General features: G+C 50.3%; 4 protein-coding genes and 4 long non-coding RNA genes across 24 annotated transcripts; 2 read left to right on the top strand and 6 right to left on the bottom strand.

Annotated features, from left to right (window-relative positions):
• Positions 1 to 9,022: 9,022 nt before the first annotated feature.
• LOC138104437 (uncharacterized) lies at positions 9,023 to 15,479 on the top strand. Of its 2 annotated transcripts, none has more exons than XR_011148072.1 (3): positions 9,023 to 9,405; positions 10,258 to 14,180; positions 14,775 to 15,479. It is a non-coding gene; the product is annotated as an uncharacterized lncRNA (long non-coding RNA). The 2 variants fall into 2 exon arrangements; XR_011148073.1 differs by lacking the exon at positions 9,023 to 9,405 and adding an exon at positions 10,125 to 10,143.
• A 3,594-nt stretch (positions 15,480 to 19,073) lies between these two features.
• LOC138104438 (uncharacterized) lies at positions 19,074 to 24,237 on the bottom strand. The gene is made up of 3 exons (XR_011148074.1): positions 23,908 to 24,237; positions 21,388 to 21,514; positions 19,074 to 19,412 (listed from the first exon to the last, which is right to left on the bottom strand). It is a non-coding gene; the product is annotated as an uncharacterized lncRNA (long non-coding RNA).
• A 1,704-nt stretch (positions 24,238 to 25,941) lies between these two features.
• LOC138104440 (semaphorin-3D-like) lies at positions 25,942 to 62,290 on the bottom strand. Of its 6 annotated transcripts, XR_011148081.1 has the most exons (7): positions 57,273 to 57,726; positions 42,917 to 43,077; positions 39,574 to 39,896; positions 34,416 to 34,478; positions 32,650 to 32,769; positions 31,078 to 31,186; positions 25,942 to 28,271 (listed from the first exon to the last, which is right to left on the bottom strand). XR_011148081.1 is itself a non-coding variant. In XM_069003731.1 (6 exons), the coding sequence occupies exons 2-6, from the start codon at positions 57,385 to 57,387 to the stop codon at positions 27,975 to 27,977; spliced, it is 756 nt and encodes a 251-aa protein (XP_068859832.1). In that variant the 5' UTR covers positions 57,388 to 57,463; positions 62,234 to 62,290; the 3' UTR covers positions 25,942 to 27,974. The 6 variants fall into 6 exon arrangements, 2 of the variants coding, with proteins under 2 accessions (XP_068859832.1, XP_068859833.1); XR_011148080.1 differs by lacking the exon at positions 39,574 to 39,896; XM_069003731.1 differs by lacking the exons at positions 31,078 to 31,186; positions 39,574 to 39,896 and adding an exon at positions 62,234 to 62,290 and having other exon boundaries at positions 57,273 to 57,463.
• Positions 47,273 to 50,302, bottom strand: LOC138104803 (uncharacterized). Its single transcript, XM_069003994.1, has one exon. It carries the CDS (start codon positions 50,226 to 50,228, stop codon positions 47,979 to 47,981), a length of 2,250 nt encoding a protein of 749 aa, XP_068860095.1. The 5' UTR covers positions 50,229 to 50,302; the 3' UTR covers positions 47,273 to 47,978.
• Positions 62,291 to 67,453: 5,163 nt separating the features above from the next.
• Positions 67,454 to 68,912, bottom strand: LOC138104441 (uncharacterized). Its single transcript, XR_011148084.1, has 2 exons — positions 68,722 to 68,912; positions 67,454 to 67,798 (listed from the first exon to the last, which is right to left on the bottom strand). It is a non-coding gene; the product is annotated as an uncharacterized lncRNA (long non-coding RNA).
• A 374-nt stretch (positions 68,913 to 69,286) lies between these two features.
• Positions 69,287 to 73,516, bottom strand: LOC138104804 (zinc finger CCHC domain-containing protein 10-like). Its single transcript, XM_069003995.1, has 2 exons — positions 73,082 to 73,516; positions 69,287 to 71,554 (listed from the first exon to the last, which is right to left on the bottom strand). The coding sequence occupies exons 1-2, from the start codon at positions 73,171 to 73,173 to the stop codon at positions 71,326 to 71,328; spliced, it is 321 nt and encodes a 106-aa protein (XP_068860096.1). The 5' UTR covers positions 73,174 to 73,516; the 3' UTR covers positions 69,287 to 71,325.
• Positions 73,517 to 81,901: 8,385 nt separating this feature from the next.
• Positions 81,902 to 83,412, bottom strand: LOC138104805 (uncharacterized). Its single transcript, XR_011148298.1, has 3 exons — positions 83,163 to 83,412; positions 82,047 to 83,082; positions 81,902 to 81,946 (listed from the first exon to the last, which is right to left on the bottom strand). It is a non-coding gene; the product is annotated as an uncharacterized lncRNA (long non-coding RNA).
• Positions 83,413 to 85,859: 2,447 nt separating this feature from the next.
• LOC138104442 (thyroid hormone receptor alpha-like) lies at positions 85,860 to 100,724 on the top strand. Of its 11 annotated transcripts, none has more exons than XM_069003739.1 (8): positions 87,420 to 87,597; positions 87,784 to 87,963; positions 89,236 to 89,297; positions 91,007 to 91,306; positions 91,687 to 91,863; positions 93,479 to 93,606; positions 95,088 to 95,190; positions 96,070 to 96,626. In XM_069003739.1, the coding sequence occupies exons 2-8, from the start codon at positions 87,911 to 87,913 to the stop codon at positions 96,078 to 96,080; spliced, it is 834 nt and encodes a 277-aa protein (XP_068859840.1). In that variant the 5' UTR covers positions 87,420 to 87,597; positions 87,784 to 87,910; the 3' UTR covers positions 96,081 to 96,626. The 11 variants fall into 11 exon arrangements, 10 of the variants coding, with proteins under 10 accessions (XP_068859835.1, XP_068859840.1, XP_068859838.1 ...); XM_069003737.1 differs by lacking the exon at positions 96,070 to 96,626 and having other exon boundaries at positions 91,007 to 91,107; positions 91,177 to 91,306; positions 93,867 to 95,167; XM_069003734.1 differs by lacking the exons at positions 87,420 to 87,597; positions 96,070 to 96,626 and adding an exon at positions 85,860 to 85,963 and having other exon boundaries at positions 93,867 to 95,167.
• Positions 100,725 to 139,825: the final 39,101 nt, after the last annotated feature.

Here is a 139,825-nt window from a genome sequence, read left to right on the forward strand (position 1 = left end):
ACTCTCTGGGGTGGAGAACGAAGACATTGAGGGAAAAATGAGGTGGTGAGCAGTGGGCACGTAGGGAAGGTTGTGGGGGTAAATCTTGAGAAAAGCCCCGTGGTATTCAAGAAATTCTTGGAATCAGGACGGAGGAATTCAGCGGTGGAAAACCAGGGGAATTTTGCGGGGGTAAAACTTTAAAAGATCTAAGAGTTGAGAGTGAGTGTTTTTAGGTGAAAAGGATGTCTTGTTGAAGTTGGGCATCTGGATTGTGGCATTTATGGATCAGAGGGTGTGTTTCCAGAAAGTAGAAGATAAAGAAGACTCCCAAAGCCTCGGTAGCTGTGTTAAGAAATCCCTGCCAGGGAAGAAAGGTACCTAAAGCTCCTAGAAGTAGGGACTAATTAGCATGGGAAGGGAAAAACCCAGCCCAGTGGGAGAGAGCAGGCCGGGTAAGGGAAGAGAAGGATGCCCTTAAGAAGAAGCAGGGAAGGGGAATTTCTCGGTTTGCTCAAATGTATCAAAAAGTTTGGAATCTGGGTCTGTGTGGAGGCCGGGATTTTCTCGGCCACATCCAGAGCCCAGCACTAGGAATAAAGTAATTCCAGGCTTTACAACGCCAAAAATGCAGTACCAGAGAGTTCTGTTGTCCCGAGGACTTGGGGGATATTTGGCAAAAATTTCTGGGGGCCCAGGCTGGACCGAGCTTTTCACACTCCCCGGATTCACGGGATCGGGGATTCCAGCGTGCCCTGCACGGGTTTTTCAGGGAAGTCCCAAATTCGTGTGAGCACGAAGCAGAATCCCCTGGGAGCTGAAGGCAACGGGATATTTCTTGGGAATTTTGAAGGATTAGGTGAGTCCTCAGTGTTAGGTTGGAATGAACGCAAATTGTCCGGGAGTTGCTGGTTTAGGGATGGCCAGGTCTGGATTTGGATTTGTGGGCACCGAGCGTTCCTTGTGTCAGCTTTAGGTCTGGGTTGGTGGGAATTGTCGGAGAAAAGAGAAGGGAATTGCAATGCAGAGCTCCATTCCTGGAGAAAGGATCAGGATGGGAGAGGAAAGGCTGTGGAGCTGCTGGGAGCTCCTGGAGACCAAAAGGATCTGAGGTCCGGAGGCAAAAGCTGTGGAACAAAGCCTGAAAAGGGTGCGGGGTGGGGCGGGAGGGGGAGGAGGGCACCGCGGGGGGTGGGGGGAAAGAGGGAAAGGATTCCTGCTCCTGGAATCCAGCAGGGACCAGGAGAGGATCATTTTCCATCCACTGCTCTCAGTGGAATCCTAATAAGGAAGGTCGAAGGAAAGTGATTCATTTGTTTGTTCTTAGGTTTGGAATGAAAGGTGCTCTTCCAGAGGGGAATATTCACCTGTTAAAATTCTGTTGGATCCAGGAAAAGAGGGAGGACCAGCTGGGGAATGAACAGGTGGATTTTTGGTGGATACAGACAAAGGCATGGGCAGGGGCTCTTAGGTAAAATACACTTCATGGGGCACCCCCAGGAAAAGCTCCAGCTGCCCACTTTTCCAAGCTCTGACATTCCAGAGGAGTAAGCAGTGGTCAGCACATCGCTCTCTATATTCCTTGGATGGCCAGTGCTTTGTTGGGAAGAGGTGACATTTGGAAAGGAACAAATCCGGGGATATAATTCCTGATAGTGAGGCCCTGGTTTTGCTATCCTTCCAGCACCCGAACGCGACAGAGGGAATCCTGGAGGAGGAGGTGGAAAACGCTGTCGCTCCGTTGGTGGAATTCCTGGGAAATGGAAAGCAGCAGAAGCAGCAAGAACAGAGTTGGAAGCAGGCTCCAGCTGGGTAAGGCAGACACCAAATCCTTTGGAATTAGAACTGGGCAGGGGTGGGAAGAATTAATTCTTCAATTTGTAGCCCATGGATTCCTGAGCAGGATCCCGTCAGGGAAGACTGCAGGGATCAGCCTGGAGACTGTTCCCAGCTGGGGGCAGCGAGGCTTGGAATTGGCTGGAGGGAAGAAAGGGGGATCCTTTGAGCACAAGGATCAGCTGTGAAATGTGGAGATGGCATCAGACAATTCCTCGGGAGGGTTCGGTTCCTGGGCCAAATGGATCTCCTGCCTTGTGAAGGAGTTCAGAGATCTGGGAAGAGCCCAACCAGCGCAGGGAATGGACTGGCGGATAAAACTGCTGGGGAACGGTGAGGAAAAGCATCCGAACAGGGGGCCTCGTTTTGTACAGGAATGGTACAAAAAATTGTCTGAAAGAGCAGGAATCCAATGGGATTTACATGTTCCTTGGAGACCACATTCCAGTGGGAAGTCTGAGAGACGGTAACAAAACCTAAAAAGGCAAATGAGCCTAATCTGCCCAAAGCCTCCAATGGCCACATTCCCTGGGATTGCTGAGGAATTCAGCCGAGCTCCAAGCAAAAGGTGAGCCCCTATGGAATCCTTTCTGGGAGACCCTATCCAGCTGGGACTCTTCCTGGAGAAGGCCATGGGATAAGGGTTATCCCAGGTCCAGAGAATATGTCATTTCCTTGTGAAAAACACTTGGATCACTGCATCACTTATTGTTTTAGGCTCACCAGTCACCCGGGCTATCCAAGTCCGTCCTCCCCAGCGGGGAGAGCGGGAGCATGTCCGGACATGGAGAATTTCTGGGAGAGCCCGGGAGAAGGAAGAAGGCTCCAGCTTCACAGATCTGTGTCATAACCCATCCTGTCGGCCGCTCCTGTTTAAACCTGGTGGATTGGGCCTCTTGGATTCAACCTGAGCAGCGCTAATTGCTGGGAATGAAGCAGCCTTTGGTACTTCTTTTCCACAAAACCTCTCCATCCTGCCCTTCAATCCTGTTGCAAACACAGGAAAAACCTAAAACTCTGGTTTTTTCCCCCTCACTCCTTTTCACTTTGCCTCCTCTTTTCTTGCAGGCTTTGGGCTATCCAGGCTTGGATGTGGATTAGGCAGAGCACCCTGTAAGCTCAGCTCCAGGTGGGATTGCAGCGGTGTTGGAAGCACCAGGGATTCTCCCAAGGTTTGGTGTGAGGGGCTGCATCTTGGGAGGGGCTGGGATTTTGTGCACTTCTGGCTGTCCAGGTACAGGGATGGGTTCCTGGGCGATCTAATGATATTATATAACGATCGTACAAGGAGATCTATATAAAAAATCTTCCATTGTCATCCTTCTCCCAGCCCCGCTGTGTTTTCAGGATCCTGGGGGCAGAGTTTGGGTCTGGACTAAGGCTCTCGGGCACAGGGTGGGATTCTTGGGGTGCAGGACCAGGATTTGGACTCGATGCTCCCTGCGGGTCCCTTCCAGCCCAGGGAATGCTGCGATCCTGTGCCTCTGGGGGTGAAATAAAGGGGATCGGTGGGGTTTTTGCCCGCTGTGTTCACGGCCCCGCCGGCTCCGGGCGGGTTAAAGGCGCAGCTGCCCCGAGACAGCGGGACCGGCCGGGGCTGCTCGCTCCCGGTGCTGCCGCCTTGTGGGGAGAGCCCGGCACTGCAGCCCGGAACGGCGCTGGACACGGGATCGGCGTGGAACAGCAGCCCAGGGAATGCTGAGGCACCCCAGGGAATGCTGAGGCGTCCCCTGCCCGGGGCACTTGGCAGCAAATCCCTGATGTTGAGCGGAAAAAGGAAAGTTCTGGGTTAGTGGGAGGAGGTTTCTGGAATGGAGTTGGGTCAGGTGCTGATCCACGCATGGAATCACGGGGTGGTTTGGCTTGGAAGAGACCACCAAGATTATTTATGCTGTTTGTTGTCTGATTCCACAGCAAAGAACGTCCAGAACTGCCACCTCACCCTCACAGACAGCAGGAATGTCTTCCATAGCTCTTGTTTTGGAATGGAAATGGCTGTTGGGAGCTCTGGCAGGACCAGGTAAGAACAGAAATGGGATCATTCCGGCTGCTGCTGGAGGTGGTTTTCTCCTTTCAGGCTGTTCTTCTGACTGATCCTTTCACAGCACTGTTCCAGGGCACAATTGAGGGTCATTCCAGGAATTTCAAACCAGATGAAAACTGGTGGGGAAAAAATGTGAACCTGATCCATTTCTGGTAATTCCAAGCTTCTCCCACAACACCGTTCCAGGGGAAAGCTGATGAAAGGGTGAAGATGCAGAGGAACAAGTGCTGTAAACCCCCCAGGCTCTCTGACAGAGCAGACCTTGCCGTACTCCCAGCAGATCTCTTGGAGAAACTGTGGGATCACAGGGTTTTCCAGGAAAGCAAAAGGAGGGCAGAGATGAGGGAATAGGCTTCCAGTTAAGAATGGTTTGGTGGGTGTAGGAATGATTCTTGTATGTGTGATGCTTCCCTTTTTATTCCTGAATAATTAAAAAATTCTTGCTTTAATAAACCATTTAAATTTAGGAATTTAAATTTGAGAGGGAACAGTGCAAAAATAATACCGGGGGAGGTCATGGAATGATGGAATGGTTTGGGTTGAAAGCCCCATCTCTGAGCCTGTTCTGGGCAAGCTCGTGCCCATCGGCCACTCGGTGCAGGTGGACATGGAAGTCATGGAGGCGTTCAGGGAACGCTGATTGTTTTTCCCTGCCTCTGGCAGTCAGGTCATTACAAAGACTAATTGACCTCTTCCAGTGGGGAGACATTTGAACAAGAGGTGCCAAAAAGAATTGGAGCTTCTGCACGATGAAATCTGCAAGAATCCAACTTAAAATCCCCCCTGGATGGTCACCGGTGCGATTCCCACGGACTGGTCACCTTGGCCAGGAGTGTCCAATCCTGCTGTCAATGCACTGGACCAGGATGTCATTTTCATTTCATGTAAAGACCCTCTGGGTGCCCCCCAGTCACTGGAAGGACCGGACTGGGCTCCCAGGGCAGTAATTCCAGGTGTTCTCTTCATGGGAATAGCACAGGGGCCTTCCCCTTGCCCAGAGGAGCAGCCAGTGCCTCCCTCAGTCCACAAATCCCCAGGACAGAACACAGAGAAAGTAACAGGAATATGGAAATCCCCCACAGTGGGAGATTCTGGTGCTCTGGATTAAATTTTGGATTTATAATGTTAAAGGGAGGGGGGTGTGGAGGGGTTTTTCTCCCTCTCCTGTTCATTATTGTTACCACTGCTCTTGTTGCTCTCACTGTTATTATGTGTTGTCATTAATCTCAAATGATTGTATTTGTCTTGGTTTCCATTCTTAAACTGTTCTGAGCTGGAATTTTGTCTCTGGTCTCTTCCCCATCCCACGGGGGGTGAGGGAGCAGCTGCTGGTGCCCAGCTGGGGTCCAGCTGTGGCCCCGGGCACTTCTGGGGGCTCCGAACCCGAGGGACAGGAGCGGTTTTGGGCTCACAAAAAGAGACCCAGTGCTGCGTTTCGGGGGCTCAAAAGCAGGTGCAGAGCTTAAAAGCAGAGACTAAATCCTGCATTGTGGAGTCCTATTACCGCAGGCCGAGGCCCTAGGGTATATCACTGTGTCCCGCAGCCGCAGGGAGGAGGAGGAGGAGAGAAGATCCAGCAGGCAGGAATTGTGCAGCAAGATTCATTTATTTAATTATTTTACAAACTCTATTATAGACTTTTTTCTTCATAGTCTAATTGGACAAACGATCAGCCTCCCCTTGGGGGTGATTGGCTAAAATCCTAAAACATCCACTCTCAAAATATTTTTCTACTGTACCATTATCAAGACTTTTCAAGGTTGCAGGTGGTGGTTTGGTTGTTTACATTCCCTGCCACCTCTTCTGTGAGAGAGAGAAGTCTCTCACAGACTTAGAAAATAGCAAGAGAACCCTTGCTAACAGCATTTCTCTATCTAAAGAGTCCTGAGAGCAGGCTGGTATGGCCAGAGCTGGGACTCAGAAACAGTGACTAAATCCTGTTTTCAGGGCTTGAGGAAGAGAATGAGTCCTGTGTGTTTGGGCTCACAAAGAGAAACTGAAGTGCTGCGTTTTGCTGGACCTGAATTAAAGCCTAAATGCCGTGTTTTGATGCTCAAAGCGGGCTCTTCGGGCTAGGGCGAGTCTGTGTCTCTGAGCTCCGAGTCCTGCCTTAGGCACAGCCCGAAGCCGGGCTCCCCGGCCTCACGCAGAGCTCGGGAGCAGCGACTCAGCGCCGCGTCCGGGGCTGGCGGCAGAGCCCGGGGCCGCGTCGTGGGGCCCAAGGCGGGCTCCGGGAGGGGCTCAGGGCTGAGCGGAGCCCGGCCCGGCGCGTCGGGCCCGGCTCGGGATCCCGGGGCTGCCCGGGCGCTGGCACAGCCCCGGCTCCCCGCGGAGAGCCGGCCGGAGCAGGAGCGGCAGCGCCGGGCTCGGCCCCAGCGCCCGTCCCGGAGCGGCTCCTCCCGGTCCCGATGCCAGCCCCAATCCCGCCGGGGAAGAGGCGGCGCCGCCCGGGACCCGCAGCGGCCGCCGGCAGGACCCGGAGCCCCGGTCCCGGGAGCGGCCCCGGTGCGCGGGGCGGGCCCGGCCCGGGAGAGAGAGGCGGGGCCCCGAGCGATGGAGCCGCCCCCGTGCCGGGCAGGGCGGGCTCCGGGGCTGGGCGGGGCCGGGGCTCTGGGGCGGTCCCGGGCGGGGCCGGGGGCGCGGCTTCAGGGGCGGCCCCTAATCCGGCTCAGGTGCGCGGGGCGGGGTCCGCACAGGTGCGCGGGGCCCCAGCGCGGCTGCGCGGGGCGGGGCCGAGGGGATTTAAGGCCCGGAAATCGCCCCCGCCGCCATTTGCGCGCTCAGAAGTCGGTGAGGCTGCCGCCGGGCCGGGCTCCCCCTCTTTCCTCCCCCTCTTTCTCCTGCCCCTATCCTCCTCCTTCTTCCCCCGCTTATCACCTCTTTCCTACCCCCCCAGTTCTTTCTCTCCCCCACACCCTCCCTTTCCCTCCCAGCCCCCCTCCTGCCCTCTCCCCAGCGCCCCCCACCCTCTCTCCCTGCTCCCCTGCGCATCCCCGACCCCCCCAGCCCTCCTTTGTCCCCCAGCCCTCCTTTCTCCCCTCTCCGTACCCCGCTCCCCAACCCGACTCCCCTCTCTTCCCCTTCTCCCCCTCCTCTGACCATCATCCCTCGCCCTCACCCGGCCTTTCCCTTCCCCCCTCGTTCTCCCCAACGCACCCCGACTCCTCTCCCTACCCTATCTCATTCCTTCCACCTCCCCGTGTTCCTGTTCCCGCTTTCCCCCTCTGCACCTTGACCCCCCCCCACCTGTGCTCCGTCCTCGTCCTCCCCCCCCTCCTTTCCTGTCCCCCCACCCCGCCTCTCCCTGCACACCCCGAACCCCCCACCTGCCCTCCTTCTTTGACCCCCTCTGCTCCCTTATTCCCGTCCTCTGTCCCGTCTTTCTCCCGCAGCCGCGGGGCTCGGGGCGCCGGAGAATAAAGCCCAGAGGGCCGGAGCCCGGCGCCCCTGCCCTCGCTGGAGCCCCACACGGGGCCGGACCCGCTCGGCGGGTCCCCTGTGCAAACAAGAACACCGCCGGGGCTCCGGCTTTCCACACACACACTGGGGATCCCCTCCTCAGGAGGGGGTCCCGGGAGGGGGGGGTGGGTTTCAGGGAGGGTGGTGGGTTGGGGTGGGCCCCCTCCGGAGGAGGGGGTCCCGAGGGGGGGTGGGTGGGTTTCGGGGAGGGTGGTGGGTTGGGGTGGGCCCCCTCCGGAGGAGGGGGTCCCGAGGGGGGGGGGTGGGGGGGGGTGGGCCCCCTCCGGAGGAGGGGGTCCCGAGGGGGGGGGTGGGGGGGGTGGGCCCCCTCCGGAGGAGGGGGTCCCGGGAGGGGGTCAGGGTGGGCCCCCTCCGGAGGAGGGGGTCCGGGGGAGGGGGGTGGGGCGGAGGGGGGACTTTCCCCCCTCCAGTCCCCGCCCCCTCTCCCGGACCCCCTCCTCCGGACGGGGCTCCCCCAGGCCCCCTCCCCGGGGCCCCCTCCTCTGGACGGGGCCCCGGGGGGGAGGGAGGGGGGCGGGTGGGGTGGGGGGGAAGCAGAGGGGGTCACGTCACTCTGCAGCATGAACAGACATAGAGACCACAGGCCAAACCAACAGCTCCTCCCGTCGAGCCCCCCCACCCCACCCGCCCCCCCCTCCCTCCCCCCCGGGGCCCCGGTCCGGAGGAGGGGGTCCCGGGGAGGGGGCCGGGGGGAGCCCCGTCCGGAGGAGGGGGTCCGGGAGAGGGGGCGGGGACTGGAGGGGGGGAAAGCCCCCCCTCCGCCCCACCCCCCTCCCCCGGACCCCCTCCTCCGGAGGGGGCCCACCCTGACCCCCTCCCGGGACCCCCTCCTCCGGAGGGTGCCCACCCCACCCACCCCTCCCCGGGACCCCCTCCTCCGGAGGGGGCCCACCCCCCCCCCCGGGACCCCCTCCTCCGGTGGAGGGGGCCCACCCTACCCCAACACACCCCCCTCCCTGAAACCCACCCCCCTCCCGGGACCCCCTCCTGAGGAGGGGATCCCCAGTGTGTGTGTGGAAAGCCGGAGCCCCGGCGGTGTTCTTGTTTGCACAGGGGACCCGCCGAGCGGGTCCGGCCCCGTGTGGGGCTCCAGCGAGGGCCGGGGCGCCGGGCTCCGGCCCTCTGGGCTTTATTCTCCGGCGCCCCGAGCCCCGCGGCTGCGGGAGAAAGACGGGACAGAGGACGGGAATAAGGGAGCAGAGGGGGTCAAAGAAGGAGGGCAGGTGGAGGGTTCGGGGTGTGCAGGGAGAGGCGGGGTGGGGGGACAGGAAAGGAGGGGGGGGAGGACGAGGACGGAGCACAGGTGGGGGGGGTCAAGGTGCAGAGGGGGAAAGCGGGAAGAGGAACACGGGGAGGTGGAAGGAAAGGTGGGAGACAGAGGGGGAGGATTGAGGGCAGGTGGGGGAAATTGGGAGGGGAAGGGGAGCAGGGTGAGGGGGCAGGGGGGACGCGGGATGGGGGGGGGGAGGAACGGTGGAGGAGGGGGGGGGGGATGGAGGGGTAGGGCAGGGTTGAGGCGTGTAGGGGGAAAGGGAGGGGGGATGGGGGGGGACCGGGCCGGGGGGGAGGGAGGGGAGGGCTAGGGGGGAGAGGGGGGGGGGGGTTGGGGGGGGGGGGTGTAGGGGGTGGGGGAGGGGAGGCAGAGGGGGAAGAACAGAGAGGGTTAGAAGAAGAGAAGCAAACACAAATATAAAGAAAAAGAAATACAGAGACACAGAGATATATAGAGATACAGAACCCGGTCCGGCCGCAACCTCTCCCACCGAGCACCGAGCGCGCAAATGGCGGCGGGGCCGATTCCCGAGGCTTAAATCCTCTCGGCCCCGCCCCGCGCAGCCGCTCTGGGGCCCCGCGCACCTGTGCGGACCCCGCCCTTCACACCTGTGCCGGCCCCGCCCCGCCCCGCCCGCGCCTGTAAATGCCGGCGGATCCGCGCCCGCTCCGCTTTGTGCGCTGGATGCTCATTCTGCTCGTCCCGGGCTGCGGCGGGACCGTCGTTCGGAGCGCTGTGCGGAGCCCGGCCCCGGGGGCTGCTCCCGGCGCTGCGCCGAGCCCGAGGCGCTGAGGTGGGACCGGGAACGGGGTCCGGGGATTCGGGTCCGAGTCCTGTCGGTGTCTGCTGGGGGTCCCGGGCCGAGCCGCTTGTCCCTCGGCGGGCGGGGTGTGGCTCCCGGGCTCGGAGAACTGAGGTGGGATTGGGGATGGCATTAGGGATCGGGATCGCCGCGGCTGGTTAAGAGCCGCTCCGGGATTGGCGCTGGGGCCGAGCCCGGCGCTGCCGCTCCGGCTGCGGCCAGCGCGGGGCTGCGGTCCCGCCGGAGCTCCGGCTACGGTCCCGCCGCGGCCGCGGGGAGCCGGGGCCGTGCCGGGCGGGCGGCGCTTCCCCGGAGCAGGCGCTGGATCGCGCCTGGAAGCGGGCGGGGCACGGGGACCGCCCGTGCTGGCCCCGGCACCCCCAGAGGCCGCCGCTCCCGCAGCGCCGCCCGCCCCGTGGGGCGGAACCGGAGCGGCGGCGCTCCCGGCCCGGGCCCGCCCGCAGCCCCCGCGGGGACGCGCAGCTCCCCCAGCCCCGGCGCTGCCGAGGCCGCCGCACCCCCTGCGCAGAGCAGCGCCCGCCTCCCCCCGCCCCGGGGCCGCTCCCCCGGGGGCCTCCCGCCCGCCGCGCCCCCGCCCAGCGAGCGCGGCTGCAGCGCCGCGGCCGGGAGGAGCCGCTCCCCCGGGCCGGGCGCTGGCGCCGAGTCCGCTGCTGCCGCTTCTGCTCTGACTGCGCCCGCTCTGGGGCCGGGGCTCGGGCCGCTCAGCCGGTACCTGATGCTCTCCTTCCCCCCCCCCCCCACTTTCTCTGCGCCTTGCACTCTCCAGTGCAAAAACCTCTGGCTTTGAAAGTCCAGTGGAAACTGTTTCTTCTTTATTTCCAGAGCACAGCATCTCCTGAGTGGGAATGGATACACAAGGAGCACCAAGTCGAACCCTTATGTGAATGCCTCATCTGGGCCTTGAACCCACACCTGGCCATTCTCAGCACCCTGCTCCAACCAAGCCAATCTCAGCTCCTGCCAATGTCCTGCCTGGCATGGCAATGCCAAGTGCCAGCAAGGTAATTCCTTTACAAATACAGCTCCTTCTTTTATGCTAATGCTGCTTTACACCCCAGCCCCTGCCATGGCTACAGGGCAGAGCTCCATGGCCAGCACCTGATCATGGAACACCACAGGTGATCGCTTGGGGGACAGCACAAAACTCTTCCCATAGCCCTGATTTCCTGCCCTTTCCAGGATTTCCCCAACAGCTGTCAAGGTGCTCATTCCACGTCCCTTTCCAGGGAGAAAGAAGCAAGGCAAGTCCTGAGGGTTCACTTGCTCCATGGCCAAAGTTCTGGAGAGTGTCAGAGCTGCTCCTGCCTGCAGAGGGGCATTTCCCGCAGGTGAGTGTTCACAGGCCAAAATCACAGTGGCGGCTGAGGCAGCTTTTGTGGCCCAGAGCTGCACAGAGCTCTCAGTGACTCCTGCTCATTGCCAGGAGTGTTCCTTGGTGCTCCTTCTGTGTGTCCCAGCTGGCAGGGAACGGGGGGAGGGAGAAGGCCGGCAGCCCCAGGAAGGGAACCAGCAGCTCTTGTGCTTTGGATTTGCAGAGAGGAGCTGTGCCTGCAGTGTCCTGCCTGTGGCACACAGCATGCCAAACACACATCCCGGGAACGGGCACCGGGCTGCCTGGGCAGCGCTGGGATGGACATGGATAAAGGGCGGCCCCTCGGCCAGGGGCTGCTCTGAACAGGCACCCGGAGATGCTTCGGCCCCGACAGACCCCACTGACGCCCCAAAAATACCCCAAGGAACAGCTGGCACCGGGGAATGTCGGCACGGGCTGTTTGCAGAGGGGCTCAGACAGCAATTCCCGCTGCCGACCTCCCACACACCTGCCAGCTATGTCCCAGCCACCCAAAATGCCTTCCCTTCCAGCCTGAGGACATCATCCCTCAGCAGCGTTAAAGCCAAGGCAAGCTTCCCCCACAGCAATGAAATGCCAAGCAATGCCCTCAGAGATGCCTTCAAATGAAAGGTCAGAGGCAGAGAAATCTCTTTGGATTGAGTTGGCAGTTTTTGGGGAACCAGCTGGAACTGCACAACTGATGGAAAGCTTTCACAGGTGGCTCACACTGCAGGTGCCCTGAAGGCAGGGATGTGCATCCCTTTCCTGAGGGAAAAGAACTTCCAGAGGCTCTGCAATGAAATTGCTCCTGCAGGGAGAGAAGTCCTCCCGGGGGCACAGGGGCTGCCTCAGCACGGGCTGGGAGCGCGTCCGGCCAGCGCCTTCTCCTGCTTCCAAATATCACCCGAGCCCGAGCTCGGGGGGTGCAGGCAGCTGAATTCCAGGGAACTCTGTCAGGTGCCCCAGGGACATGGTGGGGGGGGCTGGGGGATGAGGGTTACAAACAGCAAATTCTATGGAACATGAAGTTGTCCTTGCCCTGACCCTGCTGAGCTTCCCTGGAAGCTCTGCTGCTTCCTGACACCTGCTGTTAAATAGGCAGCTCTGCATGGGAATATCCATGCTCCAGGAGGCACTAGGAGGCTATTCCAGTGGCAATTCAGGGCTTTGGGTAGAATTCATGTGAACTAGCAAAGCCTAACCCCAAATCTGGGCACCACACAGGGAACAATCTTTGTGCTGCCCTGGCAGCCAAAGCCCCTGGGCTGGGAAATGTCAGCAGGCAAATGGATAGAATGATTTAAATCCCAGCATCCCCCAAAGGGACAATCCACTCACCTCCCTTTGCTCCCAAAGTGTCCACTCTGTTCCCCACAGGTGCCCTGGGGATGCCAGGGAGGTCCCTTTGCCCACAGTGCCTTTCTCCTGCCCCTCTCCAGCCTGAGGCCTCTTCTCCCTTCCCTGCCAGCTGCTGCCAAGGAAGGAGGACACAGTGAGTCCTGAGTTCACCTCCAAATAGTCCTTCCCTCACCTTGAGATGATCTGAGACTTTACCCCCAAAATGTCCCCATCTGTCTCCTTCTGAGTTCCTCATTTTTTACAAGGAAGCATTCTTTCTCTGCTCTGGAGATTACCACAAGATTTGCCCCCAAAACTTTCCCCACCTGTCCACTACCTCTTTCCTCATTTCCACCTCAATATTCTCATTCTTTACCCTACAGACACTTTCAATTTTTACCCCTCAGAACTTCCCTACCTGGCCATAAAACCTCAGTTTACCCCATCAAGTGCATTCTCTCTGCTACAGATCACCTCAGATTCTACCCCCGACATTTTCTGTACCTCTCCACCACGGAGTACTTCATTTTTACTTCAAAATACTCCTTTTCTACCATGGAGATTCCCTCAAGTTTTACCCCCCAGATTTACCCACCTGTCCACAGCAATTCCCTCAGTTTACCTCAGGATGCTCCTGCTCTCTCCTAGAGATGACCTCACATTTTACCCCCTCAATTTTCCCTACCTGCCCAATTCTGATCACCTCCTTTTTACCTCAAAATAGGAGTTCTTTCTTCTACAGATTAACTAGGATTTTATGACCAAAATGTCTATTTTGTCCCCTGTATACTGACCAGATTGTAAAACCAAAACCACGCAAGTTCTGTCTGTCTTATCCCCAAAATGTTCATTCTGTCCCCTACAAATTAGGTCCGATTTTTTCTCAAAAACACTTACTGTTCCTCCATAATTACCTCAGGGTTTGCCCCCCAAATTCTACCTCCTCTTGACTACTGGTCACCTCATTGCTTCCTCAATATGTTCATTCTCTGCCCTACAGATCTTCCCACGTTTTACACCCCAAATTTCCTTGCCTAGCCCCAGTGACTGCCTCAGTTTATGTCAGTGTGTCATACTCTCCCTAGAGATTACCTCAAGTTTGACCCCCAAAATTTTCCTTAACTGTCCACAACTTATTACCTCATTTTTACCTCAAAATATTCATTCTCAACCTCTAGATTATTTCAAGTTTTACCCCCCCAAAATTCCCCTACCTGTCCACTACTGATTCCCTCTTCTTCCTTCAATATTTATTTACTTTCTACCACATAGCTTCTATCAAGATTTACCACCAAAGTTTTCCATCTACTACTGATGACCTCATTTTTACCTCAACATGTTCTTTCTACAGCTTATTTAATGTTCTTTTTACACAAGTTTCCCTACTTGCCCACAACTGATTCCCTCATGTTACCTCAGTGTGTTCATGCTCTCCCCTAGAGATTAGCTCAGATTTTCCCCACATGCTCAGTACTCATCACCTCATTTTTCCCTCCAAGTGATCATTCTCTGCTCTTGAGATTTTGTCACGCTTTGCCTCCAAAATTTTCCTTATTTGTCTACTCCTCTATGCCTATGCCAAAATATTCATTCTGTCCCCTACAGGTTACATCAAGTTTTACCCCCCAAATTTTCCTTCCTCTACAATATTAACTCTTTTCTGCCCCAAAAATGTGCATTCTCTCTCCTAAACATCACCTCAGCTTTTCCCTCAAAAATGCCACCTCGCTCCCCTCGACATCCCCTCCCATTTTCCTACACAAACAATTCTTGTGTCCCCTCTCAGTCACCCCAGGTTTTCCCAGTGAGGAGCTGCAAGGAATTCAGGCAGGGCCAATGACACCAGGGAACAGCTGTAAATTCAGAGGCAGAGAGAGAAGATCTACCAGGAAAGGGGAAAGGTTCAGAAGACATTTCTGCAATTAATTAATTAATAATTATTTCCAGTTCCCCACTGAGAAGAACACAACCTCACAGCTGTTAAGGCCTGACGGTTCCCTGCAGGGAGAGCTCAGCACACGTGCCCAGAGGCAATCCCAGCATCTGAAAGAAAGAAAGAAAGAAGCAGCAAAAGGTGATTGCTTCTCTTTCCAAGTTATTTCAAGTGCTCACACCCAAACCAACCTTTGCTCTTGATTCTGGCCGGGTGCATGGTGAGCGGTGGGCACAGGTCATGTCATCCATGCTGATGTGAGTGATGCTTTCTGGGGGAAATCAGCTGATTTCCAAAGTTCCCTTCCTGCCCCGTGCCTGATGTGCACAGGAGAAAACCCCTTCCCTGAAGGGACTTGTGCTCCCTCTAATCCCATTTGCCCAGTCTGTTCCATGGGGATATTGCCAGCCTGGGGCAGCAGAGGCACCCGCAGCTCTCAGCACTCTCTGCTCCAAGCACAGCTCTGGGCTCCTTTGCAGACTGCCTCTGCCGTGGGGTTTTCTCCAGGAGAAGCCAAGGAATTGCTCATGGAAGGGTGGAGATTAAGTTAGCCCAAAGGGAAGCAAAGAATAAGTACTCCAGGAAGAGCCCTTGGGAGCTGCTGGGCTGAGGTGGGAAGGGGACATTCCTTGCCTGCAGGGCCAATACACAACAACCTCCAACCCAAAGCACAGACTGGCAGGTGGGGTCTGACAGCACCACTCTGACAAACCTCCTTGTCATTCTTCCCTGCAGTGACTTTTGCAATCAAACTCTGAAGCTGACAAGCCCAGCAGCTCTGTCCATCCACTCTGGAAGGAAAGGATACTCCAGGGATGAGGCCCATTCCCAGCAAACGCTCCCAACACAGCCCGGAGGCACCGCTGGAGCTCGGGTGTGGGGCTGGGAAGGGCTGCCAGGAGCACGCAGCCCCCAGGTGGGGTGGCAGCGGCAGCAGCAAATTCCCACAGGCTGATGGCACAACAGAGAGACAAAGGCCAGCAGTGTCCACGGGAGGTGCAGGGTTAATTCTGCTCCCTGCCCTGCCCCATCCCTGCAGGAAAGCTCCAGGGGGGAGAGAAACTCTCAGGGTGCCCAAAATGCAGCATCTGTCACCCTGATCCCGCTTCAACTCAGAGTGTGGGGCCAAGCTCCCCCCACAGGTAAACACTGAGCTGACCTGCTCAGGCTCAAACACAGCCCCAGTTCTCACCTCCAGCCTGCTCCTGGGGCTGCTGCCACATTCCTGACAAGGTGCCAAAGGCCCCTTTGGACAGGGCTCTCTCTGTCTCAGGTGCTGGGCACTGCAGGGACCAGGGCAGCCCCCTCTGGGGACAACTGGGGATTCATCCCACACCACGGGCAGGACCAGGGGCCCTCCAGTACAGGCTGGTGGGGCCAGAGCTCCTTGGGTTTGGCTGCTCAAACACCAAAGCTTTTGGCAAAGATGGGACAAGTTAAGTGGGTTTTCCTGTCCTGAGAGAGAGAGGAAATTGTTAAAATTAAGCATGGAAATTAAGTTCACTGTGGAAGTCAAAGGCTCCTGGCTTTCCCACTCCTGTTCTGATTGCTCACTAGAGGGCTTTATCCATAAAAAAATGAGAGGTGGCACCAAATAAAAGAACTCTTTTTCAACATTTTTCCCCTACTTTCTTTCACACATAAAAAGGATGTCCATTTTTACATAGTGCATTCTTTGCCTAATTTTAACAGAACTGTTTTCCTTCCAGGCCCCACTTGTGGGTTCTTCACTCCTTTGCCATCGGACTTTGGACAAAGGAAGAGAAGGATCGGCTCCACACGGGTGTCATCCAACGGGGAACACCCCCTGTACCAGCCCCAGCCTTCTCCAAGCACGCTGCCTCACTTTCCCCATTCTGGATGCTGGCTCCAATCCAGTCTGAGTTCTCCCCTGTTTTCCATGTCTAAGGACAGGAACTTGTCCTGGTCAGGGTGTAAGGCCTTAAACTGCACATTGATCTGGGGGGCTGTGACTGGGATTCCAGCAGGGAATTCACTGTTTTACAAATAAAAATTATTCCAGGGAGCTGCTGCTTCACCACACAGTGTCAGCAAAAGAGAGAAAACACTAAAGGTGTATCCAAAAACAAGGATGAAATGATTCCTCCTGCTTTTAGTGGGATCAGGGCTTATGCTGCCCTGGAATGACAAAGAACTTCTCCCTCAGCCCCCCAGAGAGCCCTTGAAAAGCCAAAGTGCAGCAGGGAAGGAAGGAAGGAAAGGCACCTGCTGGGGCAGCACAGGTCCAGCTGCTCATGGGGACTGGGAATGAGTGCGGAGCCAAAAGCACCTTCCCAGGCTGGAGGGGCTTGCCTAAAGCACCACCTCTGGGAAGCAAAGGGCTATGGAAGAAATGGAGTGGGAATTTACAATAATAATCATCATGTATCGGGAAAGAGCAACAACAGAAGCAACAATCATTCCAAGGGAGCAGGAGGGATGCGGAGCTTGAAACGAGGTTTGAGTGAGGCAGCAGCTCCTGGGAGTTCTAACCCACAGCTCCAGCTCTGCGATTCCAGGAGCACTGCAAGCTCCTACTGCCCCGTCCCCGGCTTTGCCTCCTGCCAGTACTCGGCACCTCGGGCACGGTTGGGTGCGAGTGCTCCAGTGCTGCTGCCCCGAGGGAGTGGGAAAATGGCCATTAAACCACTTCCCACTGGGCTGGCTCCGAGCTCGGGCTGGGGAAAACATTTGGCACCCCTGGCATTTCAATGAAATCAGTTTCCATCACTTTGAAGAGGCACTGAATAAACCCAGGGCACATAAGTAAACCTCTCCCCATAAGGACAGCCCCAGGGAATACACAATTATTCCTATGCCTGGCCAAACAAACCAGCAGCCAGGTTTTGGGAAGAGACTCCAGACTCTTACCTCCTTCCCTGGCTGTAAAACACTTGCAGAGGCTTTGGAGTTCATACAAGCTTGTCAGGATTTGGATACTTCATGTAAATTCCATTCAGATACTGGAATGGAAGTGTCCTAAAGGCACCTCCACTCAGACTTTAATTTTAAGTCCTCTACCACCAAAGAATTTAGATGTTCTTTTCTTAGGAACACCCCACCTCTGCTTCTTTAGGTGTCTCCACGTGGGACATAAATTAAATGTGGACAAATTTTAGAATGCAGCTTCCAAGTCAAGTTACCTGCTAGGAAATTACTTCAGCTCTCTGGTACCTTGGGCTGTTTTAAACACAGCCTGGCCCTTCATGGCTGAGGCTCTGAGCTACACAACTTGTGAGTGGGCAAGTAGCAGCAGCTGAGGTCTCATCCCAGCTGTACACAAAAACAGGGAGTGGGGGCTGCACTTGGATACGTGCAGGCAGGGTTGGGCCCCTTCTGAAAGCTTCAATCCCTGTTTTGCAGAGATTCAATCAGGGATAATGACATTTTCACAAAGCTCTCTTAAGGCACGTGAAAACCCGAGTAAGAAAATGGAATCAAACCCTTTGTTCCACTGGCCTCACGCCCCAAATTCCAACGGGACAGACAAGTCCCTCTCCTCGGGAGGCAACGTCTCCTACCTGGACCTGTGCCTTCCGCAGCCTTTGGTGGCCGCTGTCTCCATCCTCCCACACCTCCTCATCTTCCTCCTCAGCAGGCCTGGCTTCCTCATCCTGCAGAGCAAGCACAGGGACAGTCACCAACCTGCTCATCCCAAACCTGGCCAGCAGGGATGGACTGCTGGGACCCCCTGGACGGTCACCCCTCTGCTGGGCACCATCCCTGCTCTGCAGTCCATTCCCGTTCCTGGCCTGGCATCTCCTTTGAACGGGATGTTAAACCACAACCACTTGCTCGGCTGGGTTTTGGGACATCAGAGACTCCCCCAAGGCAGTGGACAAAGCTCCTGTTCCCACACCCTCTGCCTCCCAAAGCCCTGCTAGGGCCAGGCAGAGCAAAGGAAACCCCTCACTTCCTGCTGGAAATTTCCTCTTGTGCTCGGAAACCCAGGGAAATCGTGGTTGCCCCATCCCTGGAAGTGTTTGAGGCCAGGCTGGCCGGGGCTTGGAGCACCCTGTGGATGGAATGAGGTGATCCTTAAGGTCCCTTCCCACCCAAACTATTCTGCCATTCCAGGATGATTCTGTGATCTCTCCCTGCATTTATTTTGCATCGCTTCCTCTCTAATTTGAATTCCCAAATCAAAATGAGTTTTTAAAGAAATCATTTAAAATTATCCCAGGAATAAAAAGGGGTGCATCAAACATACAAGAATCATTCCTACCTCCATCAAATCATTATTAATTGGAAGCCTCTTTCCTCATCTCTGTCCTTAGTTTTCCTTTCCTAGGAAACCTTGTGATCCCACAGTTTCTCCAAGAGATTTACTGGGATTGCAGAAAGCTTTGCTCTGTCAGGGAGGCAGGGGGGTTGACAACACTTGTTCCTCTGCATCTTTATCCTTTAACCAGCTTTCCCCCAGAATGGTGCTGCAAGAGAAGTTCAGAATTACTAGAAATGGATCAGGTTCACCTTTTGTCCTCACTCTTTTCCAACTACTTCCAAATTCTTGGAATTATCCTCAAATGAGGCCTAGCAAGCTACTGTGAAAACATCGATCAGAGGAACATCCTGAAAAGAGAAAACCACATCCAGCAGCAGCCAAAACAATCCCATTGCTATTCTTACCTGGTCTCCAGGTGCTCCTGCCAGAGCTCCCAACACCCATTGCCATTCCATGAGGGTGAGGAGGCAGTTTTGGATGTGTTCTTTGCCATGGGATGGGAAAACAGAGCCCAGAGGGTCTTTGTGTCCCTTCCAAGCCACCCCATGATTCCATGATACCATCAGCACCTATACCAATTCCATTCTGGAAAGCCCAATTCCATTCCTCCCATCAACTCAGAATTTCTCCCTTCCTCTCTCTGCTCCACATCAGGCATGTGTTGCCACGTGCCACAGGCATGGGATGCCTCAGCATTGCCTGGGAATGCCACTCAAGGCTGCCCTTGTGGCCTCAGCGCTCCAAAATGCCCAGCTGGCTCCCGTTCCAGCTGGGAATGTCCCAAACAGCAGTGTGGGCTGTGCCCTCTGCCATCCCACCATTGGGGCAGCTCCCATAGAATGTGACTGACTTACTGGGTTTGCAATTCCTGGCTTAAAAGTCAGGTGGTGGAATATCCTCTCCTGGGAATATCCAGAAGACCAGAAGGCTCCCTGGAAGCCACAGGTCAGGGACAGAGTCAGATGAACGATCCTGAACTGGTTTTCAGGGGATGCATCCCCAGCCTGTGGCTGCAAAAACTCCAGAGCTGTTCCTTCCCCTTGGGACAGCCAGGGAAAACATCCCCAGCATGGATTTCTGACAGGAAAAACCTCACTGCTCCAGGCTACTTGGCTCCTCCCAAATCCAGGCCAGCACTCCAACAGGCTCTAAGGACAAAACAACAGGAAAGACCATCTCAGGGCACACGCCACAAGCTGGGCATCACATTCCTCACTGGAACTGGGCTGTTCCCACATCCCTGTGACAGTTGGGAGCATCTCCCGTTCCTCGCTCTTCCATTCAGGACAAAGAGACAACAGAGCTGTCAAACAGCCAGTGTGTAACCCCAACAATCCAGGGAAAACCACCTTGCTCTGGGGAGAAACATCATGCCCAGTTATGGAAAAAACCAAAGAGCGGTACTGGGAACACTCCCAGGCATGGAGGCTCCCAGCTCCGGAAATGCAGCTCACAGGCTTCTTCCCATGGGAACCCCAGTATTGCCCGGGATTGGGCTCAGGGAAAAAGTCCTGCCCATTCCACCACTCTGGCACAGACATCCCAGGAAGGTGTCCCTGACCATGGCAAGGGGCTGAACAGGATGGTCTGTAAGGTTCTTCCCAGCACAGACCACTCCAGGAGTTTAAGGTGGATTCGAGCAGCTCCTGAGGACATGAACACCACCCACACCTCCCACCTGGCTCAGCCCAGAGTCCATCCAGCACTCACAGAGAGCTGCTGGGAGCTGAAATTCTCCCTGCTCCCCCTGCCTGGGAAACCCTGCCTCTAGCTCCTGGGAAAGAGGAGCTGCATCCTGCTGGGTGCTCCCGGCTCTGGGCAGCTGCCGCCTTCAGGCGGGGGGATGGCTCGGGCAGCTCCGGTGACTGTTCCACCTCGATGATTTTGTGTTTTCCTGCATTTCCCTGGGCTGGAGGGGAGCAGGGGGTGCGGTGGGAGTGCGGGAAGGCAGCGGCAGGGAGGGCAAGGAGTGCGGCCGGGCACCGCACAGCGCAGGGGGGCTTCTGCTGGGAGTGGAGGGGCGCGACCCGGACGGAGACGTCCCCGCCGCTGCCGGCCACTGCCCATGGGGCTCCTGCCTGCCCCCGGCGCCACTGACCCCACACCCCGTGTCCCCACACTGGGAACCACCATGGAAAATCATGCTGAAACCTCTAATCCTGAGCCTGAGCCTTGACCTTTTACCCCCCCTGACCTTTGACCCCTCGACCCATTCCTTGACAACTTGACCTTTGATCCCTGACCCCTGACCATCCACCTTTACACCTTGAGCCCTGCCCTTTGACCCCCCCCAACCTGAGCCCTTTGACCCTTGCCTTTTGACCCATGACACCTGACCCCAGGACCTTTGACCCCCCTGAGCCCTGTGACCTTTGCCCCAACCTTCTACATGTGACCTCTGTGCTTTGACATTGACCACCTTGACCTTCGACCCCTGGACTTTCACCTTTGATTCCCTGACCCCCCAACCTATGCCCTGACTTTTGTCCCTTTATCCCCTAACCTTTAACCCCCTCTACTTTATACCCCTCACTGCTATTGCTGCCTGGAACCCCTCACTCCTGCTCTACACGCCCCAGCCCTCAACCCGTACCTGTCACTCTCCAGCCTGCAGCTGTCATCCCTAACTTTTTGGTGTGGGGCTTGTCCTCCTCTGAGGGTTCCAGGGTTATCCCAGCACCAGGGTTACTGAGCTCTGCTGCAGTGAGGGTTCCAGGGTTGCTGCACTGTGCTGCTGGTGGGGGGAAAATGGTGCTGTCAGGGGTGGTATGAGGGCTGGTGCACCTTTTCCCTGTATTCCTAACCTCCACTGGGTACTCTCCACCCTGTTAGGGAGGCTGTTTGTTTGGCTGCACCCAAACCTTGGCGATGAACATCACCTCGCAGACAGGACGGGACCAAGGAAAAACAAAACCCAGATGGGGGAAAAAAAACCTCACAGCTGGCTGTTTTCTTATTATAAAGTTAAAAATCAGTTGAAAAAACTGGAAGGCAAAAATCCCACACACAAGGTTAGAACCAGTCACACACGCTCTCACAGACTGACACACGCAGACACAGACAGACACACACTCTCACAGACAGACACCCTTCTTCAGCTTACACACTGACTGCAGCCCTTACTCACAACACTCCACCGATGAAGACGCTTCAACACATCTTCCAACTGCTGCTCCCTGACGTGGAAGGGTAGATTCTGGGAAAAGCGGTAGCATCGGTGACTGCAGGGATCAGAATCGGCCTCGGGGACCTGCAAGACAACATGAGACAGTCTACAAGTAGCTGACAGCTCGGAGTTATCCCCATACACCAGGCCCATAAGTTTTCTACACAAAACCCCACAGCCAAGAGATGAACCACAAAGTTTTACAACTGTTCGACCCAGCCACGACTCTACGTGCCAGGGCAGGGCAGCTCCAAGTGTAAGCACACCAAATAGAAGCAAAGATGACACGAGGACTTGAGATAACTCTCCAGAAGATAAATTCTAGACCCGATATGCTTTGAGGCAATGGAACCTATGGAACTACCACAGTGAGGAGGGTCTAATACGCTTCATAGAGAAGTCCATGGCCCATGAAAGAAAAGATACTACCAAAAGTGAGAAGGAAGATGGAGGAGAACATCTTGTGTACTTCTCCTGGTCTCCAAAAGCAAAACTGTAAAGATGCCGGAATGAGCCCGATCTGGGAAAGCACGCGAGCAGAGACCCCCGCTGCCGCTACGGCCCAGAGCGAGGCCCATAAAGCACCGAGATGTAACAAAGGCCTGTGACACAGGAGAGGATGGACACAAACTACAGAACACAGACACCCATGACATAGCACAGACACGAGCTGAAACTGCCCAGCAACGGGCACAAGATTGCTAGTGGTGCCATGAGGATTTTTGCCTTTTCTTTTATACCCCTGTTGTACCTTTTTACAAATTCTGTATTCCTAGTGCTTTTTGCCTACATTCTTGGACTTGTTTGTCAAGCTGAGAGACTCAACATTTTAGAAGCTTCGTAGCTAGGGATCAGTGTGCCCCAGACCCCACGGTCCTCTCCAGAACACATTCTGTAAACCAAGATAGAACCATCCAGGGGAAGGTTCCTTGGGGAGGGGGGCTCACTTGAGCCTCTCATTGGGGAATCTTTGATAGATATGCTAATTAGTAACACCTATAATGTTACACCTAATGTTGGGGGAGAGGGGGGGACACAGAGACTCGGCGGGGTGCATCTCGATGCATATGACCTGGACGTGTGCACCTAAGGATCCTTAAAATAAATACCAAGGTAAAATCCCTTTTCCCCTTCGAACCGTGTATGACTCTTGATTTTAAGGCCAGGAAAAGGCATCATTTAATCACGTTTCCCTCATTAGAGGAGACAATTAAATGACCACTCAGGTGCACAACCACTCCTGCAGAGCACTTCACTAGACCCCGTTTTGCAATAACTCCCCCAGGCTGCAAAGCCCCGTTTGCCAGGGACCTGAGAGAAGAATTCGGTAGTTTTAAAGGAATGTCAGCAACTAGGAATACACCTGAGAGGAGTTCAGTAGCTGGGAGGGAGCCCAGGTGACAAATAAACACACAGGCCCCAGCAGAACCAGCTCGTTCCAAAGAGTGGCACTGAGGAAGGGCCTGGGCAGTCCCACAGGGGCAGGTGGGTGCCTGGCTGCCAGCACTGGGAACGTGGGAATGCTTCAAAGCACCGGCACTCCTGAGAAAATGACCAAACAAGGCCGTCATAAGGCAAGAGATGAGCCGGGGGGACAGTGGGTCCCACACCTGCCCCTTTTCCCTTTCCACTGTACAGCATCTGCCCAGGCTGTGAGCGAGCTTTGGGCAGAAGCACTCAGTTCTCCCCCAGAATCCAGTGAACCACTTGCTCATCTCCAGAAGAGAATCACAGGCACAGCACTGAATGCACCGATACCCGGCTTACACCTCTCAACACTTTCTCGCTTTGGTTTGTTCATTGAAAAATGGCAAAAAAGGAAAAAAGTCAGCCCAGAGCCCAGGAACGTTAAGCGACTGCTCTTTTACAAAGTCCAACACAACCCCCCCCAAGGATGAGGCTTTACGTAAGAGCCACCCACTCAGTCCGGACGGGATTGTGTCCGGACCCGCGACTCTTCCCTCGCTGACCTTCGGCAGCAGCCGGCGGAAGCCAATTCCCCGAGCACGGCAGCCCCGCGGAGCCGCCCAGAGCCGCCGGCCGCCCCCAGAGCCCCGCAGCCCGTGCCGGTGCTGGCCCGCTCCATCCCGGAGCGGCTCCGGCCGCAAACCGGGAGAGCAAAGGGGAAGGAACAAAGCCCTGACAAAGCCAATGAGCGGAACACCATTCAACCCATCAGCGGGGAGGGCAGCGCAGCGGCCCCGCCGGCCCCGAGCCCGCCCCGAGTCCCCGTTCCAGGGAATGCCCCGGGTTGCGCTGCCCGGGGAGGGACCCCCGCCCTCCCGGGGTGTCCCCCACAGCGGGGCGCGAGCGCGGGGAAAGCCGCGGGTCCCGGCGGGAGCTGCGCCTGGAGCGGCCGATGCCGCCCTCGGGCCCGCCGGTGCCGCCCAGGGGGTGCCGGGAGTGCCCGGGGCGGGGACGGCGCGGCCCCGGCGCTGCCCCGGTGCCGGCGGGAGGCCAGGCCCGGCCGCGCTCACCTGCGCTGGTCGCTCCGCTGGGCCCGCACCATCTCTTGGCTGCCGCCACCGGCGAACGACGGAGGAGCCGCGGAGCCGCCGGCGAGTCACGGAGCGCCGGGGGGGGCGCGGGGCGGGCCCGGCGGAGGGAGGGGGGGGCGGCTGCCAAGCGGGCGGCCGATCCGGAAAGGTCCCGGCGGTCCATGGCGGGCTGGCGGCTCGCAGGGCTCGGGCAGGGCCGCGGCTGCGCTGGGCCCGATCCCGGCCCGGTCCCGCCTGGCGCTTCCCGGCGGCTCCCGCGCCGCCGCCGCCGCCCCGATCACGTGACGCGCGGGGAACCACGTGACCCCGGCGGAGCGCGCGCGCAGGGGGCGTGGCGTGGGTCAGGCCCCCCCTCCCCGCGGGGCGGTGGGAGAGTCACGTGGCGCAGCGCGCGCGGAGCGACACGGGGAACAGCGGGGCAGACCGGGAAACACCGGGACACCCCGGGACAGACCGGGACGCACCGGGACACACAGGGACACACCGGACACCCCGGGACAGGCCGGCAGAGGAGCAGCTTCGGGGTGACCCAGCGGGGGCCGCCCAGTGCCTGAAGGGGCCGCAGGAAAAGATAGAGAAAGGATTTCCAAGGGACGGAGGGACAGGACACAGGGAATGGCTTCCCAGTGCCAGAGGGCAGCGATGGATGGGAGATTGGGAATTGGGAATTCCTGGCTGGGAGGTGGGGGAGACCCCAGCAGAGTTCGCCCAGAGCAGCTGTGGCTGCCCCTGGATCCCTGGCAGTGCTCAGGGCCAGGCTGGACATTGGGGCTGGAGCAGCCTGGGACAGTGGGAAGTGTCCCTGCCCGTGGCAGCGGTGGCACTGGATGAGCTTTAAGGTCCTTCCAAGCCCAAATCGTTCTGTGAGTCTTAGAGCCCTGAAATTCTCATGACAGAGGTGGAACTGCAAGAGCTTAAGGTCGCTTCCCAAAAAAACCCCATTGCACGACTCTGCAGCTTCTGGAGCCCTCGGTCCATTGAAATGCAGTTTCAGAGGAGCTCCGAGGAAATGGTGCTTTGGGGAGAGCAGAGCGGCTGGAACAGAGGAACAGGAACAGTCTCCTGGAGCGAGCCCTTGTGTCTCAGAGAGCGGGATCGGCTCGTTCCTAACGCACCTGGTGACTCCCAGAGCGGAGGATGGAAACGCAGCCCTGGTCCGAAAGAAACCCTGCCCGGGAGCGCGGGCTGGGATTGGGAGCCGGCAGAGGGAGCTCGGTGTTAAAGAGGCTCTTTTGGCTGTAAAGGTGCGCCTTTGTCTCTCTGCGAAGCACCCGGCCGTAGCGGCGTTTTTGCTGCTGTCTCCTGATTTTATTAAACTTTCATTAAACTGTCCCTTTTCTTCAACTTTCCTTCAAATTCTACAAAGAGTGAAGCTCGTTTTTCACGGCCGCGCGGTTGGAGCGGCACCAGCGCTGATCCCTCCGCGGGCAGGATCGCATCACAAATAGTCCCTCCTGGCGGATCACTCCGCGTGGGGCCGCATCACCGGTGATCCCTCCGCGGGCAGGACCGCATCACAAATAGTCCCTCCTGGCGGATCACTCCGCGGGCGGGCGCCATCACCGCTAATACGAGTATTTATAAATTCAAAAGAACTCGTTAACGCAGAAGAAAGCAAGTACGCTTCATGCTGGGTGGGAAACATAGGGTCTAAGGGATAAGAATTTTAAAGCTGTCAGAGACCCAAGGAAAGGCGCAAAGGGGAAACAAGAAAGAGAAGGGCTGGGACCCCTGGAAGCATCGCCCCCTCCATTGCCGCCTGCCCCCCCCAAGCCCAGGCTCCTGTGGCGCCGCTCGCAGCTGCAGCGCCGCTCCTGAGCCCGAGGTCCCGCCTGTCCCGGCCCTCAGGCAGCGCCCGCGGCTCCACCGCTTGTCCCAGCGGGGCGGCTCCGCCGGTAGCCCCGGTGTTCCCGCCGCCCCCTCCAGCCCCTGCGGGCCCAGCGGTAGCCCAGCCCCCCCTTACGTTGTCCCTGTGCCCGTCCCTAGCCCAGGGTTTTAAAAATCCTCAGGATATTAACTGTGAATTTACGTTTTGTATTAAGAAGACTAAACATCATGGAAACAGCTGAATTTAGGACAAACAATAGGCCAATAAATACAATACTAGTGCTTTAAAATAATTAAATAACCATTTGTTCTTGCATCTATGTTGCTTCCAAATACTGGCAGAATTCCTTCAAATAAACAAACTGCTAGTTTTTTTGTTTTGTTTTGAATTTTTAAAGATTGCATTTTGGCAGTCATTCGGGCAAATCTGGACATTTGTTCCATTCGTCTGAAGTGAAAAAAAGCGATACATCTATCACATTGCACTTTCTCTCTTAGGAAGCCAAAACTAGGGCCCTCCAGGGAACAAGAAGTTTAATTACAAACTATCACTGTACAACAAGACAGATTATTGGGCAATAGTGCGTTCTGAAAGGTATTTGTCATAATGAGGAATGGGCAGGGTAATTGGTGTTTGCCAACTGACAGGCACTCGGTGATCGATGCATCTGAAGGGCCAACAGAAATTCTCCATCCTTGCTTAGGCTCTGCTGACAAGGCACTTTCAGCACTTCTCTCAGTGTTTGGTATCTCTCATTCCAAGTTCCTGCTACGTCCTGAACAGTTTTGGTGAGTGGTAATTTGTAATAGAGGATGGATGATCAGCAGGTGATTCTTCAGTCAAAAGGACTAGTTTTTCCAATTTATCTGTGGGATTTACTTGAAGTGATATGTCATGTAGTACTCAGATGACCTATTTCTACAAAGAATGAAAATTACTCAGCTGCATTAACTTACATATATGAGTGAAAATACAGTTAGATATTACTTAGCTCATAAATGTATAACTGAATAAAAAGTGTTCTCTGAAGGATACAAGTAATCTTTACTGCCATTTGGCGGTAGACAGAGAGAAGTGACACACCAAGGTTACTCTGCTCATCAGTGGCAGAGATGGGAAATGATCTCACCTGAGCTCCAGGGCAGCATCTTATGCATGAACTGTACTGCTCTCCTCGTTCATTTGGGAATAAGGTTAGCATCCAAAGATAGAGCAGAAACACATTCTCTGGTCAGGCCTGTAACTCTTTACAGTGCTCCTTGTACATTATTGTGAAGCACTTGACACCAGGCACAATCAAAAAAGGGATACTAGAATACCCTGACCCTTAATTTTATCTAGAGCAAAAAATTGTTACGTAGCAAAGTTCATGTCTTAGGTAGCTAAAGGAGAGCAGCTTCTTCATTTCACAAGATTTAATAGAACAGTCAAAGCACTAGAATGCTACTGAAATTAGGAAATGCTGCAATAAATCACAGAGTTCTACTGCTTGCATTAAAAAAAAAAAAAAGTTAAAGTTTCTGGATTCCCATTTTAAAAATAGACTTCACAGTCATTAAAGAGTACTAGGGGTCTCTGAGAAGAATAAGCACAGGCTTTAATCTATTGTTTTTAATAAAGGAAGTCCTGCCCCATCTGTAGGGTCAGAATCACAAATCATCTATCTTATTATCTGAGAATAAAGACTGAACATTAGTCATATTCTTTTTATAACACAGAGTGACCGATACTTCAAAGCATTGTCATCACTGCTCTCTGGCTGTAAATGAAAACGTCATGGTGCTTCACTCTCATCTTGTATTCATATGCTTGACAGACAAGTTAAATGAGAATTGTCCAAAGCTATGAACCAAACCATGACAGAAGTAGCTCTTAGAGTGGTTTTAAATCACTCAAGCTGACATTCCTCGGCCCCAAATGTCAGACCACACAGTGCTGCGATGCACGCAGCAGGCAGAGCGCACTGTCCTGTTCCTCGGCTCCCAGCTTCAGAAGTGGCTACTCGAGTAAATAGAAACCTCAGAAACGTAGTTATGGAAATAGTGCATGTCAGCAGACTTCAAAGGGCAGAACATATTGATAATTGCAGAAAGAGGCCCAAAAGGGCTTCAATCACTCCCTGTCCCTGCAGGTTTTTTTGTTGTCCTCTTAAAGGAGCAATGACTGGGTGAGGATGAAACTGCCTTCCTGCCCAGCTGACAGAGGCTTTACAGGCATTCTAATGCTTCTGTTTGCACGGCTGCCCTTCCAGCTCTGTGCTGTCTGCAGCCTGAAGGCTTCCCCAGCTCTGAGAGCACAGACCAGCACTGGAAACACGACCAGCGCCAGAGGAGCTCCAGCGGTGACATCTGCTGAGCCCCCGGGCTCGCATCCTGAGCCATCGCAGGTCCGAGGGAAGCACCCGGCTCTGGTGGCTCCTTACCTGCCAGCACTGAAGCAAACGGCTGCTGGGGATCGAACGGCATTTCAACCTGCCAGACTCCAGGTTCTGGGTATCCAAACGGAATACCATTTCCTGAGAATAAACACAAATTCATTATCCTGGTGTGGCTACAGAGAAAAACTCACTTAGACAGCCTGTTCTGCTAATGTACAAAGTAAAGATGTGTTAGATCGTGCAGCTGTCATCGCAGCATTGATGTTTACAGTCTGTGTCTGTTTTACATCTGTATATTTTCATTCAGTGTTTTACTGTATCCTGGTCACTCTATAGGGAAACACAAATCTTAAAAAAATACAATTATTTTCAAAAAAAAGGAGATGCATTGTTCATTTCTACTCCAGTGAAAAGCTGGATTGTACTTAAAAGGCATTGGCTTCTATTTGGGAAAGTGCTGATAGACTGTGTTGCAACAGGAGACCCTGAAGGGATTCTGGCTGACTCAGAAATTTCTCCAGGGACTGCTGAATAATGTTCACAGCAGACACAGTTCAGACTCTTTTAAAATGAAAGAGCATATGCTCTCTCTTATTATTTTTAACAAGGCTAACGATACAAGAGATATCAGAATAGATTTTTCCTTGTCGTTTCCAAATACCGTGTGATTAATTCCTGGGCCACAGAACAAGGGCATAGAGGAAGATAAAGAAAATAAATTATTTAAAAATTATTCCCTATGTTTTCAGTGGGTAATCAACAAGTCGATTCCTGTAAGCATCCATTTGAAGCTTTCTTATAGTTCAGAATTGCCAACAAGGGCTCTTTTACTTGCCCCTTTCAGTGGTTTCCTGAAAGCACACTTAAGCTGAAATCCACTGTGAGTCCTGCTGAAGGCAAATTGATAGCTCAGAGGAGTAAAGTGAACTCTCTGCAGGTATAGAGACTTGATCTTCAGAATTGTCCTGCCATTAAGAGAAGGGAGATTGCCTAGAGAATGGCTTTTAACATATTTTCATTCACCATGCTTTCCTATCTACTGTGATACTTAAAATCCCTCTAGTACTCAAAAACCCATTCAATGTGGATTTAATGTCTATTGTAGAGAAAAAACTTTAGAAGCTAGTTTAAAAAAAAAATCAAAACACCTCCATGGTTTAAACGATTAAAAATAGGTGAAGTGATTTTAATTATTTGTTTCCATACCTCTGACTTGCAAGACGCCTGGAGAGTACAAATGACAAGCAAGTATGTCCAAAGATGGCCACATAGGATTAGACTTCACAACACATTAATTCAATTCATCCTTAATGGACATCAGATTATAAATGACCAAACCTTTCTATGTTATTGAGGTGCCTCCTAAACTCTCTAGGCTCAGAAGACAAAAGCCCAGGATATTGAATAATTAAGCTCCTTAAGAGAAAAGAAAAATCAATTCCAATCCGTGAACATAAATTCAATTTCCTCCAGCCGTCCTAGCTCATACAAAGCAGAATTCAACCAGCAAAAAACTCGTTACCTTCCCAAACCTGTGGAATATCCAGCAAACCAAATTCTCAGGCTCCTACAGTGAGCAGAGCAAGGACAGAACTAAACTGATTTTTTTTCTTTTTTCTTACAATGCTACGCTGGTGTCCAATTGTCCTTAGTTCTAGGATGTGCAACCCTGAGCTGCTCAGGGAACCCTTGCCTTATCACATGCGAAGAGGCTGTCTGCAAGCCCAGCAATACTCAGGGGACCAAGGGAGTTACAGATCAACATCAAGTATTTCAGGCTTCACCCCGACAAACTAATGGACACTACCAAGCATTCACACAGAATTAACCTCCTGCTTTCACTTCGGGCAAAGCTTTCAAAGAAAAGAGCATCCCTTGGAGAGCTGTGGCTAACAGCACCAACCGGGCCAAGCCTCTTCTTCACCAGCCAAGAGAAGTTTTGGCAGCGACTCGAGCAATAACAAGACAAGGACTTTAATCCCCTTTAATTGTGTGATTCTGTTGGGGATTTGTGCTGCTTCAAAAGCAGTGTCTGCTGTGGTTTTGAGTCACCTGATCCACACTGTTTTCCTCTCTGTTTTCACAGCTCTGGCATTGGCCAGGAGAGCACTGTGCAGATCCACGAGCAGCTTTCAAAGGTCAGCAGAGCACTGCCTGGTTTCACAGCCTCCGTGAGGCTATCTCAGGGCCTGGCTCTCCCAAGCATCCCACAGCTTCCTGGAGAGGTTGCTAATTACCAGACATTCATTATCTGTTCTTATAACCCAGAGATTTAAATTGAAAAAAAAAAACCAAATTAAAAAGGGGAGGGACGGAAGAATGAAAAAATACTAAGAGAATGGATCTGCACTAAAAGTGCTTTGACTTATCCTGTAGGACTCCTGGCTTCAGTTCCTACAAGGAGACATTTTCAACTGCCTGTCAAATTCACATCACTGGGCCTATCCTCAGCACCCTCCAGCCTTGTCACATTTATATGGAGAGGTGGTGGAAGGATGGTGGCTGAAAGGTGTTTGGGGCTCCAAGAAGGAAAGGGAAAATATGCCTGATGCCATTCAAGGCTGATAACTCAGTAGGAGGCTGTAGAAGAGCTTCTCTGTCAGAAGAGGCAGGAGCAGTGCTGAACACTGCCCAACCTACCACTGCAGCTGAGCAAGCAGGAGGAATGTGGGAGAGGCAGGACTGGGAGACAGTGAGGGGATTAGGAAACACGATGCCAGGATTCTTCTTCCATTTCCTTTCTAAGGTAATTGGTCCTGTCTAACTGAGACAGACCCCTTGTCTAGACTGGCTGCCGGACTGAACAGTCAGACCAAATCCATAATTTCATAAGGTCTGGTGAAAACAACCTTCACAAATGAAGTAGTTGAAATGAAGTAGGGCAATGGTAGAGTGAATAAGGAATCTTGCTAATGAGCCAGAGGTAAACCAGAGCCTTACTTACACTCTTGCTGAGAGCTGTTCTGTTCCATTCAGCTGTGTATTTGATCATTCAGCTAAGAAACCAGCATGATACAAGGGATCTAAAATTTCAGTTGCTTCAACCGGAATATCTAAAGTAGCAAAGCAAAGAAGCCAACAAATTATTTCATTGTAAGCCAAATTATACAGGATATACCAGACAATACCAGGAGCATTAATGGTTTATTAGGGAAAGAACACCACCAAGTAGATCTCTCATAGCTTCAGTTTTCTGTTGCATAGGCAGCCCCTCTGGGTTGGTCATCCAACACACAGATTGGGGGGTACATAATTATGGGTCTCAGTCTGGGCAAGCTTAATCACTTTTTTTTCCATGAGGACCTTCCCTCGATTCCATGTGTCAGTGATAGAACAAGGGGGACTGGCTTTTAATGAAATATGGTAGGTTTAGATAAGATAGCAGGAAGAAAATTGTTTCCTTTGAAGGTGGTGAGGCCCCGGCACAGATTGCCCAAAGAAGCTGTGGATGCCCCATCCCTGGAAGTGTTCAAGGCCAGGCTAGATGGGGCTTTGAGTAACCTGGTCTAGTGGAAGGCATCCCTGTCCATGGTAGGGAGGTTGAAACGAGATAATTTTTAAGGGCCCTTTCAACCCAAACCATTCTATAATTCTATTATTCTGTTTCAGGTTATTGCATTTATTAACTTTAAACCTCATTTCCTATATTCCTATAGAATTTCACCAAGCCCTGAAGAAAAGAGAAAGCTATTTCTATAGCAGCATAGGAAGCCTGCACCACAGGCAAGCAGAGGGACAGGTCACACACATCTCAACATTGTCTGAGAACAGTATCAGTGGGATAAATACAGCCAAGGTGTGATACATATAGGAGTTAAAAAGAGACTTGTGTACTAAGTGGCTGCTTGACACAACACTAAAATTCTTCTGTTGTGGGGGTTAGGTCTCAAACATTTACCACTTAGGATAGTGATTTCTTTGTCACCAGTAAATGAAGACCAGTCAGCTGCTAACTTCAGCTCAGGAATATGCCACTAGTGATGGAGGACATCCAAGACCTGCTTGGTGACCAGACTGCAACACACTGCAAAGTCCTGAGATGCTGTCTCTGGACTCAGGCTTAGAGAACCTTTTCAAAGTGTTTATTACTCTCACGCACAAGGCACAGGAAACCCTCTGCGGTATATGTACATTAAAGACAGAACCACAAGTTTCATCTTGAACTCTGAATGTGTGTGCGCAAGGAAAGTATGTGCAGAAATGACTTACTAGAAAGGAAGACATCTGGGTCAGATGTTCTCTTCACTTAGTTAATCACATGGAAGTGTCATTCTGAAGAACTTTGTGTATTAAGCCTGAGGAAAAGTGCTTTGTTCAAAAGCGATATGCACATAGCAAATGTGAGAACAAGAGTTCCCGTCTGACCCACAGAATCCACCACTTACCCTGTTATTTATGCAAGCTGCTGTCAGGTCATTTTTTACACACTCACATAGTATTTTCCAATCTATGATGAATGCTACACAAGATGAGGGCTATTCCTTGACATGTCAGACTAGTGAGAAAGTTAAATTACCTCTTTGTGAGTTCCAAGCTCAATGTATCCACAGAGAGGGTGAAACGCTCCTGTGCCACAGACATAAACATGGGTCCAGTTGTACGGCTGAAGAACTCGGATAAAATTGGCACACTCTGTCTGTTGGGAAAAGAAAGATAAAGGTTACTTTTCATGTTTATTCTTCTCTTTCACATTATACATAGAATATAAGTTACAGCCATATAAGCTTATATAAGTTACAGCCATAGCATTGGTGTATTTAAACTCAGAACTACTGTAGCAGAAACTGTTTACAAGTAGTTCAAACCTGTTAGGACTATAACTTGACAGTGGCTATCTACCAGGCAGTTCATCAATCAGACTTGCAAACCTAATTCTGCTGTATGCTTACAGCCACGAGAAACTGTCTGCTCACACCACGGTTCGGAGGGAATCTGTTCAGCCAGTGTTGTAGCAAACACCACCCGTCAACAATTGGGCAGAGGTCGCAGAGCCACTGGGTTTGTCTGGCTACCAGTCTTCCTGCCTTTGCTCCCAGCTCAGGGTACTGCACATGCTTTAATACCAAAGATCACATGATTAAAGCGACTGCGGTGGGCTGAAAGGCTTCAACACACTTCCAAGGGCATGCTTTGTCTCTGCACCAACCACATCTTACTGGTGACTTTTATTTGGTCATTTCTGAGTCCAGTGGGACATCCTGGCTCTAGCTGGGCTTGCTCCATGTTGTTGTTGTTGGTAAGTAGCACAGGCATGCTTGCAAGGATGATACATGGGGCTGGGGGAAAAGCCTTGATTTAGCCTTGCCCAGAACGAAATGAACACAAAAACACATAACAGATACTTCAGAGGGAACACACAGGATTTGTTCATATGTTCAAGCCATCACCCTGCATCTAAGTGAGAGTCCGAAACAACTATTTCCCTCTCAGGACCTTCTCCTTTTTCTCTTAGTGTAGAAATAGACCAGCACAAATCTTCCACATGCACCAGTATCAGAATATTTCCAATGCTCAGCATTGTTTAGGTTCTGACTGCTGTAAAGGTAAGGGTAGTAACAAGTTAGAATAAAAAGCTAAACTCTTCAGGCAGAGAGCTGAGAGCATTTTGAGCTGGAAGATACCTTGGTAACCGACATGCTGGAGATTTTTTTTGGAGAGAAAAGGAAGAAATTTTATTTTACAGCCAGGAAATGTTTACATTTAGAGTGGGCTCTAGACACATGACGTAATCTGTGCTGCACAAAACATATAAAAGTTGTATTGTGTACACGTATGTACCTTAAATATACTTCCTAAAGAAGATTTGTGGTTTCTGGCAAAAGCCATTGAGTCTGAGATTTTTTTTTAAACCCCAACTGCAGCTGTCTGCAAATTAAGTTGATTTGTACACTGCTCTACTACTGTTTCTTTAATGAATTATAATGAAGTTAAATTCAGGATACACCCAAGAAAAAAAGAAGCATTTTAATGTGAGAAAAGAGGATTCCAGGGAAATACTGCCTGGTATACATTTTTGAGGAAACGCCATTCATCTCTCAGCTGCATTTATTACACAAAAGAACAACATATCATGATTGATGCCTGCAAGATTGAATTTTTTTAAGTATTAATATTTAAAAACCAACAGAAATGTAACTTTGTTTTTCAATTAAGAAAAAACACTTAGGACATTAGTTCAGAAGAAGTGTAACAAGAGCTTACTAAAGCATTTTTTGCATTTAATAAAAAATACATAGATATGCATAATCCTCAGCCATAATAAAAAACATACATCATACTTACATGGGCATCTTTCCCAGCTAATTTGCATAATTCTACCTTTTCTTTTGCTGCAGGCCAGTAAATCTGTAATAGAGTTAAAACAAGACAAAGATGATGAAGATTATACACTGTCCTGTGACTGTAGATTATTCCAGGAATAAACAGTTAAAACAGATTTATGCATGTTGAAGGACCTTGCATGTAAATTGAAATGAACATGACTTCAAGTACAAGATCCCATTACAAAAAGTTAAGAGGCTTTAAATCAACCCCCCTGATTCTTGTTTATTTCTTCATTGGCTACATGTACTTTTAAAAAGCATTCAGTTAATCTGGCCGGGGCACCTTGTCACCATTATGTGTTTCTCTCAAAGTTATGATGAGCCAAATCATCTGGAAACTAAACTGATTGCAAAGCCAGGCAAATTACATTTGTAAGAATTTGGTCCAGTGGACTTGGCAGAACTGTTATAAAAAAAACACTTAGCTCTTTCTGCCAATTTTCAAATGAAAATAATTAGGTTCAAAAAACTAAGGACAGCTGAAGGGAAATTTGTAGAACAAAAAGTACATTTGGCAGGAATCAACAGTGCATGGTTTAAAAACATCAACATTAACTGAGTTTACTGAGAAAATGACACAGAAGTTTAGAGAAGAACTGTGGACCTTAGATAATTGCCAGTATATATTGATACTGTTTCTCTTTCTTTTTTAATCTGCCCTGCAGAATTCTACAAAATAGGTTTTGATGTAGATAAATCCAGATGACAACATACTATCAGTTACTGTAATCCAAATTGTGATGGTGAAGAAATGTCAGTGAACAACAGTGCAGGTTCTGCCTCACTGATTTCAATTAAGCAGTCAAAACTGGATATGATTGAGTACATCTGATTCTATTAAATTTAAAATAGAAGCTAAATACAGATTCTTCTCGAATCACTGTGTTAAATATGGATATTTTGTACTTCTAATTTTGACAAGAAAAAGCAATTGTTATTTCTCATGACTAGTAATAAAAACACCACAAATCACACTACTTTTTAAGCAAATATTGATTAGTAAATTGCCTGAAGTCCCAGGCACCAGTCAGCAGGTCATTAGTAGTCACAAATGCTTTATAGTAGTCTCCAGTCATGCTTTACAAAATCTTAAATAGCAAATGTATAGGAATGAAGAATTATTATAATATGCACTAGAAATAAAAACAACATCAAGGAAGGACGCACAACTCAGTGGCATGCAAGAGGAGTTGACTGCTGTCATATTCCCCTTCACCCAGCTGTTGGCACCTTACTGGAAGTGGCTTGACATACCCAGGCTCAGTCCCACACAGGTAAGGAAAGCAAAAAGCAAGTGGCCTCCCTCAAGTACCTTTATCACTTTCCAAAACCTACAGTCACTGTTTCTCTCAATCTGGAAACAGTCTGGATTTTACTTCTTTCTCTTTCCTTCCCAGTGAAAATGGATGTATTGGATTTCTGCAAGGAAATTAATTTCCTCTCAAGTGAACTCCGTTACCTTCCTGATAAAAAAACCTCTTAGCAGAGACAATGTAGTTTAAGTTACTTAAACCTTAACCCTCTGCAACAATATTTACATGGAGTCAGAGATAAGACAGTGTAACAGCATTGCAGCACTGGAGCACAAATTTGCTTTCCCAGAGCATTTTCTCGGAAAGATCTGGTCAAAGCACCCAGGTATGGAAATGCAATCAGCCATCCCAGGGATGTGTGGATGGCACAGAGCACAGTGCCAGGAAGCACAGAGGAAAGTACTGGAAACATCATGAAGGGCTGAAGGTAGGTCCAGTCTGGTCTCCACTGCAACACAGAGAAGTTTAAGAAGAAAAGCTGATGAAAAGCGACCCGTGAAGAAAAGCTGATGAAAAGGAACAGATAGAGGAACGTAAGATCATGGATCTCCAAATACATTTGGCCACGGAGATTTGTCTGAGATCTGATCCTCAGTTTTCTTGTACATAAACTTTATGCCCAAGATCCCTGAATCACTTACAGGAAAGCCTCGAGGTCTTCAAGGGGTTTGGGAGATTTTTGGCCAAAGTTTAGTTATCCAATGAGGTAGACAAGATGTCCCTTTGTAGGCTTTTGAAAATGCCCACCTGTCCTTGCCAACTACACAGAAGAACTGGAGGAGTTAAAAACAGAGACATCTGCTTCAAGGCTTCAGAAGTGTTAATGGACTTGAGTTACCCTCAAATCTTCTACAGATTCGTTCATGGGAATCAGTGTTTGTCCTACAAGGCTGAAATACACACATCCCCCCTTCTATGATAATTGACCACAGACAATTATTATTTAAAAAATCAATTGTTTTACTCTCTAGTTACTCAACAGCCTCAGTATTTAGCATTATATAAGGCCACATTAGACAATGAAAAGTGAAGCTAAGTGATTTAACTTGAAAATCAATTTGCAATTATATATGGGGGAGTAAAAGTGCTATTTATTAGCTTACCATATGAGAAATGAGAGATTCCCAGAAACTGTCAGTTCTAAATCGTAATAGATCAAGAAAATTGCATCATTTGATGAGTTGCATCATAAAAATTGCATAAAATAATGAGTTGATGTGCTGAGCAAAAAAGCATGAACTTCATTTTTTATTACAGGACATGCTGTGTAACAGTGCCACAAGCCTGGTTCCCTCAAACACTGGCACAAGCAACATTATACATGTGTACTGACTTTTCTGTAGGGGGTGAAATTAAATTGTACCATTATATTTTATTCCAATGTGTTACTTAGTTTCGCAATATGCCAAAAAAGTAAGACTGGAGGCTCCTGTAGTTTCTTTCAGATTTAAAATCATTTAGCTTGTAAATGGTTTGAAGCTTTGAAGTTCTTTTTTTTTTTTTTTTTTTTCTATTTATATGCTTTATTCACAATGGTAACATCTTATTAACAAATTCTCTTTTATTCCCAAATTTCTCAATAAGTAAAAACCTCAAGGAATGGAAAAAAACCCCCAGATAGCCAGGCCTTATATATTAAAGGTGACAACAACATTGACTTGTAAAGTTACAATAATTTTGTGTTACAATCAGTACAAATTATATACTTAATATACTTTATAGTTGTATGTATCTGAAATGTCTGGAGAAATCTTAGAATAGCTAAGTGGAGTTACTGAATTTAAGGCAAGAATGCAACTAGTTGGAATATGTGAACTGTATACTTAAACAGGATTCTTTTCTTTTCTTAATCTTCGGTTTATTTTCCTTTTAAAATAACCATATCAAAATTCCAAAGGTCAGCTACTGTCATGATTTCTAGATTTTATCTTCTATTGCCCAATTAAAAGAAAAAAAACAACCTCACCATTAATTTTAAATCATTCTTCAAATATTTTCTTAAATTTAGGAATGGGAAAGAAATTAAATTCTCCTAATAAATGGAAGTTAATAAACTCTTTTCTATCAGAGAGAAAGAAAACCTCCCAGGAGTACAAAATTAAGCAGTACATAAGTGTAGGACAGATAAGGTATCACTTTAAAGGGTAGCTGGAAATTGATTTCTGATTAAAACAAAACATTTAAAACCACAGAGGTCTTTTCCAGATCAGGAGCAGTGAATTTCTAAAAGTAACATTTTCCCTTCCTCCAAATATGCATTTTACTATAAGAAAGGAATGAAAAAGGAAGTAATTTTTTTTAATACATTATTTATATATAAATAAATTGGTATGTGAATGCTATATATATATATATATATATATATGTATGTATGTATGTATATATAAAAATAATATCTGGATCCACCACTAAGAGCCAAATTTCAGCTGCCATCTGTCATGAATTAATAATACTGGTATTTTACTCATTTTCATGTATGCATCTTTCTCTATCAGATTTTGTTCCTAGCCTAACACTTAAGATTATAAATCTTCAGGAGAAGGGGTGCTCAAAGATAAAACAGTGAAATCTGATTACAAAAAAATGTGTGAAAGTACAGCTTTTTCAAGAATCACTTCTAATTAGGCTACTAAATCTAGGATGGTGCAGAACTTTACAAAATGAGTGGAAAATGCTATCTATTGTCACAATACAAAAGAGGAAGATCACAAGCTATCTAAACAATTTAGAAGCCCACTGGGTCTTTTTTCATCTGTTTTTAAGGTTTCAGAACAAGTTTTTAGTTAGGGAAGAAATAATACAAGTTTCCAATGAAAACGGAGTGTGGCAGAGAAGACAACAGAACTTGGTAAACAGCCACTATCCCACTCTAATATTGTACTTTTCTTAAATAACCTAGCTGAATTACATTAAGGTGGTAGAGCTGCTCTTCATCAGGGCTCCATTTAAGTATTCACTACATTGTCACACGGAAACTGATTAGCTCAGCTGCCAAAAACAGGCATTAGTACAAGAAAAAAAAATGGTCTGATAAGTAAAGAACTTGAGGTACAAAGTTACTCGTGCAGTTCCCCAAGAAACAGTGTCAGAGCTCATCCTATTTCATGCACCCTTCAGTAGCTTTGGTAAAAACCCAGAACTCTCCAACAACCCCTGCAGATGACACAAGGTTGGGAAGCATCACTAAAACAAAAGAAGTTAAATTATGCAGGAATAATCAAAGGGCTCTGAAGACCAGAATTATCAACAGCCAGAGGAAATGGGTATAAACTGCTAATAAATAAATATAAATAATAGATTGTAGATTTGAACAAAAATCAAATCTGAAACATCGGCGTAACAAGGATCTGTTCCACAGCAACAACATTCCTAAAGAAGTTGCATGAAGTATCCCAAAGGGCCGCTTACAACAGATGATGATTTGGGACCCTGAGCCAGTGCACGCTGGGACAGATGAAAACAACTTGTTCCAAAGCTGCTGCTGGGGATCTGACATGTTTATCTATTTGGCCCACATGGGGCTGTGTCTTCTAGCACCGACAGCTCCTGCAGGTTGGCAGCTTTTCAAAAGCTTGTCAGGCCTTGACAGCATTCCTATTCCTGCGGAGCTGGGCGGGTCGCGCTGCAGATCACACCGTGATGATCGCGCTGACGTGTAACCCCGCGGGCACTGTTAGCACAGCCACAGAAAGGGGCACCATTGCTTTGCAGCTATTTACCCACTGTTTACCCAGCTGACAACATTTTGTATTTCGTATTTATTTAGCGCAAGGAGTAAAATAGAAAAGGCTTTTGCAAACTCACAAGAAACTTCGATGTACTGACGTCATGTTTCCAGCAGGATCCCAGAGGTTGGTGCTCCTATAGAATTTCTTTGCCAGCTTTCCAGCCTCTCATGCTATTAAGCATCTCTCCGTTTTACACTGCACTTCTGGTGGTAATGGCACAGAGGCCTTCAGTAGAACTACTTTCCTTTGCTGACCATCTTTATTTTACTCACAGGAAGAAATCACAATTTTTCCAGTTTGCAAATAGCTTGCAGAATTTGTCAGGGACACTTCATAATGCCATTCCTGCAACAGGAGCTAATGGCTTCTGTACAGGAAAACTTCAGAGAAAATACATCCCTGTTACAGAAAGAAGATTATCCATTGCTATATTTTATATATTTATTGACTATAATCACTTTCGCTTTCTGCATTCATCTGTCATTCTGGAGGACTTGCTCATTACACTGTGGTACTTGCTGTTGTTTTATAATGAGGTTTACAAGCACTGGAAACCAGACAGATTTTTTTTCAAGCTGCCAGCTAAGGAAATTTTCAACCTATTACACAATACATTTCATAAAAACTACAATGATTTAAGAAATTCTGACTCCAGCAGAACTACTGATTTATTTCATCAGGAAAAATACACCAGGAAATAAAGCTATAACTTAATATATGGAAGTCAAATTAACTAATTTAGGTAAATTAATAGGTTTTAAAAAGGAAGTTATTAAATTATATATATGTATACATTAGAGAAGGGAGCAGGATACAATGCTTTGGATCCTTCTTTGCCAGAAATGTCTTAATAGAGAGCATTAGACTCTAAAATATAATCTTGCCAAGTAATTATATCTACACATGAGAATAAATTGTTGGGGATCCTGACTTAGCTTTTGGAGGTATCAGTAGCTCCTAACAAAACAAATATCTGAAATTGAGAGCTTTATCAAAGTAAGAAGTTCATGTTCAGCTTTGTTTTAAAGAACGGAAACCCCAAACTATGCACAATCTTGCACTGCAGTCTCAAAGCTGTTATGCCTCTCTCGCCCCATCAGCGTGCTTTTAACACTCCTTCCACAAAGTCCACAAATGAACACATCATTTATCGGCAGAAACTTAATATTCTAATCAATTTCTACTCGTTTTAGTAGCTGTATGTAAGCAGATCATTTTTTCCAGATGACTCGTACTCCAGAGGAGTACAAAGGACACACTTCAGACCCTTGTAGTCCCAACATGTGTGGTTTCCCCACACTGGGAAGGCCTGGAAGTGAGCCGCCTGGCCCAGTGCCAACCCAGACCACGCTCAGTCTAAACACAGCACCGGCAAGTGCTACTTTCTGACACTTCACTGCTACTGTAGAGTATCCTTTAGCTTCCTCCTCAGGGGCTGAGATTTTATACACAGCTCCTCACGCAACTTCCTTCATCTCATCCCTTCCCTCCACTGCAAGATTCAACCAGCCAAGCACAGTGGAATTAAAGAGAAACACTCATGTGACATTGCCTTGTGTTACCTGGGCATTTAAGCAAGAAGATACATTTATAAAGTTGTTGAATGCCCATGGAGACCTGGGAAATCAGCACACCAGGACGTTCTGCAAGGCTTCTCAGTCAGTTCTACCCATTTAAATATATTTTGCCTCAGTGCTTTTTTGTGAAAAGTTAAATATTATCTGAATAGTTAAACTATTATTTTACTACTAAAAGAAGTATTTGAACCTGCACACATATTTAGTCCAGATACGCAAGTGGTTAGGAATTTTATTCCCTCCTTTCTGGTTACCACAGATACGTAAGCATGCATTCTCTATTCATCTTAGGAAATCCAAATTTTCTTTCCAATACAAAGTAAGTCTTTTCTCTACCACATCTATACCAAATGGCACTGTCTGACTGCACATTAGTGCTCCTGGCTCCATCTGTGTTCTGCTCTTCTTGGAAAGCACAAGGTCCGTAATGAACAGCGCTGGTTTGGCCAAAGGGAAAATGTCACCAGCTTGGACTGAGGGGTGGCTCACACAGAGTGCTGCCACCTCCAGAAAGGTCTGGGCTCAGAAAGCCCCACTGAACATAATGGGAGGTGACAGCACTCAGCATCTCTCAGGAGGCAAGCAGAAGCCCACAGAAACAGAAGTCTGCTTTTCACACAAACAAAATCTGTCTTCTACAGAAAGCCTACACCAAAAATCAATTTGTGGTCTGAAAATTTGCAGTTGTGAGTAGTGCTGTTATTAATGCAATATCCTGGGAGGGGTAGTGGATTTTGAATCAATTACTGAGATGACAGAAGCAAGGTAAGTGCTTGATAAAGCATGCCAGGAAGAAATTTCCTGAAATACCCAGAATCTGAGTTTTACAGAAACTGCCATGTGCAGCATTGCTGAAGTCCAGATAAGGAACAAGATATTCAGACTGGTACTGTATCTCTTCTATACAATGACAGCAAGCGTTGCTCTCAAACGTGAGGGCAAAATAGTCTCTTGTTCCACCTGTTCAGCTCCTGCCTGCAATCACATTAATTCAGGGTCAGTTACCTCTTCAGAGCTGGCAGCAGTACGTAGTAATTTAAAACCACCCTCTGGTGCCTAAAGAAAATACCAAACACAGCTGAGAATTCAGATTTTCTTCCTATCTGGGACAAGCAGGAAACCAGCTTTCATGTGTTCCTGTTGCAAGCATCTGGTTTCCACTCATAGCAGTCAACTGTGCTTACAAAAGCTCCAGTTCACCATGTCTGCTAGAAATATCGAAGGCTAAATTGTCATCTTATTATCTCAAGTTAACACACTGTCACCGGGCACAGGCAAGGGACTACAGCAGATCCCAGTGGAAGCTTTTCCTAAAACTAGTCATTCTAGATATTAACCAAAATGTTAAAATTGCCACTTTTATTTTACTATGATTTAAACCATCCAAATTGCCTCTGCTCTGTTCAGTATTAGAGTAAAGTAATCCCAGGGATGCCAGGAAGCAATGAAAGAGCTGTCTTCAGTTATTTCCTTCCAAATGCTTTGAAATGAGGAGGGTAACCATGACCAGAGGAATTGAGAAGTGAACACTCTGAGCTGCATTTTTCCTGTCTGCTGATATTTTGATGCTATTTTCATGCACTGCAGGGCTCTTCCACACAGCTGATCTCTTGCAGGTCATCAGTCACAAAGGACATCAATCAGCACAAGAAACTCAATTGATTAAAGATAATCCGTATAACTACGGCAGGTGAGATGATCAAATCTTGGTAAATTTCATTGCACAACGAATCTGCAGTTACCCAGAGAAGAAAGAAAGAAAGAAAAACACAAAACCAACCAAACAAAAAGAATTTAACAAAATTTAACTTAGGAGATAAACTCCGTGGAAAAGGCACTGACCTTTTTTACATTTTTGTTTACATCAACCAAGTTGAGCAGGAAGATGTGGTCCTTTGCCCCGACTAGTAGCCGGCCCCTCTCCTCATCCGGCAGCAAGGTTCGAAAATCAAGCCCCTCTGCTGAGCCCAGGAATGGGATGCAGCTGTTTGAAAGCAGCAAGTCTGTGGGAAAACGAAGAAAATCTTTATAATCAAAATGTTTATATATGACTCATCAGTGTCTTTTATAAATACATGCAACCAGCATGGAGTGTACCAGGGAAATGAGTGCAGTCTCGGAGCATGTCTTTCCAGAGTCATAATACAATTCCTGTTAACTTCGGGTTCTCTGGGGTTTTTCTTACTTCCAAATTGGGCAATATTTACTTGCACAAAATATTTTTCTACATAAAATTTTCTTAACAAATTATCTGTAAGGCATAAAGGAATGAGAAATTCAACAGAAATTAGAAACCAAGAAAGACATATCTTTGCAAGATGTGTGCTATATCTTTCCTTCATCCCAAGAAAACGAATTCTGTTTATATCACCATACTCATGGATACACATGATCAAGGATCAATACCTCACCGTATTTGGTGCTCCAGATATAAAGCAGCGAAGAAGGTCAATGCCAGCCAAGAATAATTAGGAGCAGGAAACAGTGGGTAGGAACATTTGAAGATCATCCAGTTCAACTCCCTCACTATGAGGAGGAACATCTTTCACTGGACCAGCTCGCTCAAAGTCCCACCTAACACAGCCTTGAACGCTTCCAGGGATGGGGCATCTGCAACTTCTCCGGGCAACCTGTACCAGTTTCTCACCATTCTCATCATAAAAAATGTCTTTCTTCTATCCAGTTTCTATCCACTCTCTTTTAGTTCAAAACTATTGCCCCTTGTCCTGTCCCTAAAGGCTTTGGTTAAAAAGTCCTTTTTTCCTTTTTTACATCTTTTTCACAAGCCCCTTTTATATATTGAAAAGTTGCAATAAGGTCTCCTCAGAGCTTTCTTTTCTCCAGGCTGAACAACCCCAAACCTCTCAGCCTGTCTTCATACGGAAGGTGTTACAGCCCTCTGATCATTTTCAGGGCTCTTCCTTCCAAGGTCCATGTCTTTCTTGAACTGGGTGCCCCAGAACTGCATGTAGGACTGTAGGTAATTAAGAAAAAAAAAAAATGCTCTATGAAACTAATGAAAGAACCTATACTGTTGCAAAAAAGCTAAAAAAGCTGTAAAATAAAAATTCTGTAGCATTTTGCCTAATGAATACTCTGCGGACGTAATTCTGGACGAGGACACAAACAACATATAGAAAAGAGCACAAGAATATTTAAGTCTTGTTGGGTAGTCATTACTTTGGGGAAAAGAAAATAAACATGTGAATCAGTTCTTCCACAAGCCAACTCTCCAAGCTAAACTATTTGGAAATCTTCAGACAGAAAGGCAAATCCTGTATTTAATGGGAAGATAAAATTAAGGGTATTTCCACCTTCCTGGCACTGGATGGACAATGTAGCATTCCTGCTAGAAAACCCAGACTTACCGCACAAGTTATTGGCATATCCTGATCATGATGAAAATTCGGGCCAGTGTTTTGGAGAAAAAAGTCCTGAATTAAATAAAGGGAAAAAAACCCCACCCAAACATTTTTCTCCAAGGTCTTACACAAACCAAGTGACAGGCAAGAAAAGATTAAGTTCTAGTCCTGGCTAATGAACAGAACCATGGGAGAAAAATATTTTATCATTATTAATCTGACTACCTGGTATATAATTATGACAATTATTTTTTGGCTCAGTCACTTCTACTTAAGTTTGTGTACTTTTGTCTGGCTCAGTGCAGGATGTTGTTATGGTACAATCTGAAAACAAATTGTCATGCATTGCAGCTCCTATTCCCCTAGGTGAGATTTATTTGGCAGTACTTTGGGAAAAAATCTTGCTTCACACTGAAAAATTTTATCTGATGCTGAGCATTACATTACTATACACCAGCACTGTCCTTTCCCACATACCTTTCGTGAAGGCAAAGATGTCAGGATTTGTTTTCTAAACCAGTAACACTTTAAAAGATGTTTATTAATTGCCAGCAAGACCACTTTGGAAGCAGCTTATGGTTAACATGGTACTATAAAAACCTCAGTCCTCACCTGCAGAACACAAGTAACTAGCATACAGAATATGAGGAAAAATTCCTTCTCCTCTGCAGTCACAGGAATTTGATCTAAGGATAAATTACATGCTTGTGCAAATGCTCTAAAGCACTTTCAGCACTTAAAGCCATGCAAAGCATGGGCCTCTGCAAGAGTGTCAATTGCAAAAATATGTGGATTTGATTCTTCTCCACATACATGAAGGACGATGACTGAGACTGCTGTCTACTTCCAGTTTCCTTATTTGAAAGGAATGATCTCTGAAGAGACCATCCCAAATGGACATTTGTCATCTGTTGTTTAACAGTTCTAGAATTTCTCAGTAAAAAAAAACCCACCTAGAACAGCTACAACAGTGAGGGAAAATGCTGCCTCATGACTGAAATGCCCAAGTGGGAATGAACCCTGCCTGATGCCTTGTACAATCATTTATTTCACTGCATCGTAAGGAAAACATCTGTAGAATATTCCAGATTGAAATGACAACACTGCACACTCCTTTCTTACTGGTGCAAATGACAACACAAGCTGCAAAGTGGTGAAGAATCACGTTTGGTACCTACTATTGAAAACAGCTTGGAAATAAGACTCTGAGCATGGCCACTGATAAGATTATAACTGTAATATGACCTAATAAAACTTTACCAGCAAATATTAACAGAGGGTTGATTAAATTTCAGCTAGATTAATAATTGTTCTCAGTCTATAAAACAACGCATTTTAATCTTACGCATTGAAATTTCCCTTCACAGCGAGACATATTTACTATCACCAAGGATATTGCACTGGAAAAATTTACTGTGAAAAGCACATTTCCCAATGATTCTCAAGCTTAGAGCAAGCTGTTGATTTGAATCACTGCATCTCTGTAGCCTGGCTAACACAGAACCAGCATTCTCACAAGGTACAGTAACAAAGTTACAGGGATGGTCTTTCACGAGTACGTGTTCAGCACTCAGTTTATGGTCTCTATTTGCTGTTTTCCTCAAAATTAAATACTTTTTTCCAGCCCGGTGATTAACTAAGTATCCAGCTAACTCCCCTTCTGGGTTAATATTTCACTGCTGACTGATAGAAGCTGGAATAGTGACTGGGTTTTATTCATTTCACACAGTATCTCGGTGGACTTGGCTCAAAACAGCATGATCATTGCTTACTTATAAAATCTCCAGCAGCAGAGCCACAGCAAAGAGACTTCAAAAGTAAAAATCTCATTCTGTTCTGATCATATGTATTTGCATTTATAAAACATATTTACACTTGTTAGCATCAAGTCACATGTGTGGTGACCATGTTGCCATTCCTCAACTCCAGCATGCTGTCACAATGCAGCAATGTAGAACCACTTGGTTCAGAATCAGAATGCTCTTTGTGACTAGGTACAGATTTTTTTTAGTGACAAGCCATGCCTAAATTAGCAGAAAGGGAACATCTCAGCCACTTTCAAAACAGTTACAGACAACTTTGAAGGACTCTGAAACTAAAGGCTGTATAACTTTCATATACAGGAAAGAACAAAGGTTGCATCACTTGCCTTTAGGGAGGAGCAAGTCCTTTCTCATGTTGGAGAATACACGTGAAGGTTTACATGGGCATTGTAGAAACTCAAGCAAATTTCTGGGATAAAGAAAAGTATTTCTAGCATGACTGCAGCAATTTATCCAATTCCTAAGGTATGCTGAGTTTAAAGTTGACCAGTTGACCCCAGATGTATTGGTATGAAGGCAAAGAGAATAAATACTTCCGGACTACTACCAATCTCTACAATGTAGTGCAAGAAGTAAATTACATTTTGTTTAGCTGCATGTCACCATGGACAAAGCCGTGCATGTGAAGTGGCTCTCATTGATATACAATACTATTAGGCCTGGTGAAAAACGTAATATTCATAGAACAGCAGGGCCTCTCCAAAAGGATACAGACAACTGGGAATAGAGAAAACATGACTTTCTGTGTTCACAGTTTTGTGTTAAAACCTTGGTTATGAGAAGCCCAAAAAAGAGCTGTGTACTAAACCACATGTTTTGCAGTTAGGGACTTCTCTGTTCATCTTTCAGGACGGAATTGTTCCCCAGGAGGGTATTACAGTTATAAAAGTGACTGTGAAAAGAACACTTTTCCAAAGATTCCTAAAAAATTCAGGAGTACTCTGCTGTAGAATTTCAGGCATTTCAGGGCATTTTCACATCAACCTTCAAGCATCTCTATGGGTTTGCTCAAGAGAGAGCACACGCAACATATCCAACATCTCTGTTTGCAAAATGGCATTATTTCAGGCAGGTATATAGGAACGACGTTCTCTAAGATACAGAGGCTTAAATATAAAGAATGTCACGTTTCAGGCAATTTGAGACACTTCTCTCCTTTTATTAATTTTCCAAACATAGCTATCCAGATATTACTGAAAAGGAGACAATCTACTATAGTAGGGTAGCTCAATTTCCTAAACTAAGACCAACTTTGCAAAATAGTTGTACACTGATAATAATAAAGGACCTCTGGAAGCAATGCTAATAAAGAATTCCTATTAGAAAAATTTGGACTACCTATTCTCCTATGGTAAAGTGAGCTACAGGTCACTGAACAACTACATCAAGTCCCTAACAGGCCAGTTTCATGTCTTTGAGGTGTGCCAAGCAACCTCTCTCAGTTCGTAGTCTTCTGTAAGGATGTGCAGGTGGAGCCAGTTTCTGCCTCGTAGACGTAGGAACATCACAACAGCACCGTGGTAAACTGGAAGGTGAAGGGCAGGGCAATGCAGAGATGTGTGTCTGCACAGTGAATCCGTGTGCCGCAGCATCTTCCATCCACGGGAGCAGGAAAGCAGCTTCAGGATTGCCAGTGAAAAAAGGAAGAATTATGCAGTGCTCACGTGGCTGCCATCGGGTGTGAGCCCCCCCAGCACAGCTCTGTGCAGGGAATTCCTCTCAGTGGCCGGAGAGCAGCATCCAGAGGCGAAATCGCAGCTGACCGTAAGCTCGCATCGCCTCTGCGTGGGCGGCCGGATCTTGGGCCAGGTGCTCAAAGAGGTTGAGCGGCTCGACCGCTCGCATTGCCGGCGGCAAGCTGATCTCTGCAGGAAGCCTCTGGTTGCCTAGGACAAAGTGCTCCAGGCGTTTCAACTGCAGGCAGCGGCGCAGGTATGCCATGATGTCCCACAGCCGCCGTGCAAATTCCCTCCTGCGCCACTGGGACAGCGGTACGGTGGTCAGCACGTGCATGACCACAGTCTTCCAGGTCGAGCTGGAAAAACCTGTGCCCCTCAGGATGCAGGTGAAGAGCTGCAGGCATTTCAGGTGCAAGCTCTCACATGGCACCTGCCTGGCGACGTGCTGGAAGAATTTTGCCTCTGCCACAGCGTACGTCTCAGGCCACGCTGTGCTTGCGATGGAGTCGGCCTCGGCGGGATGGCTGCTCACAAAGATGCTGGAGCTGCCTGTCTGGGCCTCTGTGGGCTGGCTGACCGCAAAGATGTCGGAGTCCCCGTGGCGCACCCCAAACAACATCTTCACCACCAGGCTCTTCTTGCCTTTGCTCAGCCGGAATTGGCAGGACCGGCTGCAGGGCTGAAACACCAAGTGCCATGAGTACGACTGAGGCAAATGCAGCCACGAGCATCTCACCAGCTGGTAGAACCAGTGGGAGGTTTTCTCCACGTCCAGGTAGGAGCCGGTGCAGAGTGTCTCTAGGAGGCTGGGCTTCTGCTTCCGCCGCAGCTCCTCCTGCGAGTGGTGCAGGAAGCACAACAGCTTCTCGCCCAGCTGCTCCCTCTCGCACGTGCACACCAGCTCCACACGGACGCAGAAGGTCCTTGCTGCCATCTGCCCTGCACTGTTCAGCTCCAGGTGGAAGGCGTGTCCCGGTGGGGGATTCAGTGGGACCAGCACGCAGTACACCCCATCCTGCTCACGGGGACTCCAACCCTCAAAGGCACTGCCCACCCCGATGGCTTCTTGAGGCACCGGGTAGAAACTATTGCTCACGCTGTCAATAAAGACACGCGTGAAGCTCTCCATCAGCTCAGCTGCCACTGAGCGACCTTTCTCCACGTCCTCGACGGGACACTGTATGCGATCCACTAAAAGGATCCCTCGCTTATTCCCAGTGTCACAGGCGTCTTCTTCCTCTTCAATTCCACCACGGCTGCCTTTGCCCTTGCCAGCACTGCCTTCTTTTTCACTGGCAGCCACATTACCTTGTTCTCCTTCTTTTGCATCTTCATTCTTCTCTCCATTCGCATTTGCATCACCCTGCTTCTCATCTCTGTTTGCAGCACTGGTCTCTTCATTTCCAAGGTGAGTGGTTTTTTCTTCAGTTGCAGCAAACCCACTGTGGTCTATTGCCTTCCCACCATCACTGTTGTCTTCCTGCCCAATCCAATCACTGCTTTGTTGTTCACTGGCATCACTGCTTCCCTGCACCTTCACATCTGCTTTTTCTTCCTTTCCATCTACCTCGTATACTCCTTTATTTACATCATCACTGTTGCCTGCCTTCATATACGCATCATCGGTTTTTTCTTCATTTCCATCTCCGTCTTCCTTTCCAGCATCCTTGTCTGGCTCCACCTTCACATCCTTGTTTTCTCCTTCATTTACTTCATCTAGGTCTTCCACACCTCCAGTAACATTGCCAGGTTCTTCTTCATTTCCTTCGGCAGTATTGTCTCCTGGCATATTCCCATCACTCCAGCCTTCATCTTTCTTTGCATCATGGCCATCATCACTTTTAACATCACTGTCTTTCTTCAACTTCACATCTTCATCTCGTTCATTGGCATCATCATCGTCTCCTTCGTTTGCAGCCACAGGACTGCCTTCTCCTTCATTTCCGCTGCCGCTGTCATCTGCCTCCACAGTCACATCTATGGTTTCTCCATCTCCCTTGGAATCCAAACTGTCTTCTTCCTTTTCTTTTTCCTTCTCCTCTCCCAAGATCTTGCAGGAGCTCTGGTCCTTGCCGCTGCTGTTGGTTTCGCTGGCTTCAGGACTCCTCCTGCAGCTAAACCACAGGCCCAAGAGGAGCAGGAGTCCAGCAAGAGCCCAGAATGGCCACTGCTGCAGGGCACCAAAGAGCAGGGCTCCCCAGCCCTCGTCCTGCTGCTCCAGGGGCCCTTGCTCCAGCTCCTGCAGCAGCCGAGCCATCTCGCGGTCAAGCAGCTCCTCACGCTCCTGCATTCGCCGGTGCGTGGCCTCATCCAGCCCATCCCCAGCTGGCTGGGGGTACTGGATCAGGCTTTGCACGAGCACGAAGAGCAATGACAACAAAGCCATGGTCTGCAAGAGGACACACAGAAGGGGTTCAGTAGGGCCAGCATGGAGGCAGCCAGTGGGGGGCAGGAGCCACAAGGACGTGGCAGCAGGAAGGAGAGGGCCCCTGGCAGCTGGCAGGAGGCAAGGCCTGCACCGCTGCCCCAGCAAGCACCGAGCCTGAGCAAGGCACTCCCACCAGGGGCTGGGCCCTGGATGCAGGGACAGAACACACGCCCCCGGTGCCGGCGCTTCTGCCCCAGCCCTCCCCCAGCCCTGCCTCCCCACCGCCTGTGTGCACTCACCGCTTGCCCAGGCTCTACTGGGGCAGCGGCAACCCATGGGGCCTTTAATAGCTGCCCCCATTGTGACACGGCCCCTGTGCTGTCACAGGCCCCAGAGCGCATCACAGGCCAGCCCCACCCACCATCCCCAGCCCGGGAACTCATCATGGCCCTGGGCACCCAAAGCCTCAAGAGACACAAAGTGCAGACCCATCAGTCGTGAACCTGGGAACCCCAGAGCTTCCCTGTACAAAGCAGGCACAAGTGCCCTCCCACACAAACCCTTGTCAAATATAAATATGGGTGACATGATCCATGGATGCTCTTGGTATACGGGTGCAAGCTTTATTTAATCTTGGAGGGGGACATTTTTTATTAATAATATTTATATTGATTACTTTTGGGGCAGTATGTCATATAAGCTAATGTTTTGTTACAGATTTAGTGAGAAATCTTTCTGAAAGAAATCCAGGTTGCTTGAATGATGCACAGGAAGATCTAACACCCTCCTTTAAGAGGCCCAGTAAGTTAATTACAAAATTTTGGTGTCTTCAGCAACCTCTCAGCTCTTAAAACTCTATGGTTCAACACAGTGCAAAATTCTGGGATAGCCAGGATTTTGTTCAGAAAGTAGAATGTCTCCTTTTTCAAATTTGTAGCAAAGATGTACATCTGTCACTCCCACCATCTTCAAAATTGTCTGCCTTAAACAGAGTTAACCAATCTCTCTGACTTGTTTGATGTTGCGCTGGTTAAATAAAGGAAATTCTGACTCTTTCTGCTATCTCTGTGTATTTATCTCCAAAGGACTGTGAGTACGGAAGAGTCATCCCCTATATTCCTCAGCTCTTCTTTGGGGAACTCACCTAGAAATGGAACTGCAGAAATGGGGAGGGAGGAAAAAGAAACAGGATGTGAATCGAGCACCTGCATAGTGACCACAGATGTCCACTGCTAGACAGACACTGACGTCAGGCAGATCGTGCCCTCCAAATAGTGCTCAGAAAGAGAACAAGTTTGGGATTTCTGAAACTGCTCTGAATTGGATTTGCTTAAACACATGTCATTAGTAAAAGTAATCAAAGAAAGAGTTTTGATCCCTCTTCCAAGCTGATGCCACTTATCATGTCTCTTCCCCCTGCATTCTTCTAGGGAAGCTGTTTTTGATGTTGTCCTGTCCTTCTTTTTATAAGAGAGCAAAAATCCTTTGTTAAGTATTACTCTTTCAGTTTTGTTTCCTCTCATCTTCTGAGATATAGTAAAGTGAACATTCAGCAGAATAGTTTTGTATTTTTTGAATACAATTCTTCTTTTATCCAATTGAGGCCCTTCTGTGATCACGAAAAAACAGCCTCCAGTCAGTGACATCAACAGTTTACACTCATAAGAGCTTGACATGGGTCAGTTCTCCAAGGTTATTCTTAGTTCAACTGCTATGTAAGCTGTTGATGTCACTGACTGGAGGCTGCTCTTCAGGACATGATATATATGATAATTATATGACAGAAAATGCAACATAGAGTTGAATCTGACTTTCAAGTTCACTAGCTTAAAAAAGGAAAAAAAATGTCTGCAAGAAATTTGCTGCTTTTCCCATTACTAAGATGTAATAAATGCCTTCAAGTTTATACTCAGTCGACGGCATATACACATGGACAGCAGCACCCATCCATCTTCAAGCTAGGGTACATTTTAAGTCTCAATGATCACTGCCTCCAGAAAGCATTTTTGAGACAAAACAGGCAAAGTCTTTTGCATATCTAGACAATCATCCAATACTAGGATCTTCACTCTCACATAAACACTTCATGTTTTTCCATAGAGGAATCTGAGATAGATTTTTCTGACAAATAACAGACCACCAAAAATTAATTAAACGACAAACAAGGGAAAAGCACCACTTCCTCACTCAGCACATTTTCCTTGATTTTCATTAAGCATTCAGATTTACAGACGCTGATATTGCCACAAGAGCAGTTTTTTTCTGGTTTTACTTCCTCTTCTAGTAGAGCAAGCACAGCTGCAAAATGCAAGCTCATTTCTAGGCTCTCTTACACATCACCAGTTTACCACATTCCAACCAGTCATAGCTGTGCAACACCCCGTCAGGGTACTGGGATTACTGCAGTGTCACAGACAGCTTAAGTGAGGCTCATGGAGCTGTACAGTTTTAACTACGTTTTAGATGTATAATTAAATGATGCATGACATGGAAATAAGCCAGCTGTACTGAAACTGAACAAACTAACTGCTGTGATGCAACAGTTAAGCATCTCATCAGTTATAAAATGAAACAGGTTTAAAGCAAAAGCAATATAGAGAACAGAATGCTTGACACTGTTAAATAGCATGTTCAAAGGATAATTTTTGAACATTAAGGAAATGTACTCACCCAGTCAAATTTTCAAAAGAATTCATGGCACCAAAATGTTCTCTGTTTGCTTTTTCACCATGTTTTAAGAATGGATCACTCTTAGGGGGAAGAAAATCCGGTGTGCAAAACACTGCGGGAAACTAAACAATCCTTAAACATGGCTAATTGCCACGTGGAGCTGATGGTTTAGCACGGTCATCCTTCAGCAGAGGAGAAAGAACTGCCTGTCTTTAGTTTACTTAGGTAAGATGAAAAAAGTGAGGAGTGTGAATTTGATCTCGCTTCAATTTACTTCAGTGGAAAAACTCTTGCCATGACTTCAGTGAGAGTGAGACTGCACCTTAATTCATTCTATATGGAGAAAAACAAACCAGCTGAGAATAATGCTTTTGTTTATTAGATTTAAATTACTACCATAGTCGTTTTGAACAGTGCTAAGTAAATCCTGCTTTAAAAGCCAAACCTTGCCTTCAGTCGTGCTTATTCCTCTGTACTGTGTCACAGTGCAGGATTCCTGGTCCTCTGACCAAGTCACGGCTGTCACAGTAAGCATGGTTTGCTCTGGGGAATGGCCACATTCCCACACGGGAATGATACATGTTTGTGGATATCACTGGTGACAATGCCCAAATCTGGCCTGGTGCATGCCCCCCAGCCAAGAAACTAGGGTGCACACTTTGGTAATATAAATGCATTCACTGAGAACACAGACTACACTTACTGAAATGTCCATGAAAAGCAGCCAAGTAAATCAAATCAATAGGGTTAAATTTGCAATTTCTCTCTTTCTGCAGGAAAATTTTAGGATAGCCACAAATTGAGAAAAATTTGATTTTTTTTCTTCTTTTTCTCAGAAGGCAATCAACCTTCTGGGTCTGGCTATTCTTTACTTCTCCCTATGAAGTAAAATCTAAAAAGACACACACGATATTTATGGAAGGACCTCCCAATGAATTAGGAAAAATTATTACTCAGAAGATAAAACAGAAACAAGACTGTCTACACCGTATGAATTAAACATACAAGAATTAGGACACAGAGCCTTCCATCCTTTAGTAACAGAACTGATGCTGTCCTGAAAATGACATGAATGAATTAGACTGGTGTATGAAAACCTTCTGCATCTGCTCTAGAGGTTGGAATGAGGATGTCAAATGAGGCAGCAGACAACAAGGATGTGCTGCTTAGGGAAGCTGTGGTTGTGGAGTTCTGCAGTTTGGATGAAGGTCACAGGTTATCTCCATCTACATGAAAATGAGTGATAAATACACACTGTCGGTCTTAAGACTGAAAGAGTACTAGGCAAAGAGAGTTAAAATATGGAATATTACTCAAAATCATCCCCTGGTTTTCTAAAGATCCTAATCTTCTATTAGAAGACAGTTTGTTACCTTCTCCTAATATTAAAACTACAGTAATAAAAGCACCTCAATCTTGTAGAAGTATCTAAGATACACAGATTAAGTAAGGTATATGCACTGAGAGCACCCTAAAAACATCACAAGAGGAGTGACAATTTCTGGGATAGTAATGACATGAACAAGTATCTAACTTAAGTCTGAGTGAATAAGAGAATTTTTCAACTAATGGATATGGGAAAATGTGAAAAGATGAGATACATGATTAAAGATCATAGTGGATTTGATTAACACAGGTGGAGAATATATGACTTTGATTCTGTACTACAACGTATTTTAATTGATTTGTGTGTAGTTTTAGTTTTATACATGCACAATTTTTTTAGAACACATCTTTAGACTGGGACAAACAATAAAGGAAATCCATTGTACGACTTTACATTGATCCCGACATCATTCACTGGAATATCTTAACATTTCCTGCACAGATTCCCATTCGTTAAGATGACGACCTTGAGAAGAAGGAAACCTATAGCTGCCATTCAGAGAAGGTCTAAAATTTTAATTGCTGTTTGAACACAAAGGAGCTTTGACATGCTGTGGTTTATTGAAGCACTCCTGCAGTTATAGACACATCTTTAACCACCCTACCCTCTCCCTCTTCCTCCATCCACCACTGATTGATGCAACTGGAAAACTCAGTAACTGCAAAGTCCTGCTTACTTCCAGCTCTCCTGCCCCAGCAAATGCTCAGCTCTTCTGGGAAGATGGAGCTATGCCATAAACACATTGCACATGAAAGGAGACGAAACCTTCCCTTCAAAGACATGTGTGACCAGGTTTTTGGAACTGCCTGATGTGGCCAGTTCTCATCTGTTTTCCATAAAGAAGGAGAAGAGCCCTGTATTCTCCTCTTCATGATAGTTCAAGTATTAATTCCAAAGAACAGAGATGCCAGGACTTGTCAGTGACATGACTAACAATTTTATGACAACTGGCAAAACAGTTCATTTCTCCTACATCTTATTCTCAGAAACCTTGGAATTGTTTTGTCTGAAAGATTTGGGGGGAGGAAGGTAGACTTAATTCTCACAACTATATTAAATACTCAGTATATGTGATATCCTGTTGTCAACACACAAATATATAGTTTGATTATGATAAGCCATACTGGAATCATTTACAGTACATAAGTGTGAAAAAACAGCATTAAATTGTTTCTTGTTCCATGTGGAAAAATATACACCTTCCAACCCCCCAAGAAAGTAAGACAAAGCACAATAAATTCTGGTAATTCTCTTTCTTCCGACTTTTCAGTTCCATCACAGCTCTCAAAATTAAGATTTATGTGCTATTTTGCATCTGCATCTGTTGTTGATTTTCCCCCCCTACGGGGATATAGGTGAATAAGTTTGGACAGGAAACGGTATCCCTCAAGCCAAACTGAAAGGTTTATAAAGTTGCTAATAAAAGTTTGGGTCAGGGCCTAAATATCAATCATCTGCTCATCATCTTTTTAAACGAGCTCAGGCATTTCCCCAACTGTTCCCAGCAGGTCTCTGCCACTATTTTAAACTAAGATTTCAGCCATTTTTTTTCCCCTGTGTTGACCTCAATAATTTTTCTTTCTCCCCCTCTTTACCTGCCAAAGGCATCCATCAGGATTTTGCCAAAGGCTATCTGCTTTTGAAGTTGAGAGGAATTCACTAATCGTGAGTGTCAAATCCACAATAAATGCCATCGCCATGTGGTACATGCTGCTTTTGGGAATTATCTCAAAAGGCCTGGCTGTGAGAAGGCCGGCTGTATGTTAGGAGGGTTTTACTGCTAACTTTCGTAACTCACGTCAGGTCTTTCAGTTTCTCTATTCATTGGCTTCAGTGAGTGCAACTGTTTCCCAAAGTAATAAAAATGTTGTCAAGATCCCTTGATCTTGCTTCCTCTGTCTCTCTCACACAAACACATCCAAACACATTTATATACACAGTGGAATAGCATGCCCAGTGGCACGCAAATCTAGCAAAAGAGAAGCTTGTAAATAAATAGCAAGTCATTCTGCTTACTCAATAAATTTCTCTGGGTGTTAAACTCATGATAAACATATCATAAGCCCCAATGAAGGCTTTACAGCCTGTCCCATCACACCATCCTGAGTGTAACTCTGCAATGCATAGGAAGACATAAGTTTGAAAAACAGAGCAGAAATAGCTCCCATAAGGGCAAGGTGCTGACACAGCTGAAACATAACTAATGGGAGAGCATTTGTTTTCACTAAAGAAGAAAGTATCAGTGACACACCTCTGTGCCTGTGGAGGTGTGCTGTACATTCAAAGCAAAAAGAAATCTACCTTCTTTAAAAACTTGTCCATTAATACATAAATATGTCTGTGTTGAAATCCCTCGGTACCATTCTTAACAAGAACTACACACAAGACTAAGAAATTCTGCAGAGAAACACGCTTTTGTGATCCAAAGAGGCAAGGAGAAAGAAAACCACCTATGAAGAGTTTAACATACCCACTTAGTGATAGAAAAAGAATTATTACAAAAATAAATGTCAGTCCCCTTGAAACACTTGAGTCAGCTCTCTCAACTTCCTCTGATGCTGTAGGAAGGTGTGAACGTCCTCCATGTCTCACATCATCCCCACCAGCCACATAGGAATGTCTCCAATGCACCTCAGAGTGTTTCAAGTACCACTCCCCTCTAATTTATGTAGAGTCTGTTAACATCCTCTTGGAGCAAACAGAAATAATACTTTTAAAAGACAGTTATACTTCAGAAACATGTGCCCCGACACAACAAAAAGCCCAGATTTTAATACTGCCCCGAGGCAGAATTCATCCATCTTTAAGGCTTCTATTATGTATTTCCTGGTTAGTAATACAAAAGAACTGCTGGCAGTATCACATCAAAACGAAAGTGGCAGAATCAGAAAAACTTCTGAAAAGTTTACCTTTATAGGAAAGCTTCAGTCTTGGGATATTTTGTTTTGACATTCCAGTGACTGGAAGGAACAGCATCACTAAAGACAGCAGGCTGCAGGCACGTGGCACTTGCAAAGCTCTCATTCTGCTCTCCTCTTCTGTATCTTCTTTTGTACTATGGTGAAGTATCTCCCCACTTTTCAAACAATCCAAGTTTTATCTGGAAGAAAAAAAGAAAACATCTGCAGATCTGCTTTACTGCATAAGTAACAATTCTGTAAGCAAGCCAGACCTATCTTTAAGGAGCACCTCAGTTAATTTCTTTGCTACAAAAGTATTTTTCCTCTAGTACAAGTAAATATGTTTTGTTTCCTTAATACTAAACTTACACATTTTGACATTGGAAAAATATGTAAACTTTTCAGACACCAGTGTCTAGCCTAGCTAAAGTTTAAGCACAAATTAAATTAATGCAGTATCCATAAAAAGAACATCTGACATTCAAAAGTGACCATGCAACTTGATAGTTAATACCAGTCCATTGGATATCTTATATGTTTTATAGCTCTTTTTGTCTCAGTACAACAGCTATTGTGTGTTTATGCTATGACTAGAATGAACTGAAATGTCTCAGATGCCATGGGGGTACAAGCTGAGTTAACAGTGAGTACATATCCATATCCATCAAAAACTTTTCATAAATAAACTAAGAAAACTGGACAGAGCAAGCAGTTGTGTTTCGTTTTAATAGAGAAAAAAGTCAAAGCGGATGATGGATTTAAAAGTGCTTTCAGTATGATATTTCCAGCAGAATAACTGCCTCAACTCATCCACCAAAATGTCCTATAAACTTTAATGAGTGTTTCAGGCTGGGGTCAATAGGCTGATATGGGATTTTGTTAGCACAGTGTGCAACTAAGCCAGCTTTGCAACACTTTTCACTTAGTAAGAATCATTCGTAGTCCATAAATCTTAAAGTGTTTTACAAACGAAAGCAATTATCACTGCCCTTATTTTCCCTATGCAAAAACGGAACCATAAAGCTGCAATGAACCTATTTCCTCAAGGTCACACAGCCAGCACAGGAGTTGAAAAGAAAACAGCAACAGCAGTCCTGCTGTCCTTTGTACCCAGCTATCAAGGATCCCTTTTGCCCAATAACTCGACTTTTGCACGTGAAATTATTTGAAACGGCATCTTGAGTTCTGAAGGCAAAACTTCACGGTTAATAAATCACAGAGATCAGAGTATGAAAATATTTGTGAGACCAGATCCTTCCCCCTGCAAGTGCCTGATGCTAGAGGTCAAGGGAGATGGCTGGTGAAATGACAAATGTCAGTGTTTGAGTAATGCTGGAAAACCAAGGAGTAAGGAAATGTTATGGTTAGTCGAGAGATTAATGGCTCATGATGTGCCATGAAAATTCTTTTCTGAAAGGTACTGGAGCTGCCTGATTAAAAGAGCAATCCTAGTGCCCACAGCAGCCAGCACTTGCACAGACACCAAAGGAGAGGTTCCTCGCAAGTCCATGAGAGATGCAGCACAGCTTGTGGCCCCTGAGCCTTTCCACTGGTCTGTTATTTGAACTCCTGCAGCACTAGGTCTTGCAATTCTGTGAGCTACAGCAGCACCCAGAACCAATTCAGCACCTCCTGATACAGGCAGTTCATCCTTCCTGGCATGAAAGGATGGAAACAGAATCCCTTCAGTTCTCTCTGACACAGGAAATCTTGCTCAGATGGGCTTTCTGAGCCTCCAGACTTTCGCTCAGTAGCAAAAGACAAGGAAGTGTGCAAGAAAAGCATGATGGTGAAAAAGAGGGAAACAATCCGTAAAATCCCCAAAGCATAATTCCTATTGCAGAACACTAAGCTTCTTTCTTCTCAGTCCCCTCTTCAACACTCATATTCAGTGTCTGAATGCACTACTCTTGGCCAAGCGTGAGTACACGTTCATGAAATGACATGGAGAGAAAACAGACAAACATGAAATGCCTGTTTCATCTTTCTCTTCCCTTTATTACAGTATCAGATCCTAAGAGAACACCCTTAACTTCTTCTGTGCCAACACATCTATTTGAGGGTGGACCACGAAGGACGGAAGTGGATTAGACCATCCCAGGGTTAAATCGCCTTTAAGAAATTTATTTAGAGGTGAAAAAGGGGAAAAGAAGGAGAGGGGAGGAGGGGGAAGAATATGTGAAAATGAGACACCAGCCCTGTTCATCTTCAGCAGGATGATAGTGACAAACCATACTTCAAAAAGAAGCAATTAAGAGGGAGCCAGTCTCACTGCAAGTATGTTGAGAAGTCATGGCCTGAAGGTCTGGGCCTCAGCCAACAGGGAACTCACCAAAGGATATGGGGCTCATTTTCTTGAGGCAAATTACTGTGAAGAATCAGGACTAAATTTGACTAAAAAACCAGTTGTGTCAATGCACTGTCATTTGCTGAATTGATTGAGAATCAGCACCAAACTCGGGCCTTCGGCCATAGCTCACAACCTCACTTTTTCATGTAGGCTTTTTTTGCTAATGGGAACCTTCCTTTGTTTTGGTTGGGTTTTTTTTTCCTTTTCCCCTTTTATTTGAATAAAGTCTGTGAAAAACCATTTGCTTTCACAAGGCAGTTAGTTTACACTCGAGGCAGCTGCTCTGTGAGCTCGAGCCAACCCTGTCCTGTCTTTAGATTCATTGCAATCTGGCCAGATTGTCACATATATTTTTAGTTTATGATGATCCTCTAATACAATTCCACACAGAGTCCTTCCAACAGTCTAGCTCAGGTTAATGAACTTCAGGCCAACTAACTTGCCATTAATCGTCAGGAAATGCCCTTCCTCTCTGTAACACATGCAATGTCAATCAGTGTCCTGTGCTGAAAAGACCCACGGTCACGCAGCTCAGTAGCAAACAGTTCCATGGGCAGAAATAAAACATAAAACCTAAACGCAAATTTGACTCCCCCATTCCTTCCTCCCCTCAAAAGTAAGAAGAATTTGGTCAGAGAAGGAAAAATTACTGGTTTGTTCAGTTCTTCGATACTTCAGCTAAGGACCAACACATTGTAAAACCTCCTCACCATGAACAGATCCAAAATAACTGAGGAAAAAGAGTCTGAAATGAAAAATGCTGAGGCTAAAGCTGGTTTCCCACCTTGGCTTCAGCTAGGAAATAGCACCGCACTGTGTTCATTATCACCTGCAAGACCGACCAGGGAAGGAAGCCAGGCATACACCTCGCTGAAACAGGGGCATTTCCAATGGAATAAAGAAGCTTTTATTTGCCCCATGTAGGGGTGGGAGGCACAAGGCTGAGGAGGGGCTGAGCAGCCTGGCTCCATCCTGCTAGGACCTCCCTGCGGGGCCCATAAATTGGGAACAGGCCGTAGGTTAAATGCCAAAAGACAGAAAGCTGAACTGCTGGTGCCCGGCCATCCTGACAGAGAGAGGGGCTGGACCTGACTGGCACATGTGGGATGCCACATCTCTGAAATGAGGTGTCACCTCCCTGCAATTGGTCAGATTTAGTGGAGCCTATAAAACAGATTGCTCTGAAGCTACTGTCTGAAACAAGAAAACCTGGGGCCAATTTACTAAACATAATTTATTCCAGGCCCTTTGTGGCAATAAACAGAGCTCTTCAGCCTTCTCAAACACACAGACAGTAAGGAGTTCTGTGCTTATGGGAGCTTTTTCAGATCGTTCAGCTCAAACCTATCTAAATGCAAAGTCTTGCATTCACAAATACTGTGTAGTTTCCGACTTCTCCTGGCATCATGAAGTCCAGAGCTGAAAGGACTGTGACCCATCTGCAAACACACGCTTTATAAACTGTATTCGTGTAACTCTTGGTTAGTTCTGTAAAATAAAAACCTTTATGGAATTGGAGGATAATTTAAAACCTGTTTCCAACACTAGGTTTCCGAGATCATTTTGAAATTCAGAATTTTACATTCAAATAAAGAGTTACGGCTCAGTTTTAGTGAACCTAACAGCAATGCTGCAAATTGTGACAGCTGAAAATCTAGAGCAACCCAGTCATCATAAGCTTATAAATTCATTATAAACTTAATGAGTAAGTTGCCTAGGCCACGTAGCCTCAATATCTAATTTACTATCACTGATGCTAGAGTTTTTCTTTCTTTTCCTCATCTATCCTTGTTTGAGATGATCTCGAGGTTTTATTTTGTCTATGGAGTCAGAAGCCAGCAAAAGATGTCCCTTCTAGACATCAATAAAATAGCATGAGTGGCCTGTCAGACAAACATACTGCTTTAAAAGATTTAAAACTAATCACCTACAAGAAGAAACAAAAATTACCCCGCCTACAATTCAAATTGATTGAAAGGTACCTTATCTCTTTATGATCTCTTCCTTAAGTATATGTACTTTATATACATGCACACAAATTTAAAGCATGTTACTTTAACTGCAAATATACAAATACGTGTCCAATGCATTATGTAGATGTCTCACCTTGAAATTATCACACATATTCCAAAAGAAAAATTACTATTGAGTGGTTCAAAACTATACTATAATCATGAACTGGATATTGAATTGTCTTTGTTAATAAGAGAGAAAACGATAAGCATACATGACTCAGATTAGTAACTTATAAAATCAAATAGACTAAAAATAAAATTGCATCATTAGACTTAATATTCTTAACTTAGTTCTGCAATAACAAAGATGACATTCATCCAGAGCACAATGAAACTATGTTCTTGTGCCACTTAGATAGATGGTCTGTTGATATATTATTTGGCAGAAGATGCTTTTCACTTTACCGTGTTCTATTTTATTTCATTGGCACCTCGCGCGTTGCGCCGGGCAGCTCATTCGGGGACATGCGCCGGCTCCCACAGCGCCCCGCCCGCCGCCGCTCCCCGCTGCTCTCGGGAGATCGCACACCGCAGGCGGCCCAAGCCCCGTCTCGCCGACGGCCCTCGCCACCCGCCGCCCGCCGCCGCGTTCTCCCGCTCCCTACCGGCACGAAGCGGCGCCGGAATCCCTCCTGTCCTGGAAAAGGTGCGCTAAAGAAAAAAAAATGAACTCCGAACTTTCCACAAACGTCCCAAAAAACGAAGCCGCTGTGAGGGGCTTCGAGCTGGGCCTGGTCCCTCAGGGAACGGCGCTTTCCATTGGCTGCCGGAGTAGCCAGGGCTCCTATTGGCTGCCGCACGCTGCGGCGCTTCCGATTGGCTGCTGCCCGACCCGCCGCCCCCGGGCCGCTGCTGCTGGGGGTCTCGCCAGGCGGGCTGCAGCCAGAGCAGGACACAGCGCAGCGCCAGCAGGCGTCCGGCGGTGCTCCGTGTCTGTCGGCGTCTGCACTTCAGACAGACAAATTGCATCCAAATTGCCGGCGATTTCCACCACCTGCTATTTCTCCTCTCTTTTCCTGGATGGATTTGACAGCGCTTTCTTTCCCCCCACAGAGTGGGAAAGCAAAATGCTCAGCTGCCCCTTGGCCATCTCCGCTTCCTTCCACAGCTCCAGCCTTGTCCCTCTTTCTCTCCCCTTTCCTTTGCACTAGGTTCTCCCTCCTCCTTTCCCAGGCAGCTCGCAGCAGAGACATTTCACCCACCGGCAGCACCTGCTTCCTCTCACTCCGTCCCAATTTGCCCACTTTGAACTACTGGAGCCGCCTGCCCGCGGAGCCGGACCCGCCGCGCGCCTGGGTAATGGTGGCGTGAATGATCGCAGGGATTATTGGGGTGGGCTGGGCCTGGCCAGGTGCCTGGTGCCAGCAAAACCGCTCTGTCCCTCTCCTCCTCACCCTGGGCAGGGAACAGAACACATCAGGAAAGGCCCGAGGATCGGGAGAAGGGCACAGAGAGATCACTCACCCGTCACTGGAATAAGAGACACGACTGGGGGGAATAAATTGAATTTATTGTCAAACAAATCAGAGCAAGAGAATGAGAGGTAAACCTGCAGGGCTTTAAGCCTAGGAACGAGGACTTTTTCCTCGGCAGCTCGCAGCTGTACGAGGGGGATAAAGGATCCCCCGAGCAGCGGCTCTGCCCCCCCTCAATGGGGATGTGTCCAGACCCGCCGGTCCATGCCGGGCTTCTTTTTCAATTTCTTAATGAATTAAGGGAAAACTCCCTTTAGTCACCATTTCAAAGCCTTGAAACAAGGGGAAAACGGAGCTTCCCTCTCAATTTAGACCCGTAATTGATGCATAAGGAGGGTCTCCCCTAAATATAAACCCAAAGAAAAAGTGAATCGAGGGGGACTTTTGCTCAAATTAGCCTCCTAAAATGAGGGAAAATGCAGCGTCCTCTTCACTTTCCCTCAAGAAACACCATTTTGGGGGCTTTTGGACACGTTTTTCCTCTATGAAGGTCCCTTCAAATGAGGGTCCCCCTCGATGGAACTCTCATAATGGCACATAAAGGGCTTCCCTTTAAAACCAGGGACGGTGGTGTTTTGCCCTCAGTTTTAACCTTAAGATTATGAAAATGGGGCGGTTTCCCTCAATTCAAATCCATCAAACAGCACCATAAAGGCTTTCTTCTTCCAATTAGACAGGAAAATAATGCAAAACAGTGATTCCCAGCCAACTGAGATACAAAATCATGAAAACGTTGTGTCAATTGAGACCCTCCAAACAGTAGATGAAGTGGGATCCTCCTAAGTTCAAGCACAATTAAAGAAATGGAGTGTTTTCCCCTCAATTAAAATCCTTTTTCTTCTTGTAACTCCCCCCGCCCCCCTTTTTCTGGGGGGGGGGGGGGGGCGAGGCACTGGGAGCACTTCCTCCTCCTCACTGGTCGCACTTGGGGCTGCTGCACGTTGGAGAGTGGTGGGAAGTTTCCTCCCAGTTCCCTCCCAGCGTTCCCAGTATCTCTTCCAGTGCTCCCACTGGCAAAACACTGGGGGACACTGCATGGTCTGATGATGGAGGGGTGCATTGTCGAGGATCACAGAGGGGCCCAGGGGCTCCCAGGCGTCCCTGGGGGGGTTCCAGATTCAGCAGTAGGATTTTTCAGACTATGAGTGAGCTATGTGGCCTTTGGAGGTGTCCCTTCCTCTCCTGCTCACAAGAGAGCAGCTCAGAGGTGATTTGGCTCCTGAGCGTTTCAATTTAGGCCCCCAAAGAGAGGAGGAGCTGCTGCCCACATTACACCTTACAGCTCTGCCAAGGGGCCTTTAACCACATGTGTGCTCAGAAGGTGGGGATGCAAACCCCAAATCCCATCTCCGCCTCCCTCTGCAGTCCTTTAAGGGGTTCCTCTAGTCTGGAAAACCAGTTCCATAGCTATAGTAAACCCAGAGTCTCCTGAGTGAGAAACCACGTACTTGTAATTCCTCTGCAATAGCCTCATCCCACCTCCAGCAGCCCCTGGGAAGTTGCAGGCAAGAACACCTAACCTGGTAAGCAACTCCAATTCTTGGCAGATTTCCAGGACAATGCAAAAACATTTCAAAGTATTTTTTCAAAACATCTGCTTATTGTCCTTTAATGCAAAATAGTGATTCCATACCAGTCCTAAGAAGAGCAGGCCCAGAGAAGACCTTGCTCTCTACAACTCCCTGACAGGAGGGTGTAGCCAGGTGAGGACTGGCTGCTTCTCCCAGGCAACCAGTAACAGGACAAGAGGAAAGGGCCTCAAGCCGCACCAGGGTTGGGCATCAAGAGGACTTTCTTCCTGGAAAGGGTGGTCAGGCCTTGGCAGGGGCTGCCCAGGGAGGTTTGGAGTCCCCCCGTTCCTGGAGGTGTCCGAGGAACACCTGGACATGGCACTCAGTGCTCTGGGCTGGGTGACAAGGTAGGGATTGGGCACACATTGGACTCGATGACCTTAGAGGGCTTTTCCAACCTCAGTGGTTCTGTGATTCTCATGATTCCAAATTCATTTGCAAAAGTTCTCACACCTCTAGTCACACCTTAGCAGGTGTGTAGGCCCAAGCTCATACATTTGAGAGATTTACTGCCTCCAGTGGGATCTACACCGCAATTTCAGGAAGAGGCAGGACTTGAGCCGTTACGAGAGAAAACTTTGCAAAAGCATTCCCTGGAGAGACATCCTGAAGGAAGGTGTCTCCCCCTCTTCTGACCATAGAGGGAGCTGAGTCTCCAGCGTTAATTCTAAAACTTTCGAGCTCCAAGTCTGACTCCCAGAAATTTTATTGGCCCCGCTTCCCAGCACAATACTCAGGCCTCACATGTCGAGGAAAAAAGCAGTGCAGATTAAATAATTAATGCTTCTGGGTACTGTTCTCCCTCTAAACTACACACAATCCCAAAGGAACAAAACCCTTAAAGAAGATGGATTGCTCTCACTAGCACAAGAAGGAGAAATCTGACAGGGATCTACTTCATCATTCTGCCAAGGCTTTGTCAAACACCTCAGCTCCTGCACTTCAGGGAATAAGAAGTGGCTTATAAGAAGTGACTTTTATGTCAGTGAGCATGTTATTATGGATTAATCTCGCACTGGAGAACAGTCTTCATACCCTACTGCATCACCCAAAGAGTCTGGAGGCTGCTGCCTAGTGAGCTCCTGAGTTGTATCTTCCTTGTCAATCTTATCAGCCCCTTGTTTGATTGTAAAAACGTAAACAAAATGCAGCAAGCATTGGCCCAACGGCTCAGGACTTGCATATCTCTTCCAAAGAGAGGGAGAAAAAAGAGTGTTTCTCCCAAATCACAGAGTTTAAAAGTTCATGTTATCTACATATATTTTTAAAAGAAAAAGAGGAACAGTAAAATATCAGGTAGTATGCCAGTGGTGCTCCACTCTATTTCTGTTCTCTTCTTCCACTTGTAGCATCTCTAAGAATACTTTAAAACCAGCCAACCAACCAAAACAACAAAAAAACGACGTTGAAATGAAGCTGAACAAGAAGCAACCGGGCTGCTGGCTTGTGGGCACTCCACTGCCCGAGTTCCAGTAAGGGAGTTTATCCTCTCCGCAGTTTTGAGCCAGATCCCAAAGTACTGAGCATCAGCTTCTAGCTTTTTTAAGAATTTAACTGTAAGAAAAGCTGCTGGGGAGGGCCATGCTCCAGGCATATTCATGGGATTTCACCCGTGCAGCTCTCTAAGCTGAACTTGTGTCTGTCTTTTCCTCTACCTTGCTGGGCTTGGCTCATGCGTTTCTTGAGGGGAAGGCCCTGCACTGATCAAAGCATGGACTGACCTCAGATAAACAGCTTCTGTCAGTGTAGATCTATCCTAAATGGACCATTTCCCAAAGTAATTCAAGTACCTGAATTTCACTTACTCAAAACTGCTTTTAAAGAAACCTGGTTTAACACATTCCGTTTCTAAGAAACTACTGGGCAGCGCTCCTTCACTCCCTGTCAGTGTTATTCTCTGACCCTTGGAGAAAGGCTTTAAAGCAACAAAGGGCTTCTTAAGCACCAATAACTTGCTCAGTCAAGAATTCAAATCAATAGCAAGGGCAGAGCCTGACTTCAAAACCTATTTTAAAACAGAAGTTAAAAGCAGTTGCATTGCCAATTGACAAGATTAGAAAGGTTTCCTTAGCAGTTGTGATTACAAAGGAATGAACTGTGCAGGGAGAGGACCGAGCATGGAGCAAGTGGGGAGCAGGGGGGAAGAAGGGGGAAACCTTCATTTGCACTGTGGGTTTTTAACCATCATGATCATATCTCAACCAGTCTAATCTCAAAAAAGGAAAAGCTTCCTGGACATTTTTCATTTCAGCAAGAGCCTAAGGAAGCCCTCAGCAGCAGGAGATTGGAATAACTGCAATCCCTTGAGCAAAGGGAGCAGGGCGTGCTCCTCAAAGCCAGACCTTCATCCACAGCACCCAGAAGGTAGCAAAACAAGGCTACAACAAAGCCTTAAGTGGGGAATGGGTTATCAAGGGTTTTATAAGGAAAGGTCTGAAAAACAGGACCTGGAGGGTGAGAGAGGAAAGAAATAGTGAGATAGCTGAGGCCTCTTGGAAAAAAAAAAAGGGGGAAAAGGTCGGGATTAAATTCTAACTCAGCTGGAGCTGATCTTAAATGTAATAGGGGGAAATTGCAGCAAGAGGAGACTTCTTTATAGCAGCCAAGTACTGGGATAAATTCACTATAGAAACAGAGAAATCTACATCAGCAGCAGCTCTCTGCAAAGAGGTCAGGCATCCATTCCTCATGGCAAAGCAGGGCACAGGGAACTGTGCCAGACAACCTCCTCCCCAGGTTGATCCCAGCCCTAATTTCAAAAAATTGCACAAAAATGTAATTATGCATTAACACAGCAAAGTCTTCTTTCCAGCTTATCAGGCTTTGAGATGCCTTAGATTGAGATGCAAACCCAGCTCCTACCACTGTGCTGTGCTCGGACTCTTCCCCCCTTTCCCCGACCCCATCTCCTGAGCAACCAACAGCTCGCAAGGAGCCGGCACTCCTGGAATTTCACACTCGGCATCTCTTCCAAGCTCAACAGGTGAACAAACAGGTACTCCAACACCTCCTTCCTTTGTACTTCGGGCAGCACAGACCCACTGGGAGAAACTGGAATCCAAGGGCAGATGTAAACATGGGACTCCTGCTTGCCACTGTCTCCACCCGTTCTCCGGCTCCTGGGCTAGGAAACAAAAGACAACAAACATTTAAAAACCATCCTTGAGGTGTCTTGAGGATGCCCGGGCCTGGAAGAAAGACCTTCCCATCGCTCTCTTGGCCTTTTCCCACTCTGAGGAACTGTGCAAATGCACAGCCACACCCAAGCTGGACAGCCTGGGATGTTTTCTGCACACCAAACACCACAGTCCCAAGCACCAGGAGCCTGAAGATGCCCTGGATTGCAATTCACAGCATCAGTGAACCCTGCACAGGACAGCCAAGTCCTCTGTGTGCAGAAGAAATAAAAGTTGCTATTTTTAGTGGTTAAAATACTCGTGGGAGTTATTGGCTGCTTACACCCGTGGGCTTGGTAGGGCCTCCCATACTTACGGATTTATCAGAAGAAGCAGTTTCAAGTTCCTTCCTTTTGGAGCCCAACTCCAAATGGGAAACTTCTCACGAGTGCTCGTGAGAGAGGCAAGTGGAACTTCAGGAGCTCAGGAAAGCGACTCCCTCCCCTGAGTCCTGTCTCACCTGCCCGAGCACCCAGTGCTTTTATACCACCTCTCTCCCTGCTTTCCACGTTCATTTAAGTGTAAGAAACCTGCAAGTTCTCGCTCCAGCACCAGCCGCCTCTTCCCTGCGCCCCTAAACTGCCGCACTGCTCAGGCGCTGCTCCCCTCGGTTGCGCTGCCCCTTTGCCACGGGGCCGAGCTGGGACAAACTCCCGCTTTTGTTTCCCAGGAAAGGCTCTGCAGGGAGGTCCCGCCGTGCCGCCCGCAAGTCCCGGCCCCAGCCCCGCAGCTCCTCCCCGGCTCCGTGCCCGCGCCGGGACCGCCTTCACCCCGCGCAGCCCCCGCCGCCCGCTCCCGCCCGGCTCTGCTCCGGGGCCGCCCCCCGTCGGGTCTTTTCCCGGCACACGCCGCGTCGCCGTTCTCCGCTCACTTTCCACCTCGCTGCAGCCACAGCAACAGCCGCCCTCCTCCATTATCACCACAACCCTCGCCCGCCGCTGCCGCAGCCGGGAACCGAACCTGGCGCTTCCAAGCCGCTCCCGGGCACCGCCGGACGGTACCCACGGAGCAGCAGGAGCGGGAGGGTAAAGCCAGTGCGCATGCGCAGCGCTGCCCGGCTCCGCCCCGCCCTTCAACACCACATGACGTAACCAGGTACAGCGCTGCTCGTGCGCTTCCCTTCCCACAACACCGCGCATGCTCAGCACTGTTTCCATGGCTCCCTTAATGACCACACGACAAAGGGCTTCCCCGCTGATCAGTGCGCATGCGCACCGCGGAGGGATCCGCCGGAGGGACTACTTGTGATGCGGTCCTGCCCGCGGAGGAAGCACCGGTGATGCGTCCCCCAACCGCGGAGTGATCCGCCCGAGGGACTATTTGTGATGCGGCCCCAACCGCGGAGTGATCCGCCCGAGGGACTATTTGTGATGCGGCCCCAACCGCGGAGGGATCACCGCTGACGCCGCCCCGCCCGCCCCGCTGCTCTCGCTCCCTTTGCCCGCTCTCCCCTCTGCTCCCAGCGCTTCTCCTGCAAAGGGCGCAGCTTCTCCTCGGCTCTTTTCCTCCCGGGCTGCAGCGAGCGCTCCCCTCAAGGAGCAGGGGCAGCTTTGCTCGCAGCGGCAGCGATTAAACAGAGCAGGCCCGCAACAATTCCTGCTGAGCCGGGCTTTGATCACATTCCTGAGCCAGCACGGGAGCAGCGCCTGAGGCAGCAGCACGTGAAGGCGGCTGCGGCTCTGGCCGGGCTGGGGAGGGGATCCTCTGTAAAATAAGAACATGGAGAGACAAAGGAACCAGAAAGGGCAGGAAAAAAAAAGAAAAAGCCAAGACAAACTAAACTTTTTAAAAAAAATAATCCGGAGACCCAGGGACTTCCGCCTGGAGAACTTCCTGGGGCGCAATCCTGCCCCGCTGGGAGGCAATGCCAGGGCAACGCCAGCTGCAACCTGCACACACCACCACAAAGATTTCGGATATTTGCAGGAAGCATCCACTTAGCAACTGCTGGTTAATAATTTATTCACTTTCCCATTAAATGCTACATTCAGTCCACAAGACTTAAACACCTTTCTGGTAGTTTTATTTACACTCTGCAGTGTGTTCTGTAAAACACAGGAGTGCTCACAGACACACACACACACAGAACATAGGGATTTCCAAACATTTAAGTAAGTTTAAGTTTATTCCAAAGGAAGTCTACGCACTACTTTTTCCATAAAAATTATAAAAAAAATACTTTACTTGCTGTATTTTACCTAAACTAAGATACTTGAGAATTCTTCCACAAGTGATGCCTCCTCCCCACAAAGGGCACTCCGACAAGAAGAAATTCAGGAGACTGCATCACCAAATAAAATCCTAATGGCAACTGCTTCAATGCACCAGAAGAACAAAGAATTCCCACTCTGCATCCAGCAATCCCTGCGCTGGAGCCTGTCTGCATCTGCGTTTGTAGGGCTTGTGGGGCTTTTGCACTCACTTCCTTCTCCAGGGCAGTTCCCACAAAGAAAGAATGACTGAATTTCTGCAGACTGCCACTCGGAAATCCTGCATTTCACACAGCCAAAGGGAAACACTTTGCTTTGAGCCCTTTATTTCAAGGAGTCTCTTTTTTACTGAGCATCCAGTGAGAGCAGTGCCCAGTTGTGGCTGTTATTATTTCTCTGCTTTTGCTGCGTGGCAATATTGTGCTGGAGCTCTGCAGAACACCCACGGCAGCCCTTGGCTCACTGGGGCACACCGAACTGACAAAAAAAAAGGCACAAAGATGAAACTCCTAAAGCAGCAGCAGCCCCAAGTCACTGAGCTGCTGCTTCCCAACACCAACACTCTGTGTCTCAGCAGACACTTGCAATACACGAGCCAAGGCCACAGGGCAGTGAAAAGCCCAGAGCCTGCGGGCAGGACAAGCACTCCGTTGATCAGGAACAAACCAACACAGCTCAACTGCATGGTGCACTTAGGACTGGACCTGGAAGCATCAGGAAAAGCCATTGGAACACAAGCTCAGCAGCACAGAATCCATTTGCCACCAGCTAATGAGACGGGAGGCTCTGTGTGGGACACGTTGTGCATTCAGCTTCAACAATGCCACAGCTCCACAGCAGCGCTGAAAAACTTCTGCTTTTACCAGTTGGAGAGGATTTTCTCAATGGAGGTGAAGGTGTCATTAACAGAGGAACAGCACACGATGCGCAGCATAACCGGCAATAAAAAGCTTTTGCTTTCCAGCATGCAAACATCCAGGTTACTGGACTTCAGCTCATAGAAACGAATCTGATGATAGATTTTTTTAGAATTTTTCTTGGAACTAAAAAAGTAAAATCTTCCATAAAAGGATACAGCACAAAAATACTCTCTCAGTAAGTCTCAGGAAGCCATTTAATACCTTCCATGTCCTAGGAACAACTAGGCAAAACACTTGGAAAGTGTGAGCAGTAGAAATGTTGACCATTGAATGTTTGGCAGCCGTGTGCTCCAGCCCCTGGGAGGGGCTTCTCCCCCACTCCACACCAGTCCTGCAGCTCCCCAGCTATTTCTTCTTCTTTGGGGGCTCATCCTCAGAGCTGCTGTCGCTGCTGCTGCTGCTGGAGGAGCTCGGATGCGAGTCGAAGTCGGAGGAAGAGCTGCTGGAGGAGGGGGAGGAGCTGTCCTCACTGTCACTGTCCTCGGAGGAGGTAGAGGAGTCCTGGCTGCCAGAGGAGGAGTCGCTGGCTGAGCTGTCGCTGCTGCTGCTGCTGGAACTGGTCACACTTTTGGACCTGGGAGAGAACAAAGAGCTGAGCACAGCCCTGCCAGAGCCCATGGCACCGTGTTCTCTGCTCTGCTGGAATAATCCAAAGATCAATTAGTTGCCTTGAAACTTTCCAGGCCTCACCACCTAAGCTGAATTCCTGTGCCCTCCCTCCCTTTTCCCCTCCTGGATGAGTGGATTTTGGCCATTTGAGCAATGGCAGAGTGGCCCCAGGGCATGACATAGCCCAGCAGGACTGCAGAGAGGGGAAAGCTGGCCAGGATCTCGTTCCCAGCCCTGAGCAGGGGCTTTACTGGCCTGACTGTCCTAAACTACCCGAGCTCTGGGGACAATGAACCAGGCTCAGTCCCTGCCTCACCTCTGCCACCATGAAATTCTGGCACTGCAAGAGTCAGGGGAGGTTTCAGAAGTGATTTCAGCAAGGTCAGAGCTGTTCCCAGCAAAAGCTGTTCTTGGACTACTCCTGGCAGAAGAACCCAGAGTACCTGCCACTGCAGGATGCTTGTGACTTCCAGGTGGAGGAGAAGGGTGGAAACAATCCAAGATTAAGACAGAATGATGAACACAGCAAAGAGGTTTTTTCACGTTCGGCCCTTCCTGGGCTGTTCTCTGCTTGTTGTTCTCAAGATCAACATCTCCGAGTAAGGGGGGGTGATGTGAATTCCAAGGAAGTACAATTCAATTCTCCCCTAGATCTTTCCCTAAAGTACACGATACTGATTCACCTCCCTTCCCACCAGAGTCAATCAAAGAGTATCCCAAAACGTAAATTATGATCATGCGGAATCTGGTCTCCATTAGAAAAATTAATGTAGTATTTTTTATCAGAGCTTTGGTTAAATGTAACAACTCAGGAAGTGCCTGTGCTCAGGTTATTGAAGAGTACGAGGTTTTCTCATCGTATCAGCCCTGCCAGCTGACAAATGTGGGTGTGCACTAAGGCACAAAGCACCAACGTTTGCACACTACAGCTGTGATCTGCTATCTCTGTGTGCAGACACAACCACTGCTCATTACAGATAAACCCACAAGGCTGCTCCAACACTGACTTACCTGGGGAAAAACCAGCACTAAGAGGAGAAAATAAAAAGCATGGGAGTAGTAGTTTCACCCTGACCAGCTCCATGAGATGGGCAGGAATCAGAGGATCTGCTGAGTAACTCTGAACTTGCTTTTCCTGATCACCTTTCACAGAATCCATAGCAGCAACCCATGGACAGCCCGTGTGTAGGTTTATTCCAAAACCCACTCCCAGAAACATCAGGATATTGCACCTAAAGCTGCCTCTGCCAGAGGGAAGCAAGAGCTGGAGCTGCACTTGGATACGTGCAGGCAGGGTTGGGCCCCTTCTGAAAGCTTCAATCCCTGTTTTTCAGAGATTCAATCAGGGATAATGACATTTTCACAAAGCTCTCTTAAGGCACGTGAAAACCCAAGTAAGAAAATGGAATCAAACCCTTTGTTCCACTGGCCTCATGCCCCAAATTCCAATGGGACAGACAAGTCCCTCTCCTCGGGAGGCAACGTCTCCTACCTGGATCTGTGCCTTCCGCAGCCTTTGGTGGCCGCTGTCTCCATCCTCCCACACCTCCTCATCTTCCTCCTCAGCAGGCCTGGCTTCCTCATCCTGCAGAGCAAGCACAGGGACAGTCACCAACCTGCTCATCCCAAACCTGGCCAGCAGGGATGGACTGCTGGGACCCCCTGGACGGTCACCCCTCTGCTGGGCACCATCCCTGCTCTGCAGTCCATTCCCGTTCCTGGCCTGGCATCTCCTTTGAACGGGATGTTAAACCACAACCACTTGCTCGGCTGGGTTTTGGGACATCAGAGACTCCCCCAAGGCAGTGGACAAAGCTCCTGTTCCCACACCCTCTGCCTCCCAAAGCCCTGCTAGGGCCAGGCAGAGCAAAGGAAACCCCTCACTTCCTGCTGGAAATTTCCTCTTGTGCTCGGAAACCCAGGGAAATCGTGGCTGCCCCATCCCTGGAAGTGTTTGAGGCCAGGCTGGCTGGGGCTTGGAGCACCCTGTGGATGGAATGAGGTGATCCTTAAGGTCCCTTCCCACCCAAACTATTCTGCCATTCCAGGATGATTCTGTGATCTCTCCCTGCATTTATTTTGCATCGCTTCCTCTCTAATTTGAATTCCCAAATCAAAATGAGTTTTTAAAGAAATCATTTAAAATTATCCCAGGAATAAAAAGGGGTGCATCAAACATACAAGAATCATTCCTACCTCCATCAAATCATTATTAATTGGAAGCCTCTTTCCTCATCTCTGTCCTTAGTTTTCCTTTCCTAGGAAACCTTGTGATCCCACAGTTTCTCCAAGAGATTTACTGGGATTGCAGAAAGCTTTGCTCTGTCAGGGAGGCAGGGGGGTTGACAACACTTGTTCCTCTGCATCTTTATCCTTTAACCAGCTTTCCCCCAGAATGGTGCTGCAAGAGAAGTTCAGAATTACTAGAAATGGATCAGGTTCACCTTTTGTCCTCACTCTTTTCCAACTACTTCCAAATTCTTGGAATTATCCTCAAATGAGGCCTAGCAAGCTACTGTGAAAACATCGATCAGAGGAACATCCTGAAAAGAGAAAACCACATCCAGCAGCAGCCAAAACAATCCCACTGCTATTCTTACCTGGTCTCCAGGTGCTCCTGCCAGAGCTCCCAACACCCATTGCCATTCCATGAGGGTGAGGAGGCAGTTTTGGATGTGTTCTTTGCCATGGGATGGGAAAACAGAGCCCAGAGGGTCTTTGTGTCCCTTCCAAGCCACCCCATGATTCCATGATACCATCAGCACCTATACCAATTCCATTCTGGAAAGCCCAATTCCATTCCTCCCATCAACTCAGAATTTCTCCCTTCCTCTCTCTGCTCCACATCAGGCATGTGTTGCCACGTGCCACAGGCATGGGATGCCTCAGCATTGCCTGGGAATGCCACTCAAGGCTGCCCTTGTGGCCTCAGCGCTCCAAAATGCCCAGCTGGCTCCCGTTCCAGCTGGGAATGTCCCAAACAGCAGCGTGGGCTGTGCCCTCTGCCATCCCACCATTGGGGCAGCTCCCATAGAATGTGACTGACTTACTGGGTTTGCAATTCCTGGCTTAAAAGTCAGGTGGTGGAATATCCTCTCCTGGGAATATCCAGAAGACCAGAAGGCTCCCTGGAAGCCACAGGTCAGGGACAGAGTCAGATGAACGATCCTGAACTGGTTTTCAGGGGATGCATCCCCAGCCTGTGGCTGCAAAAACTCCAGAGCTGTTCCTTCCCCTTGGGACAGCCAGGGAAAACATCCCCAGCATGGATTTCTGACAGGAAAAACCTCACTGCTCCAGGCTACTTGGCTCCTCCCAAATCCAGGCCAGCACTCCAACAGGCTCTAAGAACAAAACAAGAAAGAAGGGAAATGATGCTTTTTACTTGTTTCAGTTGAGCTGCACATTTATCTTTTCCCATTTTGCATTTCAACGATGCAAAAAGTGAGAAGGAACTTGAGGAGATGTGCTCGGTCCGAGAGAAATAATTTTGGAAAAACTCACCTCACTGGATACTGCAGAGACAGTAAAATTCCAAATGGATTTCATGATCCTGACAATGCCAAGTGCACTTCAGGGATAAGCCACAAGATCTTACAGAAAAACAGACCCAGCAGTACACATCCAGGAAAACATCTTGGAATTAAGGGGATAAAATCATGGTTTATTTTCCTGCATCTGTTTGATTTTAGGATCCCTAAAAATGTTACATTCCTAGAATCAGGTGTGGGGGGGTAAATTAGAGGTAGTTTGTGATAAAAAAATTGTGGTTATAGATAGGGCAGATATTTATGACTTACATAACTCCGTAATGTAAATATGTCATATATTAGGGCACATAGATATCTATTTATATATAACATTTTTTATGTGTGCACAGATATAGTTTATATCAGACACTGTGCCTGTCTGAGGGCCTTGCTGCTTAGCTCCCAACTCATTCCTGATGAAAACATCAGGCAAAAGTTGTTTGGTTTAACTGTTTCCTCTTTTCCTTAATAATTATTTTACTCACTTGGAATAACCGAGAACAGCTGTTATAGATGTGCAGCTCCCAGTGGGACCAAGGCGCTTTTCTGCACAATGCAGAGTGGCTTTTAAGAGATTCATTAGTCAAAGAAGTGAGGATTAGGATTTCAAATGCTCTTGGGCAATCAGGCTGGCCAGAGCTCCCTCCTAACTGTGGGACAGCAAAACCCCACAGCCAAGGGTAACCAGGGATTGTGGGGATGGAGAATTTAATGGCATCAGGTGGCAGCTGTGCCAGTTCAACTGATAAAAAAGTAAATCCAAGATTCCTCTAGAGGAGTATTGTTCCTGGATGTGTGTAAATACAGGGACACCTCTTTACTCTCAAGTGAGGGAGGGTTGTGGTTGTGCTGCCAGTTTACCCTTGAGATTTCCAGGCTTTATTTCAGCTCCCCTGGCCAGGCCTGATGGGCAGGGCCGGAGCCGTCGGGTGGCTTTGGGTGCGCCGATGCCGTCACGGCCCAGTGGGGGTGGGAGCTTAGGCTGTGGTGGCAGCCTAGGAAAGGGATCAGATGTCTCCTAGAACGGCCCAGAGTCTAGGAATGGAGGGGGAACTGAACTGCCCCCCCAGAATGCTGCCGGGCTACAGTTCTGGGCCAGGCCCGTCAGAAAAGTGGCATCGTCAGTGGCACCTCAGTGGTTATTGTCCTTGGAATGATCAGGATCAGGATGAAATCATGTTCATGCACTACTGGGAAAGCAAGGAGCAGGATCAGTGCTGTAACTCTCTACACTCTCTCCAGGAGTGCCTCAGGTCATGGCAATTTAATGTGTGGAATAGTTTCCTGTGCCTACCTGGGCAGCTGCAGTTATTGCACAGGCATTCAGGGCTGACAGTTCCCTGCGGGGAGAGCTCAGCACATGTCCACAGAGGCAATCCCAGCATCTGAAAGAAAGAAAGAAAGAAGCAGCAAAAGGTGATTGCTTCTCTTTCCAAGTTATTTCAAGTGCTCACACCCAAACCAACCTTTGCTCTTGATGCGAGTGATGCTTTCTGGGGGAAAGCAGCCGATTTCCAAAGTTCCCTTCCTGCCCCGTGCCTGATGTGCACAGGAGAAAACCCCTTCCCTGAAGGGACTGTGCTCCCTCTAATCCCATTTGCCCAGTCTGTTCCATGGGGATATTGCCAGCCTGGGGCAGCAGAGGCACCCGCAGCTCTCAGCACTCTCTGCTCCAAGCACAGCTCTGGGCTCCTTTGCAGACTGCCTCTGCCATGGGGTTTTCTCCAGGAGAAGCCAAGGAATTGCTCATGGAAGGGTGGAGATTAAGTTAGCCCAAAGGAAGTAAAGAATAAATATCTCATTTTTCCATCAAAATGCTCATGCTCTGCCCTACAGATTATTTCAAGTTTTTCCCACAAGCTTTGCCCTACCCATCACCTCATTTTTACCCCAAAAAGTAATTTTCTATATCCTCAAGAATGTCTCAGTGTCTATCCCCAGAATTTTCACTGTGTCTCTGCAAATGACTGCCTCAGTTTACCTCATGATGTTCATTCTCTTCCCTGGGGATTGCTTCAGATTTTCCTTCCGAGCTGTCCCTGTCTGTCCACTTCTGATTTCTTCTTTTTTACAAGAAAGTATTCATTCACTACCTCTGGAGATTATCTCCAGTTTTACCCCCCAAAATTTCCCTAACATTCACTCTTCATTGCCTGATTTTTACCTCAGTATGTTCATTCTCTCCCCTAGAGATAACCTCCGATTTTACCCCCAGTATTTTCCCTACCTGCCCGCTAACTATTTACTCTTTTTGACCTATAAATATTCTCTTTCTGCCCTGGAGATTTCATCAAGTTTTACTATGAAATATTTCACTATCTTTCCAGTACTGTCTCACTTTACCTCACGATGTACGCTCTCCCTGCCACACATCCCCCCAGATTTCACCTCCAAAATTATTGCTACTTGTCCACTACTTATTACCTGATTTTCACCTCCGTATGTCCATTCTCTGCCCAACAGGTCATTTTAATTTCTACCCCCAAAACTTTTCCAACCTGTCACCTAGTGACTGCCTCAGTTTAGCTCAAAAATGTTGTCTCTCCTAGACATTACCTCAGACTTTACCCCCAAATTTTTTCCCTGTCTACAAGTTACTACCTCCCTTTAACTTCAGTATGTTCATTCTCTGCACTACAGACTCAAATTTACTCTCAAAATCTCCCTGCCTCTCCAACATTGATGACTTCCTTTTTACCTCAAAACATTTATTTATTTTCTACCATGGAGGTTACATCAAGTTTCAGCCCCAGAATTTACTAATACTTCCACAACTGATTCACTCAGTTTACCTCAAAAAGTGTTCATTCCCTCACCTAGAGATGACCTTGTATTTTACCCCCAGAAGTTTCCCTACCTGTGCACAACTGATTGCTATAGTTTACTTCAAAATCTTCATGCTCTCCACTACAGGTCACCTCAAGTTTACTTCAAACATTTTCCATACCTATCCATTACTGATTATCTCAATTTTTACCTCAAATAAGTCATTCTCTACCTACAGACACTGGATAGTAAATCATACAAAGATCTAAAAGTCTGCACAAGAAACAGCAGAAGGTTTTCCATGAATAACACAAGTTCCTGTTTTCCTCTCCTCCACCTAGGACTGCTACCAAGAGACAAGAGAGTTGTTATCAACACTCGAACCTCCCAAGCGTTGTTATTGCTCAGAGAGCTGCGCCGGCACTGAGCTACTCCCATGCGCCTGCAGGGCTTTGGGGAGGGGCAAGACCGTCCCACTCCTGCCGGGAGAAATTTCAACGCCCTAAAAAGTCATTTCCCTTCTCTCTCTCTGACCCAGGGCCAAAGCAGCTGTGTAGAACAACATGGACTATTCATGGAAAGGATGAGTCAGTTGTGGGAAAAACACTAGAGAAAGACTATCACCCCAAATTTCAGGGTGAAAACACACTGCTTGTTAACAGGAGCACACAAACTCATTTAAACCAGAGAGGAAACTGCACACCAGGAAAAGAGCTGAAAGATATGCTCTGCCTTGGTTGATAATTCCAAAGGAAATTCCCCACCGATCATAGGCAATTATCTATAATTTTACCTCCATTATCACTGGATTTCTGACTTGGGTTTCTGCGGAAGTGTTTCACAGATGCCTTGAGGGGTCAGGGGCTTGGTTGGATTCTTTGTGGTTAGTCCTGACAGGCCCAAGCCAAACCCACCCACCTACATCAACGCTCCACCCCAAATTTGCATGAAATACTGATAACAATTTATAAATACTCCCCTTCCCTGTCCTTCCTTACACATCCATAGAGCAAATGTACTCTATCCATTGTTCCCAAGAGCACCTCTCCAGCCCAAATCCCAGTTTTCACAAACACAAACCAAATAGACCTAAGACAATTATTCCATCAGTGCCTGCAATTCTGAGCTCCCTGTTCCCTGCCACTCACACAGCAATCTCACCTCAGCCCAGAGACTCCCTGTCCCCAAAGGGAAACACAACCTGATGGGGCACAGCTCTGGCACCACATTTCCCCTTGTTCCTGGAAAGCCCCAGGTAAATCCAGTCCCTCAGACCTTGCATCCCTGAACACCAGGAGAGCTGGAGTTTTACCCAGATCCCAGTGCCCTGGACAGCTGCACTGACACGAGCACAGGCTGATCGCTCTGCCCAGCACCATCCCTCATTTTCCTCCCATTGCTCCCCAAGCGTCCCCAAACCACCCCGTGTCTGTGCCGGGGCCAGTGCCTGCCCCGAGCCCAACCAGAGGCTGTCACCCAGCCCTGCACCAGCTCCCACCCCTGGGAGAGCTGGGAATGCACTGAGAGCTCAGCTCCCTGGGCTCCCCAACACCCAAACCAGTCCTCAGACACACAAATAATGCCCAACCTGCCCCTCCGGGCACAGCCAAACACCACAACTCCATCATCCCCAAGGAACTCTGGCAGTTGCCTCTTCACCTCTGCCCTTTTCCAAAAGACACAAGTAGGACTGGGCTGTCAGAAATGGTATTCCCTAGGCAGTTCATCCCAGCAGAGAGGAGAAGAGGAACCCTGTGTCCCTCTGACTAACCCCACAGCATGGGCAGGACCAGCTGGGCTTTTTGTATTCAAAATTTTAAAATGAACTGAAGAACCTGAAAGGCAAAAACCACCACACACATAAGGTTAGAGCCAGTCAACACACACACAGACAGACACACTCTCAGACACCCCTTCTTCAGCTTACACTCTGACTGCAGCCCTTACTAGAAACACCCCCCCCCTAAAGAAGATGTTAAAGCATCTTCCATCTGCTGCTCCTTGATGTGGAACAGTAGATCCTGGGAAAATTGGTAGCATCAGTGACCATAGGGATCAAAATCTGCCTCGGGGACCTGCAAGACAGCATGAGGCAGTCTACAAGTAGCTGACAGCTAGGAGTTATCCCCACACCAGGCCCATAAGCTTTCTACCCAAAAGCCCACAGACAAGAGAGGGAGAGTTTTAAAACTGTTCAAACGAGCCATGACTGAATGTGCCAGGGCAGGGCAGCTCCAAGCATAAGTGGCACATGGACACACAGTGCATCAAATATAAGCAAAGATGACACGAAGACTTGAGAGAACGCTTCAGAAGATAAATTCTTGAGACCAGGATGCTTTGAGGTGACGGAAGCTATGGAACTACTGCAGTGAGGAGGGTCTAGTACACTGCATATAGAAGTCCAAGGGAATGGCACATGAAAAAAGATACTACCAAAACTGAGAAGGAAGATGGATAGGAACATCTTGTGTACTTCTGGTCTCAAAAAGCAAAACCATAAAGATGCCAGAATAAGCCCAATCCAGGAAAGTATGCAAGTACTCCCGCTGCCGATATGGCCCATAACGATGCCTGTAAAGAACTGAGACATCACAAAGCCCTGTGACACTGAAGACAACGGACACAAACCACATCACAGACACAAATTGAAACTGCCCAGCAGTTTCACCTGATGGACCCAAGATTCCTAGTGCAAGATGAGCCAGAGGCCCACGATGCCGAAGGAAAGAAGGCTCTACGGCAGTAGTATGTGACAGTGAAATGTAAACTCCCTATGAGAAGTTAGTGCCAAAGCTGGTAAGAGGATGCTCAAGAAGTGCAGCAGGCCTAGAGAAGGAGGCAACGACTGCCAGGTGATACAAAGGGTTCCCTAGAGAAGGATTCTGCCGCCAAAGGCTGAAGTGACATCACAAAACATGACCGACCGACAAATGGCCAAGATGCAAGATGCCCGCGTGTTATGCTCAAGAGTGTGGCTACACTGAAGAGTAGGCAAAATTTAGACCATGGCAATCATGCCAGACCCGAAGGCAGGCTCCTCGGGTGAAAAGACGGACAATGACATCAAGACTCAAAATCCAGTGATGCGAAGCTCACGAGAACATGGAGATGGGTTGGAACTGCCCGGCCCGGCAAAGGCTCGAGTGATGCTGAAGAAAAACTCCCTTAACCTCCAAGGGGCCCGGCCCAATACAGCCCTCTCCTCTCAGCTAACTTCAAATTGCCTCCTGTGATTCCAAAGGTGTTTGCCTTCTCCCAACCAACAGTCCCCACACTTAGCTCTCTGAAGACCAGCAGACGAAATCCATCCTCGACAGAAAACAATGCTTCAGCACCGTGGACGTCAATACATGGCCCACAGTCCACTTCGGCGGCTGCAAAAGACAGAGAACAATGACAAAATTCAGACTGTGATGACACGTCCCAGAAGTGACCCCTTGCACAACGCCCCTCTCCCTCATAACTGCCGAGGCTCATCGCTTACCGGCCGTTTCCAAACTTAGGCTCTGCACCTACTTGTGGTACCTAAGACAACAAAACAAACTGTGACTATCGCCCTCCAGAAGAATAATGCACGGGCTCCCTCTGCACCGCTGGCCCAGGCTCACCTCAAATCTCAATCCGACTCCGGAGGTGGCCCGGACGATGCCTGCAAAGCAAAAAGGGACACGCTTCGCATGCTGCCACGTACCTCTCACCTATCAGTCGCCCCACCTAAATACCAACTCACCTGCTCGCCTCTGTCCCTTGGCATGCCTAGGGCAGCAGCAGCACCTGCAGAGAAGCAAAGCAGAAAAACATGCTGAGAGACTGAAACCACAGCCTCCCTGCTCCAACTGAAGTACACCACACCCATACCTTAAGCTTACACGCACCTGGCCTCCAGCATCCCCAGGGCCAGGACACCTTCCCAGTGGACCACCTAAAATGCACAAACAAAAACGGATGCTTAGAGCTGCACCAGAAACTGATACCCAAGCAGTAACAACTCATTCTGTCCACCAGTCACCGCTCACCTCGCTCCATCGACCTTGACCACTGCTATTCAGCATTACTTCCTACAAATAAAGATGAAGAACAAAGCTGTAACACAGTCACCATTTACATTTGCCCTGCAAAGACAAACGGTGACTGACCTTCCTGTGGGAACCACCTCACCTGGTATGGGGCACTCTGTCACAGGTTCAATCCATCTGCAGCTGAAAGAAAGTTATGACAAAAGTCAAAGTACTGCATGAGAACTTACCAGCTCCAGACATCTTGTGTCAATCTAGAAATACTATCTTGAGTCCAACTAATCCCTACATTACAAATGTCAAGTCCCTAGGACTTATCCTATTACACCTACACCCAGACCATGTAGCAGGGCAAAGCAGCCCCGGCCCAAACACACAGACACCTGTGACACAGGAGATGACAAACAAGGGGATGCAACAAGGAGAGGAAACTCTCAGCAAGAAGAATTACCAATGAGATGACCTAGATGAGGCCGATGAGGCTCAAAGAACTCCGGCAGAAAAAGACCCTAACAGAAGGACTTATGCCAAGAACCGCAAAGATGGATGCCCGAGAACCATACGGTTGGAATCCTCCACCTATCCTCGCATTCTCACAAGTCCTAATCTGTTATAATGGATCGTTGTGGTGCACAGCTGTCAATACAGCTCAGAACAAGACTGTAAAAGGTGTCTGACTCGATATTGCTAAAGAGAGATGCGATTCCGATGCATGTCCAAGCTTGCAAGTCAAAGGTTCAAGGGTACCAGCATCAGGCCAAGGAACGCAAAGGAGACGCTAAGGATGATGCCCAGCATTTCTGATAAGCCCCTCAAAGGGGTAAGGCAGAAGACATGTGACACAAGATGCCCAAAAGACACAGAACACACAATAGACAAGTGACACAACACGCACCGGGACTGCTCTGCCCTGTACACCTCAGCATTGTGATCAAAAGTGAGACTTTCCCTTTACACGGCCTAAGGGGCCCTCTCGTGGACATCCCCATCTCCAAAGCTAATTCAAAAATCCCTCCCACCAAGTCCTGACCCAGCACACCACTCTCATCCCCCTCCCTGAGGCGTAGCCCTCGACTTAGCTCTCGGATATCCAGGGATGCAAATCCTCATCAGGTGCAAAAGAAGGCCGCCTCGTCCTCTGGGGAGTTCCTGCCCTCAGTGAGCTGTTCTCTCTTAGTCTACTACAAGAAAGAAAACCAAATATCAGTGCCTGAACTCAGCAGCACATCAGCCAAAACCCAACAATCCCACTACTCACCGTCTCCTGAGAACGCCCCGGTCCTCGGCTCATACACCGTGGCCGCACTCCAAGGCTGCCGGCGCAGGGTATACCTGGGTTAAAAGGAGACAAGGTGATGGGGCATTGCTGAAACTTGAGTGGACCCTTGCTCCTCCCTCCCTCCCCGAGTCGCTGCAACTCCTCAACCATTGCCAAAGGCTGCCCAGATGGCACCTTCAAACAGAAAAGGTACAGGCTTCATCGCAGAGTCCTGTAATAGTTCTGGAAGGCTCACAGGGGCAGCTCAAAGGTGATAAACTGGCTCCATCAGCTGGTCCATGAGGGGGTTCAGCCCCTGTAGGCATAATACGAGTGGGCCACCTAAAACACACAAATGGATGCTTAGACAATGCATGCTTTGAGCTGCCCCAGAATTTGGCACCCAAGCAATAACTGGTTGTGTCCACTGGTCACTGCTTACCTCACTCCTTTGACCTTGACTGCTGATATCCAGGTTTACTTCCTAAAAATAAGGACAAAGAACAGCCCTGCAACATAACCACCATGAAACACCACCCCTGAAAAGCTGAATGATGACCAACCTTCCCAAGGGAGAAGGGGCAAAACAAAATGGAAAGGCACATACCGATGTAGTGTCCAAAAGTGCTGCATTGCCGAGGCAGGTTCCACCTGAAAGTGCTCGACTGTGACCTCTGTCTGGAAGGGTGTCTCTCATGTTGGAGTAGCAATTTGAATGCTGCAGACCACCTGTAAAACACAAAAAATCAAAGGCTACTTATAGTTTCATCACTAATACAACAACTCCAGTAACATCCAGTTCTGTGCTGGAATCAATACTCATCCAGCTCATGGTCCCCCCAGTGCCAATACCCTGCTGCTTCAAGCACTTCACATCTTCAAAATGAAAGTCCCAACAGTGAGGTAAACGTAGAGCCCAAAGTCAGGCCATAGCTTGGACTTCAGGCACCGACCCACCTCGTTGCTGTGCTCCTCTGGCCTCCTCTGTTCATACCAGGTTTACATCCTAGCCATCTGCAAAAGAATTATTTGTCAAAGTTACCCAGACAGGGAAAGCTTAGCCTTTCCCAAGTTCTCATTCCTCAAAGCAAACTGCCTAGGATCCCACAACAGTGGGCCTTAGGACAAACTACTATAAAACTGCAAGACACCACTGCACCACTCCCACATCTGCACTGAACACCACACAGACTAGCCACAGTCACTCTGTGCGAGGCGTGGCTCGGGTGGCTAAGCAAAGCAAAAGGTTCCCTCTAAAGTCTCCTTTCTTCTCCACCTACCCCTCCTCAGGACTACTCTACAGGGCAGAGCAATTCCAGGTGAGACACAAACTCAACACATTATACTACAAACAGTAGGACACAAGGATGATAAAAAAAGCTCTCGGCAAGAAGAACGATGGCAAGAAGAAGAGACGACGCCAAAAGAGACAACCGAGGGTGTGGCAATGGTGGATGAAGGAGGCTCTAAGGAGCAGAAGAAAAGACTGTAACAGTGACCTGTTCTAAGAACTGTCAGTCACAATGATCAAGATGGCTGTGAGAGACAATGCCACATTTAGAATGCTCCCATCTCCTGACAAGCTTACAAGCCCCAGGACATTACAGCTCACGGCTGGAAAGGATGGATGGCAGTACAGCCAGGAACAAGGCCTCAAAAGACATCTGACTCAATGCTTCCAAGATGTGATTCCAAGATGCGGCCAAGCCCACTGGTAAAAGAACAAGTGACATTGGCATCCTACCAAGAAGTACGAAAGTTCAAGAAGCTAGAGATGATGGCCAATGCTTATGATAAGCCCCTTAAGGATAAAAGGCACAGAGATCTGATCCGAGGGATGCCAGAGACACAAAACACACACGGGACGAGACAACACACACTGGAACTGCTCTGCGCTGCACACCCTACAGTTGCAATCAAAAGTAGGGCTACTCCCTTTAGCTTACCTAACAAGCCCCTTGGAGAGCATCCCTTTCCCCTACACTAATTTTTACATCTCTCCCAGGAATTTCCAACCCACTACCCTGCTATCATCCCATCTCTAGGTCCTGGCCCCCAACTTAGCTTTTAGGTGACCAACAAGGTGAATCCACACTGGATGCAAAAGGAGTCCACCTCAGCCCTCTCCAAAGGCACTGTGATCACCAGGTTGGCATCTTAGTCAGCTATGACAAAGAAAACCAAAATCAATGCACCCGTGGAGTGGCATACAAGCCAAATCCCAACAAGTCAGCTACTAACTGGGACCCTGCTCCCACTCCCACTCATACTTACAGTCCTTAGCTTACCTATCAGAAGCCTCCATCTCCAATGTCATCTTGGACCCAGGGTAGCTTCCTCTTGCAGCAAAATGAATCTGCTGAAAAAACTGAAGTATCGTACCTGACACAATCTGGAATTTCAGGAAGTTGCCATGAACCATGCACTTAATGCTATCTTCTTCACAGAGTCTTCAAAGCCTCTATTACTTCAGATACCAAAAGTACCTGCTGAAAAAAAGCTGAGAAAACCCAAAAGACCCCCTTCACAGAAATAAGAAGACACCCTTACCCCAACTAACCCCACAGAGGAAATGGGCCTCTTTTACCCAGGACTGGGGTTAATATACCCCTGGCCAGGCCCGCCTCTCGTTCCCACAATGCCCGGGAAAAGGGAGGAGGCAATTTTACCATCAGGGATAAAAGCACTGGGAGGAGTTGTAGCTGTTTGGCTGCTCTGACTTAAATTCCAGGGGAGTAAGGGGCTCTGTAGGTGCCTTCTTTTTTTACTACAGCCACACCTGCCAAAAGAGTAGATAACAGGTAAGAGAAGAAGCTTCTTGTCTCAGCAGCATAGGCAGGTGAGTTGGGTAATTCCTTGTTAACATGTGTAATTGTTCATTAGTCATTCCTGGGTAGTATGCTGTAGGCAACTAAGTAGGCAAGAGAAGAATAGTAGTAGTATAAATGGTGTAGCTCCCGCTGGGGCTTCTAGTTAGGGCCATAAGTGTCATGAATAAGAACAAGAAAAGTAATGGACTCTTGGGCAGCATTAGGTTATATATGTACTGGGCTCGCTCCCTTGTGAGAGATTTGATGCCAGGGCATGGGTAGAAGTGTGGATTTAAACCCTTAAAATGCTGAAAAAGGGGAGTTTGCTTCAACTGAACCCCTTAAAATGAGGGAATAGGAGATGTTTGCCTTTACTAATGCTATTGTAACTAATGGGTTCTCCCTTCGGAATCACCTGAAATACTGCAGCCTTTGGTACTTCTTTACCTCTCTATCCTGCCCTTCAATCCTGTTGCAAACGCGGGGAAAACCCAAAACTCTGGGTTTTTTCCCCCCCTTTCCTTTTCATTTTGCCTCCTCTTTTCCTGCAGGTTTTGGACTATCCAGGCTTGCATGTGGATTAGACACCTTGGAAGCTCAGCTCCAGGTGGGGTTGCAGCAGTGTTGGAAGCACCAGGGATTCCCCCGAGGTTTGGTGTGAGGAGCTGCAGCTTGGGAGGGGCTGGGATTTTGTGCAGTCTCTCACAGACTTAGAAAATAGCAAGAAAATCCTTCCTAGCAGCATTTCTCTATCTACAGAGTCCTGAGAGCAGGTTGGTACGGCCAGTGCTGGGACTCCGAAACAGTGACTAAATCCTGTTTTCAGGGCTTGAGGAAGAGAGCCAGTCCTGTGTGTTTGGGCTCACAAAGAGAAACTGAAGTGCTGCATTTTGCTGGACCTGAATTAAAGCACAAGGGCTGTGTTTTGATGCTCAAAGCGGGCTTTTCGGGCTAGGGCGAGTCTGTGTCTCTGAGCTCCGAGTCCTGCCTTAGGCACAGCCCGAAGCCGGGCTCCCCGGCCTCACGCAGAGCTCGGGAGCAGCGACTCAGCGCCGCGTCCGGGGCTGGCGGCAGAGCCCGGGGCCGCGTCGTGGGGCCCAAGGCGGGCTCCGGGAGGGGCTCAGGGCTGAGCGGAGCCCGGCCCGGCGCGTCGGGCCCGGCTCGGGATCCCGGGGCTGCCCGGGCGCTGGCACAGCCCCGGCTCCCCGCGGAGAGCCGGCCGGAGCAGGAGCGGCAGCGCCGGGCTCGGCCCCAGCGCCCGTCCCGGAGCGGCTCCTCCCGGTCCCGATGCCAGCCCCAATCCCGCCGGGGAAGAGGCGGCGCCGCCCGGGACCCGCAGCGGCCGCCAGCAGGACCCGGAGCCCCGGTCCCGGGAGCGGCCCCGGTGCGCGGGGCGGGTCCGGCCCGGGAGAGAGGGGCGGGGCCCCGAGCGATGGAGCCGCCCCCGTGCCGGGCAGGGCGGGCCCCGGGGCCGGGCGGGGCCGGGGCTCTGGGGCGGTCCCGGGCCCGGCTCAGGTGCGTGGGGCCGAGGTGTTTGAAGCCCCGGAATTCGCCCCCTGCCGCCATTTGCTCCCTTAGAGCCTGGGGAGGTTGCGGCCGGGCCGGCCTCCCCGGGCGTGGCCCAGGTGAGGCCCCCGCTCCCCCTCTTTCTCCTGCCCTTATACTCCTCCTTCCCTCCCTTCTTGCATGCTCACACCCAGTCCTCCCCGGTGGCCACAGCTCCTGGGGGTCCCTTATGGCTTCACACCCCTCCCTGGGTGTCCCCTCTGTGTCCCCCACGGCTGGTCTGGGCTGACCCCCCTGTCCCGCAGGATCCAGCCCGGGATGCTGCGCGGTGCTGAGCACTGAGGGGCACCATGGGGTGCGCGGCGTGGCCCCCCGCGTGGCGCCGGAGCCCCCTCGGTCGGTGCTGAGCGCTCCTTGATGGAATTGCAGTGAATGGAACAGAAGCCCAGCACCCTGGACCCGCTGTTGGAGCCAGAGGACACCCGGTGAGCTCCCACCCCAGCACGGGGACATGCGGCGGACACGTGTGGCACCACGCCTGGCGTGTCCCAGCACATCCCTGTGTGGCCCATACCTGGCTGTGCCCTCTGTGTCCGAATGCCGTGTGTGTCCCCAAGTGTCTCCATGTCCCAGTGCCCACTGTGTCTCTTGCGTCGTCGTGCCCAGTGTGCCTTCATGCATCCCTGCGTGGTCACGTATGTGTCCGTGCCCTGGGTACCCCCTGTGTCCCCATGTGTCCCTGTGTGGTTGTGTATATGTCCATGCCTCGTGTGTCCCTGTGTCCTGGGTGCCCTTTTTGTTCCTGTGCCCATGTCCCCGTCCACCCCATGTGTCCCCACTCATGTTCCGAACCTGGGTGTCCCCATGTCCTGTACATCCCCGTACCCCAGGTGTCCCCCAGCCCCGCTGTACCCCACATGTCCGCAAGTGTCCCTATGTCACGTTCTGGGTATCCCCACACGTGCCCATGTCCTGCGTGTCCCCCTGCCCCCCACATGTCACCGGCTAGGTCCATCCCCTGGTGTCCCTGTGTCCCCACGCCCACATGCCCCCACTCGTGCCCCGCCATGGTGTCCCCCCACTCGTGCCTCTCCCAGCCGCCCCCTCCCCTCACCCTCCACCCCCCCCCGGGACTATTTCGGGCCCCCGGTGGGGGGTGGCGGCCCGGGGTCCCCTTGGGCTGGAGCGGCCCCGGGGGATGCGGGGTCCCCGGGGCTCCCCCCCCGCAGGTGCCGATCCCCGCGGCCCCGGGCCCCCCCCGCGGGGACGGGCGCGCGCGGACCCCCGCCGCCCGCCATTGGCTGAGCCCCGATGACGTCACTTCTCCGCTCAGCCAAAAGGACATTTTGTCTTTGACTGGGAAGGAGCCCCTCCCCCACCCTTTTCCTTCCCCTCCCCCACCCGCCTTCCCTTCCCTTCCCTTCCCTTCCCTTCCCTTCCCTTCCCTTCCCTTCCCTTCCCTTCCCCCGCTCGGTCCCAGCCCCCCCAGGGCGGTGTCGTGTCCCGGAGGGGGGGGGTCCCGACAGGGGTGTTCTGGGTGGGGGGGGTCCCCAGGGCCCTCTCCTACCCCCCCCATCCCGCACTCCCGGGCTGGACCCCGCCTGTGACATCGCTGCACTGGGACCCCCGGGTGGGGGCTGCCCATTTCCCAGCAGAGAAGGGGGTTCGAGGGGGGTTTTGGGGGAGCTGTTGGAAGTTTGGGGGGGTGCAGCGGGAATCCGTGGGCACCCTCTCAGCCTGTCACCCCCCTCCCGTAGGTGGCTGGATGGGAAGCGCAAAAGAAAGAGCAGCCAATGTTTGGTGAAGAGCAGCATGTCAGGTACGGGGACCCACGGCACCCCCCGAACCCCCCCGGGCACCCCATGGCCCTGCTGGGCACCCCCGGGTCCCCCGAGTACCTCATGTGCTCGCCGGGTTCTGCAGGCACTCCGTGTGAGCATTGTAGGGGCCTCGAGTCCTTACCAGGGACCCCTGGATACCCTTCGTGTTCCTTGTGGACATCTTGGGGTCCCCAAGTCTCTTCAGGCAAGTCAGGGTGCCACGGACACCCCATGTCCCTGGCAGGCACCCTGGGGGCCCCAAGTCCTTGCCAGGGTCCCCTGGCCACCCCATGTATGACCTGGGTCCCCCAAAGTCAATGGACATCCCTTGTCCCCCATGGTCACCCCAAGATTCCTGTGTCCATGCAGGTACCCCAGGGTCCCACGGACGCCTCATGTCTCGACCGGGTCCCCTGGAGTCCCACGGACACCCCTTATCCCCTGTGAGCACCCCAGGAACGCCAGGGTCCCGTGGACACCCCATGTCCCTGGCAGACACCCCAAGGTCCCCATGTCCCCCAGGCACCCCAGAGTCCCATGGATACCCCACTCCCATGTCCCCCCCTGCACCCCACATCCCTGCAGGGTCTGCTGGGGTCCCAGTCCCCCACATCCCCCTCGGCGCCTCGTGGGTCGGGGTGCCGCCATTGGGGCGGCAGCGCCCTGGGGTGGGCGATAAGGGGGGCCCTGCGGGCACTGCCCCCCGCCCTGCCCCATTCCCGGCGGGGAGCAGCCGGTGCCGGCGGGACCCGATGGGGGGCCAGGGGGGAACCCAAGCGTCCGGCTCCCGCCCATCCCCTGCACCCGCCCCGCTCCCGGAGGGAGGGAGCACCCAGGGACCCCCGCATCCGGCACCTGCAGAGCGCCAGAGTGGGCTCGAGGGGTGCCCACGCCTGGGTTTGTGGGATCCCGGGTGGGTGCGGCGGTCCTGGGGTGCTGGGGACACTCCCCTGAGTTACAGGTGCTCCATGCAGGGGGGACCCAGGCATCTGGTCCCTTTCCCATCCCTCTCACCCTTCGGGGATCCCCAATTCCAGCCCCCCCAAAACACAAGGGTGGGCTCCCGGGAGGGACATGAGGGGCCCAGGGTGCTGGGGACCGCCCCATGCATCATGGGCAATCTGTGCCTCAGTTTCCCTGAGCAGTCGGTGGTGGGGAGGCTGGGGGGACTCTGGTGGGGGGCTGGTTCCTGGCCTGCCAGGCGGGGGGACCACGGACAATGACAGGGACAGTGGGTCTCTGTGTGCCAGGGGGACAGGGACCCCCCCCGCTGCCGGTTCCCGGCCAGATAATGGGATAATGGGGGCTTTATTGGCGTGGGGGGCTCAGGCACCCCCCCCCACACCCCCAGTGTTAACCCTTCCCGTGCCAGGGCAGGGGTAGTGGTGGGGCAGACAGTGGGTGCAGACAGAGGGGAAACTGAGGCACAGGGAGGGGAGGGCTTACTGGGGGTCCCTGGCATGGGGTGTGTGGGGTGTCCCTGATGTGAGGCATGCAAGGGGGTCCCTGACTCAGGATTCCTGGAGGATCCCTGATGTGGGGTGTGTGGGAAGGTCCCTGCTACAGGGTGTTCCAGGGGTCCTTGACTTGGGGTGCCCTGAGGGTCCCTGTCATGGGAATCCCTGTCATGGAGCACCCCATGAGTCCCCGCTGCGGGGGTCCCTGCTCTGGGGTGCCCTGGGGGTCCCTGACCTGGGGGTCCCCGCAGGGTACATCCCTAGTTACCTGGACAAAGATGAACAGTGCGTGGTGTGCGGGGACAAGGCCGCCAGCTACCACTACCGCTGCATCGCCTGTGAGGGCTGCAAGGTGACTTGGGGCAGGGGGCTAGGGGGGCTCAGCAGTGCTCACTGGGTCACTCCCCCATGCCCTCCCCAGGGATTTTTCCGTCGGACCATCCAGAAGAACCTGCACCCCACCTACTCCTGTGTCATCGACAAGATCACCCGCAACCAGTGCCAGCTCTGCTGCTTCAAGAAGTGCATCTCCGTGGGCATGGCCATGGACTGTGAGTTGGGGGGCGTGGGGGGGCTCGGCTGGGGGGCAGGTTGGGGTCCCGACACCCTGGGGCACATTGGGGTACCCGGAGTAGCTGCAGGACTGGGCTGGTATGTGATGCAGCAGTGGGGTAGAATGCATGAATGGGGGGTCCTAGCTGACTGGGGGGCATCCCAGATGATAGTGGGGGGCTTTTGGGAGGTGGGTTGGGGTCCTGGTGCTATGGGGCAATTTGGGATGCCCAGAGCAGCCACAGGAGGAGGCTGGGGGGGGTCACCATGGGGTGCTATGCTGCAGCTGTGGGATGCATGGATGGGGGGTCCTGGCTGATGTGGGGGGATCCTGGCTGATGCTGGGGGTCCGGCAGTGGTGCTGGATGACTCGAAGCAGGTAGCCAAGCGGAAGCTGATCGAGGAGAACCGGGAGTGGCAGCAGAAGGAGGAGATGATCAAGTCCCTGCAGCATCGCCCCAGCGCCGAGGAGTGGGAGCTGATCCGCCTTGTGACAGAAGCCCACCGCAGCACCAATGCCCAGGGCAGCCACTGGAAGCAGAAGCGGAAATTCCTGGTGAGGGGATGCAGTGGAGGGACTCTGTCACCATCTCGGTCCCCCACCCTGGCCCCCAGCCCTAGCCAGGATCTGCTGAGCACTCACACACTCAGCACACACATGGTGGCAGTGCCAGGGTTTGGGATGTCACCGGTGTCCTTGGGCAGTCGAGGGGGGTTGGGACATTGCCCAGTGTCCTTGAGCTGGTCACCCCTAAAGGGTTCAGGGGTGAGCAGTGACCAAAGGGGACAGCTGTGCCTGCGGGTGGCCCTGGCCCTGCCATTGGCCCTGTCACTGGCCCTGTCACGCAGCTTCCTCTTCTGGCTGCTGCACTGGCCCTGCCACGAGTGTTCCCCGGTGACATGGAGGCCCCAGAGGGGGGGCAGGGTCACATCACACCCCCCGGGGTGTCTCAGGGAGGGGGGACAGGGTCACACTGCACCCCCTGCCACTGTCCACCGTGGGGGTCCCAGAGTGGGACACGGTCACACTGCACCCCCAAACCCCACTGTCCATTACGGGGGACACAGTCACACCACACCCCCCCAATGACCCATCTGCTGTGGGGGTCCCAGGGGTGACACGGCCACACCACGTTCCCCAATGCCACCATGGCAAGTCCCTCTCTGCCTTCAACCTGGATGACACCGAGGTGGCCCTGCTCCAGGCTGTGCTGCTCATGTCCTCAGGTGTGCGTGCACACCAGTAGTGGGGGAATGGGGTGGGTACCCCATGCCAGAGGAATCAGGGTTGGGTGTTGGGTGGGCACCCCAATGCCCAGAGTTCTCACTGTCCTGGGGAGGTGTTGGGTGGGCGCCCTGATGCCAGAGATCCCCAGCAGCTTCAGGGGGAATTGGGAGGGCACCCCATGCCCAGAGGCTGTGCACGGGGATTGTTGTGTTGGCACCCCCTTGCCCACAACCCCCAGCACGTGGAAGTGCACTGGGTGTGCACCCTAATGCCCAGAGTCCTGACTGTCTTGGGGGTGTGTTGGGTGGGCACCCTGATGCCAGAGCCTCACAACATCTTCAGGGTGTGTTGGGTGGGAAACCGTGCCCCCCCTGGATTTTGGGGGGGTTTGGAGTGGGCACCCCAATTCCCAGAGCTTCAGGCAGCTGTGCCAGGCTGGGAGGGGTCCCAGGAGCATGAGGTGGGCACCCCAATCCCTGGTACCCAGGAGCACAGGTCCCCTTGGTGCCCTGGGGCCCCCTGCCAGGCTGACGTGGGTCTGTGGGGTGGGCACCCCAACACCCAGGGGGTGCATGGGACACTCAGCCCTGTGGGAGGGAGAATCCCTGCAGGTATGGGATTGGGAGAGGGACTCTTCCATGGGCAATGAGTGCCAGGACAAGGAGAGGTTTAAACTGAAAAGGGGAGATTGTGATGGGGTATTGGGAAGAAATTCCTCCCTGTGAGGGTGCTGAGGCCCTGGCACAGGCTGCCCAGAGAAGCTGTGGCTGCTCCATCCCTGGAAGTGTCCAAGGCCAGGTTGGACAGGGCTTGGAGCACCCTGGAATAGTGGAAGGTGTCCCCGCCATGGCAGGGGGGTGGAACTGAGTGAGCTTTAAGGTCCCTTCCCACCCAAACCATTCCATGATTCCACAATCCCCTGATGATTCCCTGATTCCCGCAGACCTGACGGGGCTGATCTGTGTCGAGAAGATTGAGAAGTGCCAGGAGATGTATCTGCTGGCCTTTGAGCACTATATCAACTACCGCAAACACAACATTCCCCGCTTCTGGCCCAAGCTGCTGATGAAGGTGATGGATCTGCGGGGGGGTAGGAAAGCAGAGACCCCCCCAGTTTCTTTCTCTCTCCCCCACACTCTCCCTTTCTCTCCCAGCCTCCCTCCTACCCTCTCCCCAGTGCCTCCCACCCTCTCTCCCAGCTCCCCTGTGCATCCCTGATCCCCCCAGCCCTCCTTTCTCCCTGCTCCCCAACCCGACTCCCCTCTCTTCCCCCTCTCCCCCTCATCTGTCCATCATCCTTTCCCCCCCTCGTTCTCCCCTGTTATCCATAGGAAGGAAAGCCCGGTGCCCCAGTGTGTCAGGTGCAGAGGATGAGCTGTCCAGGTGCCGGGGGCGGGCGGGGCTCTCCCGGCGCGGGGCCGCCCCCGGGCACCGAGTGCCGCCGGTGCCGTGGGTCGCGTGGCTTCTCCGGTCCCCTCGCACCGTGGAACGGCGCCAGCCCGGAGCGAGTCCCGGTAATGGGCGCTGGGGAACACGTGTGGCTTGAATGGAAAAAAACCCAACCCCGACCTCCCAGGCTTTTTGCCTCGGGGCTTTGTTGCTGTTGCCTGAGCCACGCCTTTAAATACCGACGAGGGCGCCTGCTGGAAGCGGTGTTCCGTGGTTTTTGTACTCTCTATTTGTGGTGTTCATTTTTATCTGGATGCACAGTTGGGCTTTTTGGGCAGAAGGTGCCCCTCAAACCACAAGGCTCGTTTCAACCTTGTATTCTATTGTTTGGACGATCCAGGGTGGGTGAGGACTTTGTCTTGTTACCGTACTAGGGAATGGAATGCAGGAGGTTCTTACAATTTTGGTATTGAAGTTGGAGTGTTGAAGGATATCGGTCTGATGGTAGTCTTAACCTATGAGCTACAGGCATTTGTAAAAAAACTTCAGCCTTTCCTTCCAGCAGCCCTATACATCTAAAAGCACGTGCATTTCTTAACAAGTCTCTGTGTCATAGTGACTTTAAAAATTAAAACACGTGTGTTCTGCCTTACCTAGGACTGGGGCTTTTTTCTACAAGTTCAGTTTGAGCAGATGTTCTTGTCTGTGCTTTTAACGTGAATGGCCTTGATTTTGCAGCAAAGTCAGTGAGATGGCACCTGAATGCAAGGGTTTGGGTTTGTGAAGCTTTGCAGAATGATGGCCTATATTTATATTTCTTTCAGAAACTCTCCGTATGCTGCACACAAACCTAATTTAGAGAGTTTTACTGAGACAGCAGATTCAAGCCCTCATTGTTAGGGGACGTCTGTAATGCCATTGTCTGCTTGACATTAATTCTTCCAGCTGTGCATCTATGTATTGTAATTGCCCTGACTTTTTTGGTCACAGTTTGTTTTCTGCAGTGCCCTCGTGCCTGCGCAGCACTCGCGATGCTGCCGTTGAACCTGGGCTGTGTGACAGATGGGGCTGTCCTGTATCAGAAAATTACGGGAATGTATGTAGACGTCAGATGGAATGCTGGTCTCTCTGCTCACCCTTGGCTCTGTAATTTCGTCATCCAGCCATGGAGGACCTGTGCAGCCATAACTGGCCAAGGTAGTGGGGGAGCACAAGCTGCAGCTCTGCAGGAGATAAGGGACCTCTTGCCCACAGCAGAAACAGCAAGTAAGTGCAATTCTCAGAACTCTTTACTGCGCCCTTAACTGCAGTATTTCCCTGCTCTATAATCTGGCCAAAGTTAGGTAGGTTTTAATAGGGATAGACACATTTCTACCACAAAGGTCACCTCTCTGCCAGATTTCAAAATTTCCCTTCTGAAGCTAGAGATCCTCATATAAAAGGTTGCCTGAATTTATGTAACATGTGCCAAGCAGTCTATTTTTCCTTTAATAATATTCCTGGAAATAGTGGAACTGTTTTGGCTAAAGCAGATGCTGAACTGTTCAGAATGAAATTCTCAGAGCTAAAATCTGGCCAAGTAGAGTAACGTGCCATTTTGTTAACACTGGGGAAGGCTGAGCTCCATGGCAGCAGGGAGGGGAGGTGGCACTGCTGGTCGGCAAACCAAGGAAAGCAACAAGCGCTGCTTTTAGGAAACTGCCAGCTTGAAGCCAGTGAGGAACATCCTTGGGCTCCTGCACTCTGTGTTTTTATGTTCACCTTAAATAACGAACAGAGAAACCCAGAGGCACCAGCGCTACTTCCAGTTACCTTGAACTGCTTAAACACGTAGTTTAAATCACCCAGGCTCCGTTCTCCCCACCTGTATTGCTTCTGGGCTTAAGGCTGGATGTATCTATGGAATCTATAGTTATGTATTGGAGTTTGGCCTGAAGTAATTTGTGTTGCCGACTTGGTACTCTTTCCCTGCCCTGGAAGTCCATCTGCAGAACCCCTCTGTGCCAGACAAGAGAGTCCCCCATAGATGTTTCACTATACAGTTATATCTTTTGGTCAAAGCCTTACAGGGCTATGATGTGAATGAGGACAAAGCTCTGTTTTTCTTCTTTGCTCTCTGCCCTGTCTTCTTTCTCTGTATTTTAGGACCCAAGTAACAGGGCCATAAAGCTCCTGTTCTGCTTCCTGGTTGTGTCACCGAAACTGCAGGAAAAACAAAAAAGCCTCCAGCAACATTTTTAATGTTAGAGAGTCAAGGCACTACTTTATTCTCTGGCCAGGATGTAGCACAGAAATCATCTCATCCACACATAGCCCGGGTGTGCCGAGAGAATCATTCCATGACACATGACCTTTACTAGAATTTTCAGATCTTTTTTACAGTCAAAACTCATAGAAACGAATTGGGTCAGTGTTCATTGGTCTCAAGTTGTGTAGTTCCTAGTATCTGGTCTCCTATTAGATCTGTGTTTCTTCGCTTCTGATGTTAATTAGATCTTCAGGGGTAGATGTTCTTAGATGGCCGCTGACATCTGTTCTGGTGATGTTCCCTCAATGGCTTTATCTTATTGGGGCTACTCCTAGTCTTTTGAAATGCTAAACCCATCAGGCCTCACCTAGAGAAACAATGCCCTGGAAAGAAGCTTCAGTTCCCTTTCCCTGAGGCAAAGATGAGCAAACCTGGCCCAAGTCATATATAAAAAATTTTTAAACTGGTATGTTTTCCAACAGTTGTATATAATGCTTTATTACATAAATGGGCTGGGAAAAGCTCTGGTACCCCTTACCAAGTTGGCTTTGTCTCAGACAATGCTGTTATTTTGGGGCTAGACATGAAGCTCCTGTCTCTGGAATTGAAAATGAATATAGGAATGACTGAACAAACAAACCTGGTACACTCTTAAAAAATTGTGTGCCCATTGACCTCAGCACCCCAAGCTGGATTCCCATGCTCTTTCCAAATTCTTGCCGTTCAAGTCCTTTCCATGCGCTCACTTGCTACTCAAACTTTTTTTTTGTTTTGTTTTAAATGATACTGGTACCAGAGCACGGGCACAGCACTTCTATGAGCTGCACAGCACTTCTATGAGCACTTCTATGAGCTGTGAATATCTCTTTTTATGGATACAGTGTGTGCATGCTGTGGCTTTGGGCACAGGGTATGTCAGTGCTAGTGCAAGGCTAATAACAGCCTCTAAAGATAATTTGAGAAGTTGCTTACCTTTCCCCAGGGAACAGGACATGTCTTTGTATTTCCACCTTCAGATACACAACCCACTTGTGGGCTTGACTGCATAGCAAATAGAGTGTGAGAGTCATCCTTGTTTATATGGATTTTTTTTTCCCCCTCTCTCCTTTATGTTTTGCTTTGCCCTCTCGTTTGCTTTCTGCCTGTTTTCTCTGAGGCTAGTGATTTCTTGGCAAGTTATTGTTCATAATCAAAGAAAGGTAGTGGGCAAGCAGCAACTGCTGTCTTAGGTAGCCCAAGCTGATCCTGCCGCTGCTTCGGCAGGAGAAAGCAGCTGTTTGAGAAGAGCACAGCTGTCCTGGGCTTTGTGCACACACGGGCTGCTCAGAGCAGCCCCTTGACCCCATGCTGGCTCTGTGACCTCTGCCACTCTGACTGGTAACAGTGATGGCAGTTTGTGTTGAGGCTTTGTTCTCTGCTCCACAGAGAGAAACATTAAAGTGCAGAGTAACTAAGTGGCTTTTCAAAGGCTACAGAATGAATCAGTGAATGAATAACAACCCCCAGCGGCTCCAGGCCCCCTTCTCTCTGCAGACCAATGCCTTTCTCCCTGTGTGAAGATGTGCACGTAGGATAGGTTGCATACAGAATTATGTATTTCAAAAGAAATTTGAATATTAATATTTATATTGTAGTGATGCCACTGTCCTCTAGGCTCTGTAAATAGCAGCACCACAACAATGTGAATTATTCCTTTTATGCAAAACCCTGGCCAGTGAAATAGCTTGCCAATACAAAATAAAATTGCTGCACAAAAGTTTGACAGCTACATTCATTATATATGTCAATCAAAGGATCCTAAAAGCTTTATTGTCCCTGTACAGAGTCTGAACAATCTGCTAGCCCAATATGCCGCAAAGCTATTTTCTCTCTACTCCTTTCATTTAAAAAATAGCCACCAATAACTTTTGACAAACAGTCTGAGAAAACTGCATGAGCAGCAAGGAAATCTTAGATTTTCTTGGCTATCTGTGGGCTGGAGCCTTCCACTCACTGGGCTCTTTCAGATGTCACAGTAGATGAGATCTGGTCAGAAACACGGAGCCCTAAAATTACTCTACAAAACCCAGGCTGGCTGGGGTCGTGGGGAGGGCATGGGGAGGTAGGGAGGAGAACTTAATGCTGAATATAAATGAATTAAATAATTTTTGGTTAAGGCTTTTTGTTGCTTTCCCAGGTATGGGACATTCAAGCTCCTCTGTCCCAGGTCTCCCCCAGGTTAGGCTGGACCTGTCTTGATGAGCTCTTGCTCTCATCAGACCACCCTACAGCTTGGGAGTGTGAGGCCATGTGTATTTCAGCTGGATTCCCTTTTTCCATCGCGCTCGGTCCTGCGAAGCCCAGCTGTCACTTATGGCTCGAGGTGTTGTAAGCGGGGCAGGGGTCGGGCGGGAGCGGGGCTGTGTCCCGGGAGGCGGGTCTGGCGGCCGGTGCTCCCGCACGGGCGGTGGGGCCCAGGCCGGGCCCTGCCGGGAGCGAGGGCCCGGCAGCCGCAGCGCTGCGAGCCCAGCGCGGCCCCGCGAGGGAGCGGCCGGCGCGCCCCGCTCCTGCCCGGCCCTCACGCAGGCCGCCGGAGCCTCCCCGGGAGGGACGGACCCCACACCTTCGCTCGGCCCTGGGGAGGCCACATCTGGAGTGCTGTGTGCAGTTCTGGGCTCCTCAGGACAGGCGAGACATGGAGCCTCTGGAGAGGGTCCAGCTTAGAGTAACAAAGATGATTAAGGAGAATCTCATGTATGAGGAAAGGCTGAGGGTGCTGTCCCCGGTCAGCCTCAAGAAGAGACGCCAGAGAGGGGAACCTCATCAAAGTCTATCAGTATCTGAAGGGAGAGTGCCAAGAGGATGGAGCCAGGCTCTGGTTGGGTTTTGCCCAACAATAGTACAAAAGGCAGCGGGCAGAAACTGATGTACATGAGCAAGAACTTTACTGTGTGGATGACCAAGCACTGGAACAGATTGCCTAGAGAAGTTGTGGAGTCTCCCTCTTTGGAGGTTTTCAGAAGGTATCTGGACACAATCCTCAACAACCTGCTTTGGGGGACCCTTGCATGTCTGGGAGCTAGGTGACCTCCAGTGGTCCCTTTCCAATCTTTAACCATTCTGTGAAAGTGTGACATTGTAATCTTGTGCCATGACAGACCAGACTAAATCTGATTTAGGAGGGTGTCATAACTTTGATGTCTTTGTTCTGGGCTGTAGCTTAAATTGTTTCACAATTCAAAATATCTTGGAGGTTGGTTGTTTCCTGTAAGCCCTCAGCTTGCTTCTTAGCATGTGCTGGTGCATGGCTTTGCTCTCAGACCCTGGTCATGGGCAGTGCAGCAGCAGTACCTCAGGAGGTTACTTCCTGCATGCATATCTGCCTCTGCCTTTCTGACAGCTGCTTTTGGGAGGAGATGCTGCTCCTGGCCTGTGCTAAAGGGCTGACCTAAAAGTGTAAAGAATAGCCTTGCTCTTGTGTTTGGGAGCGAAGCATGGGGGTGCTCTGTGAGGATGCGTGCAGAGGAGATACTGCAGCAGGACTGCTGATCGTGACAACTAGTGCTTCTACTGAAAAAGCCTGGTGAAGAAACTGGTAAAATGGAAACTTTTAAAGAATTGAGGTGTTAATTCATGTGCTGAGAAAGCTGTGCTGCCCACTTACCATCCCAAAAACTGTGTAACATTTCCCTGAGGTGCACTGCTTGCTGCTGCATCATTGCTATGTCTTTGATCACAGGCAAAATTACCATGCTTTTGTAATCAGTAGACTCCACAAGTAGTTTCAAGATACATGGGAGTATATGGGAGTAAAAAGACATAGACTGACACTTCTCACAGTGTTGAAGTTTACATGGTGTGGTGTGTTCTCTCCCCATGCAGCATTGCCCTCCTGTACAGAGCCCTTTTATTCATGTTTTAAATAATTACCACAGTTGTGGCAATGGCATAGAAGTTGTTTCAGTGCAATTTGTGGCGAGCACCAAATATTGTGCAACAGAATGTCTGTTACCTGTGACAACAGCTACCTTTCATAACTACCTTTGATTTCAGGTTTGCAAGACTGGACTAAGCTGAATGTAGGTGGTGCTGACAGGATGCAAAAAGGCTTTCTGTAAGCAGAGTGGGCTGTGCTTTTCTCGCTAGTCCACCTCTGGCCAAGGACGTACTTTGTAGTGTGTGGGTGCAATGGTAAGGACACTGCAAATACTTTTGCTCCTGTGGTAAGGCTAGGAGCTTGGTGTTGTACGTGGAAAAAAAGCCTTCACAAGTCTGAAGCTTCTGCTGTGAGCATCACTGCTTCATCTTGTTATTCTGGCCCTAAAGGAAACCCTCCTGAAGGAATGCTGTAGCCAGCCCCTCTGTTTCTGTGAACAGGAGGTAGCGGTGGCTTCCCAGGGGGGATAAACCAGTCTTTGGTGCTTGCCTGTCTCACTTCTCTGCCTTGTGGGAAAGCGTTATGAATCCCTCTGTTTGGGTGATTGCTCACGCTTCTGCACCCTCAGACTTCATCTGTAAACTTTTAGCAGAAATTATGCACTGATGCTGGGATGGTTCTTGCCAGCTAGGAACTGTTTTCCAGTATCACTCACTTGTAGTTGGCATGGGGAACTGCTGTGGCATTTTCTCGATGTTTAATGTGACCTAATTGTGTACTTCCACTGTCTGGGAGGATCAGCTCTTCTGGTGTGACAGCTGCCATAAAATCAGCGGTGCGTCTCCGGCATTTGCAGCTGGTTGCAAGGCACAAGTTCCTTGATTTTGCTGCATCAGCCCGGTGAAACCTTGCGGGGCTGTGTGTGCAGCCAACTGCCTTTTGTTACGCCTGGTAACAGCTTGGCAATATTAAAAAAATGTAACCTCCAGCTGTTTAATTGGCTCTAGGGAAATAAAAAGGCTTCCTAATAATCTTCATATTTACTTGGCACGTTTGGTTTGAAAGCAGATGGGTTGATTTACGAGATAAATGACAAAGCAAGAGGAGAAAAAGTGTGTCAGTGGCTTTACCATTAGAGAGGAAGGCATTTCTGATATGTGGTTAATCACGATTAACCTTTCTAGGTTTTGGTTTTTTTTACAAGTCAGCTTCTTGGACCTTCTGCCCGCCAGCTTGCTCAGCCAACTGATTCCCTCAGTGCCCATTGTCACCTCTCCCTATGACCTACAGGTAGGGGAAGGTGCAGAGCTGTAATGAAGGAGAGGGGCTGAGGTGGCCATTCCTTCTCAGTTGTGCCTTCTTTGCCCACTCCAGACTTGTGCAAGAGCCTCCCCCTTGCAGCACTCACCCCCTCCCCGTGGCCAGACCAGTAAATGCCTATGTCCTTTTGGATGGGCTGGGAATGCTCCTTCCTGAGGCACTGCTGCTTGAGGCACTGGCACTGAGCAGAGGAGGTTCTCCAAGCAGGCTGGTGCTGAGGCTGTGCCCTCCCTGCCAGAACCATGCACCCCTCTGCCCTGGCAGGCAGCTGGCAAGTTGTGAAATATGGTTCAGCACTTTTTTTTTAATATTAACTTGTGCAGCTGTCTTGGAAAGGATTAGAAATCAGTTCTGGAAAAGACTATGGTAGATTTTAGTGAAGAATTCTGCTGTGTCTTTAATTATTTATAAGCATCAGGATATAAGGACACCGTGTTAACCCTTCAGCAGTGAGAAAGATTACAAATGATCTAATCAATGACATACGCAAATTTACAGATTGAGTAGGTTTAGTTGCAAGTTCTGAGACTTAGAAGTGAGGAAATACCAGAAATAAGGTTTCTGCTTATTATTTTGTATGTCAGCGTGTTTGGTGAGGCAACTGGATTAGATGAACACTGTATGACCCTTTCGACTGAAAGACACCATTCTACATTTCTGATGGCACAGGCCTCTCCTAAGGGCTCACCGATTTGCTTACCACCCCTGCTGGTTGCTCTCACCACCTTTCACTAGTGGGTTTTGCTCAGGGGATGCATCAAGGGCAGGTTCATGCCCACAAGGCTCCTGCTCTATGGCCCCAGGGCCAGGCAAGGCTGCAGCAGCACTGTGGAAGGGTTACTGGTTTTGGCAGCTGAATGGTGGCAGGAAAAGCAGCTTCCCTCCCTGCCACGTGTTTCTAAAAGGCTGCTGAATAAGTCAGGGAAGCCAAAGTAAGGCTCCTTTTAGGGCTCAGAAACCTCTGTGCTAGAAGAACCTGTCCCTGCCAGCTAGGGCCCCCCTTGTCCTGCCCATGGTGTGGGTAAGTCACAGGCTCCTCTTCTCTGTGTTGGGATGAACTGCCTAGGGAATGCTGTTTCCAGCAGCCTGGTGTGCTGGAAAAAGGGAGAAGGGAAGAGGGAATGTGGTGCCAGAGCTGCGTGCCATCGGGTTGTGTTTCCCTCTGCGGACAGAGAGTCTCTGGGCCGAGGTGAGATTGCTGGGAGTGCTTGGATGAGCTGTGCAGGAGACAGGGAGTTGGGGCTTGCAGCTGCTGCTGGAACCATTGCCTTAGGTCTGTGTCTGTGTGAAGTGGGATTTGCGCTGGAGAGGTGCTGTCGGGAACAAAGAGCGGAGTAAATCCTCTCCGGGGATGCGCAGGGAGGGAGTGAGTTGCAGGGAAGGAGAGTATTTCTAAGCCGTGTCAGTATTTCCCTGAAAGCGGGGCTGGAGCAGTGAGGGGGGTGCTTGGGTTTGGCCTGGGCCTGTCAGGAAGAGCCATAAACGAGCCAGCCCAGGCCCTGACGCCTGCATGGATGTTTGACACACTTCTACAGAAAGCCAAGGCAGTCATGAATGCAGAGGACAAATTGTAGGTGACTGCTTACGATCTGTGGGGAATTTCCTTTGGAATTACCAGTCAGAGAGTGCATGCAAGCAGAGCACATCTTTTGGCTTTTTCTGGTTTGTCGTCTCCTGTCTGGCTATAGAGAGTTTTGTGCGCTGCCGTTCAGGAAGCAGCGTGTTTTCAGCTGGAAATTTGGGGTGGGTTTGTTTCCTCAGGGTCTGGGGTCTTTCCTGAGAGAGTCACCCTCCCATAAATCCCCCGGGTTGTTCTACACAGCTGCTTTGGCCCTGGGTCAGAGAGAGAGAAGGGAAATGACTTTTTAGGGCGTTGAAATTTCTCCCGGCAGGAGTGGGACGTGGTCTTGCCCCTCCCCAAAGCCGTGCAGGCGCATGGGAGTAGCTCAGTGCCGGCGCAGCTCTCTGAGCAATAACAACGCTTTGGAGGTTCGAGTGTTGATAACACCTCTCCTGTCTCCTGGGGCCCAAGGTTCGGTCTCACGGCCCCGGACCGGTGAGGGAGAAAAGGAACTTGGGCTATTCCTGGGAAAGCTTCTGTTATTCCTTGTGCAGCCTTTTAATTCCGTGTTCTGATGGACTGTCCGCTGTCTTTCCAACAGGACTTGTCAGAGATTGAGATTTGGGAATTGAATTTGGGTCCGTTCACTACAGAATCTTGCCAAGCCTGAAGGCCTGGGGCGATGACTGCTCTCAGCGAGGGCTCTTTATGAATCCTCTGTCAGATTTCCCTCAGTGCTGGGCAGGGCTTGGAGGTGGGAAAAGAAGATGGGGAGAGGAGTGGGGGCTGCTCCTCGTTGTCGGGGCGCCGCGGGCGCTGCGCAGCCTTCCTTCCCCTTTAACTTCCCAATTGCTCCTTTTGTGCCTCCTTTTCCCCTGGGGATGCGCCCGGGCCGCCGTGTAGCGGCCGCCGTGGGAGCGGTGCCTGCGGGCGGCGGGGTTTCCCGCGTGATTGACGGGGCCAGCGGCCAATAGGAAGGCGGGGCGGGCCGAGGGCTGGCCAATGGGGAGGCGTGGCGCGGCTGCCGTGGCCAGTTTGAGTGGGCAGGCGCGGTCGGCGGGGGACAGGCGGGCATGGACGGGCCCGGGCGGTGAGCGAGGAGCGGGAGAACGGGATGGGGAGCGGGGGAACGGCATAACGGGACGGGGAGCGGCATCGGGGCGGGCCCCGTCCCCCGGAGCTGTGCGGATGCCGCGGCCGTGGGGGTGGCAGAGCCTCCGCCCACCCCGGGCGCTTCCCACCCTCTGCGATCCCGGCCTGAGCCGGCCTCTTCCCTGCAGGGATTACGAGGCTCAGATCCGGAATTACCGAGGGCCCGAGCCGCTGGAGCCGTGGGACAGGGTGTTGCCCCGTCCCTGGCTCGGAGCTGACTCCGGAATGGTTTGCAGGTCCCTGCAGTGGGCAGGGGGATGCCTCCTGCTCCAAGAGAAGCAGAGCCACTGTTTCGGGCTCCTGGTGGAGTGGGTGAAGGTGTTCGTGGGTGACAAGAGGTACAATGAACTGCTGCCAGGCAGCCCAGGATTGTTCCCAAACGTCATCCCCTGGCTCTGTAAGTTGGTAAGGTCTTGTTCTCCCCAAGCCCATATCCAGAGCCTCGCTCTGGGAATAAAGTAATTCCTGGCTTTCCAATACTAAAAACGCAGCACCAGAGCAGGGTTCTGTTAACCTGATCATTTGGGGGATAGTTGGCAAAAATTTATGGTGGGCCAGGTTGGACTTAAGCTTTTAACACTCCCTGGATTCACGGGATCGGGGATTCCAGCATGCACCACACAGGTTTTTTTCAGGGAAATCCCTTGATCCCCTAATCCGTATGAGTTCAAAGCAAAAACCCCAGGGAGTTGAAGGCAACAGGGTGTTTCTTGGGAATGTTGAAGTCTTCAGTGTGTCCTAATTGTTAGGTTTGAATTAATGCAGATGGTGCAGGATTGTGTGTTCAGACTTGCTGGTTTAGGCATGGCCAGGTCTGGATTTGCATTTGTGGGCACCGAGTGTTCCTTGTGTCAGCTTTAGGTCTGGATTGGTGGGAATTGTCGGAGAAAAGCGAAGGGAATTGAAATGCAGAGCTCTGTTCTTGGAGAAAGGATCAGGATGGGAGAAAAGAGGGTGTGGAACTGCTGGGAGCTCCTGGAGTGAGGGAAAGGATGCAAGAGTTGGAGACAAGAGCTGTGGAACAAAGCCTGATAAGGGGGCAGGGCAGGGTGGTCACTGCGGGGGGGGGGGGGGGGGGAAGAGGGAAAGGATCCCTGCTCCAGGAATCCAGCAGGGGCCAGGAGAGGATCATTTTGCATCCACCGTTCTCAGTGGAATTCTAATAAGGAAGGTCCAAGGGAATGATTTGTTTGTACTTAGGTTTGGAATGCAAGGTGCTCTTCCAGAGGGGAATATTCACCTGTTAAAATTCTGTTGGATCCAGGAAAAGAGGGAGGCAGCAGCTGGGGAATGAATGGGTGGATTTTTGGCGGATACAGGCAAAGGCATGGGCAGGGGCACTTAGGTAAAATACACTTCATGGGCAGCACCAGGAAAAGCCTCAACTGCCCTTTTTTTCCAAGCTCTGACATTCCAGAGGAGTAAGCAGCGGTCAGCACATGGCTCTCTAGAATTCCTTGGATGGCCAGTGCTTTGTTGGGAAGAGGTGACATTTGGAAAGGAACAAATCCGGGGATATAATTCCTGATAGTGAGGCCCAGGTTTTGATATCCTTCCAGCACCCGAACGCAACAGAGGGAATCCTGGAGGAGGAGGTGGAAAACGCTGTCGCTCCGTTGGTGGAATTCCTGGGAAATGGAAAGCAGCAGAAGCAGCAAGAACAGAGTTGGAAGCAGGCTCCAGCCGGGTAAGGCAGACACCAAATCCTTTGGAATTAGAACTGGGCAGGGGTGGGAAGAATTAATTCTTCAGTTTGTAGCCCATGGATTCCTGAGCAGGATCCTGGCAGGGAAGACTGCAGGGATCGGCCTGGGGACTGTTCCCAGCTGGGGGCAGCGAGGCTTGGAATTGGCTGGAGGGAAGAAAGAGGGATCCTTTGAGCACAAGGATCAGCTGTGAAATGTGGAGATGGCATCAGACAATTCCTCGGGAGGGTTCAGTTCCTGGGCCAAATGGATCTCCTGCCTTGTGAAGGAGCTCAGAGATCTGGGAAGAGCCCAACCAGCACAGGGAATGCACTGGCAGATAAAACTGCTGGGGAACGGTGGGGAAAAGCATCCGAACAGGGGGCCTCGTTTTGTACAGGAATGGTACAAAAAATTGTCCGAAAGAGCAGGAATCCAATGGGATTTACATATTCCTTGGAGACCACATTCCAGTGGGAAGTCTGAGAGACGGTAACAAAACCTAAAAACGCAATTGAGCCCAATCTGCCCAAAGCCTCCAATGGCCACATTCCCTGGGATTGCTGAGGAATTCAGCCGAGCTCCAAGCAGAAGGTGAGCCCCTATGGAATCCTTTCTGGGAGACCCTATCCAGCTGGGACTCTTCCTGGAGAAGGCCATGGGATATGGGTTATCCCAGGTCCAGAGAATATGTCATTTCCTTGTGAAAAACACTTGGATCACTGCATCACTTATTGTTTTAGGCTCACCAGTCACCCGGGCTATCCAAGTCCGTCCTCCCCAGCAGGGAGAGCGGGAGCGCGTCCGGACATGGAGAATTTCTGGGAGAGCCCGGGAGAAGGAAGAAGGCTCCAGCTTCACAGATCTGTGTCATAACCCATCCTGTCGGCCGCTCCTGTTTAAACCTGGTGGATTGGGCCTCTTGGATTGAGCAGCGCTAATTGCTGGGAATGAAGCAGCCTTTGGTACTTCTTTTCCACGAAACCTCTCCATCCTGCCCTTCAATCCTGTTGGAAACAGGGGAAAAACCTAAAACTCCGTTTTTCCCCCTCACTCCTTTTCACTTTGCCTCCTCTTTTCTTGCAGGCTTTGGGCTATCCAGGCTTGGATGTGGATTAGGCAGAGCACCCTGTAAGCTCAGCTCCAGGTGGGATTGCAGCGGTGTTGGAAGCACCAGGGATTCTCCCAAGGTTTGGTGTGAGGAGCTGCATCTTGGGAGGGGCTGGGATTTTGTGCACTTCTGGGGTTTTTTTTTCCTGTTTGCCTTTTGGGCCGGCTCAGAGAAAAAGCTGAAAACCGAAGAAGCTGAGGGGGGTTCCCAAATTCCTTTCCAGCCCTTCAGAGGAGGCACAAAGCCACGTGCAGCTGAGGAAAGGGATGTGAGGAGAATGGCAATAATGGAGCCTCGGGACTCTGCACTTCCTTCTTTTCACGTGTTTGGAGGTGCAGGAAATGCCAAACCCCGCAGGACATCTGTGTCTGTAACATTGGGTGCAACCTCTTGAAACCCAAGTGCTCAGAGTGGGGTTTTCCCAAGGGTAAATCCCGATGTGACATGGCAAAGCTTCAGTGAGGATTTCCAGGCTTGACTGCACAGCTTTTGGGAAAGCTCAGGAGCCAAACAATATCAGATTTCTATGGGATTTGGATCAAACGTGGCGTTTAAATGTGGGACAGCTCAGCTCCCCGGGTGAGAAAGTGCTTGGAGTAGCCAGGCGGAGCCATTTTTGAGAATTCCAAGCATTGTGTCCTTACGCTCCTTAATACAGCGTTTAAATAATTGATACAGAATGGGGACAGTATCAGGGGGATTTGTTAGCCTGGCAGGGATGTTTTTTCACCTGGCAGTGTGTTGGAATAGTCAAGACTCCTTATGTCAGAATTAATTGGTCTTCCTTCTTTTCCTTTCTTTCCTTTCTAGATTGTGGCTGAGTGGGAAGAATGTTTGGGGTAAAGAAACGAAATGCCCGAGGGAAGCTTCGTGTTCCCGTGGGGCTGCTTTAGGTACGTGCAGGTTCTGAGCTGCACCGCGACTTGAGGCTCCCACAGAAGCCTTCCGAAGCTGGAAGGGCTGGGAAAGAGAATTCCAGGAGAGGTGTGGGAAGCGCTTTCTGCCAGGTCTGGGCAGCGTTTAGCCAGCTTTAGTTAAGTTCCTTTTGCACAGGTTTCGTGTTGCTTTGATGGTGAAGTCACCCAACCCTGAAGTTTGCTAAATTACCCCTGAAAAGCTTTAATGAACCAATGCTGAGGGAACTGGGGATTGGATATCTGGGATCTTATGGCCCTTTGAGGCCATGTTGGGTTTACGCCCTGATTTTGGTGCCAAGGGAAACTCCCAAGTTAAGAATAATCCAAATATGAAGCACTTCTCACAAAACTCAGCTTTGCAAACCTTTATTTGGGCTAAAAAATAAGAGATGGGAATGCCCTTGGCAGAAAAGCAGCTGTGAGGCCCAGCAGGCTTCAAATGCCTGTCAGCAGGAGCTCCAGGAGAAATGGCTGCTGGCTCCGGGCATCCTGGGCTTCCCAGGCAGGTTTTGTACTGGATTGCAAGGCAGTTTTCCTGCCTCTGGGGGGTGGCACCTGCATCCCACTGGAAAGGGAAAAATGTGGAGAGAGCGCCAAGCGGGAAGGCGGTTGCTGATGTGTGTCCTTGGATTGCAGTTCCTCCCGGTGGGTCTGTGCTGCTGGAAGTACAAAGGAGATCAGTCCTGGAGTACGTGTGGGTTCGCCGGTGGGGCTTGGGAGAGACGCTGGACGTGAAATTCCAGGGAAGTTCCCCTTGCTGGAGTGAGAAGCAGTGGAAGCAGTTTGCTGTCTGCTTCTTCATCCCCTTCACCTCGGTCCCCTGGGGCTCCAGGTAATCCCCTCTCACCTTTGCTTTTCCAAGGGTCTCTAAATGAGGGCTTGAGCTTTGGTGTAGCTCCCTTTTACAGGGAAGATCTGTTCCAGGAAAGGTCTCCTGGTCTGGACTGATGGCGTTGCAGGAAGAGCAGGAAACCCCACAGCTCCTGTGGCTCCCTCATCTGATTTGGCTGCAGGCCGCAAGGCTCATTCCCAAGTGTCATCCCCTGGCTCCGTGACTCGGTGAGGTTGTGTTCCCCCAAAGGCCAGGGGCCGCTTTGTGTTGCAGTTCACGAAAGTCCAGCTCGGTGGTGCTGGGTTTGGTTTTTGTGTGCCATGAAGGCACTAAAACTTCCCCTCCTTCACTGGCACAGCCCTGGAGTGGGAGCAGATTCCCCTTATCCCGGAGTTATCCCGCTCCTGCCCTGGATCCCTGTGGTGCCGTGTGTTCTCCAAGCTCACAGCACTGCTGGCTCTAAACAAGAAAAACAATCCCTGTTCCTTCTCTTCTCCATCCTTGATGTTCCCAGGCCCTGCTATTAGCTATATAGCTTCTCCCTGGCTATTCCCTGTGTGAGTCTTCATCTGCATCCGACCTTATCCTGATCAAATAAGGGCCTGAGACGTGTTTAGCAGCAAATGCATTCTTGTAAAGAAAGCCAAGTGCAAAGAGCATCCAGATGCAGGGAGGTCTTTAGAAAAGCACTCCGGACGTGCAAATGAGGGATGTGTCTTCCTGCATCTCCTGTTGTTTTTCTCTGTCAGGTTTTGGAGGGGTTTCTCTCTGTGATTTCCTGCGATCCAGGTGCGTCCCTTCCTTTGTCCAAATCCAGTGCCAGAGGATTGAACAGCTGACGAGGGGGGTCTGGGATGAAGACGGTTCTGCTAAAATGAGGGAAACAATGCTGGAAGAGAAATGAGCATCTTTTTAATGCTTGGAATAAAAGTGCTGGAGAAGGGCACTTTTTATTTGATATGGTGTCATTCTCCTTTTTTTTCCATGGATAATACTCTGCGGTGAGCAATCAGAGCAGAAATATGAAATGCAGGAGTCTTGCATTCCACAGTGGGATTAACTTCGCTTTTCTGCTCTCTTTCAGGACAGGAGCAACCACTGAACTCGTCCTATCTTTGGCACCAAGAGCTTTGGATGTTGGAGCAGCCAAAGCCAGCTTGGGCCCCCCTTGTCCTGCCCGTGGTGTGGATGAGTGACAGGCTCCTCTTCTCCTCTGTGCTGGGATGAACTGCCTAGGGAATGCTATTTCTGACAGCCCGGTCCTAGCCATGGCTGCTGGAAAAAGGCACAGGTGAAGAGGCAACCTGCCGGAGTTCCTTGGGGATGATGGAGTTGTGGTGTTTGGCTGTGCCCGGAGGGGCAGGTTGGGCATTATTTGTGTGTCTGAGGACTGGTTTGGGTGTTGGGGAGCCCAGGGAGCTGAGCTCTCAGTGCATTCCCAGCTCTCCCAGGGGTGGGAGCTGGTGCAGGGCTGGGTGACAGCCTCTGGTTGGGCTCGGGGCAGGCACTGGCCCCGGCACAGACACGGGGTGGTTTGGGGACGCTTGGGGAGCAACGGGAGGAAAATGAGGGATGGTGCTGGGCAGAGCGATCAGCCTGTGCTCGTGTCAGTGCAGCTGTGCAGGGCACTGGGATCTGGGTAAAACTCCAGCTCTCCTGGTGTTCAGGGATGCAAGGTCTGAGGGACTGGATTTACCTGGGGCTTTCCAGGCCAGCAGGAACAAGAGGAAATGTGGTGCCAGAGCTGCGTCTGTGTGTGTTCTCTGCCTGCGAGAAGAGTGTGTGTGTGGAATGCTTCTAACCTTGTGGGTGTGAGTTTTGCCTTTCAGGCTTTTCAGCTACTTTTTAAACTTAGAGTAAAAACCACCCAGCTCTGCTGTCTGGGGTTTTTTTCCCTCCCAGCTGGGTTTTTTTATCTGGGCCCCGGCCGCTCTGTGAGGTGACGTTCATCGCCAGGGGTTGGGTGCTGACCGTGCCGGGGCTGGGCATTTGTCAGGCGCGATGATTTTGGGGCTCCCGGGAACCGCCTTCCCATGGGGTGCTCTCGAGACGAGAGCAAGGGTGGGTTTGTGTGGAAGCTGAAGGAGGCGGGTGGTGGATGAGTGTTTTGTTCTCTGTCTGCTGCTGTTGTTTTGGGTTTCCTGGACCAATAAGATGTCATACATTTTCCAGAAAGAGAACAATTGTTAGGTTGTACTGCGATGGGGTTGGCTTGTGTTGCTCTGGATTCGTGTTTGCCGCTGCACTTGCACGTATTGCTCTGGATGTCACTTGGACTTTGACCAGTGTGCAGATGGATTGGATTTGTACTTGTGCTTGTGCACATTGTTGTTTCCACTTGCTTTGCTGAAGTGTAACTAAAAAACCCTCATTCGATAAAGTTGAAGAAACCCTAATAAAGATACCCCCCCTCCCCCCTTTGGTTGCTCTCTTCCTTTGGTGTGCTTTAGTAAGTTTTTTGCCGTATTTCTTGCTTTGCTGCTCTGCTTTGCTTTACTTTTTAGTCTATTCCTCACTTGACTTTTTCCAACTCTTTCTCTTTTTCTCACTGTTTAACTCTTTCTGGATGTCTCTGTCACTCTAGTTCTCAGTTGCTCTTTTTCTCTTCAACACTACTTCTCTTTTAAACTCCATTTCTTTTTCTCTCAAACCAGATTCTTCTCTTTCTCTATTCCTTTTTCTCTCTATTTTTCTTTCTTTCTTTCTTTCTCTCTGACTTGCTTTCTGCCTTGCTTTCTTTCTGCCTTTCCCTTTCTCTGACTTTCTCGCTTTCTCTGACTTTCTCTCTTTCTCTTTCTCTCTTTCTCTGACTTTGGCTTTCGAACTACCTTTCTCACCTTCCCTCCTTTGTTCATTTTTACCTTTCTACCTTAGTTTGTTTCTGTAGCAGCTTGGAAAAAAACAGAGACCATTCTTTCTTCAGGCACAATCTGCCCCAGGCTTTGTGTTGCTATTTTGGGCAAGTTTGAAGAGAGTTTTGGGAATGGGCACAGGGCCAGACCAAACAGATCCATGCCCACACACTTGTCAGGGCAGACTTTCTGCCCCTTTTAGGCCACTGCCTCAAACATGAAAGCTCCCAGCTTTCTGGGAGGTGAAGGAAAAGCATTCCCACCTGCTGCTTCTAGCTGGAGTCATGGCCTGGTCTGCATCTTTCCCAAGAGAGCAGAAGGCCCTTCTCGAAGTGAAGATCAATGGAACAAGTTGCTCTTCTCCACAGGGCTCTCCTTAAGGCTGGAATGGCTGCTGCCAGCCTCTGCACTTTCTGCCTCTCCAACTTTCTACCTTTGTTCATTTCTACCTTTTTGACTTTCTACCTTTGTTTGTTTCTAACTTGCTAGATTTGTCCCTTTCTGCCTCTGTTTGCTTCTAACTTTGAAACTTTCTACCTTTGTTTTTCTCCCCATTTTTACCTTTCTGCCTTTGTTGGTTTCTAACACTCTACATTTCTAACTTTGTGCCTTTCTAAATGTATTTTTTGCTTTCTAACTTTTACCTTTCTAACCTTGTTTCTAACCTTCTTAGAGTGGAGGCTCCTCTGGCCTCAGGCCCAGAGGGAAGCCAAAGCCTTAGGTTTGAATTGAAACCTTTGGACAAGCTGGCATCCATGAAGCCACAGCAAAGTGCAATAGAAATACAGATTTTTAACTTTTAGTAGAAATAGATGCCAAGTGCCTTAATCATGAAAAAGCTGTAGCAGAGATCTTCAGCACGGCTCTTGCTGCAGCAGTGTTACCTTTTCACAGAATTCTTTACTTTAGACAAAATCTAGATTGAATGGCACTGTTGCCATTTTTTAGATGGAGTGTTCACATAAACACTAAGAGCTGATAGAAACTGTAGATGCAAATCTGTGTAACACAGATGTAACACTTGTGTGAGGCTTACGACTGTTAGAATTAGACCAGGGTGGGTTAAGAAAAAGAAAACTAGAATCGTGTGTGAATCTTACTGGTCAATTAACAAATATAATCCACACTTCTGTAAGCAAAAAATATAGTGTATGGAGCATATAGAAGCAGCTGGTTTTGCCTGCTGCTGCTGCTTGGCTTTATCATGTAACCCCATTCAAACTCTGCCTTCAAGACAGCTGTGAGACTGAAATCAAGAACTTAGCAGAACAGCAGCCTCCTCTGCTCTTTCACCCTGGTCTGAGAAGGAAGGGTACCCTGTCAAAAGCTCAACACTCGCCTTTCTGACTTTGTCTCTAAATGTCTACCTAACTTTGTTTCTAATTTTTTTTTGTTTCTACCTTTGTTTTTAACTTTCAACCTTTCTACCTTTAGAAATTTGTTCGTTTCTTGTATTGTACCTCTTTGTTTGTTTCTAAATTTCTGCCGTTGTAACTTTTTTTCTAACTTTTTACTGTTTAAATTTCATTTGTTTTTAACTTTTTACCATTCCTCCCAGGGAGGGATGTGTGCAGAATACCAAAACCTGCTAAGGTCTTCATTTTGACATCTATAGACAAAGGCGATGGATTTAGATGTAGATTCATTTTGAAATAAGCCAGCCCTCTCTCTCTACTCTGTTGCATATAGGAATATAAGAAGCTGGGACTAGAGATGAGCAAGTTTTGAGAATAACGAGGCGGCGTTTTTCTGTAGGAAGGGAAGAAGCGAGTGCCTGGCGCCAGGAGCCGAGAGGCTCGGGCTGCAGGAGCTGCAGAGCGCCCTGAGCCGGCTTTTGCCTCTGCTCTGTCCGTGCCCCGCAGCGCGGCCCGGCCCCGGGCTGAGCTGGGCGGCGCTGCTGCCGCCTCGTGGCGAGAGCGCGGCACTGCCGGCCCCGGCACGGCGCCCCGGCGCTGCTGCCGCCCGGGGCCGGGGGAGCCGAGAGGGCGGCGGCCTCGGTGGCTGCCGAGCGTGGCAAGGGCAAGGAGCGAGCGGGGTCGCGTCTGGCAGCGGAGGGGAGGGGCGAAGGACGGTTCGGAGCGCCAAGGGACACGGGCGTGCATGAGCGGGGCCAGAGCGCTGCAAGGGAGCGGGCGCCGTGCGGGGCGGTGACCGCGACGAATGAGAGCGCGGGGGGCGGCCCGGCGGGGCCGGTTTTGCCGGGCAGCAGAGGCGCGGTCGCAGCGCGAGCCGGGGCGGGGAGCACCGGGCGAGCACGGTCGGAATAGAGCCGGCCGCGTGCCGCTCTCAAGGGGGCGGCTCGGAAAGGAAGGCGCAGTTCGGCGCTTTCGGGACGGCGTAAGTGGCGTTTTTATTCGAACCTGCCAGGACCTTGCAGAGGGTGGATGACACTTCCGCCACACTCAAGATGGCGGACGCAATAGGCCCCTAAGAGAGGTGTCCCTGCCGATGCCTGCCGCCGGTCGCGGGACCGTCGCCCGCCTCCGGCGCCGGTGACCCCACCACCCGTGTCCTCGCACCGGGGACCACCGCGGAAAATCGCGCGGAAAGCGCGGGGCCGGCGTCGGAGTCCGGGCTGGATTCAGGCAGCTGAATAGACAGAAGCCCTTGTGAGGGGCGGGGGCCTTGTGAGTACCACACTAAAGATGGCGGCTCTACCGGAAGTGGCTTCTGCCAGCACCCAAGATGGCGGCGAAACCGGAAGTTAGATCATCGCCACACTAAAGATGGCGGTCGTTTACGCTGTTTTCTGACCTTCTCAAGATGGTGGCAGGGAAGGCCCCCTCTAGCTGCGTCTATTCGGCTGCCTGAACGCGACGCCGACACCAACGCCAGCCCAGCGCTTGCACGCAATTTTCTGAGGCGTTTCCCGCTATGCGGACACCGACTGTGGGGTCAGCGGCGCCTGGGGTAGGCGGGAGCATTCAGGCAGCCGAATAGACGGAGCGGGGTCCTCCACCGCCGCCATCTTGAGAAGGTCGCACCGCCACATTGGTGTGGTACCGGTAATTTCCCCCCTTCTTCGCCCGACGCGGCAATGGCGGGGAGTCCGGGGAGCAGCGCTGCCGGGCCGGGGGCACCGGGGCGGGTGCTGCGGGCTCGGAGGTGAGCGGGGAACGGGGACAGTCCCGAGCGGACGGTGGGGGCCGCGGGGGATCGGTATTCCGGCCCAGGGATGAGTGTCCCGGGACAGGGGTGGGGGTCCCGGCCCAGGGATGGGTTGCTGGACTATCTAATAAGATTATATAACGATCATACAAGGAGAACTATGTAAAAAATCCTCCCTTGTTACCCTTCTCCCAGCCCCGCTGTGTTTTCAGGATCCTGGGGGCAGAGTTTGGGTCTGGACAAGGCTCTCGGGCACAGGGTGGGATTCTTGGGGTGCAGGACCAGGATTTGGACTCGATGCTCCCTGCGGGTCCCTTCCAGCCCAGGGAATGCTGCGATCCTGTGCCTCTGGGGGTGAAATAAAGGGGATCGCTGGGGTTTTTGCCCGCTGTGTTCACGGCCCCGCCGGCTCCGGGCGGGTTAAAGGCGCAGCGGCCCCGAGACAGCGGGACCGGCCGGGGCTGCTCGCTCCCGGTGCTGCCGCCTTGTGGGGAGAGCCCGGCACTGCAGCCCGGAACGGCGCTGGACACGGGATCGGCGTGGAACAGCAGCCCAGGGAATGCTGAGGTATCCCAGGGAATGCTGAGGCACCCCAGGGAATGCTGAGGCGTCCCAGGGAATGCTGAGGTGTCCCAGAGAGGGCTGAGGCGTCCCCTGCCCGGGGCACTCGGCAGCAAATCCCTGATGTTGAGCGGAAAAAGGAAGGTTCTGGGTTAGTGGGAGGAGGTTTCTGGAATGGAGTTGGGACAGGTGCTGATCCACGCAAGGAATCACGGGGTGGTTTGGCTTGGAAGAGCCACCAAGATCATTTATGCTCTGTTTGTTGTCCGATTCCACAGCAAAGAACATCCAGAACTGGCACCTCACCCTCACGGACAGCAGGAATGTCTTCGATAGTTCTTGTTTTGGAATGGGAAGGGCCATTGGGAGCTCTGGCAGGACCAGGTAAGAACAGAAATGGGATCATTCTGGCTGCTGCTGGAGGTGGTTTTCTGCTTTCAGGCTGTTCTTCTGATTGATCCTTTCACAGCACTGTTCTAGGGCACGTTTGAGGGTAATTCCAGGAATTTCAAACCAGATGAAAACTGGTGGGGAAAAAGTGTGAACCCGATCCATTTCTGGTAATTCCAAGCTTCTCCCACAACACCGTTCCAGGGGAAAGCTGATGAAAGGGTGAAGATGCAGAGGAGCAAGTGCTGTAAACCCCCCTGGCACTCTGACAGAGCAGACCTTGCAGTACTCGCAGCAGATCTCTTGGAGAAAGTGTGGGATGGCAAGGTTTTCCAGGAAAGCAAAAGGAGGGCAGAGATGAGGGAATAGGCTTCCAGTTATTCCTTTAGCTGAAAGCCTGGGGGAATTGAGAGGGGCCACAAGAACTGTTTGTGTAGGAAAATGGGAGTTTGGGGGCTGAATCGGAGTTTCTCTCTGGGGCATTTTTGAGGGAAAAGCTGAGGTGCTGTTTAAGGGAGGGAATGCACATTTTTGGGGTGGAAAAGGTTTAATCAATATTGTAGAGGAAGTAAAATGTTGGGGGTAAAAGTGGATGCAGTCTGGAGGGGACAGAAGGAATATTTTGAAGGCAAAATGGGGAACTCAGTAGTGGAGAGAGGGGGAACATTTTGGAGGCAACACTTGACAAACTCTCTGGGGTGGAGAACGAAGACATTGAGGGAAAAATGAGGTGGTGAGCAGTGGGCACGTAGGGAAGGTTGTGGGGGTAAATCTTGAGAAAAGCCCCGTGGTATTCAAGAAATTCTTGGAATCAGGACGGAGGAATTCAGCGGTGGAAAAGCAGGGGAATTTTGCGGGGGTAAAACTTTAAAAGATCTAAGAGTTGAGAGTGAGTGTTTTTAGGTGAAAAGGATGTCTTGTTGAAGTTGGGCATCTGGATTGTGGCATTTATGGATCAGAGGGTGTGTTTCCAGAAAGTAGAAGATAAAGAAGACTCCCAAAGCCTCGGTAGCTGTGTTAAGAAATCCCTGCCAGGGAAGAAAGGTACCTAAACCTCCTAGGAGTAGGGACTAATTAGCATGGGAAGGGAAAAACCCAGCCCAGTGGGAGAGAGCAGGCCGGGTAAGGGAAGAGAAGGATGCCCTTAGGAAGAAGCAGGGAAGGGGAATTTCTCGGTTTGCTCAAATGTATCAAAAAGTTTGGAATCTGGGTCTGTGCGGAGGCCGGGATTTTCTCGGCCACATCCAGAGCCCAGCACTAGGAGTAAAGTAATTCCAGGCTTTACAACGCCAAAAATGCAGTACCAGAGAGTTCTGTTGTCCCGAGGACTTGGGGGATATTTGGCAAAAATTTCTGGGGGCCCAGGCTGGACCGAGCTTTGCACACTCCCCGGATTCACGGGATCGGGGATTCCAGCGTGCCCTGCACGGGTTTTTCAGGGAAGTCCCAAATCCGTGTGAGCACGAAGCAGAATCCCCTGGGAGCTGAAGGCAACGGGATATTTCTTGGGAATTTTGAAGGATTAGGTGAGTCCTCAGTGTTAGGTTGGAATGAACGCAAATTGTCCGGGAGTTGCTGGTTTAGGGATGGCCAGGTCTGGATTTGGATTTGTGGGCACCGAGCGTTCCTTGTGTCAGCTTTAGGTTTGGGTTGGTGGGAATTGTCGGAGAAAAGAGAAGGGAATTGCAATGCACAGCTCCATTCCTGGAGAAAGGATCAGGATGGGAGAGGAAAGGCTGTGGGGCTGCTGGGAGCTCCTGGAGACCAAAAGGATCTGAGGTCCAGAGGCAAAAGCTGTGGAACAAAGGCTGAAAAGGGTGCGGGGTGGGGCGGGAGGGGGAGGAGGGCACCGCAGGGGGTGGGGGGAAAGAGGGAAAGGATCCCTGCTCCGGGAATCCAGCAGGAACCAGGAGAGGATCATTTTCCATCCACTGCTCTCAGTGGAATCCTAATAAGGAAGGTCGAAGGAAAGTGATTCATTTGTTTGTTCTTAGGTTTGGAATGAAAGGTGCTCTTCCAGAGGGGAATATTTACCTGTTAAAATTCTGTTGGATCCCGGAAAAGAGGGAGGCAGCAGCTGGGGAATGAACGGGTGGATTTTTGGTGGATACAGGCAAAGGCATGGGCAGGGGCACTTAGGTAAAATACACTTCATGGGCAGCACCAGGAAAAGCCTCAACTGCCCTTTTTTTCCAAGCTCTGACATTCCAGAGGAGTAAGCAGCGGTCAGCACATGGCTCTCTAGAATTCCTTGGATGGCCAGTGCTTTGTTGGGAAGAGGTGACATTTGGAAAGGAACAAATCCGGGGATATAATTCCTGATAGTGAGGCCCTGGTTTTGATATCCTTCCAGCACCCGAACGCAACAGAGGGAATCCTGGAGGAGGAGGTGGAAAACGCTGTCGCTCCGTTGGTGGAATTCCTGGGAAATGGAAAGCAGCAGAAGCAGCAAGAGCAGAGTTGGAAGCAGGCTCCAGCCGGGTAAGGCAGACACCAAATCCTTTGGAATTAGAACTGGGCAGGGGTGGGAAGAATTAATTCTTACATTCCCATGGATTCCTGAGCAGGATCCTGGCAGGGAAGACTGCAGGGATCGGCCTGGGGACTGTTCCCGGCTGGGGGCAGCGAGGCTTGGAATTGGCTGAAGGGAAGAAAGAGGGATCCTTTGAGCACAAGGATCAGCTGTGAAATGTGGAGATGGCATCCGACAATTCCTCGGGAGGGTTCGGTTCCTGGGCCAAATGGATCTCCTGCCTTGTGAAGGAGCTCAGAGATCTGGGAATCTCCCTGGCTATTCCCTGTGTGAGTCTTCATCTCCATCCCGCCTTATCCTGATCAAACAAGGGCCTGAGATGTGTTTAGCAGCAAATGCATTCCTGTAAAGAAAGCCAAGTGCAAAGTGCATCCAGATGCGGAGAAGTCTTTAGAAAAGCATTCCAGACGTGCAAATGAGGGATATGTCTTCCTGCATCTCCCGTTGTTTTTCTCTGTCAGGTTTTGGAGGGGTTTCTCTCCGTGATTTCCCGCAGTCCAGGTGCGTCCCTTCTTTTGTCCAAATCCAGTGCCAGAGGATTGAACAGCTGACGAGGGGGGTCTGGGATGAAAACGGTTCTCCTAAAATGAGGGAAACAATGCTGGAAGAGAAATGAGCATCCTTTTAATGCCTGGAATAAAAATGCTGGAATGCTGAGGCGTCCCAGGGAAGGCTGAGGCGTCCCCTGCCCGGGGCACTCGGCAGCAAATCCCTGATGTTGAGCGGAAAAAGGAAAGTTCTGGGTTAGTGGGAGGAGGTTTCTGGAATGGAGTTGGGACAGGTGCTGATCCACGCAAGGAATCACGGGGTGGTTTGGCTTGGAAGAGGCACCAAGATCATTTACGCTCTGTTTGTTGTCCGATTCCACAGCAAAGAACATCCAGAACTGGCACCTCACCCTCACGGACAGCAGGAATGTCTTGCATAGCTGTTGTTTTGGAATGGGAAGGGCCGTTGGGAGCTCTGGCAGGAGCAGGTAAGAAGAGAAATGGGATCATTGCGGCTGCTGCTGGAGGTGGTTTTCTGCTTTCAGGCTGTTCTTCTGATTGATCCTTTGCCAGCACTGTTCTAGGGCACATTTGAGGGTAATTCCAGGAATTTCAAACCAGATAAAAACTGGTGGGGAAAAAATGTGAACCCGATCCATTTCTGGTAATTCCAAGCTTCTCCCACAACACCGTTCCAGGGGAAAGCTGATGAAAGGGTGAAGATGCAGAGGAACAAGTGCTGTAAACCCCCCTGGCACTCTGACAGAGCAGACCTTGCCGTACTCCCAGCAGATCTCTTGGAGAAAGTGTGGGACGGCAAGGTTTTCCAGGAAAGCAAAAGGAGGGCAGAGATGAGGGAATAGGCTTCCAGTTATTCCTTTAGCTGAAAGCCTGGGGGAATTGAGAGGGGCCACAAGAACTGTTTGTGTAGGAAAATGGGAGTTTGGGGGCTGAATCGGAGTTTCTCTCTGGGGCATTTTTGAGGGAAAAGCTGAGGTGCTGTTTAAGGGAGGGAATGCACATTTTTGGGGTGGAAAAGGTTTAATCAATATTGTAGAGGAAGTAAAATGTTGGGGGTAAAAGTGGATGCAATCTGGAGGGGACAGAAGGAATATTTTGAAGGCAAAATGGGGAACTCCGTAGTGGACAGAGGGGGAACATTTTGGAGGCAACACTTGACAAACTCTCTGGGGTGGAGAACGAAGACATTGAGGGAAAAATGAGGTGGTGAGCAGTGGGCACGTAGGGAAGGTTGTGGGGGTAAATCTTGAGAAAAGCCCCGTGGTATTCAAGAAATTCTTGGAATCAGGACGGAGGAATTCAGCGGTGGAAAGCCAGGGGAATTTTGCGGGGGTAAAACTTTAAAAGATCTAAGAGTTGAGAGTGAGTGTTTTTAGGTGAAAAGGATGTCTTGTTGAAGTTGGGCATCTGGATTGCGGCATTTATGGATCAGAGGGTGTGTTTCCAGAAAGTAGAAGATAAAGAAGACTCCCAAAGCCTCGGTAGCTGTGTTAAGAAATCCCTGCCAGGGAAGAAAGGTACCTAAAGCTCCTAGAAGTAGGGACTAATTAGCATGGGAAGGGAAAAACCCAGCCCAGTGGGAGAGAGCAGGCCGGGTAAGGGAAGAGAAGGATGCCCTTAAGAAGAAGCAGGGAAGGGGAATTTCTCGGTTTGCTCAAATGTATCAAAAAGTTTGGAATCTGGGTCTGTGTGGAGGCCGGGATTTTCTCGGCCGTATGCAGAGCCCAGCACTAGGAATAAAGTAATTCCAGGCTTTACAACGCCAAAAATGCAGTAGCAGAGAGTTCTGTTGTCCCGAGGACTTGGGGGATATTTGGCAAAAATTTCTGGGGGCCCAGGCTGGACCGAGCTTTTCACACTCCCCGGATTCACGGGATCGGGGATTCCAGCGTGCCCTGCACGGGTTTTTCAGGGAAGTCCCAAATCCGTGTGAGCACGAAGCAGAATCCCCTGGGAGCTGAAGGCAACGGGATATTTCTTGGGAATTTTGAAGGATTAGGTGAGTCCTCAGTGTTAGGTTGGAATGAACGCAAATTGTCCGGGAGTTGCTGGTTTAGGGATGGCCGGGTCTGGATTTGGATTTGTGGGCACCGAGCGTTCCTTGTGTCAGCTTTAGGTCTGGGTTGGTGGGAATTGTCGGAGAAAAGAGAAGGGAATTGCAATGCAGAGCTCCATTCCTGGAGAAAGGATCAGGATGGGAGAGGAAAGGCTGTGGAGCTGCTGGGAGCTCCTGGAGACCAAAAGGATCTGAGGTCCGGAGGCAAAAGCTGTGGAACAAAGGCTGAAAAGGGTGCGGGGTGGGGCGGGAGGGGGAGGAGGGCACCGCGGGGGGTGGGGGGAAAGAGGGAAAGGATCCCTGCTCCGGGAATCCAGCAGGGACCAGGAGAGGATCATTTTCCATCCACTGCTCTCAGTGGAATCCTAATAAGGAAGGTCGAAGGAAAGTGATTCATTTGTTTGTTCTTAGGTTTGGAATGAAAGGTGCTCTTCCAGAGGGGAATATTCACCTGTTAAAATTCTGTTGGATCCAGGAAAAGAGGGAGGCAGCAGCTGGGGAATGAACGGGTGGATTTTTGGTGGATACAGACAAAGGCATGGGCAGGGGCACTTAGGTAAAATACACTTCATGGGCAGCACCAGGAAAAGCCTCAACTGCCCTTTTTTTCCAAGCTCTGACATTCCAGAGGAGTAAGCAGCGGTCAGCACATCGCTCTCTAGAATTCCTTGGATGGCCAGTGCTTTGTTGGGAAGAGGTGACATTTGGAAAGGAACAAATCCAGGGATATAATTCCTGATAGTGAGGCCCTGGTTTTGATATCCTTCCAGCACCCGAACGCAACAGAGGGAATCCTGGAGGAGGAGGTGGAAAACGCTGTCGCTCCGTTGGTGGAATTCCTGGGAAATGGAAAGCAGCAGAAGCAGCAAGAACAGAGTTGGAAGCAGGCTCCAGGCGGGTAAGGCAGACACCAAATCCTTTGGAATTAGAACTGGGCAGGGGTGGGAAGAATTAATTCTTCAATTTGTAGCCCATGGATTCCTGAGCAGGATCCTGGCAGGGAAGACTGCAGGGATCGGCCTGGGGACTGTTCCCGGCTGGGGGCAGCGAGGCTTGGAATTGGCTGGAGGGAAGAAAGGGGGATCCTTTGAGCACAAGGATCAGCTGTGAAATGTGGAGATGGCATCAGACAATTCCTTGGGAGGGTTCGGTTCCTGGGCCAAATGGATCTCCTGCCTGTGAAAGAGCTCAGAGATCTGGGAAGAGCCCAACCAGCGCAGGGAAAGGACTGGCAGATAAAACTGCTGGGGAACGGTGGGGAAAAGCATCCGAACAGGGGGCCTCGTTTTGTACAGGAATGGTACAAAAAATTGTCCGAAAGAGCAGGAATCCCATGGGATTTACATATTCCTTGGAGACCACATTCCAGTGGGAAGTCTGAGAGACGGTAACAAAACCTAAAAACGCAATTGAGCCCAATCTGCCCAAAGCCTCCAATGGCCACATTCCCTGGGATTGCTGAGGAATTCAGCCGAGCTCCAAGCAAAAGGTGAGCCCCTATGGAATCCTTTCTGGGAGACCCTATCCAGCTGGGACTCTTCCTGGCGAAGGCCATGGGATAAGGGTTATCCCAGGTCCAGAGAATATGTAATTTCCTGGGGAAAAACACTTGGATCACTGCATCACTTATTGTTTTAGGCTCACCAGTCACCCGGGCTATCCAAGTCCGTCCTCCCCAGCGGGGAGAGCGGGAGCATGTCCGGACATGGAGAATTTCTGGGAGAGCCCGGGAGAAGGAAGAAGGCTCCAGCTTCACAGATCTGTGTCATAACCCATCCTGTCGGCCGCTCCTGTTTAAACCTGGTGGATTGGGCCTCTTGGATTCAACCTGAGCAGCGCTAATTGCTGGGAATGAAGCAGCCTTTGGTACTTCTTTTCCACGAAACCTCTCCACCCTGCCCTTCAATCCTGTTGCAAACAGGGGAAAAACCTAAAACTCCGTTTTTCCCCCCCTCTCCCCTTCACTTTGCCTCCTCTTTTCTTGCAGGCTTTGGGCTATCCAGGCTTGGATGTGGATTAGGCAGAGCACCCTGTAAGCTCAGCTCCAGGTGGGATTGCAGCGGTGTTGGAAGCACCAGGGATTCTCCCAAGGTTTGGTGTGAGGAGCTGCATCTTGGGAGGGGCTGGGATTTTGTGCACTTTTGGGGTTTTTTTTTCCTGTTTGCCTTTTGGGCCGGCTCCGAGAAAAAGCTGAAAACCGAAGAAGCTGAGGGGGGTTCCCAAATTCCTTTCCAGCCCTTCAGAGGAGGCACAAAGCCACGTGCAGCTGAGGAAAGGGATGTGAGGAGAATGGCAATAATGGAGCCTCGGGACTCTGCACTTCCTTCTTTTCACGTGTTTGGAGGTGCAGGAAATGCCAAACCCCACAGGAATTCTGTGTCTGTAACATTGGGTGCAACCTCTTGAAACCCAAGTGCTGAGAGTGGGGTTTTCCCAAGGGTAAATCCCGATGTGACATGGCAAAGCTTCAGTGAGGATTTCCAGGCTTGACTGCACAGCTTTTGGGAAAGCTCAGGAGCCAAACAATATCAGATTTCTATGGGATTTGGATCAAACGTGGCGTTTAAATGTGGGACAGCTCAATTCCCCGGGTGAGAAAGTGCTTGGAGTAGCCAGGCGGAGCCATTTTTGAGAATTCCAAGCATTGTGTCCTTACGCTCCTTAATACAGCGTTTAAATAATTGATACAGAATGGAGACAGTATCAGGGGGATTTGTTAGCCTGGCAGGGATGTTTTTTCACCTGGCAGTGTGTTGGAATAGTCAAGACTCCTTATGTCAGAATTAATTGGTCTTCCTTCTTTTCCTTTCTTTCCTTTCTAGATTGTGGCTGAGTGGGAAGAATGTTTGGGGTAAAGAAACGAAATGCCCGAGGGAAGCTTCGTGTTCCCGTGGGGCTGCTTTAGGTACGTGCAGGTTCTGAGCTGCACCGCGACTTGAGGCTCCCACAGAAGCCTTCCGAAGCTGGAAGGGCTGGGAAAGAGAATTCCAGGAGAGGTGTGGGAAGCGCTTTCTGCCAGGTCTGGGCAGCGTTTAGCCAGCTTTAGTTAAGTTCCTTTTGCACAGGTTTCGTGTTGCTTTGATGGTGAAGTCACCCAACCCTGAAGTTTGCTAAATTACCCCTGAAAAGCTTTAATGAACCAATGCTGAGGGAACTGGGGATTGGATATCTGGGATCTTATGGCCCTTTGAGGCCATGTTGGGTTTACGCCCTGATTTTGGTGCCAAGGGAAACTCCCAAGTTAAGAATAATCCAAATATGAAGCACTTCTCACAAAACTCAGCTTTGCAAACCTTTATTTGGGCTAAAAAATAAGAGATGGGAATGCCCTTGGCAGAAAAGCAGCTGTGAGGCCCAGCAGGCTTCAAATGCCTGTCAGCAGGAGCTCCAGGAGAAATGGCTGCTGGCTCCGGGCATCCTGGGCTTCCCAGGCAGGTTTTGTACTGGATTGCAAGGCAGTTTTCCTGCCTCTGGGGGGTGGCACCTGCATCCCACTGGAAAGGGAAAAATGTGGAGAGAGCGCCAAGCGGGAAGGCGGTTGCTGATGTGTGTCCTTGGATTGCAGTTCCTCCCGGTGGGTCTGTGCTGCTGGAAGTACAAAGGAGATCAGTCCTGGAGTACGTGTGGGTTCGCCGGTGGGGCTTGGGAGAGACGCTGGACGTGAAATTCCAGGGAAGTTCCCCTTGCTGGAGTGAGAAGCAGTGGAAGCAGTTTGCTGTCTGCTTCTTCATCCCCTTCACCTCGGTCCCCTGGGGCTCCAGGTAATCCCCTCTCACCTTTGCTTTTCCAAGGGTCTCTAAATGAGGGCTTGAGCTTTGGTGTAGCTCCCTTTTACAGGGAAGATCTGTTCCAGGAAAGGTCTCCTGGTCTGGACTGATGGCGTTGCAGGAAGAGCAGGAAACCCCACAGCTCCTGTGGCTCCCTCATCTGATTTGGCTGCAGGCCGCAAGGCTCATTCCCAAGTGTCATCCCCTGGCTCCGTGACTCGGTGAGGTTGTGTTCCCCCAAAGGCCAGGGGCCGCTTTGTGTTGCAGTTCACGAAAGTCCAGCTCGGTGGTGCTGGGTTTGGTTTTTGTGTGCCATGAAGGCACTAAAACTTCCCCTCCTTCACTGGCACAGCCCTGGAGTGGGAGCAGATTCCCCTTATCCCGGAGTTATCCCGCTCCTGCCCTGGATCCCTGTGGTGCCGTGTGTTCTCCAAGCTCACAGCACTGCTGGCTCTAAACAAGAAAAACAATCCCTGTTCCTTCTCTTCTCCGTCCTTGATGTTCCCAGGCCCTGCATCTCCCTGGCTATTCCCTGTGTGAGTCTTCATCTGCATCCGACCTTATCCTGATCAAATAAGGGCCTGAGACGTGTTTAGCAGCAAATGCATTCCTGTAAAGAAAGCCAAGAGCAAAGAGCATCCAGATGCAGGGAAGTCTTTAGAAAAGCACTCCGGACGTGCAAATGAGGGATGTGTCTTCCTGCATCTCCCGTTGTTTTTCTCTGTCAGGTTTTGGAGGGGTTTCTCTCTGTGATTTCCTGCGATCCAGGTGCGTCCCTTCCTTTGTCCAAATCCAGTGCCAGAGGATTGAACAGCTGACGAGGGGGGTCTGGGATGAAGACGGTTCTGCTAAAATGAGGGAAACAATGCTGGAAGATAAATGAGCATCTTTTTAATGCTTGGAATAAAAGTGCTGGAGAAGGGCACTTTTTATTTGATATGGTGTCATTCTCCTTTTTTTTCCATGGATAATGCTCTGCGGTGAGCAATCAGAGCAGAAATATGAAATGCAGGAGTCTTGCATTCCACAGTGGGATTAACTTCGCTTTTCTGCTCTCTTTCAGGACAGGAGCAACCACTGAACTCGTCCTATCTTTGGCACCAAGAGCTTTGGATGTTGGAGCAGCCAAAGCCAGCTTGGGCCCCCCTTGTCCTGCCCGTGGTGTGGATGAGTGACAGGCTCCTCTTCTCCTCTGTGCTGGGATGAACTGCCTAGGGAATGCTATTTCTGACAGCCCGGTCCTAGCCATGGCTGCTGGAAAAAGGCACAGGTGAAGAGGCAACCTGCCGGAGTTCCTTGGGGATGATAGAATTGTGGTGTTTGGCTGTGCCCGGAGGGGCAGGTTGGGCATTATTTGTGTGTCTGAGGACTGGTTTGGGTGTTGGGGAGCCCAGGGAGCTGAGCTCTCAGTGCATTCCCAGCTCTCCCAGGGGTGGGAGCTGGTGCAGGGCTGGGTGACAGCCTCTGGTTGGGCTCGGGGCAGGCACTGGCCCCGGCACAGACACGGGGTGGTTTGGGGACGCTTGGGGAGCAACGGGAGGAAAATGAGGGATGGTGCTGGGCAGAGCGATCAGCCTGTGCTCGTGTCAGTGCAGCTGTGCAGGGCACTGGGATCTGGGTAAAACTCCAGCTCTCCTGGTGTTCAGGGATGCAAGGTCTGAGGGACTGGATTTACCTGGGGCTTTCCAGGCCAGCAGGAACAAGAGGAAATGTGGTGCCAGAGCTGCGTCTGTGTGTGTCTGTCTGCCTGCGAGAAGAGTGTGTGTGTGGAATGCTTCTAACCTTGTGGGTGTGAGTTTTGCCTTTCAGGCTTTTCAGCTACTTTTTAAACTTAGAGTAAAAACCACCCAGCTCTGCTGTCTGGGGTTTTTTTCCCTCCCAGCTGGGTTTTTTTATCTGGGCCCCGGCCGCTCTGTGAGGTGACGTTCATCGCCAGGGGTTGGGTGCTGACCGTGCCGGGGCTGGGCATTTGTCAGGCGCGATGATTTTGGGGCTCCCGGGAACCGCCTTCCCATGGGGTGCTCTCGAGACGAGAGCGAGGGTGGGTTTGTGTGGAAGCTGAAGGAGGCGGGTGGTGGATGAGTGTTTTGTTCTCTGTCTGCTGCTGTTGTTTTGGGTTTCCTGGACCAATAAGATGTCATACATTTTCCAGAAATAGAACAATTGTTAGGTTGTACTGCGATGGGGTTGGCTTGTGTTGCTCTGGATTCGTGTTTGCCGCTGCACTTGCACGTATTGCTCTGGATGTCACTTGGACTTTGACCAGTGTGCAGATGGATTGGATTTGTACTTGTGCTTGTGCACATTGTTGTTTCCACTTGCTTTGCTGAAGTGTAACTAAAAAACCCTCATTCGATAAAGTTGAAGAAACCCTAATAAAGATACCCCCCCCTCCCCCCTTTGGTTGCTCTCTTCCTTTGGTGTGCTTTAGTAAGTTTTTTGCCGTATTTCTTGCTTTGCTGCTCTGCTTTGCTTTACTTTTTAGTCTATTCCTCACTTGACTTTTTCGAACTCTTTCTCTTTTTCTCACTGTTTAACTCTTTCTGGATGTCTCTGTCACTCTAGTTCTCAGTTGCTCTTTTTCTCTTCAACACTACTTCTCTTTTAAACTCCATTTCTTTTTCTCTCAAACCAGATTCTTCTCTTTCTCTATTCCTTTTTCTCTCTATTTTTCTTTCTTTCTTTCTTTCTCTCTGACTTGCTTTCTGCCTTGCTTTCTTTCTGCCTTTCCCTTTCTCTGACTTTCTCGCTTTCTCTGACTTTCTCTCTTTCTCTTTCTCTCTTTCTCTGACTTTGGCTTTCGAACTACCTTTCTCACCTTCCCTCCTTTGTTCATTTTTACCTTTCTACCTTAGTTTGTTTCTGTAGCAGCTTGGAAAAAAACAGAGACCATTCTTTCTTCAGGCACAATCTGCCCCAGGCTTTGTGTTGCTATTTTGGGCAAGTTTGAAGAGAGTTTTGGGAATGGGCACAGGGCAAGACCAAACAGATCCATGCCCACACACTTGTCAGGGCAGACTTTCTGCCCCTTTTAGGCCACTGCCTCAAACATGAAAGCTCCCAGCTTTCTGGGAGGTGAAGGAAAAGCATTCCCACCTGCTGCTTCTAGCTGGAGTCATGGCCTGGTCTGCATCTTTCCCAAGAGAGCAGAAGGCCCTTCTCGAAGTGAAGATCAATGGAACAAGTTGCTCTTCTCCACAGGGCTCTCCTTAAGGCTGGAATGGCTGCTGCCAGCCTCTGCACTTTCTGCCTCTCCAACTTTCTACCTTTGTTCATTTCTACCTTTTTGACTTTCTACCTTTGTTTGTTTCTAACTTGCTAGATTTGTCCCTTTCTGCCTCTGTTTGCTTCTAACTTTGAAACTTTCTACCTTTGTTTTTCTCCCCATTTTTACCTTTCTGCCTTTGTTGGTTTCTAACACTCTACATTTCTAACTTTGTGCCTTTCTAAATGTATTTTTTGCTTTCTAACTTTTACCTTTCTAACCTTGTTTCTAACCTTCTTAGAGTGGAGGCTCCTCTGGCCTCAGGCCCAGAGGGAAGCCAAAGCCTTAGGTTTGAATTGAAACCTTTGGACAAGCTGGCATCCATGAAGCCACAGCAAAGTGCAATAGAAATACAGATTTTTAACTTTTAGTAGAAATAGATGCCAAGTGCCTTAATCATGAAAAAGCTGTAGCAGAGATCTTCAGCACGGCTCTTGCTGCAGCAGTGTTACCTTTTCACAGAATTCTTTACTTTAGACAAAATCTAGATTGAATGGCACTGTTGCCATTTTTTAGATGGAGTGTTCACATAAACACTAAGAGCTGATAGAAACTGTAGATGCAAATCTGTGTAACACAGATGTAACACTTGTGTGAGGCTTACGACTGTTAGAATTAGACCAGGGTGGGTTAAGAAAAAGAAAACTAGAATCGTGTGTGAATCTTACTGGTCAATTAACAAATATAATCCACACTTCTGTAAGCAAAAAATATAGTGTATGGAGCATATAGAAGCAGCTGGTTTTGCCTGCTGCTGCTGCTTGGCTTTATCATGTAACCCCATTCAAACTCTGCCTTCAAGACAGCTGTGAGACTGAAATCAAGAACTTAGCAGAACAGCAGCCTCCTCTGCTCTTTCACCCTGGTCTGAGAAGGAAGGGTACCCTGTCAAAAGCTCAACACTCGCCTTTCTGACTTTGTCTCTAAATGTCTACCTAACTTTGTTTCTAATTTTTTTTTTGTTTCTACCTTTGTTTTTAACTTTCAACCTTTCTACCTTTAGAAATTTGTTCGTTTCTTGTATTGTACCTCTTTGTTTGTTTCTAAATTTCTGCCGTTGTAACTTCTACTGTTTAAATTTCATTTGTTTTTAACTTTTTACCATTCCTCCCAGGGAGGGATGTGTGCAGAATACCAAAACCTGCTAAGGTCTTCATTTTGACATCTATAGACAAAGGCGATGGATTTAGATGTAGATTCATTTTGAAATAAGCCAGCCCTCTCTGTCTACTCTGTTGCATATAGGAATATAAGAAGCTGGGACTAGAGATGAGCAAGTTTTGAGCATAACGAGCCGGCGTTTTTCTGTAGGAAGGGAAGAAGCGAGTGCCTGGCGCCAGGAGCCGAGAGGCTCGGGCTGCAGGAGCTGCAGAGCGCCCTGAGCCGGCTTTTGCCTCTGCTCTGTCCGTGCCCCGCAGCGCGGCCCGGCCCCGGGCTGAGCTGGGCGGCGCTGCTGCCGCCTGGTGGCGAGAGCGCGGCACTGCCGGCCCCGGCACGGCGCCCCGGCGCTGCTGCCGCCCGGGGCCGGGGGAGCCGAGAGGGCGGCGGCCTCGGTGGCTGCCGAGCGTAGCAAGGGCAAGGAGCGAGCGGGGCCGCGTCTGGCAGCAGAGGGGAGGGGCGAAGGACGGTTCGGAGCGCCAAGGGACACGGGCGTGCATGAGCGGGGCCAGAGCGCTGCAAAGGAGCGGGCGCCGTGCGGGGCGGTGACCGCGACGAATGAGAGCGCGGGGGGCGGCCCGGCGGGGCCGGTTTTGCCGGGCAGCAGAGGCGCGGTCACAGCGCGACACGGGGCGAGGGGCACAGGGCGAGCACGGTGGGAATAGAGCCGCCCGCGTGCCGCTCTCAAGGGGGCGGCTCGGAAAGGAAGGCGCAGTTCGGCGCTTTCGGGACAGCGTAAGTGGCGTTTTTATTCGAACCTGCCAGGACCTTGCAGAGGGTGGATGACACTTCCGCCACACTCAAGATGGCGGACGCAATAGGCCCCTAAGAGAGGTGTCCCTGCCGATGCCTGCCGCCGGTCGCGGGGCCGTCGCCCGCCTCCGGCGCCGGTGACCCCACCACCCGTGTCCTCGCACCGGGGACCACGGCGGAAAATCGCGCGGAAAGCGCGGGGCCGGCGTCGGAATCCGGGCCGGATTCAGGCAGCTGAATAGACAGAAGCCCTTGTGAGGGGCGGGGGCCTTGTGAGTACCACACTAAAGATGGCGGCTCGACCGGAAGTGGCTTCTGCCAGCACCCAAGATGGCTGCGAAACCGGAAGTTAGATCATTGCCACACTAAAGATGGCGGCCGTTTACGCTGTTTTCTGACCTTCTCAAGATGGCGGCAGGGAAGGCCCCCTCTAGCTGCGTCTATTCGGCTGCCTGAACGCGACGCCGACACCGACGCCAGCCCAGCGCTTGCACACAATTTTCTGAGGCGTTTCCCGCTATGCGGACACCGACTGTGGGGTCAGTGGCGCCTGGGGTAGGCGGGAGCATTCAGGCAGCCGAATAGACGGAGCGGGGTCCTCCACCGCCGCCATCTTGAGAAGGTCGCATCGCCACATTGGTGTGGTCCCGGTAATTTCCGCCCTTCTTCGCCCGACGCGGCAATGGCGGGGAGTCCGGGGAGCAGCGCTGCCGGGCCGGGGGCACCGGGGCGGGTGCTGCGGGCTCGGAGGTGAGCGGGGAACGGGGACAGTCCCGAGCGGACGGTGGGGGCCGCGGGGGATCGGTATTCCGGCCCAGGGATGGGTGTCCCGGGACAGGGGTGGGGGTCCCGGCCCAGGGATGGGTTGCTGGACTATCTAATAAGATTATATAACAATCCTACAAGGAGAACTATGTAAAAAATCCTCCCTTGTTACCCTTCTCCCAGCCCCGCTGTGTTTTCAGGATCCTGGGGGCAGAGTTTGGGTCTGGACAAGGCTCTCGGGCACAGGGTGGGATTCTTGGGGTGCAGGACCAGGATTTGGACTCGATGCTCCCTGCGGGTCCCTTCCAGCCCAGGGAATGCTGCGATCCTGTGCCTCTGGGGGTGAAATAAAGGGGATCGCTGGGGTTTTTGCCCGCTGTGTTCACGGCCCCGCCGGCTCCGGGCGGGTTAAAGGCGCAGCTGCCCCGAGACAGCGGGACCGGCCGGGGCTGCTCGCTCCCGGTGCTGCCGCCTTGTGGGGAGAGCCCGGCACTGCAGCCCGGAACGGCGCTGGACACGGGATCGGCGTGGAACAGCAGCCCAGGGAATGCTGAGGCACCCCAGGGAATGCAGAGGTGTCCCAGGGAAGGCTGAGGCGTCCCCTGCCCGGGGCACTCGGCAGCAAATCCCTGATGTTGAGCGGAAAAAGGAAAGTTCTGGGTTAGTGGGAGGAGGTTTCTGGAATGGAGTTGGGTCAGGTGCTGATCCACGCATGGAATCACGGGGTGGTTTGGCTTGGAAGAGGCACCAAGATCATTTACGCTCTGTTTGTTGTCCGATTCCACAGCAAAGTACATCCAGAACTGGCACCTCACCCTCACGGACAGCAGGAATGTCTTGCATAGCTCTTGGAATGGGAAGGGCCGTTGGGAGCTCTGGCAGGAGCAGGTAAGAACAGAAATGGGATCATTGCGGCTGCTGCTGGAGGTGGTTTTCTGCTTTCAGGCTGTTCTTCTGACTGATCCTTTCACAGCACTGTTCTAGGGCACATTTGAGGGTAATTCCAGGAATTTCAAACCAGATAAAAACTGGTGGGGAAAAAATGTGAACCTGATCCATTTCTGGTAATTCCAAGCTTCTCCCACAACACCGTTCCAGGGGAAAGCTGATGAAAGGGTGAAGATGCAGAGGAGCAAGTGCTGTAAACCCCCCTGGCACTCTGACAGAGCAGACCTTGCAGTACTCGCAGCAGATCTCTTGGAGAAAGTGTGGGATGGCAAGGTTTTCCAGGAAAGCAAAAGGAGGGCAGAGATGAGGGAATAGGCTTCCAGTTATTCCTTTAGCTGAAAGCCTGGGGGAATTGAGAGGGGCCACAAGAACTGTTTGTGTAGGAAAATGGGAGTTTGGGGGCTGAATCGGAGTTTCTCTCTGGGGCATTTTTGAGGGAAAAGCTGAGGTGCTGTTTAAGGGAGGGAATGCACATTTTTGGGGTGGAAAAGGTTTAATCAATATTGTAGAGGAAGTAAAATGTTGGGGGTAAAAGTGGATGCAATCTGGAGGGGACAGAAGGAATATTTTGAAGGCAAAATGGGGAACTCAGTAGTGGACAGAGGGGGAACATCTTGGAGGCAACACTTGACAAACTCTCTGGGGTGGAGAACGAAGACATTGAGGGAAAAATGAGGTGGTGAGCAGTGGGCACGTAGGGAAGGTTGTGGGGGTAAATCTTGAGAAAAGCCCCGTGGTATTCAAGAAATTCTTGGAATCAGGACGGAGGAATTCAGCGGTGGAAAAGCAGGGGAATTTTGCGGGGGTAAAACTTTAAAAGATCTAAGAGTTGAGAGTGAGTGTTTTTAGGTGAAAAGGATGTCTTGTTGAAGTTGGGCATCTGGATTGTGGCATTTATGGATCAGAGGGTGTGTTTCCAGAAAGTAGAAGATAAAGAAGACTCCCAAAGCCTCGGTAGCTGTGTTAAGAAATCCCTGCCAGGGAAGAAAGGTACCTAAACCTCCTAGAAGTAGGGACTAATTAGCATGGGAAGCAGGGGAAAACCCAGCCCAGTGGGAGAGAGCAGGCCGGGTAAGGGAAGAGAAGGATGCCCTTAAGAAGAAGCAGGGAAGGGGAATTTCTCGGTTTGCTCAAATGTATCAAAAAGTTTGGAATCTGGGTCTGTGTGGAGGCCGGGATTTTCTCGGCCACATCCAGAGCCCAGCACTAGGAATAAAGTAATTCCAGGCTTTACAACGCCAAAAATGCAGTACCAGAGAGTTCTGTTGTCCCGAGGACTTGGGGGATATTTGGCAAAAATTTCTGGGGGCCCAGGCTGGACCGAGCTTTTCACACTCCCCGGATTCACGGGATCGGGGATTCCAGCGTGCCCTGCACGGGTTTTTCAGGGAAGTCCCAAATTCGTGTGAGCACGAAGCAGAATCCCCTGGGAGCTGAAGGCAACGGGATATTTCTTGGGAATTTTGAAGGATTAGGTGAGTCCTCAGTGTTAGGTTGGAATGAACGCAAATTGTCCGGGAGTTGCTGGTTTAGGGATGGCCAGGTCTGGATTTGGATTTGTGGGCACCGAGCGTTCCTTGTGTCAGCTTTAGGTCTGGGTTGGTGGGAATTGTCGGAGAAAAGAGAAGGGAATTGCAATGCAGAGCTCCATTCCTGGAGAAAGGATCAGGATGGGAGAGGAAAGGCTGTGGAGCTGCTGGGAGCTCCTGGAGACCAAAAGGATCTGAGGTCCGGAGGCAAAAGCTGTGGAACAAAGCCTGAAAAGGGTGCGGGGTGGGGCGGGAGGGGGAGGAGGGCACCGTGGGGGGTGGGGGGAAAGAGGGAAAGGATTCCTGCTCCTGGAATCCAGCAGGGACCAGGAGAGGATCATTTTCCATCCACTGCTCTCAGTGGAATCCTAATAAGGAAGGTCGAAGGAAAGTGATTCATTTGTTTGTTCTTAGGTTTGGAATGAAAGGTGGTCTTCCAGAGGGGAATATTCACCTGTTAAAATTCTGTTGGATCCAGGAAAAGAGGGAGGACCAGCTGGGGAATGAACAGGTGGATTTTTGGTGGATACAGACAAAGGCATGGGCAGGGGCTCTTAGGTAAAATACACTTCATGGGGCACCCCCAGGAAAAGCTCCAGCTGCCCACTTTTCCAAGCTCTGACATTCCAGAGGAGTAAGCAGTGGTCAGCACATCGCTCTCTATATTCCTTGGATGGCCAGTGCTTTGTTGGGAAGAGGTGACATTTGGAAAGGAACAAATCCGGGGATATAATTCCTGATAGTGAGGCCCTGGTTTTGATATCCTTCCAGCACCCGAACGCAACAGAGGGAATGCTGGAGGAGGAGGTGGAAAACGCTGTCGCTCCGTTGGTGGAATTCCTGGGAAATGGAAAGCAGCAGAAGCAGCAAGAACAGAGTTGGAAGCAGGCTCCAGCTGGGTAAGGCAGACACCAAATCCTTTGGAATTAGAACTGGGCAGGGGTGGGAAGAATTAATTCTTCAATTTGTAGCCCATGGATTCCTGAGCAGGATCCCGTCAGGGAAGACTGCAGGGATCAGCCTGGAGACTGTTCCCAGCTGGGGGCAGCGAGGCTTGGAATTGGCTGGAGGGAAGAAAGGGGGATCCTTTGAGCACAAGGATCAGCTGTGAAATGTGGAGATGGCATCAGACAATTCCTCGGGAGGGTTCGGTTCCTGGGCCAAATGGATCTCCTGCCTTGTGAAGGAGTTCAGAGATCTGGGAAGAGCCCAACCAGCGCAGGGAATGGACTGGCAGATAAAACTGCTGGGGAACGGTGGGGAAAAGCATCCGAACAGGGGGCCTCGTTTTGTACAGGAATGGTACAAAAAATTGTCTGAAAGAGCAGGAATCCAATGGGATTTACATGTTCCTTGGAGACCACATTCCAGTGGGAAGTCTGAGAGACGGTAACAAAACCTAAAAAGGCAAATGAGCCTAATCTGCCCAAAGCCTCCAATGGCCACATTCCCTGGCATTGCTGAGGAATTCAGCCGAGCTCCAAGCAAAAGGTGAGCCCCTATGGAATCCTTTCTGGGAGACCCTATCCAGCTGGGACTCTTCCTGGAGAAGGCCATGGGATAAGGGTTATCCCAGGTCCAGAGAATATGTCATTTCCTTGTGAAAAACACTTGGATCACTGCATCACTTATTGTTTTAGGCTCACCAGTCACCCGGGCTATCCAAGTCCGTCCTCCCCAGCGGGGAGAGCGGGAGCATGTCCGGACATGGAGAATTTCTGGGAGAGCCCGGGAGAAGAAAGAAGGCTCCAGCTTCACAGATCTGTGTCATAACCCATCCTGTCGGCCGCTCCTGTTTAAACCTGGTGGATTGGGCCTCTTGGATTCAACCTGAGCAGCACTAATTGCTGGGAATGAAGCAGCCTTTGGTACTTCTTTTCCACAAAACCTCTCCATCCTGCCCTTCAATCCTGTTGCAAACACAGGAAAAACCTAAAACTCTGGTTTTTTCCCCCTCACTCCTTTTCACTTTGCCTCCTCTTTTCTTGCAGGCTTTGGGCTATCCAGGCTTGGATGTGGATTAGGCAGAGCACCCTGTAAGCTCAGCTCCAGGTGGGATTGCAGCGGTGTTGGAAGCACCAGGGATTCTCCCAAGGTTTGGTGTGAGGGGCTGCATCTTGGGAGGGGCTGGGATTTTGTGCACTTCTGGCTGTCCAGGTACAGGGATGGGTTCCTGGGCGATCTAATGATATTATATAACGATCGTACAAGGAGATCTATATAAAAAATCTTCCATTGTCATCCTTCTCCCAGCCCCGCTGTGTTTTCAGGATCCTGGGGGCAGAGTTTGGGTCTGGACTAAGGCTCTCGGGCACAGGGTGGGATTCTTGGGGTGCAGGACCAGGATTTGGACTCGATGCTCCCTGCGGGTCCCTTCCAGCCCAGGGAATGCTGCGATCCTGTGCCTCTGGGGGTGAAATAAAGGGGATCGGTGGGGGTTTTGCCCGCTGTGTTCACGGCCCCGCCGGCTCCGGGCGGGTTAAAGGCGCAGCGGCCCCGAGACAGCGGGACCGGCCGGGGCTGCTCGCTCCCGGTGCTGCCGCCTTGTGGGGAGAGCCCGGCACTGCAGCCCGGAACGGCGCTGGACACGGGATCGGCGTGGAACAGCAGCCCAGGGAATGCTGAGGTATCCCAGGGAATGCTGAGGCACCCCAGGGAATGCTGAGGCGTCCCAGGGAATGCTGAGGTGTCCCAGAGAGGGCTGAGGCGTCCCCTGCCCGGGGCACTCGGCAGCAAATCCCTGATGTTGAGCGGAAAAAGGAAGGTTCTGGGTTAGTGGGAGGAGGTTTCTGGAATGGAGTTGGGACAGGTGCTGATCCACGCAAGGAATCACGGGGTGGTTTGGCTTGGAAGAGCCACCAAGATCATTTATGCTCTGTTTGTTGTCCGATTCCACAGCAAAGAACATCCAGAACTGGCACCTCACCCTCACGGACAGCAGGAATGTCTTCGATAGTTCTTGTTTTGGAATGGGAAGGGCCATTGGGAGCTCTGGCAGGACCAGGTAAGAACAGAAATGGGATCATTCTGGCTGCTGCTGGAGGTGGTTTTCTGCTTTCAGGCTGTTCTTCTGATTGATCCTTTCACAGCACTGTTCTAGGGCACGTTTGAGGGTAATTCCAGGAATTTCAAACCAGATGAAAACTGGTGGGGAAAAAGTGTGAACCCGATCCATTTCTGGTAATTCCAAGCTTCTCCCACAACACCGTTCCAGGGGAAAGCTGATGAAAGGGTGAAGATGCAGAGGAGCAAGTGCTGTAAACCCCCCTGGCACTCTGACAGAGCAGACCTTGCAGTACTCGCAGCAGATCTCTTGGAGAAAGTGTGGGATGGCAAGGTTTTCCAGGAAAGCAAAAGGAGGGCAGAGATGAGGGAATAGGCTTCCAGTTATTCCTTTAGCTGAAAGCCTGGGGGAATTGAGAGGGGCCACAAGAACTGTTTGTGTAGGAAAATGGGAGTTTGGGGGCTGAATCGGAGTTTCTCTCTGGGGCATTTTTGAGGGAAAAGCTGAGGTGCTGTTTAAGGGAGGGAATGCACATTTTTGGGGTGGAAAAGGTTTAATCAATATTGTAGAGGAAGTAAAATGTTGGGGGTAAAAGTGGATGCAGTCTGGAGGGGACAGAAGGAATATTTTGAAGGCAAAATGGGGAACTCAGTAGTGGAGAGAGGGGGAACATTTTGGAGGCAACACTTGACAAACTCTCTGGGGTGGAGAACGAAGACATTGAGGGAAAAATGAGGTGGTGAGCAGTGGGCACGTAGGGAAGGTTGTGGGGGTAAATCTTGAGAAAAGCCCCGTGGTATTCAAGAAATTCTTGGAATCAGGACGGAGGAATTCAGCGGTGGAAAAGCAGGGGAATTTTGCGGGGGTAAAACTTTAAAAGATCTAAGAGTTGAGAGTGAGTGTTTTTAGGTGAAAAGGATGTCTTGTTGAAGTTGGGCATCTGGATTGTGGCATTTATGGATCAGAGGGTGTGTTTCCAGAAAGTAGAAGATAAAGAAGACTCCCAAAGCCTCGGTAGCTGTGTTAAGAAATCCCTGCCAGGGAAGAAAGGTACCTAAACCTCCTAGGAGTAGGGACTAATTAGCATGGGAAGGGAAAAACCCAGCCCAGTGGGAGAGAGCAGGCCGGGTAAGGGAAGAGAAGGATGCCCTTAGGAAGAAGCAGGGAAGGGGAATTTCTCGGTTTGCTCAAATGTATCAAAAAGTTTGGAATCTGGGTCTGTGCGGAGGCCGGGATTTTCTCGGCCACATCCAGAGCCCAGCACTAGGAGTAAAGTAATTCCAGGCTTTACAACGCCAAAAATGCAGTACCAGAGAGTTCTGTTGTCCCGAGGACTTGGGGGATATTTGGCAAAAATTTCTGGGGGCCCAGGCTGGACCGAGCTTTGCACACTCCCCGGATTCACGGGATCGGGGATTCCAGCGTGCCCTGCACGGGTTTTTCAGGGAAGTCCCAAATCCGTGTGAGCACGAAGCAGAATCCCCTGGGAGCTGAAGGCAACGGGATATTTCTTGGGAATTTTGAAGGATTAGGTGAGTCCTCAGTGTTAGGTTGGAATGAACGCAAATTGTCCGGGAGTTGCTGGTTTAGGGATGGCCAGGTCTGGATTTGGATTTGTGGGCACCGAGCGTTCCTTGTGTCAGCTTTAGGTTTGGGTTGGTGGGAATTGTCGGAGAAAAGAGAAGGGAATTGCAATGCACAGCTCCATTCCTGGAGAAAGGATCAGGATGGGAGAGGAAAGGCTGTGGGGCTGCTGGGAGCTCCTGGAGACCAAAAGGATCTGAGGTCCAGAGGCAAAAGCTGTGGAACAAAGGCTGAAAAGGGTGCGGGGTGGGGCGGGAGGGGGAGGAGGGCACCGCAGGGGGTGGGGGGAAAGAGGGAAAGGATCCCTGCTCCGGGAATCCAGCAGGAACCAGGAGAGGATCATTTTCCATCCACTGCTCTCAGTGGAATCCTAATAAGGAAGGTCGAAGGAAAGTGATTCATTTGTTTGTTCTTAGGTTTGGAATGAAAGGTGGTCTTCCAGAGGGGAATATTTACCTGTTAAAATTCTGTTGGATCCCGGAAAAGAGGGAGGCAGCAGCTGGGGAATGAACGGGTGGATTTTTGGTGGATACAGGCAAAGGCATGGGCAGGGGCACTTAGGTAAAATACACTTCATGGGCAGCACCAGGAAAAGCCTCAACTGCCCTTTTTTTCCAAGCTCTGACATTCCAGAGGAGTAAGCAGCGGTCAGCACATGGCTCTCTAGAATTCCTTGGATGGCCAGTGCTTTGTTGGGAAGAGGTGACATTTGGAAAGGAACAAATCCGGGGATATAATTCCTGATAGTGAGGCCCTGGTTTTGATATCCTTCCAGCACCCGAACGCAACAGAGGGAATCCTGGAGGAGGAGGTGGAAAACGCTGTCGCTCCGTTGGTGGAATTCCTGGGAAATGGAAAGCAGCAGAAGCAGCAAGAGCAGAGTTGGAAGCAGGCTCCAGCCGGGTAAGGCAGACACCAAATCCTTTGGAATTAGAACTGGGCAGGGGTGGGAAGAATTAATTCTTACATTCCCATGGATTCCTGAGCAGGATCCTGGCAGGGAAGACTGCAGGGATCGGCCTGGGGACTGTTCCCGGCTGGGGGCAGCGAGGCTTGGAATTGGCTGAAGGGAAGAAAGAGGGATCCTTTGAGCACAAGGATCAGCTGTGAAATGTGGAGATGGCATCCGACAATTCCTCGGGAGGGTTCGGTTCCTGGGCCAAATGGATCTCCTGCCTTGTGAAGGAGCTCAGAGATCTGGGAATCTCCCTGGCTATTCCCTGTGTGAGTCTTCATCTCCATCCCGCCTTATCCTGATCAAACAAGGGCCTGAGATGTGTTTAGCAGCAAATGCATTCCTGTAAAGAAAGCCAAGTGCAAAGTGCATCCAGATGCGGAGAAGTCTTTAGAAAAGCATTCCAGACGTGCAAATGAGGGATATGTCTTCCTGCATCTCCCGTTGTTTTTCTCTGTCAGGTTTTGGAGGGGTTTCTCTCCGTGATTTCCCGCAGTCCAGGTGCGTCCCTTCTTTTGTCCAAATCCAGTGCCAGAGGATTGAACAGCTGACGAGGGGGGTCTGGGATGAAAACGGTTCTCCTAAAATGAGGGAAACAATGCTGGAAGAGAAATGAGCATCCTTTTAATGCCTGGAATAAAAATGCTGGAATGCTGAGGCGTCCCAGGGAAGGCTGAGGCGTCCCCTGCCCGGGGCACTCGGCAGCAAATCCCTGATGTTGAGCGGAAAAAGGAAAGTTCTGGGTTAGTGGGAGGAGGTTTCTGGAATGGAGTTGGGACAGGTGCTGATCCACGCAAGGAATCACGGGGTGGTTTGGCTTGGAAGAGGCACCAAGATCATTTACGCTCTGTTTGTTGTCCGATTCCACAGCAAAGAACATCCAGAACTGGCACCTCACCCTCACGGACAGCAGGAATGTCTTGCATAGCTGTTGTTTTGGAATGGGAAGGGCCGTTGGGAGCTCTGGCAGGAGCAGGTAAGAAGAGAAATGGGATCATTGCGGCTGCTGCTGGAGGTGGTTTTCTGCTTTCAGGCTGTTCTTCTGATTGATCCTTTGCCAGCACTGTTCTAGGGCACATTTGAGGGTAATTCCAGGAATTTCAAACCAGATAAAAACTGGTGGGGAAAAAATGTGAACCCGATCCATTTCTGGTAATTCCAAGCTTCTCCCACAACACCGTTCCAGGGGAAAGCTGATGAAAGGGTGAAGATGCAGAGGAACAAGTGCTGTAAACCCCCCTGGCACTCTGACAGAGCAGACCTTGCCGTACTCCCAGCAGATCTCTTGGAGAAAGTGTGGGACGGCAAGGTTTTCCAGGAAAGCAAAAGGAGGGCAGAGATGAGGGAATAGGCTTCCAGTTATTCCTTTAGCTGAAAGCCTGGGGGAATTGAGAGGGGCCACAAGAACTGTTTGTGTAGGAAAATGGGAGTTTGGGGGCTGAATCGGAGTTTCTCTCTGGGGCATTTTTGAGGGAAAAGCTG

This window comes from Aphelocoma coerulescens, chromosome 1A (genome assembly GCF_041296385.1).
Source record: "Aphelocoma coerulescens isolate FSJ_1873_10779 chromosome 1A, UR_Acoe_1.0, whole genome shotgun sequence".
In the NCBI taxonomy this organism is placed as follows: Eukaryota; Metazoa; Chordata; class Aves; order Passeriformes; family Corvidae; genus Aphelocoma; species Aphelocoma coerulescens.

Coding starts and splice junctions, on each gene's coding strand:
- LOC138104440 (XM_069003731.1), bottom strand. CDS start 57,387: ATGAGAGCTTTGCAAGTGCCACGTGCCTGCAGCCTGCTGTCTTTAGTG. Junction 32,770..34,415: donor TAGCTGGGAAAGATGCCCAT/GTAAGTATGATG, acceptor TTTTCCCAACAG/ACAGAGTGTGCCAATTTTAT. Junction 28,272..32,649: donor AGCTTGGAACTCACAAAGAG/GTAATTTAACTT, acceptor GTTTATTCTCAG/GAAATGGTATTCCGTTTGGA.
- LOC138104804 (XM_069003995.1), bottom strand. CDS start 73,173: ATGAGGAAGCCAGGCCTGCTGAGGAGGAAGATGAGGAGGTGTGGGAGG. Junction 71,555..73,081: donor TGCGGAAGGCACAGATCCAG/GTAGGAGACGTT, acceptor GTTCTCTCCCAG/GTCCAAAAGTGTGACCAGTT.
- LOC138104442 (XM_069003734.1), top strand. CDS start 87,911: ATGGAACAGAAGCCCAGCACCCTGGACCCGCTGTTGGAGCCAGAGGAC. Junction 91,307..91,686: donor CGTGGGCATGGCCATGGACT/GTGAGTTGGGGG, acceptor GACTCGAAGCAG/GTAGCCAAGCGGAAGCTGAT. Junction 93,607..93,866: donor GGCCCAAGCTGCTGATGAAG/GTGATGGATCTG, acceptor TGTTATCCATAG/GAAGGAAAGCCCGGTGCCCC.
- LOC138104803 (XM_069003994.1), bottom strand. CDS start 50,228: ATGCAGGAGCGTGAGGAGCTGCTTGACCGCGAGATGGCTCGGCTGCTG.